This window comes from Erpetoichthys calabaricus, chromosome 3, assembly GCF_900747795.2.
Source record: "Erpetoichthys calabaricus chromosome 3, fErpCal1.3, whole genome shotgun sequence".
Classification (NCBI taxonomy): domain Eukaryota; kingdom Metazoa; phylum Chordata; class Cladistia; order Polypteriformes; family Polypteridae; genus Erpetoichthys; species Erpetoichthys calabaricus.
In genome coordinates, this window is record NC_041396.2 from 108148086 (window position 1) to 108292264 (window position 144179).

Here is a 144179-nt window from a genome sequence, read left to right on the forward strand (position 1 = left end):
ACATAGCAGAGAAGAATAGTTGTAGGCTGTAGGTACCAACACATGATGGAAATTGCTGCCACTGGTGTGAAATTCTGTTCAAATACAAGGCAATTGTTCCTGTTTTTCATTGACAGCCATCACAGCCTGCATCATTATCAACAGGAAAACTAAACTCTTGAGCATATGTTTGTATAATGTGGCAGTGTCCAGTAGACAAAATAGTGCATAGTATTAGTGAACAGAACAGGAGAATGAAAAGGGCAAAGGATTCCTTTGTTTGGTGTTTTAGTGGTGCTCCATATTGCTCAAACAGCAGGATGGGTGTTGAGGGACTGCAGCAGGATAAAAACATTAAACATACTCTTAGGTTAATCTGCGAAATCCACTGAGTATTGTTTTTTATTTTGAATCTTGTCACAATATTCCATTTTTACAAGATATGACAACAACATTTTCTCATCACTAAACATATACACTTCTAATTCTATGAAGCTTCCAGAAGTATTAAGTTTTTCTTATTTTTTTATCTGATAGTTTACTTTTTTTTAGGATGAAAAAGAAGCAGTGCCTGTCAGGTATTTTTTAAAATCATGAAACCATGCCAAATGAAAAAGTGTGTGAAACATCACTTAGTATGAGCAGCTCAGCATTTTAAATAAATATTTGTTCATAAATTAGGTTTGTGCCAATTGTATGATTAGAAATTGAAATTATAGGTTTCAAACGCAAATAGTATGCGTGTCTGCTTTTATGTTTTCTAATTGTCTCAAGTATGTGCAGAGAATAATAATAATCAAAATGAAGTATTAAAACCTTATAATTAAAAAGTGACAGCATGTACTTACTACAGGTCTACAAGTAAAATAGGTAAACTTATTTGCCATTTAGTTACTTCCTATTTTTAGGCACATCTAAATTTTCATAATAAGAATTTTTTTAAATACTGCGGTTTCCGCTTAAAACAGTTGATTTCATTATATATATATATACAGTGGTGTGAAAAACTATTTGCCCCCTTCCTGATTTCTTATTCTTTTGCATGTTTGTCACACAAAATGTTTCTGATCATCAAACACATTTAACCATTAGTCAAATATAACACAAGTAAACACAAAATGCAGTTTGTAAATGGTGGTTTTTATTATTTAGGGAGAAAAAAAAATCCAAACCTACATGGCCCTGTGTGAAAAAGTAATTGCCCCCTGAACCTAATAACTGGTTGGGCCACCCTTAGCAGCAATAACTGCAATCAAGCGTTTGCGATAACTTGCAATGAGTCTTTTACAGCGCTCTGGAGGAATTTTGGCCCACTCATCTTTGCAAAATTGTTGTAATTCAGCTTTATTTGAGGGTTTTCTAGCATGAACCGCCTTTTTAAGGTCATGCCATAGCATCTCAATTGGATTCAGGTCAGGACTTTGACTAGGCCACTCCAAAGTCTTCATTTTGTTTTTCTTCAGCCATTCAGAGGTGGATTTGCTGGTGTGTTTTGGGTCATTGTCCTGTTGCAGCACCCAAGATCGCTTCAGCTTGAGTTGACGAACAGATGGCCGGACATTCTCCTCCAGGATTTTTTGGTAGACAGTAGAATTCATGGTTCCATCTATCACAGCAAGCCTTCCAGGTCCTGAAGCAGCAAAACAACCCCAGACCATCACACTACCACCACCATATTTTACTGTTGGTATGATGTTCTTTTTCTGAAATGCTGTGTTCCTTTTACGCCAGATGTAACGGGACATTTGCCTTCCAAAAAGTTCAACTTTTGCCTCATCAGTCCACAAGGTATTTTTCCAAAAGTCTTGGCAATCATTGAGATGTTTCTTAGCAAAATTGAGACGAGCCCTAATGTTCTTTTTGCTTAACAGTGGTTTGCGTCTTGGAAATCTGCCATGCAGGCCGTTTTTGCCCAGTCTCTTTCTTATGGTGGAGTTGTGAACACTGACCTTAATTGAGGCAAGTGAGGCCTGCAGTTCTTTAGACATTGTCCTGGGGTCTTTTGTGACCTCTCGGATGAGTCGTCTCTGCGCTCTTGGGGTAATTTTGGTCGGCCGGCCACTCCTGGGAAGGTTCACCACTGTTCCATGTTTTTGCCATTTGTGGATAATGGCTCTCACTGTGGTTCGCTGGAGTCCCAAAGCTTTAGAAATGGCTTTATAACCTTTACCAGACTGATAGATGTCAATTACATCTGTTTTCATTTGTTCCTGAATTTCTTTGGATCTTGGCATGATGTCTAGCTTTTGAGGTGCTTTTGGTCTACTTCTCTGTGTCAGGCAGCTCCTATTTAAGTGATTTCTTGATTGAAACAGGTGTGGCAGTAATCAGGCCTGGGGGTGGCTACGGAAATTGAACTCAGGTGTGATACACCACAGTTAGGTTATTTTTTAACAAGGGGGCAATTACTTTTTCACACAGGGCCATGTAGGTTTGGATTTTTTTTCTCCCTAAATAATAAACACCATCATTTAAAAACTGCATTTTGTGTTTACTTGTGTTATATTTGACTAATGGTTAAATGTGTTTGATGATCAGAAACATTTTGTGTGACAAACATGCAAAAGAATAAGAAATCAGGAAGGGGGCAAATAGTTTTTCACACCACTGTATATATATATATATATATATATATATATATATATATATATATATATATATATTCTAGACTAAGCTGTTATGTTACCACACCATTGTAAATATGGTTTGGGTCAAACAAACATAATTTAATGTATCTTAGGACAAGCAAAATATAAATTTAAATGACAGACACATTTCATTAGCAAAATATGTTCTGAAAAAACAAGGGAACTATGGCACATAGCAGCAGCTCTGCAAGGCTAACTCTTGTAGCATCTCTGTAAAGATTCCATAAAATTTGCAGTCATAAGGGGGGGGGGGTTATGTAAAGGGTGGTCCAGATCTAATTATGTAACTTTTAATACAGTGCAGGAAAACAATACAAGGCAAAAGAATTGTTTGAAATATCTTGTAAAAAACGAAAATGGACTTACATTAAATTAAATTCACTGATTTTACATGTAATGTCCCACTTGTCCTCCATTCAGTTGGATACAGTCTCAGAGTCTTCTGGCTACAGCATCACAAGCGTCTCGGCATATTTGCAGAGGAACTGTCCCGAACTCCTCAACAATCGCCAGGCACAAATCCTCCAAACTGTCAATAGGATGCGCGTGGACCTTGTCCTTAAGATATCCCCAAAGAAAAAAACCTGGTGGGGTAAGGTCAGGCGACCGTGGAGGCCATTCAACGTCCTAATCACAGGTTTGGAAACTGTTGGTCAAAGGAGTTCCTCACATTTATCGCAAAATGAGGAGGAGCCCTGTCCTGTTACCACCACATACGGTTGAAGTTCTGTCTGTTCTGCAGTTCTGGGATAACATCATTCACAAGCGGGTTGAGGTACCTGTCCACTGAGGCATTTCCTTCAAGGAAATACGGGCCAACGATACCATCATAAGACACACCAGCCCATACCATCACTCCCGGGGACTTGTGTTTGACTTCAATGGTAATGTGGGGGTTGTCTGCGCGCCAAAAGACACAGTTGTGTCTGTTGACTGAGCCAGATGTGTGGAAAATGGCCTCATCAGTCCACACCATATTTCGAGCCAGTTCCGGATCCCCCTCCAGTCTTACCAGCCACGCTTCCGAAAACTCAATCTTCCTGTTGAAGTCATCCTTGTTGAGAGCATGAAGAAGTCGTGGATGGTAGGGCGTATGTTTCATGTCATGCAACATCCTCAGCACATTGGTTTTACCAATGTTCAGCTTTGCAGACAATCGTCTGGATGACTTTGATTTATGCAGGGACAATTCCAGTTTGGTGCAAAGATGATTCGTCATGTCGTCAGTTCACACACTTCTCGATGGTCCGTGATTTTTTCGGGTGATTGGCGCTACCAGTCTGGTCAAACATTTCGTTGATTTGGGAGATTGTGTTCCTATGCACTGCAGGCAGTCCAGATTCCTCCAACATCCTGCATTGCACATGAAACACTGCCTGTTATTGAGAAAAGGCGAACACATGGCACCCGCTGTTCGACTGACAACTGTCTCCCTGCCATTTTGGAATGCAAGGCAGGTGCTGCCATCTATTGGCAACAAAAATAATTTTTTGTGAATTCTCTATGTAATAACCTTAATAAGTTATAGTGTAACGAAAATTGCATAATTAGATCTGGACCACCCTGTACTGTCAAACACGTGGGATTAGGGGGCAGCCAAAGGGCCCCACAGAGTGTGAAAACACACCGGAGCTGGGTTTAAGACAGCATATTAATGTTTTTCTCTTTTCCTCACTAGAAAGAAGGAAGAAAAACATCCTGCATCTTGAATTCCACACCTGAAAATGCTCCGTCCCATGAAGAAACTTCCGTGTTTTCGTCCATCCAGCCCTAAAGACATCACTTTCCGCCGCCCTCCGATGACATCACCTCTGTCACCTTCTATTCATGTCACCACTTCCTTCTGCCTACTTCGGTTTAGATTATAAATTGCTCCGTTTGTCCGTACTCATTTGTCAACTGTTTTTTTCATGAACTTGACCGTAATCTCAGTGCATACTGACTTGTTTGTTATGACAGTACACAGGGAAGGTTCCCTAATCCTCAATCTGTTTTCCTTTCGCACTTATTCCTTCACAGTACATAAAGCAGTGGTTTTCATAAGCTGCCATAATCACTCAAATACCTGAACAAGAAAAAAAGTGTTGATCGACTAAATCAGAATCTGCATAATCACCCCGTAGCTGTCAAAAAGAATCTCTGATCCAGGAACCCAGCATAGGCTTTCTCAAGTAGGCGGAGGACAGTGATCTCTCTGGATTGGAACACATTCCGTTGTTCTCTGTTTTCACAAAATGGTAACCATCATCCCAGTCTGTCATTCCTGAGGTTATATGCTTTTCTTCCATGCAACACAAAAGTACTGCATCGGTTTGCGGAACTCACTCTTCATGATTTGGTGAGGAGCTGCATTTTGAAATGAATCACTTTGCAGACAAATTTAAACAATTTTCGTTTAATACAAAATGCTTCTGCGGTTTTCGTCACTTTTGATTTTGATAACTTTTTTCTGTCCTATTGATTTTTGTTCTGCAAGAAAGAGAAAGAATAAGAGTTGTCTGATCATTTGTTTTTGTTTTTTTTTAAATCACTTTTATTTTGCACCATTTTAAATACTATACATATTCACCAACACTTTTTTTTGTTTATTGTTGTATAAATATTAATTCTGTGTCATTGCAGAGGACTGTATTTAATTTTAAGTACATAACAGCAGGATTTTTTTTGTCTTCCTGGCACTTTAATAAAGACTTGTTTTCTTTTAAATATTTTGTTTGGTTCTGTGCCTCCATTTTACACCACGAATTCAATCGGTTACATTATAGACATCCAGAGTTTAAACATGTACAGAGGTGCCAGTGAACGAGGCATCACACTCTGGAGATCAGGTCAAATCCCCAGGCAACTTGCTAGCACTTTAATAAAGTCGGCCATCATTGCCCAATCCCGCACACAGCAGCAGCTTCTGTTGGCTTCATACATAGATCCACCGTCTTTGCTTCCCTCTGGACTATTCCTTACTGTCACTAACTTTATCCTGCCTTCACTGATGTTTGAAGTTAATCAGCAGGTCTGGACCTCTTCTTCATGCCAAATCCGGCTCTCTCTTTCTCTCTCAGTTTTCTACAAGACTCTACAGAGTTAAGGATTCTTCATTTGTTGGTGTGCACTCTTCCTCTCTGCTGCCTGAACCTTGTCAGTTCTGTGCTGCTGCTTCCTCAGCTTGCCTTCTGCTGTCTTATGCCAGTTCATAGAGAAAAAACATTATTCGTTCTGGCCTAAGAGTTTAGATGCTGATAGTCCCTTCCTGATGGAAGACTGAACTTTCTTCTGATTAGTTTAAAGTCACTTTCAGTTACAAAATCAGTGTCTTCTAATAGCGAGTTATTCTGTCCATCTTATTTCTCATCCCTTGAATTTAAGGTGTTTGTCCTTGCTTGAGTCCATTTTGCGCCTTCTGGCTCAAGATGTTTGCTGAGGTGCCTCTGGAGAGATGTCAGTGCAACTTTGATATACACCTTTATTATCAGATGACATCTAGGGAGATCCTGGTACAAGCTGGAATTCAGTCACTTAGTACGGAATTTAAGTGGAGGATGGTAAAGCTGGATGTCTGCATTCCTGTTAAATCTGCTTTCTTAGCAGGCCTGGTGCACTTCAAAAGCCTAGCAGAATGGCCATGAATTAAACTAAGATTCAAGTAGTATAATTCATATTTACCAAGTCATTTGGCGTAAATGCCATTTACCCACTGCAGTTTTGGATTGCTTCCACATTGCATTTTCATTGTGGAAGCGAACAGCTAGTTTTGTATGGGCTTCCATGCAGTGGAAAATAATGAAAATAAAGTCTTTAATGAAAATAAAGTCTTTTCTAGGCATTTTTCAGCCAAGTAGCATAAAACACTTCAAGGGTACCTGCAGACAGAGAAGGCAGTGTAAGTAATATAACAATTAAGTAAAATGGTACGTTAGATGGAATGAATCGCATATAGGACTCCAGCTATAGCACTGCTTTAAATTCAGCATTACCAATAAACATAAGTGTTTAAAGGGGAAAGTTTCAGGTCTCTCATTCAACCTTTATAAAGGCAGCAGGGAGACATCTGAAAGCCAGAGTATCTTTTAACAGCCATTTCTTTTTTCTTTGGTGCTCAGAGGGTGAGATTAGCATGTAGCGAATATCTCTTTATCTTCTTCCCAGCTAGGTCCATGTTTTAATTAACTTCTTCGAAAGCATACATATCAAAAACAAAGACAAAGTTATTATTAAGGTAATGTTATGGAATATGCCTACAGCCTATTTCAAATGTTTTAAAACAACTACTGTATATGAATATACCTCAGGATCTCCTCCGTAATTTGCACAGCATTGCTCAAAAGTATAATAGATTAGATATAAGAGGACTTTATCTTTGGTTGGAGGAAAAGATAATTACCTTTGCAGTTGGATTGTTCTGTCAATTTCTTCATGATGCCTGTCAAAATAGCACAACAAAGTTGTTTGTTACTGAGTCTTTCCTGTGCAGATCACAAATAAAGCTATATAACATTACCAAGAGCAACCTGGGCCGTTTCTGGCCATAAGCTGTCTAGGCAAGGGACTAGGATGCTGTCTCGTGGTCAGAGTTCATTATTGCAGAATCTCTATAGAGATTCCTGTCTTTATTTTGTTTAGAAAAATTTGTCAGACCAGACCAGAGCACAAAGAAATGTTTATGTTGTGTGCCTCAGCATGCCTGCATTGTTTGTACTATGCACAGCATAATCTGCTGCTGCATACACTAGTGCAGACAGTGTGCCAGGCATCTCGTACGACATGTGGCCTCGCTATCTGTGCACGTGACCATGAGGCAGAGCTGCTTCAACTCTGCACTTAGCCACTGCCAGCACTAGTGAGGGCTCAACCCCCATTCTTTCCATGTGACGCACAGCATACCAGATGGACACACAGCTGGGTCTTAGTCCCCTCCTCCTCCCTGGTGCTGCAGAGTGAGTGACAGCCAACCCGGGTGCAGTGAGTGACTGAGTGAGCAACTCAGTGAGCGACTGAGTCCAGGCAGCCTCCTCATGTCAATACCCAATTGGCTTCGGTCAGAAGATACTAAGGTAAAAGAGTGTGCCTGAGAAGAGGAGGTCTTGGAGACAGGGGCACTAACACTGCAGCAGGGGCACTGTGGCCACTACACTACTAGGGATTTTTAACCAATACATACACTCCAGGAAGACATTACGCAGAGACACATTTAGCACTACACAAGCACAGTGCCAGTTGTCCCGCCCCGAAAAGGGCCCTGGTGGTGATGCTACAATCACCAGTCAGACCTCGATAGGAAAGCACTGGTACAAGAACTGAAAGTTTTCCAAAATTTTTCAAAAACTAAAATGACCACACTGGAACTGTTATCTTTCTTGCAAGAAACTAATTTAAATGAAATACATCCAAATATGTGGATAGCCCTCAGAATTGCAGCCACTTCTCCCATAACTGCAGAGAGAAGCTTCTCAAAACGGAAGCTCATAAAAAATTACTTGAGGTCTACAATGTCACAAAACCGTCTCAGTGACCTTGCAATAATTAGCATTAATAGACAGATGTCTAGGGATATGTCATAAGATGATTTTATAAATGATTTTGCTGCAAGAAATTCAATTCATGTTCGATAGTAAATAGATTTTTACTTGTAATGTTATATCCCTCCATTTAACAGCAATGTGTTTCTAATATTATTTATTTGTTATGCTTCCTTTTCTTATATAAACTTTGTAGGGTCTGTTCATAAGTTATTTACATGCAAAGTAGTTCTGTTTGTTATTTAATTGTTCTATATAAGTTTTGTGTGTTTTGGTACATGCACAAGTTACATACAAAGCTGTTCTATTGTCATATAATTTTTATTTTATTATTCTATTTATATGTATTTATTTTAACTAAATAACTGTTTAACCTGTGTTAGCAGTGTATTATGTGTGTGTGTGTCTGTGTATGGTTGTGTGAAAGGGATGGTGGGGGAACAGATTTTCTTACCTGGGGAACCAGAATCGGTCCTGTGAGCAACGAATAATGTGGACTGAAGATAAAGATAAAGTTGGTGGAAAAGAACACTTATCTACTTCAGCAATGGCAGAGTGAATACTATTTTACAGCTACCGAAGTAGGCAGTTGAATGGCATTTTTTCCCTCATTATATACTGAACTGTTGATTATTATAAGAAACTGGTAGTCTTTCCTATTACATTGCTGAATACTTTAAAACACTAGTGAGCTTAACTGTTCCACAAGTTATGATTTATTAATTATTAGCAAATAAGATGGAATGTAACAGCTTGGTAAAGTAACCACACAATTTAGAGTTATGCCCATACTTTTTACATATGGCAAACTAATGTTGAATGGTCAGACAAAATCCCACATGATTTTTCTGATTGATTGAGATTTGTCATTTGTAACCATTTCAACATTCACATCTTTTCCCAATAGATTAATTCTTCTTTTGCTGAAATGTCAGTGGCTTTGTGGCAGCAGAACTAGATGTCTGAGACAACTGTGTCAACACACAGCTTTTGGGTGGTCAAATTAATATAAACACCTAATTTGACACATTGCATTAGAGGATCATTAAAAGTTTTATGCACTTCCCTGCACTAACTCAAATTGGATAATCTCATTTGTTGCCAAACTCCCATGCAGTTGTAGTTGTACTTCGCTGAGTACCTTGGACTGTCAGATCAACCACCTCCACCCACTTCCACCTCTTCATTGTCATTTTTGAGTCTGTTCATTACTGCATAATTTTGGTCATTGTATACTTTGTCAGTGACAGGGAGAAGGAAAGATGTCTGTATTTAGTAGAAACTTATTTTCCAGTTATTTGTAAGTTGAGTAGCCTTGCCCAATTTCCTATATATGTGCATGTGGCTCCAGTGTACAATATGGATGAGGAGATAAGCTGGTTGTTTTGAGCCATTCCTTTCATTTCGGGGCATGAACTCCAATGGTCACTGTGTCCATTCAGACAGGTCCAGTATACAAAAATTAGGCAAATGTTTGTGTTAACATTTTCATCGTTCAATGCAACGCCGCACTCATACCAGCTCTTAAAGTGCTGCATTTGGCTTGACTTGTTCACCACCGCATTTTCTTTTATCCCACTCTTATGCCATATCTGTGTTAGACTTCTTGAGAAGCAAGTACAGCTAAGTGGAACAAAACTTTAATCACAAGAATTTTTTGGACATCAAGAGATTCCATGATTGTGCTTTGTTCAGACTGTATTGTCTGTGTAAAGATGAGATAGAGAGAGACAAGTGGAGAAACACACATTGAATAAGCAACATTCTCAAAGAACTACAGTGAATATTGCCCTGTTTACTTTAGAGCTGCATACAATACAGCTTTGTCTTTATGAAATGTTTGTCTTACTGTTTGTTGAGCCTGTGTTGCAGACAAGGTATAATATGCCCCTGACATGTATGATCGTAACCAAAGTACTGTTTGCTGTGAGCTTGAAAATAGAAGTATCATTCTTGCTGGCAACTGAGATGTGCTTGTTTTAGTGTCCCATGATTTCACAGGAGTTGACTGGAGAATACCAGTAAATATTGCCCCTGTCTCTTTATCTGTGTCTTCAGTCCTGATGGGGAGAGCAGGGACTGTATCTTCATCTTGGTAGGAAAAAGTGGGGGCAGGGTCTGTTTTTTGCTACCCATTAGACAGCAACATTTTTTAAATTGACATAATATTGCATTATAGCTGTTAACAACAGAACTAAAGGTTTGTATGTTTGACCTGATAAATGTTATTATGTTAATTTAATATAGTATGAATATACCAGGCATCAACTATTTACTCAATAAATAAGACAAAATATCTTTTTTATTAAACATTCATGGTAAGGAAGCTAGCACAGTGTAGGCTATAATAAAATAACTGCTGGCTGTACAAAGTCTTTGAAAGTCCATGTAACTGATCTGGAAAGTAAAGTTAATGTGACAGATTTTGGAACTGACCAAATTTCGAGACACTGCATACTCAGGTATCTGAGAATATAAATGATTATGTCCTTTAGTATAAGATTCAAGATTCTTTATTTGTCACATGCATAGTTATACAGGACAATACGCAGTGAAATGCATCCTGATCCACTTATCAAAACTGTGCAAAGTTAGAAGAATATCAGTTAGATTAACAAAAAGTCTTAGATTGAAAGATAACAATATAATAGGACATAAATAAATAAGTAAAATTAAGTGAAATAAAGTAGAATTAAGTATTAAATTGCAATAGTGCAGTGATTATTGTGCAAAACCAAAGTTAGACAGGTGCATAGTGTTAAAAGACAGACCAATTTCCAAAACAAGGTAAGGGTAGGTGTCATGGTACAATTACAGTCCAGTCTAAGTATGTGGAGGGTCATGGGTGAGATGGCATGTTCTGATTTAACAGTCTTATGGCTTGAGGATAGAAAATCCTTCTGAGTCTCTCTGTCCTGGCCAGGACACTACAAAACCTTTTGCCTGGTTTTAACAGATGAAACAGGCTATTGCTGGCATGAGATGAGTCTTTGATAATCCTGAGAGCTCTGGTCCTGCATCTTCTGGTGTATATGTCCTACATAGTTGGTAGAGCTGACCTGCAGCAGCGTTCTCTGTAAGGCTTTACGGTCCTGAACACAGCAGTTTCCAAACCAGGATGTAATGTTCTGTGTCAGGATACTTTCCACAGCGCCAGAGTAGAAAGTATTTAGAATCCCTGAAGAGACCTCAAACTTCTTAAGCTGTCTAACATACCATATATGTAGCTATAGGTCGACACAATGCCTGTAACTGCCTAGATACTAAGAAACTAAGTAGCTGCAAAACAACTCTTCCCATTTCACTGGGCCTGGTGTTGCTTTTCAGAAAAGTGACTGGTACAGCTGCAGATTTCGATTGTATTGATTTGTCTCCTCCAGGCCTTATACAATAATCATCTGCAGAAAAATGTTTACCATGCAGATGAAGTTCCCTAAGGTTTAGATTTGTTGTACATTTATATTTGTAGTGGTGAGCCACAACTGGTTTACCTCAGGATTATTTAGCAGCAGTCTGTGAAACTGCACTGGTGAAATACTTTGCTTGTTGAAGCGCCTCGGCTATGACCACTGTAAGATGCTAGAGGTCGCTGTTGCCCCTTTAACCATAACAGACAGATGGACAGGACACAGGTTAAAAGCACAAAGAAGTTTTTTTAGTTCTTTTCTTCTCCTATAGCCCCCCCCCAACCCCCAAGCATTACATCCAAAGTAAACAGGCAAGTAAATAAGCACAATACACAAATCTTTCTCTCTATTTTCTCTTCCGCACCTCCCAGCAAGTTTTGTCCACCTCCACCCGACTCTGGCTCGTTTGCTGGATTCACAGCAGTCCTTTTTATAGTCCGGGTCAGATGGAGGACTTGCATTTTCTTCAGCCCGGAAGTACTTCGAGGCTTCCGTCTCCATGACTTTGGAGTACTTCCAGGCTATGCACAAAGTAGAAACTCCCAGATCCCCTTGCAGCATCTCCTGGCAGCACCCACGGTACCCAGCAGGGCTGTGAAACCAAACTCCATATCCTATGGTGCCCTGCGGTAATCTGGGGCAGGGCTATGCTGCAGGAAGTTGCCATCAAGCATCTTGGGGGAGGCGGTCTCCCTCAGTAGCTGCTTTCCCCAGTCCTTCCATTCTTTGGGCATAATGGCCGGGTTGAGCTGCCGGTCTTCCATCACACCACACCACACCACACCACATATTCTCCTCCTGATAAACTTTTCACTTTCTTTTTTTCAGTTTTTAATCTCTATTTATATACAGTACAGCTCTCAATACACACTCAGCAATGTTGATATCACATACAGCATGATATTAGCCAATGAATAAGCCATTACTTGGCTTGACTCCCTACCAAACAGTGAGGAGGAATGCGGGTCTTCAACTCAAATACTCCATCTCATTTCAGCATACTGCAATTACATTGACAACAGCATTTTTCAGTAGTGGTTTATTTAACAATATTTTAGTAAAACAGATCTGTGTGGGTCACTGTAAGTATACACATGGATGATCTGACATATAGATTATGTGAGACAAGTAACATGAGATTTTTTTATGGACTTTTTTGATAATACTATCTGATTTCCAGCATTGGTCCCAATAGATGCCCATTCTATAAGAAACTTTGTACTCTATGAAATGATGGGACTGAAATTTCTTCTTGGCCATCACTACGTACCACATGGGGTAAATAACACATTGAAAATGACAATTCTGGGGAGAGTATTGATTTACTATCTTTCTGATTTTGTACTCTCCCCGTGTCTGCGTGGGTTTCCTCCGGGCGCTCCGGTTTCCTTCCACAGTCCAAAGACATGCAGGTTAGGCGGATTGGCGATTCTAAATCGTCCCTAGTGTGTGCTTGGTGTGTGTGTGTGTGTGTACCCTGTGGTGGGCTGGCACCCTGCCCGGGATTGATTCCTGCCTTGTGCCCTGTGTTAGCTGGGGTTGGCTCCAGCAGACCCCCGTGAATCTGTGTTCGGATTCAGCGGGTTGGATAATGGATGGATGGATGGATGATTTTGTACTTCACATACATTATCCTGTCTATTGTGTTTAATAATTTTGAACTTTAAAAATTCAAAGCCCAAGATCTGCATCAAACTCAAAATGCATATGCAAAATTTTATGAACTTCTGGCATGGCAATTGTTGGTATCAACCATAAAGAGTAAATTTTATAAACTCAAAAGAGAATAGTTGGATTTCACACAAAAACTAAATAGCAATTAAGACTAATGAGTTATTTTTCAGCTGAAAACCCAAAGTTATTTTTTTAATGTAAAGAAATAAAAAAAAACTTTTCAGTTTTTACAGAAAATAACTGAAGGCAATTACTAGAGAAAATTAAAGTAAAAGTGAGTGATGCAGATGTTAAACTACGTTTAATGGTGCCTCATGGGCCATTATCCTACTTTAATTTTCTCTAAGGACTGAGCTAAATTAAATAGCTATCCCAAACAAGTTATGTAAAAAAATTCAGACACCTGCCCTCAAATATCTCCAGTGAGTACACAAGTATTTTTTAAAATAAAGCAGCACTATGGCTTGGAGACTCATTGTGTATCATTTGGATCTCATCTCATATTTCACTGTTTTCCTTCTATTCACTCATCCCCTGAGCTACTACAGATAACTACAGTAAATACTATATATTGAAAAAATTTAATGTTTTACTCCAAAGAAATGTTTAGCAGGAATTCAGCATCTGAGATAAACTCCTGAACCTATAACACATATACACTTGGACTATGCAGCTGTGGGACTTACTGTCCTTCTTGGTTAATTGTTTGCAAGGAGCTGACAATCAATTATGATAGTCCAGGCACAATAATAAAAAGGTAGCTTTAAACAATGTTACCCTTTTATTCCAATCAGCTATGTTCTAAGTACAACAGCCCTGAGTCCCACTACAAAAAATGGCATAACCCTGAATTTTCCAATTAGGAAAAAATGTTGTTAATAGACTGCAGTTAAATGCATTAGAACAGTAATTTCAAAGTTCAGCACAGAGGGCACTTACTGTGTGGTCTGTATACGGATCCCAGTGCCCCAGTGCAATGTTGGGGACACTGTGCTGTAAAACTAGTGCTGTCCTTCACATGAAATGTAAAATAGAGGTCCTGACTTTCTGTGGACATAAAAAAATCCATGGGCATCCTTCATAAAGAGAAGGGTGTATTCCGATGCCCTGTCTGAATTGCCCACCACAGTCTAGTCATCCCCTTTCTCTAATTGGGTAATAGTGATGAGCGAAAATCACCAAGTTCATTTTGCCATGAGTTCCCTGATATCATGGAAATGTTTGCAATATTTGCCAAACTTGGCAAACTGCATTAAAGTCAAGAGGGAAGGACTAACTAAACTAGATTTGACTGGATTATAATGGTGCAGTCATTTTTAAAGTGTCCATGTGGGCTAGGGAAATGTCTGCCAATTATATCAGACTGATTATTGTGGTCAAAAGGTGACCTGAGCTGTGCAGCAGCAGTGCCAACCATTGTGCCTCTGTGATATCAAAGTACACAGTCAGAGACGTGCAATCATAGATTTTGTCAAAACAAAGCGGAAATGCTGAAATCATAGTCAAAATAAGTATGTAGGTTTATTTAAGGCAGAAAATTCAAAGTGGCGTGTCATGATTGAAGCTGCTGGCTCGTTTTATTTTTTGAAGTCGCAGTGAAGGCTGTCCAAACTGTTTGTGCTGATGCTTTGCACCTCAAAAAGATAGAAACATGTTGTAAATAGTACTAATCCTTTCGTTATTATGATTATTTCATAGAGTGTCCTGTGTTTGAGGTGGGGGTGTCAGGCTTCTTCAAAGTTTGTTTTTTTTATCTACACATGGCTCATTATTATTCATGCATGGGGCACACGCCTCCTTATCTTATACTAAGGTGGCACTCAAGATCGACCTGCACATTGGCGAAAAACTTTGAACATACTTTCTGATTAATGACTCAAAACATATCATTTATCAACATGAGTTATGGCTTTAGCATCTTGGTTCTGGTAACAACTTGTATTTGCTTAATAAGTTTTAACATTTCTCAGTCAGACAGTTTTACTGTCTAGTATTTGATAAGGTCCGACCCATTTACATTGTGGCAAGCGGCTGGGGGTGGTACTCAGCTGAGACACCCAGAAGAACCGTAGGAGGGATAACACCTCCTCCAGACCACGAGGGGGCGACCATCTTGGTGGCTTTGGAGACCACGGGAACAGAGCGTAGAAGCTCAACCCAATAGGGGCCTGTGATCACCGCCAGTGGGCGCCCAGATGCCTGAGGAGCCCTGGCCCTCAGCGCTTCCACCACACCCGGAAGTGCTGGGGGGAAGAAGACCAGGGACACCTGGAGTGCTTCTGGGTGCATAGCCGGCACTTCCGCCACACCAGCAGCCGTTCATTGGGAGGCACCTGGAGCACATCTGGGTGGGTTTAAAAGGGGCTGCCTCCCTCCATTCGATGGCTGGAGTCGGGTGGAAGAAGATGGAGCTCGGAGGAGAAGAGTGGAGGCGGACCTGAAGAGAGAAAAGGCATTGTGAGGCCTGGACTTTGGTGTGATTGGTGCTGCAGCACTGGGGTGTGTGTGTTTTGATACTTGTAAATAATAGTGAAATGTATAATAAACGTGTGTTGGTGGTAAAACCTTCGGTGTCCGCCTGTCTGTGTCCGGGCTGTTCCCCACAACAGCCATCTTCATAGTTGCTCACAAACCCTGTTGATGCCTGGCAATTCAAAGACGTCAGCTGCAGCTAAAAAAGTAGGTGAACTTACTCTATGCAGCAGTCTAGCCAAACACTTTGCATACTTGCAATTGACACATTTAACATTTTAAAATCATAACTGTTTATTATAATACATTACAACTTCACAAGCAGAGAAACTTGTTATTTATGCTGCATATGTTTCATTATTGTGGCCAAAAAGGTGGACTGAACTGTGTGGCAGCAGTGCCAACCTCTGCACCACCATGCCTCTGTGAGATCAAAGAAGAAAGAACACAGTCAGAGATGCGTAATCATATATTTCATCAAAACAAACAAGAAAAGCCGAAATCGTAGTCAAAATTCAGAAAAAAAAGTAGATAATTTAAAGGTAGAAAATTCAAAGTGGCATGTCATATTGAAGTCAGACAGAAGGCTGTGTAAACTGTGCTGATACTTTGAACTTTTTATTCTATCAAAAACGTAGAAACATATCCTAAGTAGTAATAAATATTTCGCTATTATTATTATTTCATAGGCTGCCCTCTGTGTTTGGTTAGTCTCCTTCAAAGTTTGTTTTCACTCTTGCCGTGCCACGTGGCTAGTTATTATGCATAAATATGGCATGCTCCTCCTTCTCTTATGTTGACATGGAACTCCAAGGTCAACCTGCACATTTAGCTACAAACACAAATAACTTGTCCCACAAAGTCTGTAATGCAAATGATCAGCATTATATACCCGGAGTTCCCATCAGTGTTGGCTGTTACTGCTCCAGGGGATGTTGCACTGGCCTTGCAAAGCATTATGGGGCACTGGTATTAAAAAAAAAAAAATTCTTCTAAATCGGCCGAATTATCAGAAAATAATTTCACAAACAAGGGCGAATGTGAGCACAGCAAATTCACTGCGAATGACGCTTTGCCGAAATTTGCTGATCAACACTATTGGCTAAATATCTAACTGTAACATCTAATGTGTGGTGAACGTACTGGTGCAAAATGCCTGTCTTTGCATCATCCAAGTGGATGCTACACATTAGTGATGGTTGAAGTAACTCCCCACTCCCTTTGAGTATTGCAAGTGCTATATAAATGTAAAGTATTAATTAGTTAAATTAATTAATTATTAAATACTGGCAACATTGAATGCTAAAAGGAATCAATTACTTCAGTGCCTGTTTACTGAAGTAACTGATCCCCTTTGGTATTCAGTTTGCACCTCTGTCTGCACTGCTTATTGCTAATCATCAAGATTTGGATAAAATTAATGGAACAACACTAAGAAAAGGATCAATGTAAAAAAATGAAATGGTACAAGAAATGAAAGAATTTAAAGCTATGGCAAAGAATATGCATATTTATTTATATTTGTATATTTTTTAACTAAACAATATGATGCATTAAAAGTAAGAATGAGGTGCTGATTTTGTAAAATTTGAACAAAAACCTACAGCAATGCGGCTCCCCCAGACTGAATTTAAAAACTACTATAGTAGGGTGTGAAGTAATTCAGAGTGATGCAGTAAAAAGGCTATTAAACTTTCAGCCAATGAAGTAAGACAAGTTGTTAGTCATACTACGGCATTTATCTTGTAACTGATGCACAAAGCAATGTGCACTGTAAATGCCTGCAATACATGGTTTTCTGTTATTGACATTGATTTATACAATTTATACTATTTTTATATGTATGTTAAACTACCAAAAAAAATAAATGAATCAAGTATTGGTTGTTCATTATTTGTACAAAAGAATAACAATCAAGAGTTCTGTAATGTGAGTTGATTTGTTTTAGTAATTGTCCTGCCTGGCAGGAATATCTGGGACCAGAAGATGAAACATAGCCAAGAAAACCATTATCTGTAATTTCACATGCCTGGGAAGTGCATTGTACTGACCATTATACTGTTGAATCACAGGTCAGCCTCTAGGACCACACCCCTTACCAATGGGCCATAGCACCATGGAAACAAAGCCATAAAAAGGGAGTGCCCACGCAAAAAAATAATTTTAACAACCTTAAAACTAAATAAAAACATTTTTGAAAATAAAGTTTTGCATGACCACAAGAAAAAAAAACAGGAAAAATTAAATAAACATACTAATTATAGTAGTAATAGCATAAGATAAAACAATTTACAGTGGAACCTCGGTTCACGACCATAATTTGTTCCAAAACTCTGGTCGTAACCCGATTTGGTCGTGAACCGAAGTAATTTCCCCCATAGGATTGTATGTAAATGCAATTAATCCGTTCCAGACCGTACAAACTATATGTAAATATATTTTTTTTAAAGATTTTTAAGCACAAATATAGTTAATTACACCATAGAATGTACATCGTAATAGTAAACTAAATGTAAAAACTTTGAATAACACTGAGAAAACCTTGAACAACAGAGAAAACTAACACTGCAAGAGTTCGCGCTATAGCACTATTGACCGCTCGCTAAAAACACTTTTTTTTAATGAGTTTTAAGCACAGGGAAAAAAATGAACATTTGAAAAATCCGTAATTTAATAAACCACCAAGAAAGTAACATTGCAACAATGCACACTATGAACCGATCGCTGTAAACAGAAGTGAAGTGGAGGTTAAAATCCAATAGAAAAAATCTTCATTAAATACAACGAGGTTAAAACAATGCTGGAATCTGTTTCTTTAAAAACAAGCCCTTATGCGGCCAGCCCTCTCTCTCGCTTGCTCTCTCTCTGGTGTGTGTGTGTGTGTGTGTCTCACGTGTGTGTCTTTCTCTTGCATGCGTGTATGTGTGTGTGTATCTCTCTCGCATGCGTGTGTGTCTCTCTCTCTCGCGTGCGTGCGTGTGTATGTCTCTCTCTCTGGCACATGTGTCTGTGTGTGTCTCTCTCGCTTGCTGCACAGGGAATGCACAGGGAGAGACTGAACACGTGCAGAAATCATTGGCGCGCACAAACCGAAAGGGAAACTGTCTTGTTTGTATACCGAGTGTGTGGTCGTGAACAGATGCAAAAGTTTGGCGAACTTTTTGGTCGTAAACAGATTTGTACGTGTTCCAAGACGTTCATGAACCGAGGTTCCACTGTACTTCAAAACCTTATATAGTAAATCTTTATGGTACATTATTAATCAGTATTTAAGGGCATGCATTACATACTGTGCAAGACTATTAAGAAGTGGTTTCCAGAGGGTTATCTATATATATAAGGGAGAGTTGGGATCCGAGAGACTGTGTTTGTGTGTTTGTGGAGGGATGGAGAGTTAAGGCGGGTGTTGGAGTCACGTGATCATCTCCCCTCCCATTCACCTCATTTCATTCACTTCATTTCGCTCCGAGCTGAGCTTCACAGCTGGCGTGGTCTTGCCGTTCTTTTCCCTTAGTGTTTAAAGTCCTTTCTCCTTTACTGATTTACTGTTTAGTAGACGTGCTACTTACTGAATAGTATTTTTTCCTTTAGTGTTTCTACTTAGTGTTTAGTAGACGCGGTGTGCGAAAGGAGAGTTGGGATCCGAGAGACTGTCTTTGTGTGTTTGTGGAGGGATGGAGAGTTAAGGGGGGTGGGGGAGTCACGTGATCATCTCCCCTCCCATTCACCTCATTTCATTCACTTCATTTCGCTCCGAGCTGAACTCCGCAGCTGGCGCAGTCTTGCCATTCTTTTCCCTTAGTGTTTAGTCCTGTCTCCTTTACTGATTTACTGTTTAGTAGACGCGGTACTTACTGAATAGTATTTTTTCCTTTAGTGTTTCTACTTAGTGTTTCTTAGTGTTTAGTAGACACGGTGTGCCGGTGTTCCCGGCAGTGTTGCAGTTTAGTGTTACTTTCTACTTCGTTTTTGTACTTTAGTGTTTAATAATAAATAATAATAATTCATTACATTTATATAGCGCTTTTCTCAGTACTCAAAGCGCTAAAATAGTGAGTGATACTTAGCTGATAGCAGTGTAGAAGCAGCACAGCACAACGGAGCCGGTAGGACAGGCGGGTGTGGTAGCGTAAGTGAGCGGCGATAACAAGCAGCAGAAAGCACAGCAGGAGGAGGAAGCAGGATTTGGATGTTCTAATACACAGCCATAAACAGTAATGCTTGGTAATTTCAGGCGTGATCGCCCCGGAGCCATAAGCCATAAGCCAGGTTAGTATGAACATCAGATCAGTTCCCGGTCGTAGAGTACTGTAAGATGAAACGGGAGCAGATCAGCATAGCGAATATAATCATGGAGACAGACCATCCCGAGGTGCTAGATTGCCAGGTACAAAGAAATGTTCGTAGGTCTCATCCCGTGATCCACAGACTCAGCTGTTCCCAGTAAAGTGGAGTCCATAAAATCTGTAAATATTAAGCCAAATCCATGCAATTCGAGTCAGCTGTATCCACGAACTATACGTACAATAAACGAAATAAAACAAGAGTAAGAAAGTGCAGAATTAGGCGAATTTTGCCAAAAGTGTTGTTAACAGGGAGGAGCGGCAACAACAAGTGTGTGCCAGCGTCCCCTCACCTGCTATAATAAAGCAGTTATAATGAAGAAGTTTAGTAGACTTTTACTTTATCTCATTTAGTGTTCTTCCCGGCGGTGTTGCCATTTTTTAGTGTTAGTGTCTACTTAGTGTTTGTGTTTAGTGTTATGGAAGGAGTGATCTTACCACTGTCAGATTTTTGCAATGAATGAGTTGGTAAATAATGATTATTTATCAACAGATCACATGAGCAAATTCAACGAAATTTTAGCTGTTCATACAATTTTCCAACCTCAAGAGGTTTTGCTAATGTAGACTCCTGACATACCTATAATGCCCATTCCACAAAATGCAAAACATATTCAAATATTACCTTCTGCAGCTACTGAACAAGTGACTCACTGGGTGTGTACCTATTATGATGGTTCTGTAATTCATGTCTATGACAGTTTAAACGCTGATAAAAAAATCAACCTCACCGAAGAGCAGCTTCGTTTCCTTCATGCTTTGTTTCCTTACAAACCTCCCATAGTTTATTAAGACGCACAGCAACAATTAAATCATACAGATTCTGGTGTATTCTCAATTGCATTTGCTGTGTGTATTTCCTTAGGTATTGTCCCAAGTGATCAAGTTTTTACTATTTCTTCAATGCGAAATCACTTACAAATAATTTTTGTTACTCGACAATTGCTTCCATTCCCTGTCGAAAGTAGCCGACGGGCGACACCAGTTACAAGTATTCAGTGCGTTCAAAGACCTGTATGAAGTACGGCCACTAACACAGTCACTCATAAAAGGGGAGATGACTCGGTGCAGGAAATGGGTATTGAAACTACCTTGGAAGACATGCAATCAACAAGGCGATTAAACGGATCTCAAGAGAGGTCTTCTAGGTTGGAAAAAAAGCGCTTGGCTGCCAAAACCATATATATATATGCATATATATATATATATATATATATATATATATATATATATATATATATATATATATATATATATATATATATATATACACACACACACACATATATACATACACATATACATCTAAACTAATAAAAGGCAAAACCCTCACTGACTCACTCATCACTAACTCTCCAACTTCCCGTGTAGGTAGAAGGCTGAAATTTGGCAGGCTCATTCCTTACAGCTTACTTACAAAAGTTAAGCAGGTTTCATTTCGAAATTCTACATGTAACGGTCATAACAGTCGACAACGTCCACCATGTTAAACTTTCTTATTTATGGCCCCATCTTCATGAAATGTGGTAGGCGGCTTCCCTGCGTTAACCAAAACTGATGTACGTACTTATTTCGGTGGTATGACACCACTGTCGGCCTCCATATTGAACTTTCCAATGGTCTGAAACAACCACAGAAATAATAAACAACATCCAAACCTGTGTGATGAGGGTTACAATTGGTGGTAGAAAGACATTAAAGAATCAAGAAAAGATCAAATAAAGGAGTAAGTACTAAATTTGGAAGAAAATAACAAAGCTTGGCAGTAAAAGGATATGCAAGGTGGCATTACAACTAGCAGTAAAAGAAATGTCTATGAAAATGGTGACATATATTTAAAACTGCAAAGATCCAGAAAGAAGGAACTAGTAAATAGTTTGACACAGAATGAACAAGACAAAGTCCTTACATAAATGAAAAGAAACTGGAAACTGTGAGGGAATTTGCTTAATATAGTTTACCTTGAAATACTCTGGGAGAACCAGATTGCTGAAAATATTAATCAGGAAGGTTTAATTAGCTGATAGTAAGAGGCCAACTGAGGACAAATTAAAAGAGATTGGGAGAATAGTACATGAATCCCTTGATAAAGGACTCAGTAAATGGAGTCAGTTAGGGAGCTGTCAAAATTTATTTTGAAGGTTAGCAGCATGGCATACACACTGCAGCAGACAAAATGACCACCAAAAATCAAAAGAGCTAAATCTAAGCTGGACTGCTGAGATGATTTGAAGTAGGAGGCAGATAAAAATAGCTGGAAAAAGTCACTTCTGAGGGAAATGAATTTAGGGAGGAGTCAGGCAAAAAAAGACCAAACTGGTCTTATAGACTGTGATAAGTCCACAGCTACTGCAGAGTGTGAAGCAGTGTGGTGGATATGAAAGCAGTTTACAGGAATACAAAATAAGCAAAATGTAGAAAAACTGGAAAAAACAAGCAGCAATAGAGGACAAGTACAGTAGAAGAAAAAGATTAATGGAAAGATATAGCTGAGAAATCAAGTCAGTTCTATTGGTTAATCAAGCTGAATTGGTCACTCTGGTTGTTGGTGACATGCAAACTAATTTGTATTAATAAATTACTGGAAAAACGTTTACCTAGGCAATATATTCACTTTTCCTTTCATCCTTAAGGCTAGTTATTGAAAACATAGGCTTGCACTGAATATATGAGGGATGATCAAAATTACAGAACCAGAACCTGAAAAGGATATTCTGCAGTTCTGAGTAGCTCAAACATGCAATAAAATATATGACATCTAAGTATCTATCATTTGTGGTTTATAGTGTATTTTTATGTTTCATAAACAACTTAACATGGATACGGAAAACAGCAAACTCACGTACCATATAATTGAATCTGTAATGGTAAAAAAACACATTTTCGAAGGAAATTAAGCCTTGACTATTCAATGCATACCCACCCCCTTTGTATGCCACAGTTAAGGAGCTGCTCCTCTGTGGGACCACATCTGCATTGTTGCAATGTTATTTTTCTTGGTGGTTTATTAAATTACGGATTTTTTCAAATTTTCTTTTTTTTCCCTGTGCTTAAAACACATTAAAAAAAAGTTTTTAGCCAGCAGTTGGTAGCACTATAGCGCGAACTATTGCAGAGTTAGTTTTCTCTGTTGTTCAAGGTTTTCTCAGTGTTATTCAATGTTTTTACATTTAGTTTACTATTACACTGTGCATTCTATGGTTTAATTAACTATATTTGTACTTAAAAACTTAAAAAATATATATATTTACATACAGTTCGTATGGTCTGGAGTGGATTAATTGTATTTACATACAATCCTATGGGGGAAATTACTTTGGTTCACAACCAAATCGGTTTACGACCAGAGTTTTGGAACGAATTATTGTCGTGAACCGAGGTTCCACTGTATTTAACTCACAAATACCAAGGACTGTATTTTGTATTAATCAAGCTACAGAGAGCTATATGATTTTTACTTCTATATGATTTGTTCTTCATTTACGTAGAAAAAGAATTAAGCTTGTGCACAGAATAAGAGACTGGTTTGCATTCTTTTATGAGAAAATGCTGACCTCTTGATACTAACAGAACACCCTGATATTATAAATCAATGTGATAGTTTCTGAATTCTTGCTTAAAATTATAAGAAACATGTCACTTATGGATTAATAAATAAGTATTTATTAATCTAACCAAACAAAATCTAATGAAGATATTAAAGCTATAAGAATGTAATTTCTTTATAACCAATATACTGAACTATAAGAAACTGCTTTAAACTGGTCCTGTGTGGTGCTGATAAGGGCGTATTTCTTAGGAATGTGAGTTCCCTGATAACTCTTTATTTTGGTAAGAAACTCTGTGCACTCCTGAATGTAATAAATCAGGATGTAACAGTAACTTATAGCAATCTATGTATGACCTCAAAATATAAAAAGAGAGGATTTCTTCTTTTAGGCAGACTGTCTGGCTACAGTCTCTTTGATTCACCAAGAATAAAGAAATTGCTTTTTACTTTAAATTGGTGTTTGTCTTCCGTTGTTTTCAACTTCAGCGTCCACACTGGCATGCTGAATTTCCAGTCAGCAAAGCCAGCTTGACCTTAACAGTCTTGTGACAGTCGTGTAGTTGGATACAGAAGCCTCACATGTATACACACGTACAGGTAAAAAAGTAGTTCTTCCCGTGCATGGGGTTTGCTTCTAGGTACTCTGATTTTCATCCCCAATATTAAAGGACATGCAGCTTATGTTAATTATTCACTGTATTGGCTGCAGAGTAAGTGTGAGCATGGGTGTGTGTGAAGGGCTGTTTCTTGCATTGTATAAAGTGCAGGGCCAATTTAAAGTAACCAAATCACCTGCTTTTCTTTGGGATGTGGCAAGAAAACTGAAGTACTTGATGAAAAACCCCTGCGGATGTAGGTAGTGTACACAAACTCCACATTGACAAAGCCAGGCTAGAATCTCAAACCACCTGCCTTTAAATAGCTGAGCTATTCAAATGTTTGAAATTACAATGTGTGCAGAGCAGGAGGAGTGTACTAGGGAGTAGTGGTGACAAACTTCTTTGTAAAAAAAAAATCAAACTTTTGGTTTGGAACTGTGTATGGAGTAGGAAGGCTGTACTGTAGTAACAAAGTAGAAGGAGTAAAATTGTAATTTTTAATTTATTAACCGATTTGTTTCATATTTTATATTGGGTAAGAAGTTAGGTTCTGTTTATGCTTTTTAGATTATACTTTAAGCAAATACCTGTTCTAACAATGCACTGATGAACAAGCATTTTGCTACTGGGAGTCTTTCACCCTTAAGAGGTTTCACTTGCTGACTCCAAATCTAAAAACCGATTTCGTCCAGCATGTCTCGTTTTTTAGTTATGATGTTCCAGGTCTTGGACAACTAGGGTGACTGACAGCAAAGGTGGATAACCATTTTGATAAATACTGGGTAATTCCACTAGGGATGCCATTGAGATAAAAGAATTTGCCACACGTTACTAACAGCTGTGAGTTGTTTACCTTGTCATTATTAATTTTGTTTAAAAATTATTAATTTTTAATTAGCAGAAAAAAATATTTCTTACTGATTACCAGGTCTTATTTGACTCCAAAGCATAATGACACAACTCAGACATGACGGTGCAGTAGATGGAGGTTTTCTGTTAAACATTTTAGGACATTTTGTTCGTTAGATTCACCATTACTTTGAAAATTTTTGTCAAGGTGATGGACAGAAACGGCGATGCTTTTCAGCATTTAAGAAATGTTTAGTCTTGAGAAAAGTGAAGCCAAAATTAAGGAAGGTGTTGTTGTTGTTGTTCCTGAAATCCGTGAACTGATGCTTGATGATGAGTTCAAAAGGAAACTGAAGCCCACTGAATCATCAGCATGGGAAGCAATTGTGCGGGTTGTCCAGAATTTTCTTGGCAGTCACAGAGCAGAGAATAATGGTGAGCTTGTGGAGAACCTGCTGAAAGCATATAAGCTTATGGGAGCCAGAATGTCACTAAAGATGGATTTTTTACATTCTCATCTTGACTTTTTTCCACCAAATCTGGGCGATGTCAGCAATGAGTATAGGGAAAGATTTCATCAAGTTATAAAGGGTGATGGAAATCTGATATTGGGGAAAATTCACTCCAAGCATGATGGGTGACTACTGTTGGTTCTTGCAAAGAGAGACGGATGTGCAGTACAAGCGTAAAAGCGAGTACCTCCAACATTTTTGGGCATGCTGACCTCACTTTTATATTGAGGTAAATTGACATAAATATACTTTAATGTGTCTCTGGTATCGTCTTCTGGTTTGTTTTCAGAATTAACACATCAAAACAATTTTTGTGGGAGATAGCCCAAACTCCAGATATCGTGTTGATAAATTATATTGATATTCAAAAATGTCAAAATGTCAATGATGTGTATTTCAAAAAACCTGACATGCTAGCTTAATTCTGATTTCATATATGAAATCAGTGTAAAAAACTTAATAAAGAGCTGCTCTGAAGTTCCCAATAGCAAACAAAAAATATTTTTTGTAGACCAGTGTAATCTAATAATGATTATTTAAAAATGAATAAATTCTTCAAAATGACCTTGATTGATTACGAAACCATCTTTTATTAAGAAACAACCAATACAAACCATTCCTCATATTGCTAAACGTATCAGATGTTTTTTGTCAAAGCTAATCTAACAATGGTAAACATTTGCTCAACTCATAATACCTATATTATTTTGTATTCTCCCACTTTCTTTATTATTATTATTATTATTAAGAAAGCCAAACAAAAGCAGTCTCATACAGTTCTGTTAAAGATACAATCTAAACAGTAATACAGACAACATATCCCAAAAGCATGTAATCGAGTGAATGCACAAGTCCTGCTTCCCTGTCCCTAGTTTACAACACGATAAAGACAACTAAACAAAACTGAAAAACTTAATCCGATTTAGTTGTAGCTGCATTTTTAAAAGTGGATATTTAAGTACTGTAATATTGTATCTTTTTTTCAGAAAAATCTGCTAATTTCATTCACCTTATTAAATATGTTATAGTTATTCACACATAAATACATTGTGATAAAGGCGCTATATAGCTCTCGACCCGGCACAGACTCACTCAGAGGCACGTGTAAAAACACACAAGACTTTCATTTTCTTCAGCTGGAGGGCACGTCTTCCCCGTGGAACCCCCAGCCACAAGATAGTGACAAAAGCACTTTATATAAACCACACAACTCTCCACCTTGGCACCACCACTCCTCTCAGGCAAACTCGTCCTCTTCCTCCCGATTCTGGCTCCTGAGTGGTGGATGCTGGCCTTTTTTACAGTATTGTCCACCCGGAAGTGCTCCAGGTGCTTGATCACCTGTTGCTAATTGCACTTCTGGGCGGTGCTGTAGAGGTGTCCAGGTTGGCTCCGGGATCCATGCAGCACCCCCTGGTGGCCACTCCAGATCACCACAGGGTTGTGGAGAACTCAATCTCTCATGGAATCCTGCAGGAAACTGAGGCACCATCGTCAACCAGGAAGGCTGCCACCAAGCATCCCGGGGGAGGTACTGAGGAGCCCATGGCTGCTCCCCCGGAACATAAGTAGAAGGGGCATCCCGGCCGGGCATGGGACCAGGCCGCCCACCACAACATATTCAAAGTTTTATTTTTAAGATTTTTTTTATAATTTGGATAATCAAAGATCATATAGTTATGTAATATAAAATAGTTCTCTTTATAAACATACACAAAGTCAGTGTTTATTATGCGTAATCAGCTTGTTGTGTTTCTTTTTATGCAAGTTTAAATAGGCAGCCTTGCAATTTTTGACAATTTTATAACAACACACCAATTTACTGGAAGATTTTCTTCTGAAAAGAAATACTATGTTGCTCATAGAGAAAATACCTTCAAGGTTGTATTGAGCATAAATGGAAGCAATAAAAAATAGAAAAAAAATAAAATAAGAAGGCTTCTTGGCAGATTATTTATTTTACAGTTTAGACTACATATCTCTCTATATTACACTCATGTGAAAAAGTATTTACGCATTTTGTTTTTTCTCAGTGATATTTTCATATTGGCAGCACTGGGTTACATCTGATGCTAAACTGTGTTTTATATTATTTTTGTAAAGATAGGACAACATTGTTTAACTATGCTGCTGTACTTTGAGCAATATGACATATTTGGAATTATTTAACTTTTCTTTAAATGCACCTCGGGGCTGTCACAAAAAGTAATTTCGTAGTGTTACACAATGACAATAAAGTGCTTGAACTAACTGGCATATTTTTGGGACAAAAGAAACCTATGTCTGCAACACCTTTTGTGCCACCATGTCACAAACTGGATCTAATCAGAGGTTCAGGAGTGCTGTCTACTTGCTGTCCAGGCCTGCTGGCCAAATGACAACATCCCGCAGATGATGCAGGGTTTTAGTCTTCCTGCCTAGAAGAAGCAAAACAAGAAGATTAGAAGCAATGCCAAACTCATATGTTTGGTGTTTGCCCATTCTACAGAGGAATATAGAAACAGAAACAGTATGGATAGCTGTTCCACTCCATTCATACCACCCTGGTGCATCCTTAAAATGATAACATGTTTTATATATTTATATTTACATGTGTTTATATTTAATGTATATATTGTGACAGGTGGGGGGATCCAACTCCAACTGATTAAAACACCATTGTTAGTATTAATAGACTTGGTTTTGTTTAGCACAGTACCTTTATAAAGAGCAAAAGCACTTTAACAATATTTTGACTCCATAAATCTAGTAATATTTTTTATCCAGGCAAGTGTTGTCCTTCTCCAGTCTCCAATGCAACCGCAACTCCAAGGAAGAGAGGCTCCTTTTCAAGCTGGGCCTGGGAGTACTTGTATGTCCATTTTGTAATCAGGAAGTACTTCCAGTTTCAGGCTGAATGTCAGAATTACAGAAAAGTGTACTCCCAATGACTCTGAAGGACCCTCAAAGGGCTGCCTGTCAAAATTACATCTCTGATATGGGGATGCTGACACCCCATATACTAGAGGAAATACGTGGCCCTGGCTGGCAATTGCACTGTTTATTTGTCCATTCCATATTCTTTATATTCATTCAGTTGGAATAAATATATGCAGCTAAAGCTCCCCAAACCCCTGACACAGTCCAAGTCCAGCACACAACACACGTTTATTACATGTGGGGAAGTGTTTTTTTTCTTGTTCCCCACAGCAGCATAGTACAGTGCACAAACATAATAACTATCCAGTCCTCTCTTTTCCTTTTTTTCTTCTTCCTTTCTCTTCTCTCTCTTGTTGCCACCACTCCTCCAGCAAGCTTTGTCCACCTCCTCTCGACTCTGGCTCATCTGAATGGAGTGAGGCAACCCCCTTTATAGAGCACCCAGAAGTGCTTCAGGTGTTCCATAATCTCCTTTCAGCCGCACTTCCAGGTGTGGTGGCAGCCCTGTAGAGGAGGGCTCAGGCATTCACCATGTGCCCCTTGCTGGGGGCCTCAGGCCCCAGCAGGGTTGAGCTTTCATGCTTCAAACCAGTAACACTGTAACAAGCCGCGGGTTCTGCCCACTATTGCCCTGTGCAAGCTCCCTCCCCTGGTCCTTCCATTACAAAGGCATCCCAGCCAGGTAGGAGTCCCGGCCGTCTTCTACAATACACACACACACACACACACATATATATACCGTCCACAAAAGAAATGTGGCAGCAACCTGGTCACCCCCTTTAATATTTACAGGGCCAAAAATAAACAGGTGCTCAATGGTGCATAGAATGACAAAAGAACACAAAAGGAATGCAAAATAAATCATTTTCAGAGTGATTCAGTGCTCTGTAGCATGATCAGTATATGGTCAGGATCTCCAATCTGCAGTCTGCTTTCTCTGGAATGAGACAACCCTTGCCGGGAGCATCTGAACTTTATAGTGAATGGACCAAAAGGGGCAGAGTCAGTTGGCCTTACTGAATGGTTTCTCAGAGCTTTGGGAGAAAGACTGGGAAACGGTGTTCAGGTCACATGGTGATGGTATTGTGGAACTCAGTAACTGGACCACAGACAGTATTAACTTTTGAGTCGACACTGTGGTACCCTTGAAGACAGCGTGTTGATTACAATACAACAATCCCCGTATTACTAACAACCTAAAAAGACTATTTAATGAGTAAAAGAGAGAATTCAAATTCAGAGACAGGCATGCTCAGAATTAAATGCACAGTGAGTGCTGAAGAAAAAGCTGAGTGAAAGAACCAAGGCTTACAAAGCTAAATTAGAAAACAAACTCAGTCAGAATAACATGAAATATGTTTGGAATGAACTGGGCATACTTACTGGAATCAAGCAATCTGGGGTTCAGGTGCCAGAAGGGATGTTGTCAAAGCTAATGCTCTGAACCAATTTTTTTAACAGATTTTTCCTCCCACTGCAACGTTTGTCTAATGATCAGTACCCCCATATGATCCCTACTACATCATCAACTACTGGAAGTGCCAGTGATGAATTCATCTCTGACCATCAGTATGGGCTGCCCATAACTAATGACAAAATAAGGAGACAACTTAGGAAGCTACACACAGGAAGTACCCCGAGTCCAGATGTAGTCAGTCCTCAAGTTCTTTAGACCAGTGCTGACTTTGTGGTATCCTCTGCCGTCTGTACAGTCTATCGTTAAGGCTGTAAAAAGATGCTGCTGCTGTGGAAAGCAGCATCTATTGTTTCTGTTTCAAATCAGGCAGGTTTGTCTTCACCTAATGACTATAATGACTTATATCTCACACCATGAAAACCTTTGAGAGGCTTGTCCTGGACTACATAAGGTCTCTTGTGGTAGACCATTTGGACCTACTGCAGTTTGCCTGTTGGAAAAAGACTGGAGTGAACAATGCAATTATCTGTTTGCTTCACAAGGCTTATTCTCACCTGGATAAAGCTGGTAGCACTCTGATGATTATGTTTTGTGAATTCTTTAGTGACTTTGGTACCATCCAGCCATCCATGTTAAGGGTTTAGCCCAGAGATATACAGTATTGGTGGTTGAGCCTATGATGTACTGCAGTGGTCCCCAATCTTTTCACGACCATGGACCGGTTTCATTCCGTACACAGTTCCGTGGACCGGACCATTGCCAGGGGGGATGGATGATATACGTGTAACAAAACATATTGAAATGTGTGCTGTGCTGCAGTGGTCCCCAACCTTTTTTGCTCCATGAACCAGTTTAATGTAAACAGACCGGTATAGAAACAACTAAAAACAAAGTGCGTAAAAATACAACTTACCATCCCTCAGAATTAGTGGGAGCCTTTAGCTTGTTTCTCTTTTATGAGCCGGTCCCATCTGGGGGTAATGGGAGACAATGTCACCCGAAGTGTGTTACTTATGTCCAGTCTACTCCGTAATTTGGTTTTGGTCGCTGTCACTGCAGAAAATCCTGCTTCACAAAGATAGGTTGTTTGAAACGGAAGCAAGGCATTCAGTGCTTTTTTGGCGATCTCTGGAAATTCTGCCTTAATCTTAATCCAGAACACCGGCAGAGTTGTTGTTTGAAACATACTTTTAAGGTCACCGTCATTTGCAATCTCTAGCAGTTGATCTTCTTCTTGCACGGACAGGCTCGATTCACCTGGTTTGTTCACAAATGGGTCGCGTAGCCATTCTTTCAAAGTTCGGGGGTCTTTTGTGGTTGGAAAGTACCGCTCGAACTCTTTTAAAAGCAGAGACAGGTGGTCATGCACAACCTGTGAGAAATTCTTCCAAAACCCCTGCTAATGTTTGAAACATGTCAAATATCTTTCTGTTCACTCGGCGTCCCCACAATTCAAGTTTGGCTTTGAATGCAGCTACTTTGTCTGCCAACTTGAAGACAGTTGTCATTTTCCCCTGAAGTGACAGATTGAGTTCATTAAGCAGATTGAATATGTTGCACAAGTAAGCAAGTTTTGCGACCCAGTTCATGACACTGAAATGTTATGCCAGTTGTGGCTTGTTTTCTGAAAGAAATCTCCGCAGTGGCTCTCGTAATTCAAAAACTCTGGCCAGTGATCTCCCTTTAGATAGCCATCTTACTTCTGTGTGTAAGAGAAGGCGTTTGTGCTCTGCATTCATATCATCAGAAAGCTGCTCAAACAGACGCAAGTTTAGAGCATTTGCTTTGATGTAGTTAATGACTTTAATTACATCGTTCAATACGCTTTTAAGTTCAGGTAACATTTTTTGGCAAGCCAACATTTCCCTGTGAATGACACAGTGCGTAGACTCACATTCAGGTGCAACCTCTTTAACCCGAGCAATTAAACCAGAAATCCGGTCCAGTCGTGGCAGCAGCTCCATCCGTGCATATGCTGACACAAAAGGACCAATCCAGTTTTCCTGATATGTAATCATTTAAAGATTTGAATAGTTCTGTGCCAGTGGTGTTGCTTGGCAGTGACAGTGCACATAACATGTCCTCATGCACATCCTCCTGATATATATATCGCACACAAACAAGTATTGCCTTGTTGTCAATATCAGTAGATTCATCAACCTGAATTGCATACCATGGTGACTTATTAACCCTCTCCAACAACTGTGTCTCAATGTCCTCTGCTATGTCCTCAATTCGCCTAGTGACGGTGCTAGCCGAAAGAGGAACCTTTGCTATCTTTTTAACAGCAGCCTCTCCTAGCAGTTCATGGCAAATGTCCTTATCGGCGGGCAGGATCAATTCCTCGCCTATGGTAAAAGGTTTCTTCAACTTAGCAATGCAGTTAGCCCAGGGGTAGGCAATGTTGGTCCTGGTGAGCCGCAGTGGCTACAGGTTTTCATTCCAACCCAATTGCTTAATTAGAAACCAATCATTGCCAATCTCAGACCTTATTTAATTTTATGGCTTGTTAGTCTGTGCAATGTAAGGCTCTTACATCGTAGATTTTTTTCCTTTCCAAGGATATCATCCAAATGATTTGAAGCCTAAAACAGATCATTTTCAGTCTGTCACATTTTTCTATTAAGTGTTTTATTAAATCAAACAGTGCATGATGAACACACACAGATGTAATTGGAAAAAAGCTAGCTGGAGAACTGCTGGCTGCTTTGTCTGTTACATCTTATTGCTAATAAGGAGCAATTAAAACACTGAATGCAGCAGTTTAAGATTGAAATAAGCAATTAAGGTTGGAGAACCTTAACAAGCAAGACCACTAAAATGAAGCATCAAAATGTCACTTAAGCAATATGTGCTTCATCAGCAATAATTGAGTTCTCGTTAAGGAACTGGGTTGGAACAAAAACCTGCACATACTGTGGCTCTCCAGGACCAACATTGCCCACCCCTGGGTTAGCCACTAGGTATGAAGCTCTCAGTGCACTCGTATTTGTTGAGGTGGTGGCCGTTAGCAATTGCCTCTGTCCATCTTGTTCACATTTTCTACTTTCAAAAAATTGCAAAGGCTTGTCTTTTAATGCAGGGTGCTTGGTCTCCATGTGCAGAAGCAGTTTTGAAGGCTTCATAGCCTCATTTGCTAGCATGTCCCCACATATTATGCAGAGTGGGCTTGGTGTGTGAGAATCGCCTATAGCGATAAACCCATATTTTAAGTAGGAATCCTGATATTGTCTATTAAATGCAGCTTTCTTTTTCTTGGAAGTCGAAGGCTCTTCTTCTGTCTCCTCATTGGGCCTTTTTCCCTTTCCAAAGAAGCTCTCCAAAGACGTTTGTTTTTTACTAATTTTTGCTAGCTTGTGGATTAAAATTACCCCAACCTTTTTGTGACCTAGGACCTTTTTAATTTGGGTAATTGTTTTCCATGGACCAGCTTGGGGGAGGGTGCAGAGACGTGTAACAAAAGATAATGAAGTGCGCAATATATAAACTATTTACCAAGTGCGTTGCCTTATCGCCACCTATGATGGAAGTGTTTTCCAAAATAAAACAGCCATCCGTTTGGTGCGGCCCGGCACAAAATGCTCCATGGCCCAGTACTGGTCCGCGGCCCGGTGGTTGGGGACCCCTGATGTACTGGATAATGGACTCTCTGTGTGTCTCAAGGCCCGTGTCTCTGATATTGATGTAGGCAACACCAGAGCAGCACAAGTAACAGTCCTGTCCCATTTTTTCTTCACTCTGTACAACCCAGACTATAAATATAGCACCATGTCATGACACTTGCACAAAGTTTCTGATGATTCTGCACTGATGGGATTTATTGATAACAGAGAATGAGACAGAGTATAGGAGTCAGGTGCAGAAAGAATTCTCTACAACTTAACATCAGCAAAACAAAGGAACTGGTTATTGACTTTCACTGCACCAAACAGCCTCTATGCCCAGTCACTATTCAGAAGGTGGATGTAGAGATGGTGTGCTCCTACAAGTATTTGTGATGCATATCAATGACAAGCTGGATTATTATTTCATAACACAGAGGGACTATATAAGAAGGGCAGATCAGAGGGTTTTTTTTTGGAAACTGCATTCCTTTAATGTTGGTAGTGACATCCTTCCTGACAGCCAATGCAATTTTCTATGCTGTGGTGTGCTGGGCCAGATACATCACTTCAAGAATGGCCCATTAATGAAGAAGCAGATTGAAAAGACAGGCTTAGTAAGGGATGCATTCTTCACCCCCTGGATGTAGAAGAAAAGGAGGGAATGAAAAAAAAACTGAGTGTCATGAAGAACATTCTTTCACTGACACATTCACACCGAATAATTTCAACCAAAAACATATTCAGCAGAAGTGTGTCAAGAAAACCTACTCTGGCTACTTTGTACCAGAGGCAGTATGATTCCTTAATGTTACCATGACTTTAAATTCTGAATTCTGAAGCCTTCTTTCATTTCAGTTTTCTTTCTTTTTAGTCATTCTGGTGTGTGTTCAGATTATAGTCTATCTATCTATCTATCTATCTATCTATCTATCTATCTATCTATCTATCTATCTATCTATCTATCTATCTATCTATCTATCTATCTATCTATCTATCTATCTATCTATCTATCTATCAAAAGAGCTCCTGAAAAAAGCCAAATTTCTCCTATGGGGACAAAATTAAGTTCAATGTATCTATTATAACATAATCACTTGTTTTGTTACAGAATATTTATAATGAGGGAACATTAGTCTTCTGTTTTGCTCCTAGGGGAGAAGTTAAATTAATGATCCCTTTTACACTAAATTAATGATCCACTTTAAAAATTGCCATGGGTACTGCACTGTAACTGTAGGTGAAATTGCATAAAAGCAACATGGGAATTACTGTTAATACTCTGATTTTGTGCTGGAGTTGATAAACAGAGCAAGTAAATCTTGATTGATTGTGCATGCCATTGCAATTTTTCTTGTTTTTTCCTAATGTTTTATACTTATCAAAGCAAAACTGTTTATGAACAAAGCAGCACACATTTTACAAACATGTTCAGAGCTTTTCTCTCAAACTTTACCAATTGGCAATAATGAATAATATATATATATATATATATATATATTATATATATATATATTTCTAATAATGTATATCCATGGCACTGTTAATACTGGAAAATTAGACCCTAACCCAGCGTTTCTCAACCTTTAAGTATTTGTGACCTGAGTTTTCATAACAGTTTTAATCGCGCCCCCCCCTAATGTTTTTTTGAAAGGAGCCCACTAATACCAATTTGTTCTTTTTTAATTAATGATATATCATAGATGCATATTTTATTATACCTACTTAACTTTTATTGATAATTATCTAACTCTATATTTATTTTTCTAGTATCAGAATGTAGTTTAAGTTAATTTGTTTTGGTTTCAATAGATGTATTTTTCATATTTTTGATTCTTGTTTTCTTTTTTTCACATCTTCGCACCCCCCTTTTTGTTACTTCGCGCCACCCTAGGGGGGCCTGCCCCACAGATTAAGAACCACTGCCCTAAACGTCACTTTATTATGTTGGCTCACATTTGGAATGTCACAGTAAGTATACATTTTCCTAAAAAAGAAGAGTCTGTATGAACTTCTGTGAGTTTGTTTGAATGCAGGATAGTTTCAATTCAAATTCTAATATAAGAGTCATTAGGATAAGATGAAATATCAGCTAGGTAAAGGCGAGAAAGTAAGGTCAGTTATAAGACAGCTTAGCTACAAGCTTGTGTCAAAAAAACTAGCCAACTTGACCCACTAGAAAAGGCTCAGACTAAGAACAGATTAAAGTTAGAAATAGGCTGATGATGGTTATGACTAAAAAAACAAAGATTAGCATACAGTATGAGCTTTTGACAGTTCAATTAGACAATTTGGAAATCAATCTTGCTGACCTGGAAACTTGTAACAGCTGGTTTGGACAAAGAATTCAAAGCCACAGAAATAAAATCCTCTTCTGTTTGCTGCAGTTAAAAGTACTTTATTTAAACGAGTTATGTCCTTACCAAAGTTTTTTGTTCTGAAATATCTAATTCAATATAAAGTATGCATGCTTTTCAATGCAATTAAATACACTTTAACCTGCCTTATAAAAGCTAAACATTGGACAGCAGACCAGATAGGTTGTTGTATTTTATATTATATTCATCTAGCCTTCTTTTCTTGGTTTGTTTTGAAGGGTGAAACTGGTTTAGGAACATATGCTACCAGACAAAAGAGGCTGAAGTCCTAGAACAAGCAGATATCCTCAAAAGCGGCCTGGAAATGCTAATTGGTCTCTAGATCTCGCACCCCTATGCCTGAAAAAGGGTATTAACCCCCTAGGCCCAGTACTAGACAGCTGGAATAGGTGTGGAATTTATACTCTATGTTATGATTTTATTTCCTTTTAAAAATCTTTTTGGGTCTTTTTCAGTTTATCAGGTTCAGTATAGTATTTTGTCCTTTTTTTGACTGTTATTTTTTCTGTTGGTTACATTGGTTACATTTATGTTCATCTTCAGTTTGTTTTTAGTAGTGTTGAAAATACATTCACATATTCCTGCATCTCCATTTATGTTTACCCATTTGTGCCTTTTGTTTACATTTCCATGGTGTATCTACCCTGGGACGATTGGGAGTTATCCTTTATTCCTAATTGTCTGAGATTACAGATTGAACTCACAAACTTGACTGTGTGTTTTGTTTAGTGAGTTTTGGAAAATGACTTAATGCTTTGTTTATTTTAATTACAAGTTTTTAGTTTCTGATACAGGGTTTGATGACAAATAGGAATGGTTCTTTCGCTTTAAACCTGGCTAGGTTTCAACTTCTGGTCCCTTATTCCATTCATTCTGGTATACATCATAGTGGGGAGAATGTTCTTGATAGCACTCATTTTTGCTCCTGATTTGTTTTTATATGCAGTCTTTTTCCTCAGTTAAGTAAAATGTTATATTTATTTGTATACTGTTTATTCAAATACATGATGCTTTTAATCTTCCCCTGCATTTCTAATGTGTTTTAGGAAATTCTCATTCCACTATTTTGAATAGAGTAGGTAACTGTTAGTATCATAGATCCAGATTAACTAGGGTATCCTCCATATTCGCCATGATTTCTGTAGTCCCACAGGAGGAGTAGCTACCATCACTGGTTGAAATGGAGGCAGAATTCTTGCATAGAGACATCTTGGAAGTGAGGGCTTACCTCCATGGGCAGCTACAGGAAGAGCAGTTTATCACCAGTGGCTGCCTGATTCAAAGATATTTTGTAGTAAAAATCATCTTACATAATGTGTGAGAACTTTTTATTCCAACTTCAGAACTATTGTGGACCAAACTATTTACCAGTATTTTTGTTGGTTTCTGAGTTACGTCCCTTTAAATGTCAGGCCAGTCTTGATCTATCATGGCTTTGTTTGCACTATCAACAACATTCTTTTCAACATGGCTAAACAGATTATCTTGAGGAGAGCAGCCAGCAGCAAAGAGGGATTGTTTCCCTGCTGCATGGCCCATGTTGAAGTTTTTTTTATAAGTCACTACAGAATAACAGTTCTTTTTCTTTGCTTCAGCGTCCCTCCACTATCATTATTTGCTGGTGTTTCAACTGCATTTGAAGCTGTTGTACCTGGTCGACTAAGTGTAAGTTCTGCTATGTTGGGCATGTGTGGTGGCTCTGTCATTTTCCTCCAGTAAATCATGCCGACTACACCACTGTAAAAGGGTAGGATAATAGACATGTTAGGGCTTCAGCCAGGAAACTCTTTAATTGATAAAGTAAGTGCCAATCTTAGACAATTAAAGCTTTGAGTTAAAGTCACATTAGTGTTTGCTTAATTTGAATAGAATATAAATTTCTTTCATAGTCATAGACAATGGTATAGTCTTTCCCCCCATAAGTTAGTAAGAGATAGAACTCTCTTGCTATAACTGAGATACAGTGTGTTAATTGTATCAATTGTTGTTTAGAATAGGTCCCAATACACAGGGACTTAAAAGACCAATTTTCAACTTAGAAATAGGATAAGAATACAGTTTTTTCACCATTTTGAAAAAGTTCAGAAACGTTTTGAAGTGATTTGTAATGATTTGAAATGTAACAAGATTTAAGCATTGAACAAAACTTGTCTTAAGAACTTTTTTTTCTTTTTTGTGTGAACTGTTTTACTTTGAATTTTAACTAAAATGTTTAAAAACTAAGATATTTTGTCTGTGGAATCATTTCAGCGTGTCAGGTTTTTGTTGAATCCCATTTTTTATGCTAGAGCTGCTGAACTTTGGTAATTTTGGGAAAATGCAGCTACAGATAATTTGTCAATATCGAAAAGTTGTCGTATCAAAAATGTGCAGCCAAAAATGAGGTTCTAACAAAATATCCTTTTTAGCATTTATTAGTTGTCACATTTCACAATATATTTATTTACATGTTTATTTATTTAATTTTCTCTGAAATATTCCTCTATGATCCCGATAAGTTATGCCTTGGAAACCTTTGAAGACATCTATGGTCAACACAAGGGAGAAAGAATCTCTAAATAAAAATATCAGGATAGGTAAACCAACGCTTGGACTGCTGCTGGAAGAGGTGTTGGCAAAGCCAGCAGAGGGCGATTATCTTGTGGTGTGAGTGTGAATCCCAATGCCCCAGTGCAGTGACCAGAACTGGAGGCACCCTTCAGATGAGGCAAAAAATCCAGGTCCTAACTCTCTGTGGTCATAAAGATCTCTGGGAATACTTCGTAAAGATTAGGGTGTATCCCGATGTTCTGGCTAAATTACCGACCTCAGTCTAGTCATTCTGGCCCAATAATCATTCACTTTCTCTAATTGGCTGACTATCTCCCACCCCTTCACTACCTAACAGCTTAATGTGTAGTGAACATACTAACGGAAAAAAATGGATGCCATCGCATTATCCAGGTAGAAAGTGTTTCCCCACTTACTATGTAAAGCACTTCTAGTAGTGTGAAAAGTTATATTTTGATGTAAAGAATTATTATTATTATTAAGTGCCATTCTGTAAGTTATGTAAAACAACAATACAAGATGTAATAGTCTAAAGTAGGCAGTAGTAAATAAAGAAGTAAAACGTAACACTAGCAAATTATGCACAATAGAAAAAATAAGAAAAATTTCATGTTGACATTTTAGTGGGCAAGTAGGATAAAACTGAATTCTCTGAGAAGAGTTTAAATAAAAGTCTATGAAGTGAAGGATTTGTTCAGTAAATTGCAATTAAAAATAATAGTCTACAACAATGACAAATATTTTTGCTCACAAATGAAGACTAGTAGTCATGTCTGATTCTGTAAAAATGTTTGATTTGTACATTGACATTTTTACATTTTCTTTAAACAGTGCATAACAAGAAATGTAAATTAAAATGCATTACCATCATTATCGCCTTATAGTATTCATTACTGAACTAGTTAAATAACCAGATTGCCTCTATATGTAAATACAGAGAAAAGATAAAAGAAACATAAAACGCCACAGCAATATCTGTGAACTTTTTAATCCTTTCCAGTCCGTGCATAATGTGAGCGGCAACTGTCCCAATCAACTTAACATGGTGTATTAACTTCAAATAAAATTCACCATCTAAAAAATTAAGAAACTGTAAAATTTTATCAAAGTGATTTTCTAGAAAATGAGATCAACAGTTTCTAACAAAGTGTACATCCAAAGCAGAGCTAACTTTTGTAATCTTTCTCTGCCAATGATATGGGTATTAAATGTTTCTCCAAATAAATCATGCCCTTTAAAAATCAAATCTGCAATTTGTTTAGAGCTTCAGGGCCTTTTTTGCATTTTAAAATTCACTTGCAGTGTAATTCACTAAACTTGAATAAGTTATTCTGAAGCTATTTAATCATTATTTATATACCATCTTCACAAACTATACTTCACACAGTTGTGTGTAGATTTTGTCCTCTTTCCTTTTCTCTAGCACCCACCCTCATTCTGTTAGAATGTCACTACAAATACAGTTGTCACTTTGCTTGTTTAGTAGGTGTTACTCTAAATAATTGTTAAATTTGTAAGAAGGCAAAGGGCCAAGAAAAAGATTCTAGGGCAACCGAAGGCAAACACTGTATATTAAGGCGTAAAAAAGTGTGGAATTATACAAATATTGAGATATGAATTCTCAAGATGTTCTGGCTCTGAGATGGTGTCAGTCCCTTTTTTGAGGAATTCCGGGAGGAAGGGGTGGGCCCAGGGGTGGTCCAACCCTGGAAGTGACATCAGAGTGAGAGAGGTGTCAATCTTCTTTTCTGCAGAGGGAGAAGGAGAAGAGAAAGTGTTATTAGACAGTGCCCTCTCATGTCTTAGTTGTAAATCACACTTACCTAAGCCCCTAGTTTGCTCCCCAAGCACATGCAGGTGACTGTACCTCCCCCTCAGCCCAGATCCAGTGGATCGGGCGACCCGAGCCATGAGGTTGTGGACCCAAGACAGTGCATCAACACTGGTGTGGAGAGAACCCTGCCAATATTGAACTTGAAACTGGAAAGGCTGCAGATCAAGGAACCACCTACTGACACAAGGGTTTGACTCCCTATGCAGGGCCATCCACTGGAAAGGGGAGTGATCCGTCAGAAGAGTGAACTCCCATCCCAGGAGGTAATAACTGAGTTGGATAATAGCCTATTTAATTGCCAGGGCCTCCTGCTCAACTGTTTTCTTGATCCAGCAATTTCTGGCTAAGGTACTTAACGCGGTGTTCAACACCATCAATGCTTTGGCTGAACACGGCACTCAATCCTGTGTCTGAAGCATCGGTCTGTAAGATAAAAGGCAATGAAAAATCAAGGGATATTAACACGTGTTGAAGTGAGGGTTTTTTTTAGTTCACAGAATGCAGCTTCTGACTTCTCATCCCACACCACCAGCTTATGGGCCCCTTTCTTTGCCAAATTCGTTAAAGGGGTGGCCCACTTGGAGAACCAGGGTACAAACCTGCAATAATACCCCACTAAACCTAAGAAAGCCTGGATTTGTCTCTTGGTTTTCAGATGGGGCCAGTTAAGTATGGCATTAACTATGGAACATTGCCACTACCCACCAAATAGCCCAAACATTTTTTTGCAGTAATTTTCAGGCTGGCCTTACTAAGTGTTAGCAACAGTGCACATACCTGCTGTATGTGTTCCTCCCAGGTGCCGAAATAGATGACAATGTCTTCCATGTAGGTGGCACTATAGGCTTGGTGGGGTTGGAGCAATCTGTCCATCAGACGCTGGAACATGATGGGTGCCCCATGCAAGCCAAATGGGAGGACTGTATACTGCCAATGACCACTTGGTGTATTGAACGTGGTTTTTTCGTTTGCAGATGTCATTAAAGGAATTTGCCAATACCCTTTTGTCATGTCAAGAGTAGTCAGATACTGTACCTCCTCCATTTGCTCAAGGAGTTCATTCACTCACAGCATGGGATAGACATCAAATCAGGACAGTTGATTTAGTCAATGGAAATCTTTGCAAAATCGCCAGCTCCCATCTGCTTTTGAGACCAAGATGATGGTGCAAGACCAAGTTCCACTTCTACTCATTTGGTTTCTGGGAAGTGATAAGGGTGTTCTCTGACAACCACTCCCAGTTCCGTGACAATGTCATGCTCAATGAGGGAGATTTTTCCCAGTCGCTTATCACCATGTCAGGGACTGTTGAGATAACTGTTTCAAACTCTTGTCGCTGCTGGGATGTGAAATTCTCACCAAGATTAAGATGATGGACTACAAAATAGGAGCGAGGTTGGAAGGAGTGAGGGTCAGGCTCCCATTCTCTCCATGGTTTTAATAAGTTCACATGATATACTCACTTGGCCAGTCGCCTATTGGGCTGTTTCATCAAACCCTTCCTCCATAATCTCGTAAGTGCCTTGCCAATGGGCCAACAATTTAGAATGGGCAGTGGGAATGAATACCATAACACGGACCCCAGGACAAAACTGTCAAAGAATAACGAGCCTGAGCTGATTGAGCATGCTCAATGTTCTCCTTTAGGATGGGCCTAATTTTTCCAAATCTTTTACTTAATTGCGCGATATGTTCTAAACTATTTGTGGAAGGGCTGGCCTCCTCTTCCCACCTTCTTTTAGGATATCCAAAAGTCCGAGGGGTTGTCGTCAGTATAGTAGCTCAAATGGGGAGAATCCTGTGGAGGCTTGTGGGACCTCCCGGTAGGCAAACAAAATGAGGGTATTAACTGATCCCAGTTTCTCCCTTCCTTGCTGACCACCTACATAGAATTTGTTTGAGTGCTTGATTGAATTGCTCTGTTTCCGAGGTAAACAGCGTTTCCTGGTCTATTACGACTCCTTTTGGGATGCCGTCCACACAACGACCCCGACCAGTTCCTGTGCGATAGATTTTGAATTAACCACTCTTAAAAGGATGGATTCAGGATATCGGGTTGCATAATCCACATATATATTTGTGGCCTCTAGCTGAGGGCTCTAGGAGTCAGATAATGTTGACCCCTAAGTGCTCAAAGGGAATGTTGATGAGCAGAACCGGGACAAAAGGAGCACGGTCCTGCTGGGGAATCTGTCACAATTGACATTCTGGGCATGAAATACAAAAGTGACAGACTTCCTCATTAACTCCCGGCTAGTAGAAACGGAGTGTGGAACGTGGCCCGGACACAGACAGGCAGACATGTTTTAAGCACAACCATACGTTTATTATACAGTCCACTATTTACAAAGTGCACACACAACCCCCCAAAACTCCCCCAAAGTCCAGGCCTTTCTCACTCTGCCTCTCTTCAGGTCCACCTCCACTCCTCTCCTCCGAGCTCTGTCCTGCTACACTCCCGACTCCAGCCATCGAATGGAGGAAGGCAGCGCCTTTTATAGTCACCCAGATGTGCTCCAGGTGCCTCCCGACAATCTTCTGCCGGCACTCCCCAGTGTTGCGGAAGTGCCGGCGGCGCACCCGGAAGCACTCCGGGTGTCCCCGATCCTCTTCCCCCCAAGTGCTGAGGTCCAGGGCTCCAAAGGCATTGGGGCGCCCCCGGCGGTGACCATGGGCCCCTACAAGGCTGAGCTTCAAAGCTCTGTACCCGTGGTCCCCAAAGCCACCAGGGTGGTCACCCCCACGTGGTCTGGGGGAGGCGTAAGCCCTCCTCCGGTCCTCCTGGGTGTCCCGGCCAGGTACCACCCCCAGCCACCTGTGACAGGAGATTAATTCTTTCCAGTGTTTTCTCATTGTCTAAATTGGCATGTGCTAGCTCACAGACTTGTTGCCGGAAAGTCTGTGAAACTAACAGCAATGTCCTTACCTCACCCTCATGCACAGATACCACATATAATAAACAATTTTTTAGGATAAAGTGGGGTCCCTGAGGCATGGGATGATTTGTGCGTTGACCGTCTATCAATGCAAACTTTAGGGAACTCAGTGGGGAAAACCAAGGTCTGTGACAGAGTGCCCTTCACCTGGTCTCCATCATCAGAGGTTGACCACAAAACATCAGCCCCCTCTGACTGAGTGGCTTTGTCAAACAGATTGGTGTATGCACTGTGTGGAAGCAACCTGTGATGGCCCTTCTCTGTTAATGACAAGGCCAAGTGCTTTTTTAGAGGTTGGAAAGGTACTTCTGCTATTAATGTCCAATCAGTTTCGCCCAAGAATTACCAGGACGAGAGGATTTAACATGACAACCACCCAGAGATTTCTTGTCAGTTCCTTAAAAGTAATAATACATTGAGCGGCCTGATACCACCAGGTTTCCTCATGGATACAGGTCATACTGGTCGATCCCAACTTCCATTGTCATGGCAGTATAAATCTGTGAGCTACAATAGAGACGTTGCTGCTGGAGTCAATAAGTGCTGAAACTTTAAACCCGTTCACAATCACCACCTCATCTCTCAGAAATGACAGAGGGTGCACTAAACAACAGTACCTCTCTCCTTTGGCCCAACTGCAGTCCATGGGCTCGTCAAAATGGGGACATTTGGGGAGTGTGTAGCCAGGCTGTCCATACTTGTAACAGTGGGGTGATGTGGACGGCTTCTCCCTCGGATGCACCTTAGGGCCAGTATTGCACCGGGAGGGCTCACCTGTAACAACAATTCCTTGCTGTGATTTTTGTCGATCTGTGCACCTCTCTGATCTTTCAACTTGAGAGGCAGCATGGTGTCATTCGAGGGCCGAGATCAAGGCATCCATTGACTTATATTCTTACCTCTGGACCGCTCGGGATAGATGTTCTGAGAGGGCCAGAATGAGGAAGTCACAGGTGACCAACACTGTGATGTCCTTTGCGGAGTTATCCTCTGGTTTTAACCACCGACCTACACGGCCCCAGATTTTGTAAGCTTGGGCAGATGCAGGTTTTTTCAAGATCAAAAGTCCACTCATGACAAGCCCTAGCCTGCTGGTCCAGAGTGATGCCATATCTCAATAGCACATTGGCCTTAAGTTTGTCATAATCACTGGCTACCTCTAGACCCTGCAGGAAAGGTGCTATTACATGTGCACACTCGGCCCATTCCCAGTGATGATGCACAGCTGTACTCTTGAAAATTCTGAAGTATGTTTCGATGTCATCATCTGAGTGTAGGGGTAGAAGAACCTATGACGGTTGTATCCCGAGGTCCTGATGGAGAGCCGCGCGAGCCAAATCATGTACCTCTGCCTCGGTAAGTTGGGTCTGTTGTTGCCCCACCTGGAATTTCAAGGTTTAGAACTCTGCCATCAACCATTGCATAAACTCCGCAATGTCTCATGCCTCGCTCATAGGTTTGGATTCCCCGTAAAATAATCCTACTGACTACACCACTGTAAGGAGACAAAAAGGCACAAGATAAAGTGTCTGAGGCACCCAAAGGTAAATGCCGTATTTTAAGGCATGCAAAAGGAATAAAAAGAAAACATGTGGTACTACACAAATACTGAGATATAAATTCTCAAGACGTTCTGGCTTCCCTGTTGGTCCCTTTTTTTAGGAATTCTGGGAGGAAGGGGTGCATCTCATTGGTCTGACCCCAGAAGTGACTTCAGAGTGGGAGTGGTGCCAAACTTCCTTTCTGCAGAGGGAGAAGGAGAAGAGAAAGTGTTATTGGACAGTGCCCCCTCATGGCTTGGTGGTAAATCACACTTTCCTAAGCCCTTAGGTTGCTCTTCAAACACATGTGTAACAAATTGCTTGATAATTTCACAGACTAGGTTTGAGGCATTCTGTATTATCAGTTACAATAAATGCTTAACTTTGTGTGTTTTTCTGTCAGTAATCTGCACCTATTGTTTTACTAAAGAATCATATGAAATTTGAAATGGTATGGAATTGAAAATACTGTATGCAACATGAAGCAACCAGAACAAAATTATATTATTTTGGCAACTTTAAATAAAATTGCATCCTGAAAAAATGTGATTTTCTCACTTGATTATACTTGCAGTGTAATTGTTAAGGTTTGCCATTCATCATTGTTAAAATATGCTTGCTGAACTGACCTATACATGGAGTTTAGTAGTAAAGACAGAAATATTTTTAAATAGGGATCAGAAATGTAAGTCTAAACCAAGAAAAAATTTGCAGTCAGTTTTATTTATTACCACAGCTTACTCATAAAACAAAAAACATTGTTGAGTAAACTAACGCATTAGCTCTGTATTATTTCAGAAAGACAAAACAAATGTATAGCAAAGCACGTCACATGTAATCATCATCCAAAATCTTTATACCTGTACAGTCTATTCAGTGAGTGTGTTTATATGTACACACAAAACCAGAATAAGGTGAGTAACTTAGTTAAGGCAGAAACCTGGTTTCTTAAAAGAATTTGTTAAATGTGTGTGTCCACGTATGGAGTTCTCCTTTGGCAAAATGCTTTAATTTCATAAAAACACACTGAAAAAAGATTAAATATCATCAAAGATAGATAGATAGATAGATAGATAGATAGATAGATAGATAGATAGATAGATAGATAGATAGATAGATAGATAGATAGATAGATAGATAGATAGATCTTTATTAATCCCATGGGGAAATTCACATACTCCAGCAGCAGCATACTGATAAAAAACTATTACATTAAAGAGTGATAAAAATGCAGGTTAACAGACAATAACTTTGTATAATGTTAACATTTACCCCACCGGGTTGAATTGAAGAGTTGCATAGTATGGGGAAGGAACGATCTCCTCAGTCTGTCAGTGGAGCAGGACAGTGACAGCAGTCTGTCACTGAAGCTGCTCCTCTGTCTGGAGATGATAATGTTCAGTGGATGCAGTGGATTCTCCATGATTGACAGGAGCCTGCTCAGTGCCCGTCACTCTGCCACGGATGTCAAACTGTCCAGCTCCGTGCCTACAATAGAGCCTGCCATCCTCACCAGTTTGTCCAGGCGTGAGGCGTCCTTCTTCTTTATGCTGCCTCCCCAGCACACCACCGCGTAGAAGAGGGCACTCGCCACAACCATTTGATAGAACATCTGCAGCATCTTATTGCAGATGTTGAAAGACGCCAGCCTTCTAAGGGAGTATAGTCGGCTCTGTCCTCTCTTGCACAGAGCATCAGTATTGGCAGTCCAGTCCAGTTTATCATCCAGCTGCACTCCCATGTATTTATAGGTCTGCACCCTCTGCACACAGTCACCTCTGATGATCACGGGGTCCATGAGGGGCCAGGTCCTCCTAAAATCCACCACCAGCTCCTTGGTTTTGCTGGTGTTCATTTGTAGGTGGTTTGAGTCGCACCATTTAACTAAGTCCTTGATTAGGTTCCTATACTCCTCCTCCTGTCCACTCCTGATGTAGCCCACAATAGCAGTCAGCGAACTTTTGCACGTGGCAGGATCCCGAGTTGTATTGGAAGTCCGATGTATATACAGTGGTGTGAAAAACTATTTGCCCCCTTCCTGATTTCTTATTCTTTTGCATGTTTGTCACACAAAATGTTTCTGATCATCAAACACATTTAACCATTAGTCAAATATAACACAAGTAAACACAAAATGCAGTTTGTAAATGGTGGTTTTTATTATTTAGGGAGAAAAAAAAATCCAAACCTACATGGCCCTGTGTGAAAAAGTAATTGCCCCTGAACCTAATAACTGGTTGGGCCACCCTTAGCAGCAATAACTGCAATCAAGCGTTTGCGATAACTTGCAATGAGTCTTTTACAGCGCTCTGGAGGAATTTTGGCCCACTCATCTTTGCAAAATTGTTGTAATTCAGCTTTATTTGAGGGTTTTCTAGCATGAACCGCCTTTTTAAGGTCATGCCATAGCATCTCAATTGGATTCAGGTCAGGACTTTGACTAGGCCACTCCAAAGTCTTCATTTTTTTTTCTTCAGCCATTCAGAGGTGGATTTGCTGGTGTGTTTTGGGTCATTGTCCTGTTGCAGCACCCAAGATCGCTTCAGCTTGAGTTGACGAACAGATGGCCGGACATTCTCCTTCAGGATTTTTTGGTAGACAGTAGAATTCATGGTTCCATCTATCACAGCAAGCCTTCCAGGTCCTGAAGCAGCAAAACAACCCCAGACCATCACACTACCACCACCATATTTTACTGTTGGTATGATGTTCTTTTTCTGAAATGCTGTGTTCCTTTTACGCCAGATGTAACGGGACATTTGCCTTCCAAAAAGTTCAACTTTTGTCTCATCAGTCCACAAGGTATTTTCCCAAAAGTCTTGGCAATCATTGAGATGTTTCTTAGCAAAATTGAGACGAGCCCTAATGTTCTTTTTGCTTAACAGTGGTTTGCGTCTTGGAAATCTGCCATGCAGGCCGTTTTTGCCCAGTCTCTTTCTTATGGTGGAGTCGTGAACACTGACCTTAATTGAGGCAAGTGAGGCCTGCAGTTCTTTAGACGTTGTCCTGGGGTCTTTTGTGACCTCTCGGATGAGTCGTCTCTGCGCTCTTGGGGTAATTTTGGTCGGCCGGCCACTCCTGGGAAGGTTCACCACTGTTCCATGTTTTTGCCATTTGTGGATAATGGCTCTCACTGTGGTTCGCTGGAGTCCCAAAGCTTTAGAAATGGTTTTATAACCTTTACCAGACTGATAGATCTCAATTACTTCTGTTTTCATTTGTTCCTGAATTTCTTTGGATCTTGGCATGATGTCTAGCTTTTGAGGTGCTTTTGGTCTACTTCTCTGTGTCAGGCAGCTCCTATTTAAGTGATTTCTTGATTGAAACAGGTGTGGCAGTAATCAGGCCTGGGGGTGGCTACGGAAATTGAACTCAGGTGTGATACACCACAGTTAGGTTAATTTTTAACAAGGGGGCAATTACTTTTTCACACAGGGCCATGTAGGTTTGGATTTTTTTTCTCCCTAAATAATAAAAACCATCATTTAAAAACTGCATTTTGTGTTTACTTGTGTTATATTTGACTAATGGTTAAATGTGTTTGATGATCAGAAACATTTTGTGTGACAAACATGCAAAAGAATAAGAAATCAGGAAGGGGGCAAATAGTTTTTCACACCACTGTAGGCTGAACAGGACCGGAGAAAGCACAGTCCCCTGCGGTGCTCCTGTGTTGCTGACCACAATGTCAGACCTGCAGTTCCCAAGACGTACATACTGAGGTCTGTCTGTAAGACAGTCCATAATCCATGCCACCAGGTATGAATCTACCCCCATCTCTGTCAGCTTGTCACTAAGGAGCAGAGGTTGGATGGTGTTGAAGGCACTAGAGAAGTCCAGAAACATAATTCTTACAGCACCACTGCCTCTGTCCAAGTGGGAGAGGGATCGGTGTAGCATATAGTTGATGGCATCCTCAGCTTCCACCTTCACCTGGTATGCGAACTGCAGAGGGTCGAGGGTGTGGCGGACCTGTGGCCTCAGGTGGTGAAGCAGAAGTCTCTCCATGGTCTTCATCCCATGTGACGTCAGAGCGACAGGCCGGAAGTCATTCAGCTCACTAGGACGTGATACCTTTGGGACTGGGGTGATGCAAGATGTTTTCCAAAGCCTCGGGACTCTCCCCTGTTCCAGGCTCAGGTTGAAGATGTGCTGTAGAGGACTCTCCAGCTCCAATACACAAGCCTTCAGCAGTCGTGGCGATACTCCATTTGGACTCACTGCTTTGCTGGCATGAAGTCTCCTCAGCTCTCTCCTTACCTGGGCTGCTGTAATTGTGGGTGTGGGGAAACTCTCTCCTATGCTGGTATCAGCAGAAGGATGGGTGGAGGGTGCAGTACTCCGAGGTTAGAGTGGGTTAGGGTGGTCAAACCTGTTAAAGAAGTTGTTCATTTGGTTTGCTCTCTCCACGTCTCTCTCGATGGTGGCACCCCGCTTCAAGCTGCAGCCAGTGATGATCTTCATCCCATTCCATACCTCCTTCATGCTTTTATTCTGCAACTTCTGCTCCAGCTTTGTCCTGTACTGCTCCTTCACTGCCCTGAGCTGGACTTGGAGTTCCTTCTGCACGCGCTTGAGCTCATGCTGATCACCACCTTTAAAAGCCCTTTTCTTCTGGTTCAAAAGGCCCATGATGTCACTTGTAATCCATGGCTTGTTGTTAGCATAGCAGCGTACTGTTCTTACTGGAACTACAATGTTCATACAGAAGTTGATGTAGTCAGTAGTGCAGTCAACAACCTCCTCAATGCTCTCACTATATGATCCCTGCAGCATATCCCAGGCCGTAGTTCCAAAGCAGTCTTTCAGAGCCTGCTCTGCCTCAGGGGACCACTTCCTGAATGAGCGTGTGGTTGTAGGTAGCTCCCTCACTCTTGGTTTGTAGTGAGGCTGAAACAGAACCAGGTTATGATCTGCCTTCCCAAGCGCAGGCAGCGGGGTGGCTCTGTATGCGTCTTTAACGTTTGCATACAGTAGGTCAATAGTCCTATTTCCCCGGGTGCTACAATCCACATACTGGGAGAAGGCAGGTAATGTTTTGTCCAGCATCACATGGTTAAAGTCTCCAGCGATTAGCACAAGTGCCTCAGGGTGCTGCGTTTGTAGTTTAGCAACAGCGGAATGGATGACATCACCCGCTATCTCCATGTTCGCCCAAGGAGGGATGTAAACAATAACAACAATGACGTGTCCAAACTCTCTGGGCAAGTAATAGGGATGCAGACTTATGGCCAACAGTTCAATGTCCCTGCAGCAAGTGGAGATTTTGACGTTTACATGTCCAGAGTTGCACCACCTTGTATTCACATAGAGGGCGAGTCCTCCTCCTTTCCGCCTCCCGCAGGTATTTGCATCTCTGTCCACTCTAACTGTGCTAAACCCAGGTAGCTCCACGTTAGCATCTGGGATGTTAGTTGTTAGCCATGTTTCACAAAAACACAACAAACTACATTCTCTGTAGGTCCTGACATTTTTCACCAGCGCAGCCAGTTCGTCGATCTTATTGGGTAGTGAGTTCACATTTCCCAGGATCACAGAAGGCACCGAAGGCTTGTATTGCCACTTTCTCGCTAATCGCTTATCTTTTAGCTCCCATGAATCCAAAAACAAGACTTTGCATCTCGAGAATGCTGCTGTTTAGTTTAGCACTGTATATTCAGCTCATAAACATAAATTCAATAATTTCTGAAATATTGAGACAGACTGTTCCAACCAGGAGAAGGAATAATGCAATCTCCCAAAGTATTTGCTTCAGGAAATGTATCTTTTTGAACAGCTGTATCACTTTATTTCCGTAGATGCTAGATGCTAATGTGAAGAGAAAGAAAGATAAGAGAAATCCTTAGCCTACACTATGTATGGAATCCTTAAATGCAAACTCGGTTAAGGGTATACATTGCCACATATCTCATGAAATGTCTTGCTGGTTAACCTTGTTTCTGAGATCTATATCCTGGTTTTTCTAACCGGAATAAGGGTAACCAAGGCATTTTTGAAATTGGGTCTCTGTGAATAACCGAGTTATTAAAGCACATGTAAACGCTCTCAGTGACATCACGGTTGTGACCTGTGTTTATCCTACATAGCAAGATGTCTAGCAACTGTACACAATTTAAGTTCAAGATGGCAATGGCCACAAGAAACAAAATCGGGTCAAGGTAAGATGTTAAAATAAACAAGCATAATATAACACATTTAAAAATATGAATAGGATTTGGCACATGCCAAAACCTTGGCTGCAAAAAAAGACATTTCAAAATAGTCCATAATTAAACAGAAAAATAATTTAAAGAACACCAAATCAGAAAAGTCCTTTATTGTGTCTATGAACATCAACTGTTGCAAACCACACTATCCCATTTGAATAGAAAGGAACCAAATACAGTAATCCCTCCTCCATCATGGGGATTGCGTTCCAGAGCCATCCGCGAAATAAGAAAATCTGCGAAGTAGAAACCATATGTTTATATGGTTATTTTTATATTGTCATGCTTGGGTCACAGATTTGCGCAGAAACACAGGAGGTTGTAGAGAGACAGGAACGTTATTCAAACACTGCAAACAAACATTTGTCTCTTTTTTAAAAGTTTAAACTGTGCTCCATGACAAGACAGAGATGACAGTTCTGTCTCACAATTAAAAGAATGCAAACATATCTTCCTCTTCAAAAGAGTGCGTGTCAGGAGCAGAGACTGTCATAAAGACAGAGAAAGCAAACAAATCAATAGAGCTGTTTGGGTTTTAAATATGCAAAGCACCGCGGCACAAAGCTGTTGAAGGCGGCAGCTCACACCCCCTCCGTCAGGAGCAGAAAGAGAGAGAGACAGAGAGAGAGAGCCAGAGAAAAACAAGCAGTCAAAAATCAATACGTGCCCTTCGAGCTTTTAAGTATGCGAAGCACCGTGCAGCATGTCGCTTCACTAAGCAGCTGCACAGAAGGTAGCAACGTGAAGATAATCTTTCAGCATTTTTAGACGAGCGTCCGTATCGTCTAGGTGTGCAAACAGCCCCCCTGCTCACACCCCCTATGTCAGGATCAGAGAAAGCGCAAGAGAGAGAAAGAGAAAAGTAAGTTGGGTAGCTTCTCAGCCATCTGCCAATAGCGTCCCTTGTATGAAATCAACTGGGCAAACGAACTGAGGAAGCATGTACCAGAAATTAAAAGACCCATTGTCCTCAGAAATCCGCGAACCAGCAGAAATCCGCGATATATATTTAAATATGTTTACATATAAAATCCGCGATAGAGTGAAGCCGCGAAAGACGAAGCGCGATATAGCGAGGGATCACTGTATATCAATTATGTTTAATTTTATATAATCAGAAAGCAAATTCTTCAGTGCTGGAAGGAACATTTTGGACCAACATATGGCAAAAATGATGACAAAGAGACAATCTGAAAATATGTTGTTGCTTCTTTGTCACGTTCCTTTCAAGTGTGCAATTTTGTTTCCTTTTCCATCTTTCCTTTGTTAAACTTTCAACAGTTTTATAATTCAAAAATAAAAAAAAGCTGTAGCTATTAGTGCACCAGTCTTTTTTTGAAACCTCTTAATTTAAACGTATAATGTACAAGCAGTAAGCAGCATCAAATGGAGTCATCTTTTGATAATGTTGGGGACGCAGATGAAGTTTCCTTGACTGCACAACTAAGAGAGTTTCAGCAAGTACTCTTCAATTTGTCAATGGCCTTAGGAAGACACATGAATATTCCCGCAGTTTACTATCTTTCTATTATCACACAGATGGCAAATTATCTATATATATAATTCACTAAGTCCATGGCAAGCAAGACGCATGCAAGACCGAGCCCCAACCACAAACAATTCACTAAGCAGCCAACCATGGCACACGCACTACAGAGCCAACAATTCGCGCAAGAGCGAAAGCATTTACCAAGAATGTTTTCATTAATCAAGAACTAAAGTCGGAGGTTCAAAGAAGATCACATACTGTCGTAGTTCCGACCATAAATGATGCCGACTGGCGATCCGGCGGCGTTATTCCCATGACCCGCCGGGCAGCCATTACTCCCACTGGCATGCCTCTGCATAAAGTCAAACTTAAAATTGGTTCAGTCGTCATGCTTCTCAGAAACCTCATGCCAGCAAGAAGTCTTTGTAAAGGCACTAGACTGACTGTTACCAGCATTCACCGCAATGTACTGGAGTGTAAAACAATCGCAGCTCCTACCTCACAAACTGTCCTTATTCCCCAGATTTCCCTGACCCCATCAGATTCAAATTTGCCTTTTACTTTTACATGAAGACAATTTCCTGTTAGATTGGCCTTTGCAATGACAATTAATAAGGCACAGGGACAAACTTTCAAAAAGATATGCCTGTATCTGCCAAAACCAGTTTTCAGTCACGGACAATTGTATGTTGCTCTCTCCAGAGTTCCATCTTTTCGTTCACTTACAGCACACAGGCGCGCGCGAGAGAGAGAGACACACACACACACACACACACACACACACACACACACAGGCAAGCGCGAGAGAGAGACACACACACACACGCACACGCACACACACACACACACACGCGTGAGAGAGAGAGACACACACACACACACACAGGCGATAGAGAGAGAGAATCCCTGACCCCATCAGATTCAAATTTGCCTTTTACATTTACACGCAGACAATTTCCTGTTAGATTGGCCTTTGCAATGACAATTAATAAGGCATAGGGACAAACTTTCAAAACGATATGCCTGTATCTGCCAGACCCAGTTTTCAGTCACGGACTTGTATGTTGCTCTCTCCAGAGTTCCATCTTTTCATTCACTCACAGTTGTATCCTCAAACCCACCCCATTTGGACAACTGTGTTGTTCAGGAAGTGTTCGCCCATCAATAAATAATTATGCAGCGTATGCTACGCCGCGGGTTGGCTAGTATATTCTATTTCAGCTTTGAATGAGATATTACTTTGTGCAAATTACCTGTGTCATTGCATTGTTTGAAAGGATACATATATTTAAAATGTATTGAAGTCCAAGAGATAATATGTAAGTGCATATTTTTTTTTGTTCTTGACTTTTCTTGACAAACATGTTCTGAGATTTTTCAGGCAAAGAAGACAGAAGTTTCAAGGTAAGGTAGTTATACTCAATAATTCTGGTGCCTGGTTTTAATTAGCACATGCAAATAAGAATGTCACTTTAAGTTTCACTGTAAATGGGATATTTTAGCACCCATGCATTTGCCTTCTCCCCCTGTCTGTCACTGTAAGTCAGTAGATGTTGAGGTCTGCATCAAAATTACCGAGGCGCTCAAATAGTAGAAATTAAATTTTTGAGGGCCCCTGTTCCAATGCATTAGGAAGCCATATAATATCCTCCATATAAGATGCAAATGCCTTCAACAACTCCTTGTCACTTCATTAAGAAATGTATAATGTTACTTGCCTTGCACCCTGTGTTGGCTGGGATTGGCTCCAGCAGACCCCCGTGACCCTGTAGTTAGGATATAGCGCGTTGGATAATGGATGGATGGATGCATGGATAATGTTACTTTGTATCAGAATGCTCAGGCATGAAAAAAATACAACATAAAAATGTCAGTACTTAGTTTTAAAAAGCAGATATAGTATTAACAAAACTCATTATCTTATTCATAACATGAACTATTTTTCTGTTTGTTCTATTTAAATATAATAAGATCGGTATAATAATTAGTAGTATAATACAATTAATAGAAGCAACAGATCTCTAATTTAAATTACTAACAATGTTTTATTAGAACTATACTCTTAGTCTTACTGTCAAGATACATAGGATCTGATTTTAATACTAATAATACTACTACCATTTGAGTGTAGCGCATGGCCGGGTGTTTTTCCAAAAAATGCCTACCTTAACAATTCTTTAAATATGCTACATACACTGCATATTCAGAAAAAGTGTTCCTGCTTCCTGGAGATCCTCATCGTTTTAGAGAATGCTACAATATCAGTATTATCTACGGTCAAGAAACTTGACCACCCCTTGGATGATCTGGTCTAAAAATCAGGGATATTTCCAGAATTTTTGGAGACCTGCGTGGTAAGCCTGAAGTCTTCAAATACTATATTCTCTGTGTGAGTTGGGGTCTATTCATCAGCTGCAGGGCTACTTGGGCTACTTATTTATATCACTTATGCCAAGAAATGTTCCTGTCCTATAGCCTAAAGTAAAAAAAATCTTTATTTACCTACTCCTTCTTCTTTGCTCTCAATACAGTTGGTTATATTCTTACTACTTATGCCATCAAACTTCTTGTTTAGACTCTTCTTCTTTCTAGATTTGTCTTCTGAAACTTTCTACTGGTGGGACTCTGTGCTTCTCCAGAATGCTGATGTATTCTGTATTTTGTTACACCAACACTGAATTTTTGTTTAGCCTTTTCAGCTGACTGCCTATTACTGTAAGGATCCAGTTAAAAGTGTTGGTTCTAACCTACAGTACCTACACAGGTCTGGTCTTCACTAATTCCTGTATGTTTTTTTTTTTTATAGTTGTTACTCAAAAAGGTTAATACTATGCTATGGACTGTCTACTAATTGTGTCTCTTCTTTTCAGATATATTAAAAAAGTAAACTGTTGCTCTGTTCTTGTTCCATTTCTGTGGTTTGACCATCCAAATTTGTTGATGTATACTGACATTGAAATACCTCCTGAAGATCCACTTCTTCACATGTCACTTTACAATCCCTTTTCAACCACTCAGCTCTACTTACCAAAACTACAGCTTTACCTTGCATTAGATTTTTCCTATAAAGCTTTAAAGCTATTAATTTTTATGCTAAAATGTTGTTAACAATCATAATAATGATAATAATGGTGATGATGTTGCACACTATGACTTTGCTAATCAATAATAATTACAATTGAATTAATAATTCAAAAACACTGAAAAGAAGGTCCAGTTTAAATAACACAACTTACAACAAAAATCATACACATTAGAAGTTGCAAAAAGAGTTCAAAAACAATAACTTTGTCCTGCTCCATGGGTCATCATTTATTTAAAGAAGTTAACAGTTTTCTTGCTTATTAAGAAAAATATTTTAGAAAAAGAGATTAAACTGATTATGGTCAGCAGTTGGATTTTAATTTTATCAGTTCTTATTCCAAGCAATTGAAAACAAGAGAGGTGCCTCTGGACATAATCTGAGACATTCATTGTAAGCTCAAATACAAACAGAAATTGTCTGAAACCTATCAAAAGATAAACATTTAGTTTGAAAGTAATAATTTAATTTGATGCAATCAGTGCAATAAAGATTATGTGTAGCCTGGGGTTAAATCTGAACTCATGGTTTAAAATGAGGGACAGCACACACTACTTTAATCTTCCTTCTTGAGCTAAAACATTAGTAAAAAATATGCTCAATTAATTCCTTTGCCGAGTATAGCTCTAATCTAAGTGTGGATATAGCATTTCTTAACATTTTAAACTGCATATTATGTTTTGCCTGTCAAAAAGTAATTTTACATCTATGAAGACTTATAATTGCTAGAAAATGTAGTCTTTGGCTTGTTTTCTTCTGTAAGTTAATTAAAAAATCATCAGCATAAAGTCAATTTCATAGCTTTTCATTTGTTAATATGTTATAGAAAATATGTGATTTTTCAGCATGTATACATAAGACTAGCAGTGTTATCCAGCATTGCCTGGAAAACGTCATAAAAAATGGGTTTCATTTATAATACATTCAGTTAATCAGATGTATCAGAAGTACTATAGAATGTAACTAAGTACTTTTCTGTATACAATATTTGTAGGGTTTTTACCAAATGCTAATATTTCTGGCAGGCAGTGTGGTGTAGTGGTTAAAGCTTTGGACCTAGGAAGTAAAGTTCAGATCCTGCAACTAACACTGTGTGGCTATGAGCAAGTCAATTCACCACCCTGTGCTCCAATTGGAAAAACAAAAGAAATGTAACCAATTGTACCTCAGATTTTGTAAGATGCCTTGGGTAAAGGCATCAGTGAAATAATAAGTAATAATAATAATAATATTAGGTCACGGGAACTGCTTACTCTTGAACATCCTGTACACAATTGCACAGGAGCAAAGCATTCCTACTTTTTCTAGTGTCTTGGCTTTTGTTGACAGTCATTGCAAAAACACAGTCTTACAGGAAAGTGTATTCTTTTCAATTGAAAAGGGTAATCAATAGAAATATGTGAAATTTAACTACAGTTTATTGTCATTATTAGATGTTTACAATTTTCATTTGTTTACATCACTTACGTGTTGCTTTTGGATTTTTCATCAGTGGTATTTTCAACCTTGTATCTTTTTTCCCATAGCAACAGGCAGACAATAAAGTTCTAACCCTAAATCATGTTTTACTTTAACTTATTACAAACAGCAATGACGTTTACAAGCTGCACATTTAGGTGGCTCATGTAATGAACTGGATGTTTTTACTTTTGTTGTTGTTTTCTCTTGTGCTTCAAGTAGAAGAAAATAACTGTTAATACTATGTTTTGGAGGCTTCTTAAACAATTTGAGGTCACCAATTGAAGTTTGCAGATGCAATTGTATATTTAAAGAATTTTGGAGAGCAGTGGATTTGCAAAACCATTTAAAAAACAAACAACATTAATGAGATGCATCATACACATAAAGTTAATCAAGTCAAAGGAGAAATCTGTAGTTTTTTGAGGATATTAATGTCTATAAACTCCTAACCCAGCCACAGGGGATGCACAAACCAGTGTGTTTCATCGTGCCAGTCCCATGCCCGGATAAATGGGAAGGGTTACGTCAGGAAGGGCATCCGGTGTAAAATTTTGCCAAATCGATATGTGGACAGCAATATAAATTTCCATACCAGATCGGTCGAGCCCCGGTTTAACAACGACCGCCACAAGTACTGTTAGCCAAAAATTGGGCTACTGTTGGCCGAAGAAGAAGGGGGAGACGTGTCCAAAGGCAGGAGGAGAGGAGGAAGGTAAAGAGAGTGGAACTGAGGGTAGGAACGTTGAATGTTGGCAGTATGACTGGTAAGGGGAGAGAGTTAGCAGATATGATGGAGAGAAGGAAGGTTGATATATTGTGCGTGCAAGAGACTAAATGGAAGGGGAGTAAGGCAAGAGTGGATCGGAGGTGGATTCAAAATGTTCTATCATGTTGTGGATAGGAGGGGAAATGGAGTAGGGGTTATTCTGAAGGATCAGTATGTCAAGAGTGTTTTGGAGGTGAAACGAGTGTCAGACAGAGTAATGATTATGAAGCTGGAAATTGGAGGTGTGATGATGAATGTTGTTAGTGCATACAGTATGCCCCACAAGTTGGGTGTGCAATGGATGAGAAAGAAGATTTTTGGAGTGAGTAGGATGAAGTGATGAACAGTGTGCCCAAGGGACAGAAAGTGGTTATTGGAGCGGATTTCAATGGATATGTTGGTGAAAGGAACAGATGAGATAAAGAGGTGATGGGTAGGTATGGTGTCAAGGAGAGAAATGAAGAAGGTCAGAGAATAGTGGATTTTGCCAAAATGATGGACATGGCTGTGGTGAATATGTATTTTAAGAAGAGGGAGGAACATAGGGTTAAGTACAAAAGCGGAGGAAGATGCACACAGGTAGATTACATCCTATGCAGAAGAGTCAATCTGAAGGAGATTGAAGACTGCAAAGTGGTGGCAGTGGAAAGTGTAGTTAAGCAGCATAGGATGGTGGTCTGTATGATGATGTTGGAGATCAAGAAGAGGAAGAGAGTGAGGGCAGAGCCAAGGATCAAATGGTGGAAGCTGAAAAAGGAAAACTGCAAGGTTGAGTTTAGGGAGAAGGTGAGACAGGCACTGGGTGGTAGTGAAGAATTACCAGACAGGGGAAACTACAGCAGATGTAGTAAGGGTGACAGCAAGAAGGGTGCTTGGCGTAACATCTGGACAGAGGAAGGAGGAAAAGGAAACCTGGAAGTGGAATGGGGAAGTACAGGAGAGTATACAGAGGAAAAGGATGGCAAAGAAGAAGTGGGATAGTCAGAGAGATGCAGAAAGTAGACGACTACAAGGAGATAAGGCACAAGGTGAAGAGAGAGGTGGCAAAGGCTAAAGAAAAGGCATATGATCAGTAGTATGAGAGGTTGGACACTAAGGAGGGAGAAAAGGACCTGTACAGATTGACTACACAGAGGGACCGAGCTGGAAAAGATGTGCAGCAGGTTAGGGTAATAAAGGATAAAGATGGAAACATACTTCCAAGTGAGGAGAGTGTGTTGAGCAGATGGAAAGAGTACTTTGAGAGGCTGATGAATGAATAGAACAAGAGAGAGAAGAGGTTGGATGATGTGGAGAGAGAAATCAGGAAGTGCAACGGATTAGCAAGGACAGCTATGAAGAGGATTAAGAATGGAAAAGCCGTTGGTCCAGATGACATACCTGTGGAAGCATGGAGGTGTTTAGGAGAGATGGTAGTGGAGTTTTTAACCAGATCGTTTAATGGAATCTTGGAAAGTGAAAGGATGCCTGAGGAGTGGAGAAGAAGTATACTGGTGCCAATATTTAAGAATAAGGGGGATGTGCAGGACTGTAGTAACTACAGGGGGATAAAATTGATAAGCCACAGCATGAAGTTATGGGAAAGACTAGTGGAAGCTAGGTTAAAAAGGGAGGTGATGATTAGTGAGCAGCAGTATGGTTTCATGCCAAGAAAGAGCACCACAGATGCGATGTTTGCTCTGAGGGTGTTTATGGAGAATATAGAGACGGCCAGAAGGAGTTGCATTGCATCTTTGTGGACCTGGAGAAAGCATATGACAAGGTGCCTCGAGAGGAGTTGTGGTATTGTATGAGGAAGTCGGAGTGGCAGAGAAGCATGTGAGAGTTGTACAGGATATGTATGAGGGATGTTTGACTGTGGTGAGGAACTGCAGTAGGAGTGACGGATGCATTCAAGGTGGAAGTGGGATTACATCAGGGATCGGCTCTGAGCCCTTTCTTATTTGCAATGGTGATGGACAGGTTAACAGACGAGATTAGACAGGAGCACCTGTGGACTATGATGTTTGCAGAAGACAGAGCTGAAGGTAGCAGACTTAAAGATGCTAAGATTTGCATTGGGTATGACAACGATGGATAGGATTAGAAATGAGTACATTAGAGGGTCAGCTCAAGTTGGACGGTTGGGAGACAAAGTCGGAGAGGCGAGATTACGCTGGTTTGGACATGTGCAGAGGAGAGATGCTGAGTATATTAGGAGAAGGATGCTAAGAATAGAGCTGCCAGGGAAGAGAAAAAGAGGAAGGCCTAAGAGAAGGTTTTTGGATGTGGTGAGAGAGGACATGCAGGTGATGGGTGTAACAGAACAAAATACAGAGGACAGAAATATATGGAAGAAGATGATCCGCTTTGGCAACCCCTAACGGGAGCAGCTGAAAAAAGAAGAAGAAGAATGTCTATAAACTCATTGAGATGTCAAGTAGGTGCAACTTCCCATGGGCTTTGGTGTAAGTGCTCTGTCCACACTGCCTATATTCACACCATTGCATAGGACCTACACTCTTTAAAAAACAGCATCACACATTGCACATTAATTTTACTACTTTTCATTATTTTAATGTGTGTCTAAAAGTTCATGCATACAGTTAATAAAGATTTAACTATAGCCTACAGTTAACAATACCTAAACCACAGATAAAATGAACACTCTACTGATGCCAAAATGTAAATGATAATCATTATTTTTTTGTGATCAAATATTTATCGTAAATTATATTTTTATAATAGTCTTCTTTGGGTTTTCAGCAGTTATGATTAGCTTGTTAGAACATTAAAATCACCCTTTCTGCTTTTGTGTACAGTATGTACTTTGAAGATGATATATTTTTCTTTCTGAACATGCAATGGTATTCAATGAATGTGGCTCTGAGCGTGCATCTGTTGTGTTAAAATTGTTAAGTCAGTCATTAAGTAATTTTACTTGGAAGTGCCTGCACTTGTATCTGTAATACAAAACACATATTTTCATTCAAAGCTTTTCAGTATTAAAGGTTGCATTAAAAGGGGGATTTATTTGATTTTAGCTATTCAGATAATAACTGCAAACATATTCATTTAACTCTAATAGCAATCTAAATATTCAGGGGAAGCTTAATATTTCTGTTATTTTTACTCAAGAGAGGTGCTCACATTCTGCATTAACATTAAGTGAATTGATGTGTTTTTCCAGGGAGGTCTGGTTATTCCCAAATGTGATTAGTTAGGTAAGTAATGACATTCATATCAAACTTTAAAACTGATGTGTTTATGTCATCCTTGTTAATGTGGGAATTTTAAAAGTTTTTTTCCTTTAGAAACGTTTTTTTTTCTTTTTGATTTTTAGCTGCACATAAGCAAAAGTAGCTAAGTGTTTAGAAAGATTACTTGTATGCAAACCTATAGCACTGCAAGGTGCAACACCAGGCTAAAATGGAGAAAGAAGTGGAAGAAACCTGCATGTCCGTGAGTAAATAACTGGCATCATACCAACAAATAGTTATGAGTAACAGTGATTCCTTATTGGGAAGAAGTTAAGGTATATAAAGAATAATTAGATAAAGCATTACATAGCACTCATACAGAAAAGCGAGGGCATACTCATTTATTTGTGAGAAAGAAAGTGTAGGCAATGAACTTGAAACCAGTAAAGTGAGGGGCTGCAGAATAGGTAATCAGGCATTTAGTGAAGGAGAGCTGAACAGGAGCAAACAGTAGCAGAATCAGGCAAGTGAATAAGTAAATATCAGCGAGGGATAGTGTTGAGTAAGCAAGTTTTCTTAGTAAGAAGTAATGTATAAAAAGTTTTACTTGATATAACAGTTCTTAGCACACAGAAATGTTAGTGCAAGTAATAGAGTGACAGCGTACTGTAAGTGCTCAGTAATAGGAAGGAGCACAAATGGTGCAGTCAGAGGCAGAGACTTAAAAAGTAAGGAAAGAATAAGCGGGTGCAGGAGTTAGGAGAAAAGACGAGGAAAGATTTGGAGGCCAGCAGGTGTTAAATAGCTGCAGTTGTTCTTTAATCTGATATTAATATCTTAATTTTAATAATTTAGATAGTTATATTTAAATTTAATAAAATGACACCATTACAATGCAAATCTTGTTTGAAGTTGGATTTTTTGAAGCATGGCTTGAATCAGTCTTCCTTGAAGGTTACATCAGCCATCTGATCCAACATCTTGAGCTCAAGGTTACTAAACTAGAAGAGGAGGCAATTGGCCTGTGTTGCAGTAGAGAAATTGGTGAATCTGGCCCAAGTATCCTTTATGTAGATGGTGTACACCTCTAAGGTGGCGGAGGAGGACAAGCACTTAAGCACAAGGTAAAAGGTGCTCTCTGTCTGGGGCCATCAACCCCAGAAATTAGACTTGATGTTATTTTGGAGGAATTAAATGGACAGGTCTGGCAAGCTTTGTTAGGCTAAATGGCTTGTTCTCATCAAAAATGTTGTAATGTTATGATGTTTAAAAAAATAATTTTACATTTTATTTAACAGTAGAATTATCAGAGCCTACAAAAAAACTCGTAAATCTGGCCCACCTTAAATCCCTTCGCACCTCTCTGTCAGCGTCTTTTGCCTTCTAAATGTGTTGATAAGCCCAAGCAGCAAGCAGCCTGCTATACCTTCCCCCTACCACCTCAGAAGGGGCAAGAAGTTTTCCCAGTTCCTGCCTAGATTGATTAGGGAGTGAGCTACCCAGAATCGTAAGGGGAAATAATTTTATGTGTGTTTTGTGTCTACAACAATCTATGTAAACACATTGTTAAAACAGAAACGTTTTTCATGTTTTATTAATAAATAACGAAATGTAGACATGACCTGTATAATGTGTGAAGGCTGATGGCGAAATATAAAATAAACAATTTCACAAAAGGGGCAAGTACAATATGCCAGCTTCCGTAGTGTAGCAGTAAGATCAGATGGCTTATAATCCAGAGGTCGTGAGTTCGAAGCCAGCTCCCTGGAAAGTTTACCGTTTTGAGTAGTGAGCTGCTGTTATTGTTAATATTATACAATAAAAACATACATTTGATTTGTGTCTGTAATAGCCGGTGTAAATTTATAGTACTTGTAAAAGTTAGCATTTTTTTTTAACTTTTATTCTCTCAGTCACAATCACGATGCAAAAACCCCACCCCAAACACAACCCCCAGATATGACGTGGTTACTTTTCATCTGAAACTGGGAATTACTGTAGAGTGAGTGGTGTTTTGAGACAATGGAACTGGAAATTCTCTGATCTGGATGCATAAAAGCTGACACACAAATGCTGGTGAATCTGCCTTCTTTGTATCTCACTGTCACTTGAATTTTTTTTTTATTCAGTTTTACTGAGTGTTCTTGCTCACGCTGAATTAGCATGCACCTTATGGTCCATGATGTCAAAGCCGCACTGACAAAAAACACAGACATAGGTGTATACGGTATATGATATTTGGAATAACTCATTTTATGACCTGTATAGTACATTTCAGAAAACATTGTGGCACTGATGCAACATTATTCATATTATTCATATTCATTTGCACGCCTTCTTGCGCTTGTAATCAGTGACCGTGTTTTTTTTTTTTTTTTTCCGATCTTGCCAGTCTTCACACACATGTTACTGCATGGTACTGTTTCTTTTGTACTTCAGGACATGCAGAGGAAAGAATAGTACAGAGAGGTCAGTTCCACTCTATATGCAATCATCAGATTAAAATTTTAACAGTTCCCACACACTCAAGGATTGTCCTATCTATTTTTACGACATGTGTACCTATTGCAATGTACCCAGTTCTCTCTGTGCTGTGGTTACTATTACACTGAAGGGGCTGGGGAAGCGACGGTCTTGGAACAGAAGCTTGTTGATGTTGCATCCTCTTTTGCTTTATCCATTGCCTTTTCTTGTAAGAAGTGATGGCGAAGCTCCTCTGCAAGGTGAGCCATGAACACTCTTCTTTTCTCAGTGGCCCTCATACATGCCTTACACAGTACATGTGCGTTGACTGCCACCAAGTCAAGCGTGTTATAGCACACAGCAACCGGCCACCTGTGTGCTCCTGCCATACTGAATAAGCTCATGCCTTCTGGTGCACGATGTCAACGCAGCAACGGAAAAAAAGAAAGACAAATATATGTGATATTTTGAAGAAATCATGACCAGAATAGTACCAATCAGAAAACATCATCGCATTAATGCAATATTATTTGAAAATGAACAGCATCAGATCAGCTGTAAATGTATGGCATTTCTAAAAGTTAGCTTTTTTTCAGTCTTATTCTCTCAGTCACATTCATGCTCTCCCTCGACCCCCCCCCCCCCCACCTACTGATCTGACTCTAACTAACAGCGGCAGTATAAATTCACACCCGATCTGATGCTGTTCGTTTTCAAATAATATTGCATTAGTGCAACAATGTTTTCTTATTTGTACTATTCAGGTCATAAAATGATTTCTTCAAAATGTCACACATATTTGTCTTTCTTTTTTTCCTCGGTGCTGTGTTGACATCATGCACCAGAAGGCGTGAGTTTATTCAGTATGAGCAGGAGCATGCCAGTGGCCGGTTGCTGTGTGCTACAACATGCTTGACCTGGTGGCTATCAACACACATATACTGTACAAGGCATGCACGGGTCCACTGAGAAAAGAAGAGTGTTCTTTGCTCACCTTGTAGAAGAAATTCATTGTCGCTTCTTACAAGAAAAGGTGATGGAAAAAGAAAAAGAGGATGCAACATCGACAAGCTTCTTTTCCAAGACCATCGCTTCCCCCAGGAAAGAAAACTTAGTCAGTGTCAGGTGCCCCTTCAATGTAATAGGAACCACAGCATAGAGAAGTGTGTACATTGCAACAGGTACACATGTCGTGAATGTAGGAAGGACGGTCCTTGGGTTTGTGGGAACTGTTAACATTTGAATTTGATGATTGTATATAGCGCGGAACTGACCTCTCTGTACTATTCTTTCCTCTGCAGTCTGCAAAGGAAGAAAAAGAGAGAGTGTTATCACAAAGTGCCACCCCCTGGACTGGTGGGGAATTACTATTATCTGAGCCCTTAAATTGTCTCACAAGCACACATGTGACAAGACCCCCTCCTTAGCCCAGTCCCATCGGGTTCGGCATTCCAAATCGTGAACTTATGTACCCAAGAAAGAACATTGGCGTTGGCAAGGAGAGTTCCCTGACAATGTAGGACTTTGAACCGAAAAGGATGAAAGTCCAAAAACCACCTGGTGACCCAAGAGTTTGACTCTATATGAAAAGTCATCCACTGTGAAGGTGCATGATCCATCACAAGAGTGATTTCACGACCCAGGAGGTAGTACATCAGCTAGTTAATAGCCCATTTAATCCCTATGGCCTCCCTCTCCACCACCGCATACTTGATTTCATGATACAGTAGTTTCCGGCTCAGATACATAATGGGGTGTTCAATGGCATTGACGCTTTGGCTCAGCCCAGCTCTAAGACCTGTGTATGAAATGTTGGTCTATAACATAAAAGGTAAGGAAAAATCAAAAGTAATTAATACAGGTGCTGACATAAGGGCATGTTTCAGGTCACAGAATGCAGCTTCTGACTTTCCATTCCATACCACAGTGTTGGGAGCCCACTTCTTTGTCAAATTTGTCAAGGGCATTGCAATCTTTGAGAAACAAACCGATGGTCATACCCCACTATCCCCACAGAAGCTTGCACCTGCCACTTGGTCTTAGAACACAGCCAATTTTTAATGGCATCAACCTTGGCGTATTGGGGTCAAACAAAATCTTACCCACCAAGCCCCCATGCAAACCATATGGAAGGACCTTGTACTGCCAATGACCACTAAGGGTACTGATTGTGGTCTTTTCCTTCACAGATTCCATTAAAGGAATTTTCCAGTACCTTTTTGTCATGTCAAATATGGTCACATAAAGTGCCCTGCCAAATCATTCGAGGAACTCGTCCACTCATGGCATTGGATAGGTACTGAACTGAGAAACTTTATTTAGCCAGCAGAACTCATTGCGAAAGCACAAACTGTCATCCGCTTTAGGGACCAGTATAATGGGGCTGAACCTGAGACTAAAACTCTCCTCTATTACACCAAGATCTCAAGTTCTGTTTTCGCTTGTTAGGCTTCTAGGAGGTGGTACAGGCGTTCTCTCTGACTATGACCCCAGGTTCTGTAACAATGTTGTGAGCAGGAGTTGGTCTCATCTGTTGTGGGAGATGGACGTCTGAAGCTGAGCTCCGTTAGCAGCAGTGTTATTATTTCTTATTTTCCCGAGGTATCCTGTATTTATCCAGCCCGGGGGTTCTATTACAGTATATGCAAGCATATATAAACATGGCCGGCAAGAAAGGGAGTCAGAAAGAAACGGAAAAAAAAAACTTGAAATTACATCCAAGCCTAGACAGGCTAGTCCAACTTCAAGTTCAAGGTACGGCCTATCAGAGACTGACCTGGAACAGACAGGCGAAAGCCCAGACTCCTCTGGACCACGGTCCACTGCATCGTCTCCAGTTGAGAGCGAAAACGGGAGTGAATGTGCAAGTGATGCAGGTCATGAAAGCTCGCCGATTGGAGAAGATCACTTGAAACTGGAAAAGGCCTTGCAGTCTGCGCTTTCACCTACTCCTCACGAGCCAAGAACATTGGCTGTAATAGAGCCCGCAGCTTCACCTACAGTGCACGAAAGCAGAAATGATCTGTCCGAACTGAAGGTGATGATTGCTGAGCTCAAGCAAGAGATAAAGAATGATATAAAGAAAGAAATAAATAGTATGCTCAAGACAAATGAGAGGATAAGTGAGGAGACAAGTGAGGAACTGCAATAGCTGCGGCAGGATAATAAAGACTCGGAGAAAAGCGTACATAATCGCTTTGAGGCGGCCTTTAATTGTATGCTGGAAAAAATTGAGGAGCACATTTGCCAATCAGCTGGAGGATGTTAAGCAGACATTCACGACTTGAATTGAAACAGCCGAAAATCTAGCATCCACCACTGATGGAAAAACAACAGCCGCGAATTCAGAATGCAAAAAACTCGGAGACAGACTTACTGCTCTGGAAGATGGATGCAGAAGGAATAATATTAGAATTGAAGGTCTACCTGAGAATCGTGAAAGTCCAAACCCAGTGAAATTCGTAGCTGAACTATTCTCCAAAATAATTGGAGAGGACTTTAAATCAGACACAGAGATAGCTGCAGCTTATCATATACGGGGATCGAACAACTCAAAGAACAGGACCTTTATTGTGCGCTTCGAGAAGTTACAATCAAAGTTAAATGTAATGTCACTTCTCAGAGAGAAACAAGAGATTATGTTTGAAAATAACCTAATTCGTATTTTCCCTGACTTCTCACCCTCAACTGCTACTAAGCGTGCATCATTTTATAATATTAAACAGCGCTTACGAAGAGCCGATATCAGATACGGCTTCTTGTATCCTGCCAAACGGAAAGTGGAGATTCAAGGCAAATACAGTGGAACCTCGGTTTGCGAGCATAATTCGTTCCGGAAACGTGCTCGTGGTCCAAAGCACTCGTATATCAAAGTGAATTTCCCCATAAGAAATAATGGAAACTCAGATGATTTGTTCCACAACCTAAAACTATTCATCTAAAAATGATTAATACAAAATAAAAAGTAAAAATACATAAAACAAATTAACCTGCACTTTACCTTTGAAAAGAATCATGGCTGGTGTGAGTGAGTTTCTAAACTCTTGTGGGATTGCACCCAACGGGACGACATGCGGAAGAGTGTTCCAAAGCAATCGCAGTCTCCCAGCGCTGTAGCAGTTCGCCGTAAAAGTGAATCCGAAAAGATTGCGGACATGCTATAAGCGCCTGCCGTCAATGGGTGATACAAGGAACAAGGAACATTATAAATGTGCAGGGCCCTGCCTGACTGCTGTGTCTGTGTATAAATAACTGCGCTGTTGCTGTTTCAAGCTGAATAAAGCTGGTGTTGCTAAAGTACTGAGACTCAGCTTCGTGTTTTAGGGTGCAAGACAGGGACTTCACATCACAGCACACACACACACACGAGCGCGCGCATGCACACACACGCGAGCGAGCACACACACATACACACACACACGCGCGTGCACACCCAGTCACAATGCTAATGCTGTAGTAAACAGTATATGCTCGTACGGATGTTTACTATGAGTGAGGCACGCCGACTCAGACGGAGAATAGGAGACGATTGCCCACATTCCCACAGTGAGAGAGAGAGAAGAACCATCAGCCCAGTTGTGATCACATGACGCTCAGCAGACAAAACGTATACATACTACTCGTACTGCAAGACCTCGCTCGTTTATCAAGTTAAAATTTATTAAAAATTTTTGCTTGTCTTGCAAATCACTCGTAAACCAAGTTACTCACAAACCAGGGTTCCACTGTATTACATATTTACCAGTAGAGAGGAAACAGAGTCGCACCCTGTCACGGCATCGTAAAGAAGATATCACCGGCTGTCTGATGCGCTTGTAATGACACTGGTACCGTAAATATACATCCTTTTCCCTTCTCGGTCACTATTTGTTTTTATTTTGATTACAGTTATACACAATTATGTATGTATGTGTGGAAGAAATTAAATTAGTAACCCTTTTCTTTCTTTTTTTTACTATTCTAAAGGAAACTGTTTAACACCATTCCCTGGGTTTATTACATTTCAAGAACGTTGAAGATTTTATATAGTTTATGCTTATAGCAGATATCTCTATTTTATTTCACATACACCGCTGCTGGGGGCTTGTTTTGTTTTGGACGTGCTCTGTTTCTAGGTATGTCAGAGGACTGGGACTTTGTGAAGTGTGGTTCAGCCTCATGTGGGGAGGCAAAGTGCTAGGACTAGGGAGGGAGAGAAAAAGAGCAAGCTATCTGTAATCTATTCTTTTAATCCTTGTAATTATAATTACCAACGTAACAACAGACTACATGGCAATAACCCCTGAGAAAATTTGAAATTAAGGTCAAAGCAGTCTCACTTTTGGTTAAGACTACAAAATGACATCAAAAATTAAGAATCAATGTCTCCAAGACAGGACAGTTAATTTTGTGAGCTGGAATTTTAAAGGCCTGAACCACGAATTAAAAAGAAAGCATTCTCTCACCTGACAGGTCTAAACACTAAAATAGTATTTTTACAGGAGACCCACTTACTAAACAAGGATCAGTTCCAGCTGCAAAAAGACTGGACTGGCCAAATGTTCCATTCCAGCTTTACAAAAAAAAACTAGAGGTGTGGGAATTCTCATACATAGAACAGTCTCATTTGTAGTATCAGATGGTGTATCTGATCCTGAAGGGAGATACATTATTGTTATGGGTAATTTATTTAATTGTAAAGTGATTTTGATAAATGTTTATGCACCCAATGTGGACGATAGGGAATTCATACAAAATGTATTTGCATCCATTCCCAATGTGAACACTCATAAAATTATAATGGCTGGGGATTTTAATTGTGTTTTAAATCCAGACCTAGATAGGTCTCCTACCACAGGGGGGATGACATCTAACACTGCAAAGACAATTACACAGTTTGTAACTGACCACAACTTATCAAACCCCTAGAGATTTCTAAACCCAAATTCAAGAACATATTCCTTCTACTCACCAGTGCATCATTGCTACTCAAGATCTGATTATTTTTTTTTGTAGATAACCATTTCTTGCCTACGATTAAATCCTGCAAGTACGACGCTATTGTTATTTCCGACCATGCCCCCCTTATCCTGGAGATAAAATCATTATGCCCCCACATACTCATCTCGCAGATGGCGTCTTAACCCACTTTTATTAGCAGATGAGAACTGTAGAGAATTTATATCAAAACAAATCTTTTTTTTTCTAGAGACAAATATATCCTCAGAGGTCTCTGCAGGGACACTCTGGGGAAACCCTGAAGGCCTTCCTAAGAGGGCAGATTATCTCATATTTTTCCCACAGAAATAAATTGGAAAGCAAGCAGGTATCAAAGCTAACCAACGAAATTACTAGAATAGATGAAGCACAAGCCAGGTGTCCAAGTGAGGCTCTTCATAAGAAAGACAGGCTCTGCATTCAGAGCTCAACCTCTTAACTAAAGAAACTGAACAACTCATTTTTAAATCAAGACATCATTACTATGAACATGGAGAGAAAGCTAATAAACTCTTAGCTCAACAAATCCACAAGCAAGAAGTTCGCAATGCAATCCCAGCAATTACCAACACAAACGGAGACATAATCATTGACCATAAAAATATAATGCACACAATTAGAGACTACTATAAATCCTTATATTCTACTGAGTTTAAAGAAGACAAGACACAATCTAATGCATTTCTGAATGCATTACAGATACCACAAATAGATATCAGAATTACTAGATGCTATAAAGTCACTTCAGAGTGGGAAAGCAGCAGGCCCCGATGGCTGCCATGCCGAATTTTATAAGAAGTTCTCCACTCAGCTAGCTCCCCTTCTATTAGCAACATTAGCAGAAGCTAGAGACAATAAAATTCTACCTTAAACTTTTCGTCAAGCATCAATCACAGTCTTTCCTAAACAAAATAAAGATGTATTACAATGTGCATCATACAGACCAATTTCACTTCTGTTAAAATACTCTCCAAAGTCCTAGTTAGAAGGATGGAGAAAGTGCTGCCTTCAGTAATATCACAAGATCAAACTGGATTTATTAAAGGCCGACATTTAGCGTCCAATCTTCGACGCCTATTTAATGTAATATACTCACTTGCAAAGTCAAATATCCCAGAGATTTTATTATCCTTGGATGCAGAAAAAGCATTTGATATGATTGAATGGAACTACCTTTTCACTACATTGGAGAAATTTGGGTTTGGCCTGAACATTTGTGCATGGATCAAACTACTGTATACCAATCCAGAAGCTTCAGTTTGTATTAACAACATTAATTCAGAGTACTTTAAACTAGAACGTGGTACCAGACAAGGATGCCCCTTGTCACCACAATTGCCATTGGGCCGCTGGCAGTTCACTTTCAAAATACATCAGAGATACAAGGGATTATCAAAGAAGGACTTGAACAGAAAATTTCTCTATATGCAGATGATATGGTACTATATACTGTATATCAGAACCACAAAATACTGTGCCTACAGTCCTAATAGCACTAATAGAATTCCAAAAGATTTCTGGTCTCAGAATTAATTTGACTAAAAGTGTGCTCTTTCCAGTGAATTCTCAAGCACACAATATTAGATTGGACACCTTTCCTTTTATCATCACAGATCAGTTCAAATATCTTGGGGTAAACATCACAAGTAAATATAAAGCTCTTTATCAACAAAATGTTGCTGTCTGCATGGAAAAAATCAAGCACAACTTGCATATGTGGTCAACCCTTCATCTCACTTTAGCTGGAAGAATTAACATTGTTAAGATGAATATCCTCCCTAAGCTTCTCTTTTTATTTCAAAATATTCCAATATACATCAATAAATCATTCTTTAAGAAATTAGATTCAACCATAACCACATTTATTTGGAATTCAAAACATCCACGTATCCAAAAAGCGACCCTACAAAGGCCAAAGGCAAAAGGTGGCTTGGCTCTGCCTAACTTTCAATTTTACTACTGGGCAGCAAACATACAACATATAAAAGCCTAGACATTGACACAAGTAGATGAACATATGCAGGCTTGATCTGCAATAGAAATAGAATCCTGCAGTTCATCTTTATTCCTTGCTTTGCGCCCCAATAAATGCAAATTATCGCCAATATACTAATAACCCAATAGTGCTGCACTCACTCTGAATATGGAACCAATGTAGAATCTTTTACCGGTGGCACTACTGCACGAGAACCACCTTTTTCAACCATCGCAAACATATGCAGTTTTTAATGTCTGGAAAACATTTAGGATTAAATCACTTAGAGATCTGTACATAGACAATGTCCTTGCATCCTATGAACAATTACATTCTAAATTTAACTTTCCAGCAACACATTTCTTTCACTATCTTCAAATTAGAAACTTTGTTAAACAGAACCTGCCCAATTTCCCTCATCTCCCACCTCCCTCTATGCTGGAAAAAATACTCATCAGTTTCAAGGACTTAGACAGAATCTCTGCAATATATAAAACCATTTTACAGTCCCACCCTTTTAAAGATCCAAGAGGACAATGGGAAAAGGATCTTTCCCTCAACATATCAGAAAAGGAGTGGAAGGTAGCAATGCAGAGAATTCACTCAAGCTCCATATGTGCAAAGCATACAATTATTCAACTAAAAATTATATATCGAGCACATCTGTCTCGCTTAAAATTATCCAAAATGTTTCCAGGGCAAGATCCAACCTGCGAATGCTGCAATCAAGTTCCAGCCTCGCTGGGTCACATGTTCTGGTCCTGCACCAAACTAACATCATTTTGGACCAAGATTTTTAAATGCCTTCCAGACAGCCTTGGTGTCCCAATTCCTCCTAACCCACTAACAGCTGTGTTTGGTGTTCTTCCAGAGGGGCTTAAAGTGGAGAAGGACAAACAAACTGTAATTGCCTTTACTACACTATTGGCACGTAGACTTATCTTGCTCAACTGGAAGAATCCTCACTCTTCCCTTTTAAGTCAATGGGTAACTGATGTTATATATTATTTGAAATTGGAAAAAATAAAATTCTCACTTAGAGGATCTGTGCAGAAATTTTTCAAACCTGGCAGGATCTAATCAAGAACATTTTAGAATAAGCTTTTAAAGCACTGAGGAAGCAGATTCTCTCCCCTTTTCTTTTTTTTTTGTCTTCTCCATTTATCTATATTCACTTATTACTCTGTCTATTTGCTTATTTTTACTAGGTTTAAATTTTATTCTGCTGGCCATGCTCTCTTTCTCAGGGGTGGGGGTTGATTTGTTTTCAATCCTATTCTTGTAAAATTGATGTATTTGTATGGAATGTTTTGTGATTTCAATAAAATCAATATAAATTAAAAAAAAAAACCAATGTTGTGAGCAATCGGGGAAGTTCTTCTGGGCTACTTGTTCACCACTTTTGAGATAGACAAGATGGCTGCTTTGAGCTCCTGTCACTATTTGGGCATTAAACTGGAGCCAAGATTAAGGGTTTTAGACTGAGAGAAGAAGGAGTGAGGTTGTCCAGAGTAGGAATCTGGCTCCGTTTCCTTCTATGGTTTCAACAGGATGACATGGTATACATGCTGTGCTGGTTGATAAATTAGTTGTTTAACCAAATAATGTGTCAGATACAAGAAATCTACAATGATATAATAAATCATTATTAATAATAAAGTGTGGCCCCTGTGGCATGGGATAATTTGTACGTTGTCCGTCAATTCCTTGCAAACTTAAGGGAATCATCATTCCACTACTTTCTTTTAAGCATTCGCTTAAACTGAAAATGTGGAGATCTGTGACAACCTCATGGGGTGGAGCAATGTCCCACAATGACTAACACCCCCGACCCCACCCCCCGTATAGATGCATGAGCGTGATGGCATGACATTCTCATGGAGTAATCGCGTAACTCTGCTTGGACATCAGGGGGGTATTTTTCATACGTGGATTACTCGTTTAGCCGGATGTAATTGTTGACAATTTGGCGTGATCCTGGATCTGTTGGTTTCTTCGAAACTCTTGCTGGAAGTGTTGTCATAGCAACACATCCTAATCCTCAAACCTGCTAATCCTCAAACCTTCTTGGAGCAGGTTTGTTCTATGTAAACAAGGAATAGCTCACACACTTATTCAGTGTCCGTGCGTGGAATTCATTCAGTCATGACTTCACCGTTCATGAATGAGCAACCAATTGATATCGGTACGCAAATTCTAAGAAGAGAATTTCATATGGAGTGGGGTTTGCGCGATCGGCAAGATCCTTTATTGCTCCCAGAGGAAATTCTTTTCGCAAGCTACCGCTTTAGTCGAGAGGGAATATTGTACCTCAAAAATTTATTAGGACCTTATATTCGAAGTCAAACTCGGCGAAGCCGGACTCTCACAACCACACAGACAGTATGCATTGCTTTGAGGTTTTTTGCAAGCGGCACTTTTTTTATATACTGTAGACGATGCAGAAAATCTATCTAAAAGTGCAGTTTGCCAGGCAATTCGTAAAGTCTGTTTGGCTCTGAAATATTTCCTTCGGGTTTTCATAGTGTTTCCTGGACACCTGCATGTGCAGACAATAAAAGAGGCGTTTCATGCCATTGCAGGTAGGCACATGGGACTGATCACAGTGGAGTTTGATCAAACATTATTTGGAAAATGTACTTCTCCTCCTGATGAATAATCAGACACAGTGTCTTCATCAAATATTTGACCTTCGTCAATATCTCATTGGTCAGACACAGGTTCAAGGGATATGACATTACCTGCAACTGACCCAAAAAAAAAGGGCTATATGGAACATACCTATGGCACACATTGAGAACAAATATATGCAATGACCATCCTTTACCTGAAATGAAGTGACTACTGCATCCTGCCACTGGTTCTGAGGAGGAGCTTCCCCCTGGAATGCCCTCAGAAACAGGGCAATGGGCATTTTGCTGGAGAGCCAACTCTTCTGCAGGGGTTAGGTCTGGACCGCGTGGACCTCCACCTGTTTTTTACTTGTCTGCCTTCTTATTAGCTTTAAAATTAATGTTCTTTACATTATATATGATTCTTTATGTCAACAATTCTTTAAATAGTTATATACCAATATTTGCCAGTTTGAAGTATATTCTTGTACTTCACTTTAACCTGTTCCCGTGTTCTCTTTGTGCTCACGTTTGATCTGGAATTATGACATATTAAATAATAATTAATCTGACACATTGGAAATGAAACACTGCTTTCAGTAAGTACAGTGCACACACGTTTAATTTGTCAGCCATTTTTGCTAGCCGTCTTTTCTGGTTTGGGCTGCTTTTGCAGTGTTACCCTTTGTGTATATTAAATCTTGAAATTCTTCATGTCCTTCAATTAAAAGTTTTTGCCCCGCTTGTGTGAAAAAAATGCGCCCGTTCTTTCGTCATTTTGTTACAGCCTATCAAAGACTTGCTGATCATGTTTTATAGACTCAATATATATGGGCTTTTCACTCAGCGCGGGTGCGCGCATTCATCTCGGATGATTAGATCCAGCTCAACTAATCTGCTACACGGCTGCATTTGAAAAACCGACTTATCCAGGATGAGTTTCACTGGCATTAACTCATCCAAGATGAGGCATCTGATCTCGGACGATTTAAGCGACGTACGGAAAATACCCCCCAGCTGTGTGGACAAAGTTTGTGACAGAGTATCACCATCAATATCAAGGCCTAGTGTTACCCTAGAGGTGGTATGTGTCTTATCACATTTGCTTTGTGACCAGTCCTGCCCTGTGAATACATGCATGACAGCGGTCTTGATTTTACGAGTGAGCCCTTGATAAGTTATGATACATGATACGGACCTGTACTACTGAGTTTCCCCGTGGATACAGATTGGACTGATTGATCTGGTTTTCCACTATTGTGGAAGCAAATAACGGTGGGCAACAATGGAGATGTTGCTGCCGGAATCTATATGTACTTTGATTTAAAGCCAATTAATAACTACCACATGAAATTAATGTGTTCTAAATAACGGTTATATTCTTAAATAACAGCGCACTTGTTTTGTTATACATGTACCTTTGTGAAAATATTTATTTGATATTTGGACTTCAGTCTTCACGCATTATACACTTCATGTCAAAATTTTGTTTTTAGTACTATAACATGAAAATAGTTTCTATTTTAGCTATGTGTTCAGCATTTGTTGCATTTCTCAGATTTTCTACATTTACATTAATCATTCATTTAGATAAAATGCATGTGTACCAAATAACAATATATTATTTACTCTATACAACTCCAGGTACCTCACATGCAGATAAGGGAGAACTTTTTGCTGGGAGAACTTTTTGCCAGAGTTAAGCTCCATCGTTATCACTATAACTATATATATATATATATATATATATATATATATATATATATATATATATATAATATAAATAATAATATTTATAATATAATATAAATAATAATATTGTTATCACTCTTTAATATTTTCTTTATCAGTATGCTGCTGCTGGAATATGTGAATTTCCCCTTGGGATTAATAAAGTATCTATCTATCTATCTATCTATCTATCTATCTATCTATCTATCTATCTATCTATCTATCTATCTATCTATCTATCTATCTATCTATCTATCTGTCGATGTTTTAGCAGGCTGCTTGCTGCTTGTGCTCTTCGACACATTTACAAAACAAACAAAAGACTGATGGAGAAGTGTGAAGGAATTTAAGGTGGTTTTTTCGTGGGCTTCAGGGATTCTAGTGTTAAGTGCGAATTGTTGGGTCTTCCAGATTTCCCTTAATATTCTTACACCCTAAGGACATTTTTCAGCAATTTCTGCCTGAGGATAGAACACCAAAAGAAAGCCTTTTTATTCACTAAAACCTGCAAGATAGATTCTCAAATGTGATATAATATGTGCTTGTGTCAAATTTAAACATTCCTATACTTAGAAACTGCTGCCAAAATAGCAAAAAAATATAGACAGATGCAGTGATGGGCAGCATGGTGGCACAGTGGTAGCGCTGCTGCCTCGCAGTAAGGAGACCTGGGTTCGCTTCCCGGGTCCTCCCTGTGTGGAGTTTGCATGTTCTCCCCATGTCTGCGTGAGTTTCCTCCAGGTGCTCCGGTTTCCTCACACAGTCTAAAGACATGCAGGTTAGGTGCATTGGCGATGCTAAATTGACCCTAGTGTGTGCTTGGTGTGTGGGTGTGTGTGTGTGTGTGCCCTGCCTGGTTTTTGTTCCTGCCTTGCGCCCTATGCTGGCTGGGATTGGCTCCAGCAGACCCCCGTGACCCTGTGTTAGGATATAGCAGGTTAGAAAATGACTGACTGACAGATGCAGTGATTTTTTTCAATTTTTTGTTTTCTGATACAGTATATCTCAAGTAATGCCAGGTCAGTTTTTTCAACTCTGAGGTGTTCCCAGACATGTCAACTGTACCAGTCTAAAGTTTTATGTTTTTAACACAAAGAAATAAATAGTTACAGCATGTGGCACCATGGGCACCCCTCCCACCTCCAGAACCTTTGCAGGCAGGAGTTCCAAATTATTAATATAAATTATCAAAAATATATATAAAATATGTATATAAAATATAAATAGTTTCTCACATACACACACACACATCATATATGTACACACACAAAATCAAATATTTTCCTTCATTTTGCTCACCTTTGGCTCTGTCCTTTTTTCGTACGTTACCTATCATTGGAATCATCTCATTTGCAGCTATATAACAGCATGATACCACCTGCCCATGAGTGATATTTCAGTTCTGATATTAATTGTAGTTTTAGTTTTTATTTTATTTTATAAAATGAATTTTTATTTTTATTTAATTCTAGTTTTCAGTGGAGTCAACAATTTTTATTTTTATTTAGTTTTGTGTTTAAAATTTTAGTTTTTATTTTATTTAGTTCTGGCTTGGGCGGCAGGGTGGCGCAGTGGGTAGCGCTGCTGCCTCGCAGTTGGGTGATCTGGGGACCTGGGTTCGCTTCCCGGGTCCTCCCTGCGTGGAGTTTGCATGTTCTCCCCGTGTCTGCGTGGGTTTCCTCCGGGCGCTCCAGTTTCCTCCCACAGTCCAAAGACATGCAGGTTAGGTGGATTGGCGATTCTAAATTGGCCCTAGTGTGTGCTTGGTGTGTGGGTGTGTTTGTGTGTGTCCTGCGGTGGGTTGGCACCCTGCCCGGGATTGGTTCCTGCCTTGTGCCCTGTGTTGGCTGGGATTGGCTCCAGCAGACCCCCGTGACCCTGTGTTCGGATTCAGCGGGTTGGAAAATGGATGGATGGATGGATAGTTCTGGCTTTTTTACCTAATATTAGTACAATTTAGTTTTTCTCTGTTGCAAGACCACAAATGCTGGCCTACACATATTTCAATGAAAGTTTTTTCAGTCAGCTAAATACGCTCACAGTTCATAATGCTGTTAAACACAGTTTGACTATCAATGATCAAACAGATCAAGTGGCCTAATGAGTATAGTCAGCAAGATCAAATGTTTCAACTGAAAAAAAATTCTGTGCATGCACATTGCTGTTACGCTTTAAACAAGCACGCATTTCGAGAGATTTGTTCATGTTGCAACGACGTCCATTGCACAGATAGCCGCACAGTGAAAATATTCGCTTGACGAGCGAGACAAGGTCCTCTGTGTTGTACATTGACAATTTCTGCTGCCAGTACTGAAACAGTGACGTGCAGTGAGGTTCATGGCTGGTGAGGCACTGACTCCTTCAGAGTGAGATTTACAAATATATGAACCCAAAAGGGTTCATGAACCCAAAAGACTACTCAAGTCACTATTCAATTGGCAGCATGCACATTGACTACTGGTTATGTTTAATATCTTATCAGCATTCTTTACACACAGATAGATAAGGTACATATTTGGCTAAGAAATAAAGTTACATTTATAGCGGCAAGAGAGAGCGGAGAGAGCGCATTTGCCCTGCACCTTCCATGTGTTCTAAATTTGCCGTTGCAAATCTTCAATTCATACTCATTCAACAGAAATGAAAGTATAGAGTGGTGTACAAAAACAACGGATTTCAATTTTGACCTTAATTGAAATGTTTAGTTGTTTTTAAAAGCTTTTAATTCTGATGCTTTAATCAATTTTAATACAGACTGTTCAACAAAAGGATATTTTATTTAAGGTCAAAATTTAGTTTTTAAATTTTGGATTTTTTTTCTTAGTCTGATCCCATTTTTTTAAAATTGAAAACCGTTTATAGTCTTACCTTTATTTGTAAATGAAATCCATGTGCCTATCCTTCTCCATGAAAATCTTCGTCACTGTCTTGTAAAAGTCCTCCTTATTTTCCTTTAGTTTAAAAACTGTTAATCTTCCATTTATGGCAGTCAGTCGGAACAAAAAATAAAAATAAACATTCCGCTGTAGTGCACTTGACTTTCTGATATCACTAACTTATTGGCGCCTTGAGCCTCTGCGTAGAAGAACAGCAGCAACAAGCACACGTTGAGCTCACAACCTTGTACCTTTTCACTGCGGTTTTATAAGTCCGATCAGCAAGACTAGATATGTCACACACGTTTATTAAAGGTATTAGCCAGACTGTGGAAAATCAGGGTGTATAATAAATGCATGTGCAAACATTTTATTGGCAACATACAGATAGACAGCAACAGGCACATGCCAATTGAATGCATGAACCCTGTGTGTGAGGACAGCGCAGTCTGAGGTGAGGGCTCATCTCATCGCACCTTGCGTTTCTCCCCTGTATTTGAACAGGAAATGCTCAAATTCGGTGATTTTGACTATAGAAATTATGAAAATTATTGGAATCAGAGAAAAAAAATACATTTATAGCACAGACCAGTGGACAAATTTATTTTATGTTATCATTATTATTTTTTTTTACTTTTCATGATGACAGGAGAGACCGCATGTCCCTGTATTAATTCAGTCATGGTGCCAGAAAAGTGCTGAACTTCCATTAAGCACTGATCCTGCTGGCCCTGCACTGAGCCTCCGAGGCTCTTTTCTTCTTCTCGCATGCTACATTTGCTTTTGTTATCATCTGCACTGTACTTAAAGTATTTGTACACATTACTTTCTCACTTTCTACCTACAAACATCGGTGCAAAACTCGCTATCGTCAACCACAAGCACTTACTACTTCAACCCGACGAGCCAAATGTGCTTAACAAACAAACAACGGTCCTTTACGGAAGTTGCACCACGTGACTATGGTAAGCTCAAGTTACAGGATCACCCGCATAGTAAACAGCACAATGTAAGTGAAAGCTCAGGGCGACCTACAAAAAACACCTCTGCACGATTGAACCGGATTGCTATTGCTGTTTTTTTTTCGTTTTTACTCAATTTTCGTTCTTGTTTTAGTTTGATTCACAAATCACAAATTTTTATTTTTATTTAGTTTTAGTTTCTCTGTTTGCCTTAATTTCAGTTCTCGTTTTTGTAAAATGAAAAACAATATTTTTAGTTCTATTTCTCGTTTTCATTATGAAAATATCACTGCCGTCCAGACATGCCAGATGGTTGGTGCTAGTCTGTTGTGTTCAGCTTTTGTTTTACAGAGGATAACTCAACATCAGCCCACAGCAGAAAAATGTGGTTGGGCTTGTTTTGTTCAGGAGAATCTGATGTAAACTTTGATATACACCTATATATATGTATATTTTTACTGTTGTTTTCTTAAGTTATATGCAAGAACACACAAAAATTCAGACATGCTTGGTGGGACGGAAGCTTCATTATGCAAGCCTGAGCTGTTCCTTTTGTTCAAAAATGGCTGTGTGAGATGTCATTGAAAATTTCACAGTCTCAGCTATCGATGGGTGTGAAGTTTGTGATTGTATGACCCACTGAGCATCAGCCCCTAACCCGAAAAAGCAAATGGTTGGTACTAAGCATGACTACCCTGTTGCTGGTTGCTCCATATATTCCTGCTTGTATGATGCAGCAAAAGATTTTTAAAACATTTTTGAAAACCTGCTGGCCTAGTACTGGGCTGCTTAGGGTTTAACAGGATGGTGGGTCTTCTGGTCATATGGCTGCCAGGCAGGCAAAGGAGGGTCCTGGTGGACATAAGAGTTGTCATTGATGGAGCACCATCAATCTTATGATCTGCAGAGGGAGAAAAAGAGAAAGCATTAACACATAGTGCCACCACCTGGATTGATGGAATTTCTATTATCTTAGCCCTTAAACTGTGTCCCAAACACACGTGTGACAATAGTAATTGAATTTTTCTATAATTTACCTGTTTGTGTCTTAAACATAAGAAGTTTGATAAAAAATACTGTATACTGAAAATGTGTTTGAGGTTGTAAGTCATATGACTCAGGTGCCGCCGCGAGTGGCAGCCTTTCCAGCAGCTCCATGTACGACTTTATTTTTCTACCTTTTTCTCTATTTTTTCTCTGTTTCACTGATAACTCCTACCACTTTCTTTTATGTGGACTCGTTCCCTGGACACATTTTACTACGTTTTACTACTTTTTACTACTTGGACATGGATTTTTACACGCCGAGACTCGTCTGTTCAGGTAGTCAATTTCAAGCGCTGAGAACAAAGGCCCGTGCCGGTGTGGCTCCCTATTTACCCGACGAGGTAAGAAGGTTGTATCGTGGCAGCAGAGCCGCAGCTACCGAGAAAGTGGTGATACAAGCCTTCAGTATCTTCTGTGATCCTGGGAAATGTGAACTCACTACCGAATAAAATCGACGAACTGGCTGCACTGGTGAAAAACGTCAGGACCTACAGAGAATGCAGTTTGTTGTGATTTTGTAAAACGTGGCTAACAACTAACATCCCAGATGCTAACGTTGAGCTACCCGGGTTTAGCACAGTTAGAGCAGACAGAGATGCAAATACCTGCGGGAAGTGGAAAGGAGGAGGACTCACACTCTGTGAATACAAGATGGTGCAACTCTGGACATGTAAACGTCAAAATCTCCACTTGTTGCAGAGACATTGAACTGTTGGCCGTAAGTCTGCATCCCTATTACTTGCCCAGACAGTTTGGACACGTCATTGTTGTTATTCTTTACATCCCTCCTTGGGCGGACGTGGAGATAGCGAGTGACATTATCCATTCTGCTGTTGCTTAACTACAAACGCAGCACCCCGAGGCACTGGTGCTAATTGCTGGAGACTTTAACCATGTGATGCTGGACAAAACATTACCTGCCTTCTCCCAGTATGTGGATTGTAACACCCATGGAAATAGGACTATTGACCTAGTGTATGCAAACATTAAAGACGCATACAGTGCCACCCCGCTGCCTGCGCATGGGAAAGCAGATCATAACCTGGTTCTGCTTCAGCCTCACTACAAACCAAGAGTGAGGGAGCTACCGACAACCACACGCTCATTCAGGAAGTGGTCCCCTGAGGCAGAGCAGGCTCTGAAAGACTGCTTTGGAACTACGGACTGGGATATCCTGCAGGGATCATATAGTGAGAACATTGAGAAGGTTGTTGACTGCACTACTGACTACATCAACTTCTGTATGGACATTGTAGTTCCAGTAAGAACAGTACGCTGCTATGCTAACAACAAGCCTTGGATTACAAGTGACATCAAGGGCCTTTTGAACCAGAAGAAAAGGGCTTTTAAAGGCGGTGATCAGCATGAGCTCAAGCGTGTGCAGAAGGAACTCCGAGTCCAGCTCAGGGCGGCGAAGGAGCAGTACAGGAGAAAGCTGGAGCAGAAGTTGCAGAATAACAGCATGAAGGAAGTATGGGATGGGATGAAGATCATCACTGGCTGCAGCTCAAAGCGGCGTGCCAACATCGAGAGAGACGTGGAGAGAGCAAACCAGATGAACAACTTCTTTAACAGGTTTGACCACCCTAACCTACTCATACCTCGGAGTAATGCACCCTCCACCCATCCTTCTGTTGATACCAGCTTAGGAGAGAGTTTCCCCCCACCCACAATTACAGCAGCCCAGGTAAGCAGAGAGCTGAGGAGACATCGTGTCAGCAAAGCAGTGGGTCCAGATGGAGTATCGCCACGACTGCTGAAGGCCTGTGCATTGGAGCTGGGGAGTCCTCTACAGTGCATCTTCAACCTGAGCCTGGAACTGGGGAGAGTCCCGAGGCTTTGGAAAACATCTTGCATCACCCCAGTCTCAAAGGTATCACGTCCTAGTGAGCTGAATGACTTCCAGCCTGTCGCTCTGACGTCACATGTGATGAAGACCATGGAGTGGCTGCTGCTTCACCACCTGAGGCCACAGGTCTGCCACACCCTCGACCCTCTGCAGTTCACATACCAGGAGAAGGTGGGAGCAGAGGATGCCATCATCTACACGCTACACTGATCCCTCTCCCACTTGGACAGAGGCAGTGGTGCTGTAAGAATTATGATTCTGGACTTCTCTAGCGCCTTCAACACCAACCTCTGCTCCTTCGGGACAAGTTGACAGAGATAGGAGTAGATTCATACCTGGTGGCATGGATCGTGGACTGCCTTACAGACAGACCTCAGTATGTGCATTTCGGGAACTGCAGGTCTGACATTGTGGTCAGCAACACTGGAGCTCCGCATGAGACTGTACTTTCTTCGGTCCTGTTCAGCCTATATACATCGGACTTCAGTCCAGCCACGTGCAAAAGTTCGCTGACGACACTGCTATCGTGGGCTGCATCAGGAGTGGACAGAAGAAGGAGTATAGGAACCTTATCAAGGACTCTGTTAAATGGTGCGACTCAAACCACCTACAACTGAACACCAGCAAAACCAAGGAGCTGGTGGTGGATTTTAGGAGGACCAGGCCCCTCATGGACCCCGTGATCATCAGAGGTGACTGTGTGCAGAGGGTACAGACGTATAAATACCTGGGAGTGCAGCTGGATGATAAATTGGACTGGACTGCCAATAATGATGCTCTGTGCAAGAGAGGACAGAGCCGACTATACTTCCTTAGAAGGCTGGCGTCTTTCAACATCTGCAATAAGATGCTGCAGATGTTCTATCAGACAGTTGTGGCGAGCGCACTCTTCTATGCGGTGGTGTGCTGGGGAGGCAGCATAAGGAAGAGGGACGCCTCACACTTGGACAAACTGGTGAGGAAGGCAGGCTCTATTGTAATAATAATAATAATAATAATACATTTTATTTATATAGCGCCTTTCCCATGCTCAAGGCACTTACAGAATATAATAAAGAACGGCAGAATATACAGTATATAGCATTGTACAAACCAGATAAATAAATAAAGAAGATTAAGACAGTAAATTCTGAAAAAAACAGACAACATAATTAATGGTCTAGCACACACATACAGGTTACATTGGCATCTTGACAGAGAAGTAAACTGAGAGAAAGGTAATAAAGTCAAGTAGAGCTAAAAGCCTTCCTGAACAGATGAGTTTTGAGTTGTTTTTTAAAAGAATTCATGGAGTCAGCTGACCTGATTATATTTGGTAGGTCATTCCAGAGTCTGGGCGCTATACAGCTGAAGGCCCTGTCACACATAGAGTGTAGATTAGTGAGGGGCACAACAAGATTACCAGAATCAGAGGACCTTAGTGGGCGGACAGGCACATAGTGATGGAGGAGGTCACTGATGTAGTTTGGTGCGAGGTTATTTAAAGCTTTGTAGGTTATTAGTAGGATTTTATATTCGATTCTGTAGGACACAGGGAGCCAGTGAAGACGGAGCAGGATGGGTGTGATGTGCTCGCTGCTGTTGGTTCGAGTAAGGACTCTTGCAGCTGAGTTTTGAATAAGCTGGAGCTGTGTTATAAGATTAGAAGGGGCACCTGCCAGTAGGGAATTACAATAATCGATGCGGGATGTGATAAAAGCATGGACAAGTTTCTCAGCATTAGAGAAGGAGAGGAAGGAGCGAACACGGGATATGTTACGGAGGTGAAAGTAAGAAAGTTTCTTAATGTGATTTATGTGGGCGGAATAAGTGAGGGAGGAATCAAAAATGACACCAAGATTTTTTACAGTAGAGGCAGGTCTGATGAGATCACTGCCAAGATGGACTGGGAAGGAGCTCATTTTATTAAGTTGCATTTCAGTCCCAATTTGCAGGAGTTCAGTTTTATTGCAATTTAATTTTAAAGAGTTCTGCTCCATCCAGGTTTTAATTTCACTAACGCAGGTTGTGAGCTGAGAAAGCTCTGATGAAGTTCCACTTTTAACATTGAAGTAGAGCTGAGTATCATCTTCATAAAAATGATAACCCAATCCATAACTACGGATAATATGGCCAAGGGGAAGCATATAAATACAGAAAAGCAGAGGACCAAGGACAGAGCCCTGAGGGACTCCTTGTGTGACTGGCACGGAGTTGGATCTGCTGTTGCCAAGACTAACAAACTCTTGCCTATCAGTCAGATAGGACTTGAACCACTGGAGGGCAGTGCCAGAGATACCCAGCATGTTCTCCATTCTGGACAGTAGGATGTCATGTCTAACTGTGTCAAATGCTGCACTGAGGTCTAACAGAATTAATATGCTAGTTTGTCCAGAGTCTGCTGCCATAAGCAAATCATTGGTTACCCGTAGCAGAGCAGTTTCACAGCTGTGCCGCGCCCTGAAACCAGACTGAAAGGGTTCCATCAAATTATTAGAGGTTAGGTAATTGGTGAGTTGGGAAGCTACAACACGCTCAAGAACTTTTGACAGGAAAGGTAAGTGGGAAATAGGCCGGAAATTGTTAAGATTGTCAGCATCAAGGCCAGACTTTTTTAACATTGGGGTTACGGAAGCAATTTTAAAAGTGAGCGGCACGGAGCCAGTGTCAAGGGATGAGTTTATTATTGTTGTAACAGTCGGGATTATGGCATGAAGGCAGGATTTAAGTAGTGTGGTGGGGATGGGGTCCAGTACACAAGTAGTCGGCCTCATCTTACAAAGCAGGTTATTAACAAACGCAGAAGTGACTGGTGAGAACTTAGAGAAGGAGCTGGATGGAGTGGGAAAACAGGGAGAGATATAAACAGATGATATATTTATGTTAGTTGAATTATTTAGATCTTTCATTTTGTTACGGAAAAAGTGGAGGAATTCCTCACAGACTTCAGTAGAAGAGGTAGTTGGACCAGATGCGGGTTCGAGTAGTTTATTAACTACAGAGAACAAAACCCTTGGGTTATCATGGCCACTTTCTATTATTCTGCCATAATGGGTGTTCTTGGCAGAAGTTAGTGCTTCTCTGTAAGCTCTTTGGTGGTCAGTGAAAGCCTGGATGTGCACGGTGAGGCCAGTCTTACGTGACATTCTCTCAAGGCGTCGGCCAGCTGCTTTCATAGATCACAAATCTGAGTTATACCAAGGAGCTGAGCGTTTAAAGGAAACCTCCTTATGTTTTAAAGGAAACCTCCTTATGTTTTAAAGGAGCTGTTTTATCTAATGCTGAGTGAAGGGCTGTGTTATAGTGGTCAACAAAACTATCTAGTGTTGGTGGAATAGGTGCAGACAGTAAAAGATCAGAAATGGATCCAGAAAGGATAGAGGGACAGATATTTTTAAGGTTTCTGTAAGAAATTTGTCGTTTACAGGTAAGAGGTGGGATAGGTAATGAGACAGTGAAAAATACTGCTTTATGGTCAGAGAGTCCCAGATCAGTGCTGTAAATGTTGGCAACAGATAGTCCAGAAGTGCAGATCAGGTCCAATATATGACCGCCAGAATGGGTTGGAAAATCAACATGTTGTGTCAAGTCAAAACAGTCCAGTAAGGACAGGAATTCATTTCTCAGTTTAGATGTGGGGGTGTCAATATGGATGTTGAAATCACCAAGAAGCTTAATTCTCTGAGAGTAAGAGCTTAGGTGGGTCAAAAGTTCAATCAGATCGGATAAGAAGGATGCATTGTATTTTGGGGGACGATAGAGAACAATGAGTGAGACAGGACCTGATTCCATTATTAGTTTAAGAGCCAGGCACTCAAAAGACAATGGACAGTCAATTGGGATTCTTTTAATGTTTAAGTCTTCTCTGATAATTACTGCCAGCCCGCCGCCTTGTCTTGAGCTGCGAGGCTCTGAGTGGAAAGTGAAACCAATTGGAGTCGCCTCTGTGAGAGACGCAAATTCGTTTGGTTTTTGCCAAGTCTCCGTTAAACACAGAATATCAAGTTTGGTGTCAGTGATGAGTTCTGACAGTACCAATGCTTTGCCATTAAGCGACCTCGAGTTAAACAGTGCAATATTACATAATGAGGCTTCTTTCTGCACAGAGCCGCAATCAGGGTTTATTTCCACATAATGCAAATTTGGCACACCGACAATTCTATTTCCAGGGTCATGAGAAGGACGGCGTATTCCTGAGCAAATGCTGCTGGTGGTCTTTTTATTCGCAGCCCGGCGGTGGTGGCGACCTGACCCGCGATGTATATATTTCGGGCGCTGCAAAATACCGGCGTCCTTTAGGATGTTGCAGTCAGACCATTTGCTCTGGACAAACTGTTTAATAAGAAGGAGTTTGTCATGAGAGTATTTTAGCATGATACTGGGCAATACTTATCTGAATAGCAGTGGAGAAGCAGCACAGCACAGCGGAACCGGTAGGACAGGCGGGTGTGGTAGAGTAGGTGAGCGGCGATAGCAAAGCAGCAGAAAGCATAGCAGGAGGAGGTAGCAGGAGATGGAGGTTCCAATACACAGCCACAAACAGTAACGCTTGGTAATTTCAGGCGTGATCGCCCCGGAGCCAAAAGCCAGATTAGTATGTACATCAGATCAGTTCCCAGTCGTAGAGTACTGTAAGATGAAACGGGAGCAGATCAGCAAAGCGAATTTAATATAATCACGGAGACAGATCATCCCGAGGTCCTAGATTGCCAGGCACAAAGAAATGCTTGTAGGTTCTCGTCCCGTGATCCACAGACTCAGCTGTTCCCAGTCAAAGTAGAGTCCATAAAATCTGTAAATATAAGCCAAATCCATACAATTCGAGTCAGCTGTATCCACGAACTATACGTACAATAAAAGAAATAAAACAAACGTAAGAAAGTGTAGAATTAGGCGAATTTTGCGAAAAGTGTTGTTTACAGGGAGGACCGGCAACAACATGCGTGCGCCAGCGTCCCCTCACCTGTATATTGTAGGCACGGAGCTGGACAGTTTGACATCCGTGGCAGAGTGACGGGCACTGAGCAGGCTCCTGTCAATCATGGAGAATCCACTGCATCCACTAAACAGTATCATCTCCAGACAGAGGAGCAGCTTCAGCGACAGACTGCTTTCACTGTCCTGCTCCACTGACAGACTGAGGAGATTGTTCCTCCCCCATACTATGTGACTCTTCAATTCCACTCGGGGGGGGTAAATGTTAACATTATACAAAGTTATTGTCTGTTATATCTGCATTTTTATCACTCTTTAATTTAATATTGTTTTTTATCAATATGCTGCTGCTGGAGTATGTGAATTTCCCCTTGGGATTAATAAAGTATCTATCTATCTATCTATCTATCTATCTATCTATCTATCTATCTATCTATCTATCTATCTATCTATCTATCTATCTATCTGTCTATTATCAAGTTCATTAAAATGAATTTAAAAAGTCAATAAAAATGTAACCATCTAGATTATGAAAAGAATTACTTGGATTCTAGCTTTTTATTTGTCAGTTTGCCTGCTGTTGAAAGTTAGAAGATATTTGCATTTTAAAATATTAATTAGAAATAGTTGTCACACACATGCTAGTAGGAGACAGCTAAAGAGCCTGAGGAAATGTAATACTACACCAGAACAGGGGGTGGCAGAGTGTGCTGACTGTCTCTCTCAGTTCCTTGCAGACTATTCCCGGGAAATCTCGTCAGGTCCCGACACCTCTGATGACGTCACTTCTGGCTCTGGCACCTCTGATGACGTCACTTCCAGCTCCGGCACCTCTGATGACATCACTTCCGGCTCTGGCATAGATGACATAATTTCCTCCCTCAGCCCTTAAAACTGCCAAAGCTCCTCTGTTCAATAATTTCAAACTTTTGCAGCCTGGAAATAATATATGGGTGGCTGCCCCAAACCTTTATAATGTCTGGAGAGTTTTTCTTCTCACAGTAGCATAGCCGGCAGGATTTTGGTTCCCTGAAGAAACTGGGACAGGACCAAAGAAATAACCAGTTGAGAAAGTACTGGGGCCGAGTTTCCGGGTGGGGAGCTTGGCATGGGGTCAGGAGTAACTTGGTGCAGGCTCCGCTTCCTAAATATGAAACCGGGCTAATATGTTCTCAAAGGAAGAATATGGATGAGACTTACCAATGTGCACTGGTTCCTATGGAGGAAACAAAAAGGTTCACTATGTTCTCTCAGAAGAACTAGCTCATTGGTTAAGGCCTTTTGAGCTGTCCTCCTTCCAAATAGTGCAGCACATAACCTGCCTAATTCTATTAAAAGGGCTCCCCAAAACATTTTCCCAGCCAGTCTGGGGAGACTTCCACAGCATGGAGGAGCTTATAAAGCTCCTAGAAACATCTTAGCCAGCCTCACAATCCGAGGGAGTAGAATGGTCCTCTAGTGGATTCCGTGGGGATTACATGACACAAACCAGGTCTCTTTCATGAAAACCGGAGCCTGTTCCAGAGTTCCTGGGCCTCAGGGCATGGGACCTGCCGGGGGACGAGGAGGGATGGAGGTGGATGGAAAGAGGCGTTTTTTTGCACTTGTCAACCCCCTATTGCTAGCACATATGGGAGTAGTAATAGTTGATGGATATAAAGTCGAAGCACTCCTCGATTCCGGCAGCAACATTTCCATTGTTGCTTGCCGATATGTATTACTGCGACAGTGGATAAAAATCAAGACCGGTATTACCTGTGTACATGGGGAAACCCGTAAATATAAAACTGGCCAATGTTTCATCAGCTATGGAGGATCGCTGAAAAAAATCCCCTTGGCGGTCCCGCCGAGTCCACCTTTTACGGTGATTCTGGGGTGGGATTGGTCAGATATTAAAAGCGGTGTACCCATTACAACTCCCGAACAAAACTTAGGCCTAGCTATAGACGGGGATGACTTGACTCCAGCTGTCTCCACGGCGTGTAACCAGCCGGCGGAGAGAGGTAGGGAAGTCCGAGATGTCAGACCGGACCCTCTCTCTGAATGCACTTTCAGTTCAGAGAAACACCAGCTTCTTTCATAAGGGAGCAGTGGAATGATGACTCCCTGAAACATGCAAAAAATGCAGCAGTACTTGTCAATGGCCAACGCACTCATCACCCTATGCCACAGGGTCCTCACTTTGTGATAAAAAACGACCTATTATATTGAATAACTGAGCATGAGGGGGAGGTGAGAAAGTTGTTGTTAATCCCACAAATTAATGAGGAGGTTGGCTGTTTTTGCGTCTCTTGTCCAGACTGTCAATTACGGCAAATTCCTAGAAGGGGCAGAGCTCCTCTTGTTCCCCTGATTGATGTTCCCTTTGAAAGAATTGGGGTCAACATTGTAGGACCCTTACAGCCCTCAGCCCGAGGACATAAATATATATTAGTCCTCGTTGATTACGCTACTCGATAGCCCGAGGCTGTCCCCCTGCACTCAGCCACGTCCAAAGCAATCGCACAGGAACTTGTAGGGGTCTTTGCGCAATCGGCCTCCCTAAAGAGGTCCTTACGGATCAAGGGAAGCCATTCACCTCGGAGACATTCAGGAAAGTTGCCAAGTTACTTAAGATAAAGCACTTAAAGACAGCGGTGTATCATCCTCAAACCAACAGTCTAGTGGAGAGATTTAATCATACTCTCAAGCAAATGCTTCGCAAGGTGGTCAGCGAGGACAGGAGGAACTGGGATCAGCTCCTTCCCCTCGTACTCTTTGCCTATCGGGAAGTCTCACAAGCCTCTACGGGGTTTTTGCCATTTGAATTATTATATGGATGACAACCTCGGGGATTATAGGATGTTTTGGTAGAAGGATGGGAAGGAGAGGCTCTTCCATCTACCAACATATTAGAGTAAATCACACAGTTACGTGATCGATTTGGAAAAATTCAACCTGTTCTAAAAAGTCACTTGGAAAAAGCGCAAGCAGCACAGGCCCATTATTATAATCGTGGTAGGACCCTCCGAGAATTCCACCCGGGAGATCGTGTCATGGTCTTGGTTCCCACCTACCATTCTAAATTACTTGCCCATTGGTAAGGAACTTATGAAATTAAGGAGAGGAAAGGACTCGATTATTTGGTGAAACAACCCAATCGTTGCTGATGCCATGGAAGGAGAGGGATCCTGATCCCACCTCTGTTCAGCCCAGCTCATTTTTTGCTCACACAGTCATCCTTAATTTCGTTACAGAGTTAAACTCCAAACAGAGACAGGAGCTTGAAATAGCTATTCTGTCCATACTGGAGGTAGTGAGTGAAAAACCTGGAAGGACCTCTCTGATTGTGCATGACATAGTGACAGTGCCTGGGGTTATTGTTAGACAGTGGCCCTATCGACTTCCCGAGACAAAGAAAATAGAAGTGGAGCTTGAAATCAAGCATATGCTGGAACTAGGAGTAATAGAGGAAAGTTATAGTCCCTGGTCCAGTCCAATTGTCTTGGTTAATAAGCCTGATGGGAGCTGGAGGTTTTGCAATGACTTCCGTCGGCTTAATCAGGTCTCCCAATTTGATGCTTATGTGATGCCCCGATTGGACAACCTCCTTGAAAGGCTTGGCCAAGCTAAGTTTTTGACCACACTTGACATGACTAAGGGGTACTGGCAAATTCCTTTAATGGACTCCGCGAAGGTCAAGACCGCGTTTAGTACCCCTAGCAGACACTGGCAGTATTGTGTCCTTCCATTCGGGTTACACAGGGCGTCTGCAACTTTCCAGCATCTGGTGGATAGGTCACTGCAGTGTTATGGACGCTAGGAAAGGCTGGGCTTTGAATTAATCAAAAGAAATGTTTCTTCGAATTGAAAGAAGCTAAATATTTGGGTTACCTGGTGGGTCGGGGTACCGTAAAACCACAGTGTTCGAAGATAGAAGCCATAATACAGTGGCCCAGTCTGCGAACCAAGCAGCAGGTCCAAGCCTTTCTCGTACTAGCCAGGTACTACCACCAGTCTGTACCCTGGTTTTCAGAGAAAGCGGCGCCCTTGACTGATTTAACAAAGAAGAGGGCTCCTAACAATGTGGTATGGAGGCTGCATTTAGTGACTTAAAACAGGGCCTTATGTCTACACCAATTTTGAAAGCTCATAATTTTTCTCTTCCTTTCCTTCTCCAGATTGACGCTTCTGACATAGGTCTCAGTGCCGTGTTGAGCCAAAAATGTCAATGATGTATAACACCCCGTAATGTATCTCAGCCGGAAACTGTTTGATCGGGAGACAAGGTATGTGGCAGTGGAACAGGAGGCACGTGCAATTAAAAGGGCGATTACCCAGTTGAGGTACTACCTCTTGGTTCGGGAAATCATTCTTGTAACAGATTACGCACACTTACAGTGGATGGCCCTACACAAAGAGTCGAATCCTCGGGTCACCAGGTGGTTTCTTGACCTTCAACCGTATAAGTATTTGCTTATTCATCATAAGGGCTCTCTTCATTTCAACGCCGATGTCCTTTCTCGTTCTCATGACCTCTTGGTACAGGTCGCCCAACCCAACGGGTCTGGGCTAAGGGAGGGGGGGGGGGCTTGTCACACACGTGCGAGTAGGAGACAGCTAAAGGGCCTAAGTAAATGTAATACTACACCAGACCAGGGGGTGGCAGAGTGTGCCGACTGTCTCTCTCAGTTCCTTGCAGACCATTCCCGGGAAATCCTGCCAGGTCCCAGCACCTGTGATGACATCACTTCTGGCTACCGGCATAGATGACATCATTTCCTCCCTCAGCCCTTAAAACCACCATCTTACCTCCAAGTATTCAGTTCTGTTTTGGAAGCAGTCTTGTGAACATCTCTGTTCAATAATTTCAAACTTTTGCAGCTGGGATATAATATACGGGTGGCTGCCCCAAATCTTAATAATGTCTGGAGAGTCTTTCTTCTCACTTAGTATTTATTTGTTCTCCTTCTCCACTACAAATTCCTACATTTCAATGTAACACAGCACAACAGCCAGGATTTTGAGAAATTTCTTTCACCAGCTTTTTCAATTTTTATAACTTTTCCCATCATTTTGTTTTTCATTTTGCCTTTTATTTGGTTTCCAATCTTTGTTTTTTTCCTACATTTTGGCTTTCAACCACTTATTTAATTGAGATTTTTATTTATCCCATTTTTTTTTAAATTACACTGTTGGTGTTGACTCTGGTTAATGGAGATAATTTAATCATGGCAGTTTAAATAATGGTTTACAACTATGAGGTAATTCTGGAAAAAAAAATAGAAAAGAGTTGTATATTTATACAACATTCTAGAGATTCAGAGAAAAAGGGTACAAAAGAGGCCCAACCATTAAAGAGGAGCATTTGCTTATGAAGCACTTATTCATCATGATGTAGCTTAAGTGACGTTTTCTGCTTCATTTTTGTTGTCTCACTTGTTAAGATTTTGAAGTGTTAATTGCTTATTTTAGTCTTAAACAGCTGTATTCATTGTTTAACTGCTCCTTATTAGCAATAAGATACAAATGACAAAGGAACCAGCAGTTCTACATCTAGCTTGTATCCATTTCCACCTGTGTGTATTCATCATTCACTGTTTGGTTTAATTAAGTACTCAGAAGGAAACTGAAGAGAAATTGATGAACTGAAAATTATTCATTCAATTTAGACTTCAAATCACTTAGATGATACATGTATCACTATAAATGAAAAATGGTAGAGTTAAAACACGAACAAGCAATGAAATCTACTCTCTATATATAAAATCCTAAGCCTAAATGTGCAACAATTTTGTGCTGTGATTTTATGTGATTTTTTTGTCATGTTTTTTGTCACGCTTTAAATTGGCCTTATTTTAAAACCTACATATATATGTTTGGTATCATTTTTTTTCAGAATTTATCGAACTTTAATGTGATGTTGTTAGATTTTCAGATTCTTATTCTGTTTTTAAGTTCTAAACTAAAAAATATCAAGAGCTCATGTCTCGCGAGACAAGACTTTGTGCCAAAAGATTTAACCACACCCAGGGCTGGAAATAAAAAACAAAGAGTACGACAGCTGCTGTACAGGCTTTTAAATGAAGCACCATCTGAGATGCAGATCATGCAGCATGGCAGCAGCAGCAAGCCAGGAGCTGATCGAGCAAAGAGGAGGTAAAAAAACTGTATTTGTTTCCCAATGTATCACCGTTTAAGAGACGGTTTTCGAGGAACGACCACATCTCCTTGGGGTGTGTTCAGCCCCTCTCTTCACAACACGAGCGGCAGAGATGCAAAGTGGCTGGCGTGTAGCGCAGGCCAGGGTGGTTGGCAAGTGAAGCGAGAAGGGGTGAACCCCCTAGTAAATAAATAAGATCTGTTATTGGTGAGGACTGGCTTATAATAAGTAATTGGGTTGGGAGAAAAACATGCAGTCACTGTTCCTGTCCAGGATCAAAGTTGGCCACCACTGGTATATATCTTCTAGTGAAGGTAAGTGTTGGTCATTTTTTGTGCTGATCTGATGACTCTCTGAAGAGCCTTCTTGTCAGCCACAGAGCAGCCAGCATACCATACCAGGATGCCACAGGTGAGTATACTTTCCACAGAGCAGCGAGAGAAGGACACCAACAGCTGCTTGGTCAAATAAAAAAGCTAGTCTTCCTCAGCATCTTTAAAAAGTACAGCCGCTTCTGTACCTTCTTCACAAGAGAAGTTGTGCATAACACCATTGTATAACTTACATTACTTCGTATTTGTGAGCTTCTGTAAAGTTTTCATTTCCCCTTAGGGACAAACAAAATATCTATCTATTACAACATGCACAATTTATGTTTATAAACTACTTACGTGGGTGGGAAAAGCACTAAAATAATGAAACGCTTAAGAAAACAAATCATATGTCAGGGTGTATATAACTTTATAAAGTCTTTATTAAATGGAAAAGATAAGCTACAGAAAATATTTCTTATCATCCACCACCAAAATCACGATTTCTTGCCTTTTTAAACACTGACAACTGACCAGGTGCAGACACTGTATGAACTCCCTGGGAATCTGGCACAATATTCACGGACCTTCCTTTGTTATGGTAAATCACTTGCACGTTCAATGCACAGAACCTTACAGGAGGTGTAGCCAGACTCCAAGAGGATTAAAGTATTAATGTGTTCAATTACAATACATTTATTTAATTAAAATAATTTTTTAAGTATTGGGTTTGTGAAGTTGTGGTCAGATGAAAATTGTAAAGGAGAAAGTCAAAAATAAAGTCACAGTGCTTGATTCTCGACCAACTGGCCACCTACCCACTCCTGGGTTTTCTCTAGTGGAGTCTGTGCTGGCTGCACCAGTCTGATGAGAGAAACTTTCCATCTGACAATTCTTTATCTGAGATGACTTTTCCATATTCATGATAGCAGCCTGGCAGTAAAGCAGTGACACCAAGTGCAACATCCAGAAACCAAGAACAGAAAACGAATAGGAAAGGGTTAGTAACAGTTTATAAATATTGTATTACTCATATTTCTGTACAAATGACTAACAAACAAAAACAAAGTATGCACAACTAATCAGCAACACTAGTCAGAGTATGCTAGACTAAAGTAGTGAGTTTTCAGCCTGGATTTAAAAGCTGAGACTGAAGGGACATCTGTTATATTAGCATGCAAATAATTCCACAGCTTTGGGGCCCAGTAGCTAAAAGCTCAACCAAACCCCCAACTGTTATTTCATTAATCTTTGGAACCTTAAGTAAACCAGCATCAAGATAAGTTCAGATAATTAAGCAGGGCCTTGACCATTCAAGGCTTTATAAGTTAAAAGGAGGCTTTTGCAATTAGCTCTAAGCTTAACTTGGGGCCAGTGTAAGCACTTGGAAAATAAAGTTATGAGTTCATATTTTCTGGTTTGTGTAATAATTCTTGCAATAGCATTTTGAGTTACATGAAAGCTACATAAAGAAAAATTAGAACATCCAGTGAATAATGCATTGTAGTAGTCAGTTCTACTACATATACATGCATGAAGTAATTTTTCAGTATTTTGCATATTTAGAAAATGTCTTAATCATCCAACATTTTAAGATGGAAAATATATGTTTTGGATAGCTTTGTAATGTGTGTTTTGAATGGCATTCCCCTGTCAAAGGTAACTCCTACATTTTGTACTGATTCAGAAAAACTAATGGTAATTCTGCCAGAATTAGTTACAGGATGTTGTGGTGGTCATCATCCAATTAACTATCATTTCTGTTTTTTCTGTATTCAGAGGTAAGTAGTTCCTATCCCTTTGTAACAAATGCTCATAAATTAACTATCAATCTAAAGATGGAGTTTATGTTGTTTGCAGAGTTATGATTCTTTCAGGAAACACACCCAAGATTTACAACATGGCTGCTTAAATCATTAACAATGCAATAACAGAATGCAACATCTTTCTGATTTTCATCATATTTGTAATTTTATCACACAAGCTTTACATTTTCAAATTATATTTAGTAGAAAGTACAATGATTCCCTCAGAGTTTCATGTTTGAATCCCAGCCCCAGGACAGCCAAGATTCTCGTTTATCTGTATTGTTTTTTCTTCTTCTCCTACATCCCAAAGAGTATGTGTTAGGTTAACTGGCCGAGTATCACTCAGTGTTTCTGAATGTTTCCTGTGATAGACTTGCGTTTCTTTCACAGTAGGTTCCTAGTCTCTGGTTCCCTGAAATGGATGAGTCAGTTAGATAATAAATAATTGGATGGCATGTCACATAATATCTGTTATGGTGATTGCATAAACAATTGTCTGTGTGTATGTATATTGTCATGTATGTGTATATGAGATTTGCCTTAAAGGCTCATCCAAGGTAAGAAATAAAACTTTAGGACACAAGGTGCGGCTGTCAATAACAATATCATCTCCTTTTTTTCTCACAGCCCTGAGAAACTGCCCACAGATGGAAATTCACTCTGCCCCTTCTGCTATAAAACTGAGATGCTCTTGGCATGGTGTGTCTCATTCTGGAGAGAGCCAAGCAAAGGTCGGCTATGTGCATTATTACTCAGAAAAGGCTCACCTTTTCATCTTCTGGATTGTGTTTTGCTTATCATCTTTGAGGAACATTGTTAATGATTGCCATGCCAAAACTCCCTGCGATGTGTGCTAGCACTTTTAATCTGTGCTATGTAGCACCCATGCAGAACATGCATGTTGCCAAGTACCCCAGTGTTACCACAGTGTAATATGTACAGACCCTTTTGCTGTGTAGCACTCTCTTTCTCTAGTACTTACTATTGCTCACAGCCAACATGGTGATACATTTGTCCTACTGAATCACTGTCTGGCTCCTAGGGGAAATCCTGATGTTTTTCTTATGCTATGTTTATCTCTTTCACTCTGTTTTTCTCTCTCTCATGCTGGTGCCCCTTTTGTTTCAACAGTGGTGTATGTAGGATCTCTTCTGCTGTGCATATGTCTCTCTCTTGACTGAAGACTTTTTGTGTGACTGTCTGTTGCCTTCTGCCAGCATGATGATCAATTGCCAGCTTTCACACCTGTAAAGTATAAACATAACTGCATTCTGCTTGCCCCTGCTACATTTGATAAGCATGGCAACTCTGCTCTCCTCACTACTGCCAAAAATATATGAAGCATATTGTATTATAATATACCTAATAATATTGGTAATGCCATTACAATTTAAGGAGAGTCTGTATTAGAAGTTGTGTGTGAATTGAGTTTAACAAATCAGAGAAGGCTGCTTAGGGTCCTGGACATGAGATTTACCAGGCAAACAGAAAATAATACTACCATTAGCCTGGCTGGCTGTGGGTTGGCAGACAGTGCAGACAAGGCAGAAGCTGAACAGTTGTACAGATGGGCAGAAATGACATAGCTGCAACTTAATTGTAGGCTGGACAGTTGCACATACAACAGAAAGATGAGACACTTGATACTTAGGCGAAAGTTATAGTGACAAAACAGATGTGGTTGGTGAGTGAGCTACACAAACATAAGATATGATGCCATCCTACTGGATAAGCCAATGGAAAGAAATCAATTTCTACTTGGGAGTTAGCATGCTTTGGAGTCACTAAACAGCTGTCACCTTGTTGGGCAGTCTGTTTCACAGGAAGGAACTGTACCACAACTGGGCATGAACTAGCTAACTTAATAGGACTAGACAGCTACTGCTCAGAAAAAGACAAATAAGCTTCACAGGTACTGCACAATAGGCAGCAACTTGGAATAAAAAGAAACACAAGCATAAGGTCCTTGAAATCACCAGAAAAATAATAACATGTATTTGGTTTTTGTATAAAGTATGACATTGACTTGTAAGGTTAGCAGAAACAGGGAGACAAAAGGCTGATATCAGCATGTGGACAGATCCTATTTCCAGCCATGACAACTGGAAGGTAAAACAGATAGCAACCCTAAGTAGAGATCACAGGAGCTGCTTCACCCCACTGGCTTGGCACCTACTTTCAGTGATCCTATTTGAGTAATAAATATCACAAGGCAGATAAACAGAAAAGGCAAACATTCTAACATAAACAACCAAAGACTGGCAATAAGCTTAAAAAAAACCAAATGAATGCACTAAATTAACAGTAAATAAATTGCGGAAACAGTGGAAACCTACCCAAAATCCAGATAACTGTAATTTTTGCCATCTTAGCCTGTTTAGTCCTTTTTTACCAGCTTTTACCTGTTTTTATAATTTTTATTTTATTTTCAAAATGCAGAACATTACAATTGCATACTAATCAATCAAACAATAATAATAGACACAACTAAATGGATGGATACATAGAAATGCAAAGGGAAACTTTGACATAAGAGTAAGAGAAACTGAAGAGATGTCAGAAAAAAAAAAATATATATATATATATAATAGAACCATTAACAGAATGACAGAGTTAATCACAGGCCCAGCATAATTATTCTAAAATAATATTAAGTAATCCTGCCAAGTTTTAAAAAGGTTTTGGACATATACTCTAACAAAAATTTTGATTGTTTCTAATTTGGGATCATATAGAACATTAGTCACCCACTGAGGTATAGAAGGGTTGCTTGGGATTCTTCCATTTGAAAAAGACAAGTCTGTGTTCTGGTAGTATTGTATAGGTTATTACAGTCAGTCCATCTCAACGTGGTTTAATGACATCCAGGTGTACACCAAATAGTACCATTAATGGATTTTAGTGATTATAAATAATTTGATTATAAATCAAAGGCTGTCCAGTATATAAAGACTTTTGTTACTTTAGTGCCCTCCCAAAACATATGGCTTAGCAATGCTGGAGCTAAATGGCAACACTTACAAGTTGGATTTGGCCTTGGGTTCATTTTAGACCATTTTAAATGAGATAAATGTGATTGAAAAGAATTTTAGTTTGATTATGGAATGTTTGACATATATACTCTACATCTATAGTATATTCCATGTATGGATGAGTTCCACTCCTTTTCTGGGGAAAGTTGGGTATGTTTCTTATAACTACATTTCTAATGTGTATGTAGCTGTGTTTTCCCAAACTACCAAAGTTCAGCAGCTCTAGCATAAAAAATGGGATTCAACAAAAGCCTGACGTGCTGAAATAATTCCACAGACAAAATATCTTCATTTTATAAAGTATTAGTTAAATTCAAAGCAAAACAGCAAAATTAAAAAAAATTAAAACAGCAAAGAAAAAGAAAAGTTCTTGTTAAGAAAAGTTCTGTTCAAAGCTTAAATCTTGTTACATTTCTTTAAGTTTGCTTATTCAGTTAAATCATTTCCAAACATTGTCTCCACTCCTGCATAGCCAATTAGGGGCGGGAAATGTAAGAGCCAATCTTAGAAAGTTAAAGCTTTCAGTTAAACTCATAATAGTGTTTGCTTAATTTCAATAGAATATAATTTTCTTTCATAGTCATAGACAATGGTATAGTCTTTTCCCCCTATAAGTCAGTAAGAGATAGAACTTTCTTGCTATAACTAAGATACAGTGTGTTAATTGTGTCAGTTGTTGTTTAGAACATGTTCCAGTAAACAGGGACTTAAAAGACCCATTTTAAAATGGGATAGGCATACAATTTTCTGACCGCTTTGAAATGGTTCAGAAACGATTAGAAATGATTTAACTGAATAAACAAACTTAAAGAAATGTAACAAGATTTAAGCTTTGAACAGAACTTTTCTTAACAATAACTTTTCCTTTTTTTTGCTATTTCAATTTTCTCTTTTTTTGTGTGAACTGTTTTACTTTGAATTTTAACTAAAACTTTTAAAAACGTTGTGGAATCATTTCAGCGTGTCAGGCTTTTGTTGAATCCCATTTTTATGCTAGAGCTGCCGAACTTTGGTAATTTTGGAAAAAACGCGGCTTGGACACAAGTGCTTCAGTAACCCAAAGGTTTTTGTTGTGGGAAACTCTTTCCAGGCAAGCATGTCTCATGCCACAACCACAATACACAGTAATAAGTACAGCAATACTTTGACTATTTCTCTGTTGTCCTCTGTCATTCTCTCTGTCTCTTTCTCCTCCACTCCTCCAACAAGCTTTGTCCACCTACTCCTGACTCTGGATGTCAGAGTTAGGGTAGGCAGCCCCTTTTATATAAAGCCTGCAATACTTCCAACTGTTCCAAAGGTTTAGCCCAGGAGGGCTCGGTGGTCTTTTCTGCACTCCCTGGTGGCACCCAGAGTCCAACAGAGCCGAGACAGGGAACTACAATTTTCCATGTGCCTTGTGGGAATACGTGAAGGCACCATAACCCAGGGGGCCTGCCACCTATGGTTTGGGGGGAGACAATGCCCTGCGCACCCTTTCTACCCTGGTCCTTCCACACCATGGGCATCCCTGCCAGGCAAGCTTCCCATATAGTGTTCCTCGCAATATATTACATATTTCAGAATTGGGCAAACCAAACTCAAGCACCCCTCCTCCCCCAAAACCCCTCCATCACCGTGGCACTTGAGATAAAATCACCTACTCATGCTAGTGCATAAGTACTTTATATATAAATCTAAACTGGTCCATCTGAATGGATTTATATATATCTAAAACAATGTCTATCAACCAAAGTATATTATCTGAATAGATATATTCAAACCAATGTATATATATCAGAATGGACTTATACAAACCTATATATATATATATATATATATATATATATATATATATATATATATATATATATATATCTTAAACCATTAATCTCTCTTTCTTTCTCTATATGTAGTCCCAAGCATGCACATAGTAGTTTAACACTAGAATTACCAGAGCCTATGAAAAAACTCGTAGATCCGTCCCACCTTAAATTGCTTCACACTTCTCCGTCAGCGTCTTTTGTCCTGTAAATGTGTCGATAAGCAGCAAACAGCAAGTAGTCTGCTAGCACATCCCCCACTGCTGCACAGTTTTCTCAGCTCAAATCTGTTTACCTGCGTGTCAGTAGCTTAGAGTTGTATAGAGTGAGAAGTCAAGCAAAATGACACCTTTTATAAATACTATATCGTTATTTGGAACACATGCATTTCATGTGTGTTCTGTGTCTACAACGATCTATGTAAACACATCGTTAAAACAGAAACGTTTTTCATGTTTTAGTAGTACTAGGGTTGTACCGTGTTAGCCATTATGAATGTAGAGAAAAGCCAAGCAAAATGACACCTTTTATTGGCTAACTAAAAAGATTACAATATGCAAGCTTTCTTGCCTGAAGAAGGGGCCTGAGTTGCCTCGAAAGCTTGCATATTGTAATCTTTTTAGTTAGCCAATAAAAGGTGTCATTTTGCTTGGCTTTTCTCTACATGTTTTAGTAATAATTGACAAAATGTAGACATGAAGTGTATAATGTGTGAAGCCTGAATTCCAAATAACAAAGAAACACTTTCACAAAAGGTACAAATATAACAGAACAAATGCACTTTTATTCAAAAATGTAACTGCAGAAAAACAACCCGCGTTTACCTGCGACATTGACACGCAATTGGAATGAGAGATTTGGTGGCACAACGGTATCAGCTGCTGACTTGTAATCAAAGCTTCGCGGGTTTGATCCCAGGTGAGTCCGTTTTCAGAACTGAGCTGCTCGTATTCTTACTATTTCAGAATAAAAACATACGTTTGATTCCAGTCTGTAACAGCCGGTGTAATTTATGATACTTGTAAAGGTTAGCTTTGTTTTTTTCTATGCGCCCCCCTCACGCATTTGACGCTGCTGTTTTCACATAGACATACCTACAGTGGTGTGAAAAACTATTTGCCCCCTTCCTGATTTCTTATTCTTTTGCATGTTTGTCACACAAAATGTTTCTGATCATCAAACACATTTAACCATTAGTCAAATATAACACAAGTAAACACAAAATGCAGTTTGTAAATGGTGGTGTTTATTATTTAGGGAGAAAAAAAAATCCAAACCTACATGGCCCTGTGTGAAAAAGTAATTGCCCCCTGAACCTAATAACTGGTTGGGCCACCCTTAGCAGCAATAACTGCAATCAAGCGTTTGCGATAACTTGCAATGAGTCTTTTACAGCGCTCTGGAGGAATTTTGGCCCACTCATCTTTGCAAAATTGTTGTAATTCAGCTTTATTTCAGGGTTTTCTAGCATGAACCGCCTTTTTAAGGTCATGCCATAGCATCTCAATTGGATTCAGGTCAGGACTTTGACTAGGCCACTCCAAAGTCTTCATTTTGTTTTTCTTCAGCCATTCAGAGGTGGATTTGCTGGTGTGTTTTGGGTCATTGTCCTGTTGCAGCACCCAAGATCGCTTCAGCTTGAGTTGACGAACAGAGGCCGGACATTCTCCTTCAGGATTTTTTGGTAGACAGTAGAATTCATGGTTCCATCTATCACAGCAAACCTTCCAGGTCCTGAAGCAGCAAAACAACCCCAGACCATCACACTACCACCACCATATTTTACTGTTGGTATGATGTTCTTTTTCTGAAATGCTGTGTTCCTTTTACACCAGATGTAACGGGACATTTGCCTTCCAAAAAGTTCAACTTTTGACTCATCAGTCCACAAGGTATTTTCCCAAAAGTCTTGGCAATCATTGAGATGTTTCTTAGCAAAATTGAGACGAGCCCTAATGTTCTTTTTGCTTAACAGTGGTTTGCGTCTTGGAAATCTGCCATGCAGGCCGTTTTTGCCCAGTCTCTTTCTTATGGTGGAGTCGTGAACACTGACCTTAATTGAGGCAAGTGAGGCCTGCAGTTCTTTAGACGTTGTCCTGGGGTCTTTTGTGACCTCTCGGATGAGTCGTCTCTGCGCTCTTGGGGTAATTTTGGTCGGCCGGCCACTCCTGGGAAGGTTCACCACTGTTCCATGTTTTTGCCATTTGTGGATAATGGCTCTCACTGTGGTTCGCTGGAGTCCCAAAGCTTTAGAAATGGCTTTATAACCTTTACCAGACTGATAGATCTCAATTACTTCTGTTCTCATTTGTTCCTGAATTTCTTTGGATCTTGGCATGATGTCTAGCTTTTGAGGTGCTTTTGGTCTACTTCTCTGTGTCAGGCAGCTCCTATTTAAGTGATTTCTTGATTGAAACAGGTGTGGCAGTAATCAGGCCTGGGGGTGGCTATGGAAATTGAACTCAGGTGTAATCACCACAGTTAGGTTATTTTTTAACAAGGGGGCAATTACTTTTTCACACAGGGCCATGTAGGTTTGGATTTTTTTTCTCCCTAAATAATAAACACCATCATTTAAAAACTGCATTTTGTGTTTACTTGTGTTATATTTGACTAATGGTTAAATGTGTTTGATGATCAGAAACATTTTGTGTGACAAACATGCAAAAGAATAAGAAATCAGGAAGGGGGCAAATAGTTTTTCACACCACTGTATATGACCACACTATAACAGAGGTACACTCAACTCATGCCGACGATTCTATATCAGATTAAGAATACACTTTTGCCATCGCTGCACTTTGTATATGTACATGGGAAGCTCTGCACTCGTGACTTTATGCTGTAGATCTGGCTCTTACATACAAAGGACGTCAGATCTACAGCATAAAATCACAAGTGAACTGCAGAGTTTCCTCTGTTTGATCGTCAAAGGCATGCTCACAAATTACACGTGTAATGTCACGAAAAATACCTGCTGACACTTTAGTACGCGAGCAATGGTACGAGAATGCAGTTAGACTTTTTTTGGGCACATACACCACGCTAGTGTTTAGATCTGGAAGGTGTAGCTTTGGTGAAATACATAACATGCGAGCTATAGCGCGTCTTTATGTGATCCAAATAAATAGCATGCGAGCTATAGCGCGTCTTTATGTGATCCAAATAAATAACATTTGAGCTATAGCGAGCTATAGCGCATCTTTATGTGATCCAATTAAATAACATTTGAGCTATAGTGCGTCTTTATGTGATCCAAATAAATAACATTTGAGCTATTGCGAGCTATAGCGTGTCTTTATGTGAAAACAGCAGTGTCAGATGGGGAGGGGGTAAAATAGAATCGTGAACGCGACAGAGAATGAAACTGAATTAAAAAAAAAACAAAACAAAGCTAACCTTTACAAGTATCACACATTTACACCGGCTGTTACAGACTGACTGAGCGCATTTGTTCTGTTATATTTGTACTTGTTGTGAAAGTGTTTCTTTGATATTTGGACTTTAATATTCACACATTATAAACTTCATGCCTACGTTTTGTCAATTATTACTAAAACATGAAAAATGTTTCTGTTTTAACGATGTGTTTACATAGATCGTTGTAGACACGAAACACACACGAAATGCATGTGTTCCAAATAACGTATAGTATTTATAAAAGGTGTCATTTTGCTTGACTTCTCACTCTATACATCTCCAAGCAACTGACACGCAGGTAAACAGATTTGAGCTGAGAAAATTGCGGCAGTGGGGGATGTGATAGTAGGCTGCTTGCTGCTTATCACACATTTCCAGGACAAAAGACACTAATGGAGAAATGTGAAGCGATTTAAAGTAGGACGGATCTACGAGTTTTTTCATAGGCTCTGGTAATTCTAGTGTTAAAGGCTTGAATGACGGTAATTCTGTGCCGATCCAGGAGTTGGTGCTCTGTGCTTTTGCTCCCTTTGCAGGAAGGAAGACTAACAGCTGTCTACCTCTGATGTCACTTCTGGGGCCCACCTGACCTGCCTATTCCTGCCAGGACTCCTCATAACCAGAAGAGCCCCCATCTTGGGCAGACACCCTGAGAGGACGTAAATCTGAAGAAGACTTGTTTTGCATTTACAGCATGTCGTTTTTTTTTATTTCAATCATTCAATTATACTGGGTTTAGTGTAAAGTGCCCCAAAACACTGATATTTTGTTTTTGTTTTTCTTTTGTGTTACAGTGGCATGGTCAGCAGGGTTTGGAGCGGATTAAAGAAGGCAGACCATCAGGACGTCCAAGTTCCAGGCTCTCAAAGTCCAGGTGGGAGAATAACTCGCTGAAGCAGAGGTACGTAACAGAGCTCGTGTTGTCCTACAACAGGGGAGTCAGATGGGACTATCCCAGATTTTGCTACCGGTTTACCCTGATGACGATATTGAGACATACCTGTTGGTATTCGAACGTATGTCTACCCATCATCACTGGGAATGTATGGAATGGGCACACATATGTGTGCTATTCTTGAGGAGTGCACCACAGTGGGCCTATTACAGCCTTGAAGAGTAGGCTGCTGGTAACTATGAACAACTGAAAACCAAGGTGCTGCTCTGCTACGGCACCAACCCAGACCAGCAGGCCACACTATTATATAATAACACAATGAGTGGGTGTTTGATCCTGAGAGGCCATCTTGCTCACCAGCATACAAAGTCTGGGCCAGAGTTGGGCACTGGCTGAAACTAAAGGTAAATGGTGCAAAAGCAATTACAGAAATGGTCATTTGTGACCTATTGATAAATGCTCCCTTGATTATCTCACCTAGTCAGTCTGGAAACAGGAGCATAAAAATCTAGACTAACTAACACTAGAATCCCTGAAGCCTGCGAAAAAAGACATAATTCCAGGCCATCTTGAATTCCTTCGCACCTCCTCATCAGTGTCTTTGTCGTGTAAATGTGTTGATCAGCACTGGCAGCAGGCAGCCTGCTCACTCATTCACCCACTAAGGCAGCTGAAGTCAACACAGATGCTGAAGTCTCTTTATCTGGCAGTGAGGTGTTTGAATTGTATAGGTGAATAACATATTGCTATTTGGAATACATACATTTCATGTGTGTTCTGTGTCTACAACAATCTGGGTAAATGTAGGATGACAAGAAATGCGAGGCAAGAAATTTTAAACACATAACTAAAACAGAAAATTTTTTATCTCACTGTAACAATGACAAATTGCTGACATGAAGTGTATAATGTGTGAAGACTGAAGTCCAAATATCAAATAAACACTTTTACAAAAGGTATAACAAAACAAGTGCACTTTTGTTCCAAGAATATAACTAAAGAAAAAGAAATCATTCAATTTGCATGGTGCTGTCAATGAGTAAAAACCCAAGTCCAAATATCAGCCTTCACCAGACTGACATGTCTGCTCAGCTGGTGCAGAGGTAAGAACTGCTGTTTTCAAATTAAGAGGTTGCAGGTTTGAGCCCAAATTCTCCCCATTTGGAGTAATGAGCTGCTGTTATTATTACTATAATATAATGAAAACATACATTTTTATTATTTGCAATCTGACACAGTTTTCAAATAAAGACATGCTGCAGCGAACTTGCCTCTCCCTCTCTGAACTGATGGCGTTTTTCTCCATTCTTTTCACAAGCAGCAATGACCACAGTTGGTGCTGTGGTTGATGCCTGGTCAGAACTATTTATTGTACCAGCAATCAAAGATCTCAGACATTTGGCAATGTTTTGTTGAGAACTGTGTTTCGAGTTACAATCCATGGCAACATATTACTGCTGATGAGCAACTGTTTTCAAATAAGGTCCATTGTTCTTTCTTGAAATACATCTCAACCAAACCTGACAAATTTCACATAAACATTTGACAAAGTGCATGTGCAAGGCCACTCCTAATTTAGGAAAAGATTCAAGTCATCCCACAGGAGAAAGACTTTCTTAGACTGTGGTCATAAAGCTAATGGAGCTGTTTCTATACAAAGGCAGAACTGTAACAACGGACAACTTCTTCACATCACTTTCGCTGCATTGCAAAATAGCTCGGCTTGGGACAATAAATAAACTGGGACTTCCACCTGCAGCTAAAGTCACTTCAGTATGCGAGCAACTCTCCACGCTAGTGTTTAGATCTGGTAGGGCCATGCTGACAGTGTATGTGCCCTAAAAGAAGATGTCTGTCTGCATTCTCAGTACCATGCACCATAATGTGGAGTTTGAGCAAGATCAGAAAAAAAACACCATGTTCAAATGACAGCACTTTTAAATAATGATATTTTGATGCATGGATGTGTATGTGCATACGTGAGAGAAGCTGAGACAAATTTGATGTCATTCAAGTGGTTACTGGAATTTAAATTAAACACTTTTGCCATGGTATAATGAAACAAGTGTGCTTTTTCTTCAAGAATAAAACTGAATAAAAAATTCGAAGGATAAAAAGATACCAAGAAGAAATGATTCACCAGCTTTTGTGTGTCTTTTACAGGTAGCAAAAATTTACACCGGGTGCTACAGTCTGAAATCAAATGCTTTTATTATATTGTAGTAATAATAACAGCGGCTCACTACTCAAAATGGGAACCCAGACTCAAACTCACAACCTCTTGATTACAAAACAGCAGCTCTTACCTCTGCTCCAGCCAAACAGACACGCTGGCTGATATTTGGGCTTGGGTTTTTATTCATTGACAGTAACATGTAAAATGAATGATTTTTTTTGGGGGTATATTCTTAAATAAATTAGCACGTGTTTTGTTATACATTTTGTGAAAGTGTTTATTTGATATTTGGACTTCAGTCTTCACACATTATACACTTCACATCTGCATTTTGTCATTATTAGAGTAAAATGAAAAAATTTCTGTTTTAGTTATTGGTTCAACATTTCTTGCCTCAAATTTCCTGTCATCCTGCATTTACTCAGATTGTTGTACATACTGAACACAAATGAATCGATCTATTATTTACCTATACAATTCCAAACATCTCACTGCCAGATAATCTTCAGCGTCCTAGTTGACTTCAGCTGCATCGGTGGGGGAATGAGTAACCAGTCTGCCTGCTGCCAGTGCCAATCGACACATTTACAAGACAAAGACACTGATGAGGAGGTGCAAAGAAATTTAAGGTGGCCTGGGATTACAACCTTTTTCTAGGCTTCAGGGATTCTAGTGTTAACAGTAGCTTTGAAGAATTGCTGTGTTTTCTGCCTCACTCCGCGCAGCCTGTGCAATGCAGCCACAGAGAGCTTAAACAACTCAGCACATCCACATAAAAACGATAAGGGTCAGCTTTCTTGAAGGCTTTTACTGGACATATCTCATTGTAAAATGAAATGTACACAAAAGAAACATACAGGTATTTACAAGTGTAGATACAAGGATAATAAATAATGATTTACAAAGCAATACATGGCAGAGAAAATACATTAAACAATGAAGCTTTAAAAGACACTTACAAGGCAAGTGATTTCCACAGTTGGAACCAATGGTAACACCCAAGGTAAGACCCAAGGAGAAGCATGTGACTCCTCCCCACTGAGCCAAACCATCCACAACTGCTCCCACTTTGCCATTATATGCTTCTGCAACAGTGGGAAACCTGATCGATCTACACCATATCCAGAAGGAAACTCTATGGTAGAGGTTTGCCAGAGGTACCATTATGTATCATGAGCTAAAAAAAAAGTCTGTCTAGGGTGATTATCATGCACAGCCCACCCTACCCAGTGATCCTTGAGTGGGACTAGACATAAAAAAAAAGTGGAGAAGCACCTACCACCTCTTCTGAAACACTGGGCCTAGTGATTGATGGTGAAAACTCATCACAAACTCTCTCCACGTCATGCTTACAGCCAGCTTCTGAGCAAAGTCACATGGCTACTCAATGGGACATCAGTGACACACAGCCATCGCACTCTTGATGTCACTACGGAGACAGAAAGTGAGACATAACAGTGATGTTTCTCCACCCCTTAAGGATGCCACATATTCACTCTCAGAATTACACTTTTAATTTAGGGAAACACCAGCATCTTTAAAAAGGGAACAGTGAAATGATGAATCCCTTAAGTTTTCCATGAATACAGTAGTTTTGATTGACAGAAACTGTACAAATTATCCCATGTCACCAGAGCCGCACTTTATACTAAATATTGACTTATTATATCGTGTACCAGAACACAAGGGTGAGGTTGTTGTTGTTAGTTTCGTGGACTTTCTGGTGGCAGGTATGCACATGCCCATCTCTTAGCAGCCCAACTGGGAGCTGAAAAACCCTTGGAGAAGATCAAACTCTGATTTTATTCACCCTGGATTAATCAGGAGGTCTGTCACTTTTGTGCTTCTTGTTGGGAGTGTCAATTAAAACAGATTCTTCGAAAGGACCGCTTGCACTTGTTAATATTCTTTTCAAGCACAATTCCTTTCGAGCGCTGGAATTTTCAAAAAACATTGCACGGCCTTTCATAGGGGTCTTTGCATGGCATGGCTTCCCTAAAGAAGTCCTAACTGACCAAGGTATGCCCTTTACCTTGAAAATGTTCAAGGAAGTTGCCAAATTACTCAAGATTAAGCATTAAAAACCTCAGTATATCATCCCTAAACTAATCTTAGTGGAGCAATGTAATCAAATGCTTAAGCAAATATTGTGCAAGGTGGTCAGTGATGATGTGATCAATTATTTCCCCTTGTATTGTTTGCCTATTGGTAGGTCCACAAGCATCCTTCCTTTTTTTGAGCTATTGTATAGACAACAACCCCAGGAACTATTGGATATACTGAGAGGGTTGGGAAGTGAAAGAACATTAATATATTAGAGTATATTGTGCAATTGGGCAATAAATTTGCTAAATTATACCCATTCTGAAAGAAAACATTGAGTAAATGCTGTTTGTTCAGGCTCATTATTATGATAGTGGTATGACACTCCAGGAATTTCAGCCCAGAGATCGTGTCATAGTCCTCATTCCCACTTCCCACTCTAAATTTTTGGCCCATTGGCACTGCCCATATGAAATAAAGGAGAGAAATGAACTGGTTGACTATCTGGTTATACAACTGAATCGTCGATCTGTTGAGTATACACGTGAATCTTTTTGAAACATGAAAGGAAAGTGAGTCTGTTCCCTATTCCTCACAACCTTCCTCCTTCTTTGCCCAAACAAACCTTAATTTCAGCGCAAATCTGTCTCCCAACCAGTGACAAGAGCTTGAAGCAGCTATCTTGTCATTGGGTCCTCCCATTTGGTTTGCATGGAGTACCTGTGACCTTCCAGCATCCTGTGGATAGAGTGCTTTGACGCCACCAATCCTATAATGCCACTTACCTCGATGATGTTGTCTGTTCGGGTACCTGGGAGGCACCTGGCATTAAGAGAAGCTGGGCTAAAAATAAACCCCAAAAATTGTTATATCAGGTTGACAGAAGCCAAATTTTTGGGTCACTTAGTGGGCAGAGGTACTGTATGCCCACAGTGTGCTAAAGTTGATGCCATTATGAAATGGATTCGTCCAATGAAATAGATGCAGTTTCAAGACTTCCTGGGATTGGCGGGGTACTACTGCTGGTTCGTTCTTTGTTTCTCAGATAGGGCAGTGCCTCTAACTCATCTACAAAGAAGCTGGTTCCAGTGGTATGAGATGAGAAAGCAGAGACCACATTCCGTGATCTAAAAGAGGCCCAAAATTAAACACCTATATTAATTACCTGCTTTTTCATAGCCTTTTGTCTTACAGACCGAAACTTCAGACACAGGTCATGGAATCATCCTAAGTCAAAGTGGTGATGGTGTTGAAAACTCCACGATGTACCTGAACTGGAAACTTCTGGATCAGGAAACCAGGTATGTGGTAGCGAAGAAAGAGAGACCCTTGTGATTAAATGGGTTATTAATCGGCAGATATACTGCCTCCTGGGACATGAATTCACTCTGGTGATGGACCATGCACCTTTACAGTGGATGGCACTTCATAAGAAGTCAAATCTCCACATCACCAGGTGGGTTTTGGACCTGCAGCCTTTTTTAGTTCAAAGTCCTACAATGTCGAGGTTCGCTCCATGCCAACGCTGATGCTCTTTTTTGCATCCATGACCTTGTGGCTCAAGTCACGATCCAACAAAGCTGGGCTGAGGGGGTGGGGGTGGTACTGTCAAATGAGTGCACATGGGAGATAGTTTAAAGACTTGGGTGATAGTAATCATCAGCGAATTCAGGGGTTGACACTGTGATAATCGTCTCTTTTCCTCCCTCTGCAGAAAGGAAGATTGACAGCTCTCCACTTCCAATATCAATTCTAAGGTCCACCCACCTGGATCAGCTCTTCCTACAAGGCTTCCTCATAACCGGGAGAGCTGCAATATTGGGCAGTCACCCTGATAGGACACAAGTCTGAGGAAGACTTGTGTTGCACTTATAAAGCTTTTTTTCTGTTTCAGTCATTCAATTATATGGGGTTTGCTGCTCGGTGCTCCAACACATTGACGTTGTCTTTGTCTTGTGTTATATATATGGAACAAGTGTTTTAAATGAGGCATAATGTTGCTTTTGTCACTTATTTAAAACAGTTAATGTGGAAAAATGAAGTTTTTTACTTCTTCAAAACAATAAAAGAATATTATTTGTGTTTACTGAATAACTATTTGTTAGTTATTCTCTGTCACATTAATGCTAAATGAGAATCTACTCCAACACCTGTAACAATCAAAATTCAATAATTTATTTTTTGGTAAAGACATTGTTTTTACGTTTTGTTACATTTTCTACTGTAATGTCCCCTTGTAATACAGTTTCCGGAAACAAATCAAATAAAGATTCTATGTCTGCTTAATTCTTTATTGGACAGAAAACATTTTTAAGAAAACATTTCCTTTATTTACATTGCTATTTTTAACTTAGTTTCCTGTAGCTACATTTGGTATACATAATCAAGTGTTTTATTTTCTTTATTAAGTACAATGCCATAAAAATCTTAAAATAGATTGATTTCTGCCCAGTCTTTCTTCTATGCTTTTTTCACTATGGCTAAAATAATAATGGAACACTGGTATTCTAAGGTGAAATGACTTACAGACAGCCTTCGGTAAATTTTAATATTATGTGAACTGTGCATTCAAATGAACATTTTTCACTAAAAATAATTACTACAACTTTGCATATGTTCTTTGGAATGGCTGCTTATGTACAGAAGGTACTGATAACACAATGTGCCAAGAAGATGCAGATTATAAAATTATAAAAAATATGGAACAGGCAAATCTGTTGGAAATAAGTAATTTAAATTGTGGAAAATTAACAATGTACAAAACTGTAAAAAAATCAGTTATATTTTACTTTAAGAATATTATTTCCTGGTTAGGATTTGCCAATTAACTCTATTAATTACCTTCAATTGGATACATAGAAGATTGACTGGAGCATGAAGAAGCTGATGTAGCTTGACTTGGCCTTTCAGCAAGTGACACTTTATTTTAGTAGCAATTCACATTACCCAATTGCAAAACAAGTCCTATATTTTTCAGGCACCAAGGGCAAAAAAAATTAAAACTCAATATGTGAAATAATTAAAGAAATAAATGAGCTTGACCCTTCTGCTCATTTTGTATTAGAATTGTCAATCTTGATGAGAATGTTAATTTCTTGCTATTCAAAAAATTATTTCTCATTAACAATAAAAACATTACAAAAATTGAAATAGTACATGAATCTTTTTTAATTTGATTGTTACTTAACAATACTTAATTGACTACAGAAATAATACAATTTCATAGGATACATGATTTGTAACAGAACTATGAACCAATATACATCTGTTTATTATGTGCCAATTTTAAAACAGAGCACTGCTTGTTGTAGGGTCATTTTTTCTACACTTAGAGGGTGCTGAATATAAAAGTAGTCGCTCCAAATGATTTTTATTTTAGTTTTTGAGGTTCACAATGGCATATACTAACCTTATGTGGCAAATGCGAACATTTCAATGAAAAACTGTAGGTAGATTGAGTAAATATACATCTTATATGACAAATGTCAAGCTTATATAGCAGATACCCAGATAATATTCACCTTAAATGAAAAATGTCAAGCATACATTTAGGTCGATAAGTTTTTGGGCAGTGACAAAATTTTCATAATTTTGGCTCTGTTGACCACCAGAATGGATTTAACCTAAAACGATCATTATGTGATTGAAGTGTGGATTTTTAGCTTTAATGTAAGGGGTTTACCAAAAATGTGGTATGTCAGACGTAATTAGTTGCCCCTATCTTCTGTATTAGGATTTTACTTATATTGCAGTTGGCAGTTTTCTTATTTACAAAGAGAATTAGTTAAATCCATTGTCCAAGCCACACTGACAGTAATGCTGAAGTTGGCACTGATAAGTCCTTGCTTCTGTTTTTCCCAAATGGTGCTCTCTATCTATAAGATTGATGTAGGAAAGTGTAAGACAGACTTACATTAACCATTCTCCTATGCTTTGCCCCCAAGAACTTAAATAAAAAGCAAACTGCCATAAACTCTTTATTCCAACAAGAGTGTCGTTTTTTTCTCCACAAGGCAATTTTGGAATGAAGTATCTGAGCCTTATCTGATAAAATGATCAATCACCAGGTGACATATAGTACCAGAGATATTATCTTATGGTACCAGTTAAACATTCAGCTCAAAGAGCCATAACTCAATTATTGACAACCTTGATTGCCAAAACCTTGCATCAAAAGTCAGCCAAAAGGAATGGGCTGATGTATACCTAAGAAACCAATTGCAAGACATCTACTCCTTGCTTTATAAACCATTGCACACCCCAAATCTGGGCTCTCTCCTATAAGCTCACTGCTTAGGCTGACTGTAACTTCTACTCTCTATAGCAGACTCCATTGCCTATACGGTGTAACGGTAACAAAGGCTGGAGTGATCCCATTTACACTGAAGTGCAATCAGGTGCTGGAATGGAAAGGTGAAAGTCTTGTCTGTATTAGAGTTGGATGAAGGGCCACAAGTCCAAACCTTGCTAAGAAACAGCAGATGCACAAGCTGACTGATTAACAGCTGGCCAGCAGATGTCAACTATATGCTAGCCAAAAGAGGACATTCTGTATAAAAAAACCCAAAGAGAAAACCGTAGTACTACACACAATCAGAGGGTGCAAACAAGGTGAGGAAGGAGAAAAGTTCATAAACAAAGAAATTAAAGCATGGAGAAAGCCAACCAAGAAAGGAACAAAGAGTCTCCTACACCAAGCCTTAAGTACATCTACTTTGATTATGAGAACTAATTATTGAAATGTATCTATAATAATAAAAGGCAAAGCCCTCACTGACTGACTGACTCACTCATCACTAATTCTCCAACTTCCCGTGTAGGTGGAAGGCTGAAATTTGGCAGGCTCATTCCTTACAGCTTACTTACAAAAGTTAGGCAGGTTTCATTTCGAAATTCAAAGCGTAATGGTCATAACTGGAACATATTTTTTGTCCATACACTGTAATGGAGGAGGCGGAGTCACGTATCGCGTCATCACGCCTCCTACGTAATCACGTGAACTAAAAACAAGGAAGAGATTTACAGCACGAGTCACACGCGGGAACGAAGGTAAATGACGTTAATTTTTGACTGTCTTTTAATACTGTGTAAGCATACATATTAACACATGTGCAATTAAACGTGTGCATTTACGGGGTGATTTCTCAGGCTTAAAAGCTCACCTTTTATCAAACGCGGGAACAAAGGTAACTGACGTTGTTCACTGTCTTTTAATACTGTGTAACCATACATATTAACACATGTGCAATTAAACGTGTGCATTTACGGGGTCATTTCTCAGGCTTAAAAGCTCGCCTTTTACTAAAAAGGTAAATGCAAAACTATTTTCAATCAGTTTATTGAAACGCTCCCGTTAAGGATTGCAATAACATATTCGCGAGATAAAAGAACAAAGTAGGGGGAAATGGAGGAACAGCCGCAAACAGCGAAGAACAAAAAATTAATTAAACAATTGAGAACGGAGCGAGTTAAGCATGCAAGCATGTTCATAAGGGAAACAAAGCACGGTGTAAAACGTAAGTTTCAATTAACTTTATAGAAACGCTCCCGCTGCGGATTGCAATAACATATTCGCGAGATAAAAGTTTAATGAGAAGACACGAGGTATAAACTAACCACACGCCGTGGCGCAACGTTAGGGGCAACAGTTTCAACCATTCTATGATCTGCTTCTCGCAACTGAAAGACGGCACATGGCGGATGTTAGCCGACTTGCTGACCGCAACGTTAGGGGCTTCAACTATGGCGCTGACGCCACATCTCAGTGCCAACACTTTGCAGACTGTACTTAAAAGACACGCCCTCCTCACTGGACAGTTAAAAACACCAATCAAACTAAGGATGACATCAAGTATTACCCAATCCAAAGTAGGAAAGGAGGCATCTTCATAAAATGCGTGTGGGATGATTTGCATGAGACGCTGCTTTAAAAAAAAAATGATAAAAAAACAACGGGATAAATCCCGTCCAGTATTGATTCAAAACGGGACGCGCAATTTCATTCTCAAACGCGGCACGATTCCGTATTTTAAAGGACAGGTGGCAACCCTACAGTGCCAGGTAACCACCCATACAATCACATTGTGATTCAGACTAGGAATGCAATGAATGTAATTACCCCGATCTACATACAAGGCGAAAGTCTTGCAACATTCAAAGATGATGGTTTGGGATAAGTACACCATACAACATAAAAGAGCTTATGAAGCCTTGAACCGAAAAAAGCAAGATCTCAGAGATCGTAAAAAAAAAAAATAGGAGGTAATGTCGTTTTACTCGCTGTAGATTTTAGTCAAACATTACCAGTTATTCCACGAGGGAGACCAGCAGATGAACTCAACACGTGTTTAAAATCCATGCTTCTCCCACGCTCGGTTATATGTCGCGTGTTCTCGGGTAGGTGCACCAAAAAATTTATACATTTAAGCATGTAATGGGCAAACAAAAAATGAGGTATACCCGAAGGCACTGCAGTAGTACTTCATGTAACTTTATTTCTTAAATGTTAATGTTTTACTGTTTAATAATTTATACGCTTCTTATATGTTGTTCAAATTCTTTTATCAAAATAACACTGACAGCGCAATGCACGATAACATGGAGTGAATACACCATACACATCCGCCCACGGCTGCCCTGCTGTGCGCAGATAGGAGTTGATTCTACAATAAAATAAAATAAAGATAAAAAGAGTAAAACAATCATCACCCATAAAGCGTGTGTGTGTGTATATATGTGTACATATATATGTTGATATGTGGATGTGTATATGTATATATATATATATATATATATATATATATATATGTAGATATGTATATATATGTGTATATGTATATGTATATATATGTTTATATGTGTGTGTGTGTATTTTATATATATAAAACACAGCAACACTCATAACAATGACAACACAATTACATTGACAATCATGTTACGTTATTTTTAAAATGTTTCCTTTTTTTTTCATTCCCTCTTTAACACACTACTTCTCCGCTGCGAAGCGCGGGTATTTTGCTAGTAGTTAGTATAAAACCAGACAATGTATTATAGTATTGGTATCACTATACTTGTAAAGACATAGAAGAATAAGTGTTTAACTGTTGGAAGTTTCTTCTTAAATCCATTAGGAAAGTTCAGAGCATAACTCATATGCACACACAGAAAATTTGTGTGGGTCGGGATGTTAACCTGGTGCAGACTAGCTGTGAGCAAATGAATGCCACGGTGTAGACAGCAGAAATTAAATAACTAGCTAAAGAACTTATCCATCTTTACTACATACATTGAAAGATCATAATTCATAAGTACTGTGTCTTTTTATCTGTAGAAGAGAAAAAGTTAAACTAAGCTATTCTAATTTTATGTTCTGTGTTGTTATTGACCTTAATCTTGGTATATTTATAGACAGAAATCCACAAAGGGAGAAAATGAATGATGCATTTTAAAATACTCTTTTATTACTGAGTTTTTGACACCTGTCAGGTATAATCATCAGAGGAAAACAAAATGATTCCTGTATGTCAAATCATTTTCCTCAGATTCAGATACCTTTCAGGTGTCGAAAGATCTGGAATAAAAGACTATTTTAAGATACGTGATTCATTTTTTCCCTTTATATATGTATACAGGGTATATACCTTCAAATATCAATCTTGTTATTTTTGTGTTATGAATAACTTGTATTAAGTTGGCCCTCCTTATCCATGGGTTAAGCATCTTCAGATTAAACCAAATGCAGCTTGAAAATATTCCAAAAAAATTTCCAGAAATTTCCAAAAAGCAAAACTTGACTTTGCCACACACTGAGCATTATGCTGAATTCACTTAAATGAAGTAATCTGCTGTTCCTTCCCATTATTTCACAGATCCTCAGTCCATCTCTCCAGCACTCATCCCTTAAGCACTGTTCACCTTGAGTCTCATTCTTTTTCTACTTGCATTGAGTGCACCTTTTGTTTCTGAGAAAAAATGACTTATAAAAAGTAATTAAGTGGTCAAAGCAATCCCTTTGAGTTAGTGTAAAGTGCTATCACTCAACGAGAAAATAAAAATCTTAGATCTTTTGAAAAGGGGCATATCACTTGCTGAATTGGGCCATAAGGTCATTAAGAATGAATCAAGCATTCGCACAATATAGCAGAAAGAAGGCTAAATTCATGGAAGTGTTAGTGCCTCCCCTACAATGCCACAAATGGCATCTCTAGTTCATGATAAAGTGCTTGCAAAGTTTGAAAGCATTACGTATGTGGCTACAGAATATGTCACAGAAGCATATCTCTGTTGTTGGCAAAATTATACGTGAAAAAGCACTTAGCCTCTGTGATGGGGGTTGAGGAGAGCAAGAGGAAGGATTTTAAGACTAGTAAGGTATGGCTGGTTAGCTATGTAAAGAGCTTAGCCTCAAGATCTTACATACTGGCATTGGCTGTTTTATTCAATGCATTTCTCTTTCAGGTCACTATACAAAAGCAGGTGTTGAAAGAAAGAAAATGTTACATTTTGCTGACATGTTATATGTAGTTAGGTTAGGATGGTTGCTTCTGTACTGGAAATGTACAAACTTTTGTTTCTTATCGGATTTCTGCGGACAATGGGTCTTTTAATTTCTGGTACATGCTTCCTCAGTTGGTTCGCCCAGTTGATTTCATACAAGGGACGCTATTGGCAGATGGCTGAGAAGCTACCCAACCAGAGCGAGTATTATGTATTAAATAAAACTCAAATATATTGTGAGCACGGGGGCTGTTCGCACCCCTAGAGGATACGGCCGCTCCTCAAAAAATGCTGAAAGATTACGTTCACATTGCTCTCTTCCTTGCTGGGCTTACATATGGCTGCTTTGTCAAGCGATATGCTTCCTGCATGGTGCTTCACATACTTAAAAGCTCGAAGGGCACGTATTGATTTTTGATTGTTTGTTTTTCTCTGTCTCTCTTACTCTCTCTGACATTCTCTGCTCCTGATGGACGGGGTGTGAGCAGAGGGGCTATTTGCACACTGGCCTAGAGGATACGGACTCTCCTCTAAAAAATGCTGAAAGACTACCTTTACATTGTACATACTTGCAGCTGCTTTGTCCGGCGGTGCTTCGCATACTTAAAAGCCAAACAGCCCTATTGATATTTGTTTGCTTTTTTCTCTCTCTCTCTCTCTGACATTCTCTGCTCCTGACGCACACTCCTTTGAAGAGGGAGATATGTTTGCATTCTTTTAATTGTGAGACGGAACTGTCATCTCTGTCTTGTCATGGAGCACAGTTTAAACTTTTGAAAAAGAGACAAATGTTTGTTTTCAGTGTTTGAATAAAGTTCCTGTCTCTCTACAACCTCCTGTGTTTCTGTGCAAATCTGTGACCCAAGCATGACAATATAAAAATAACCATTATTATTATTATTTCACAATAACTTATGGTTTCTACTTCGCGGATTTTCACCTTTCGCGGGGGGTTCTGGAACGCAACCCCCGCGATTGAGGAGGGATTACTGTACACGGGAGCATGTGTGTAGATGCAAATACTAGGCCATTTTATATAAGGTACTTGATCTGAAACATGTACACCAAGGGATGACTGTATTTGGTTTATTGCAGCAAGCATGATTGGGTTATTTGTTTAAAATTTTTTTGCAAAAGTTATTTAATGTAGACGTTCATAAATTGCATAGATCTTTTCATATTTCTGATATCCTTGGACAGGCAGAACTTAAAGTCCTCAAATACACTACATTAATATATCGCCCACTGGTTGGTGTCTTACTCATTTTTTTTATATTAACTCCTGTAATTGTCAAAGGAAACACTGATAATTAATTAACTGGTTGGCTAACATCAATCAATCAGTTCTTCATCTCACGACAAACACATCTAACTTAAAAGGAACAAACTGTCTGCAGACTTTACTTGTTCAGAAGAACCCACAGATTGTCTTCTATGCTTTTAAGCTAAATTTTACATTTCTTTTACTGCACCTAAAATAGAGTCTGTTTTGCAGGGAGCTCTGTGGCCATTATTAAGGTTAGATCTGACTTGGCCTGAGACCATTGGGGGGCTACTGTATGACTGAATTATGAAATCAATCATTGTGATTTGTAAGTCACTTTGGATAGAAGTTTCTGCCACATTATGATAAATGTTATCATGAATTCCAACAGGGACTCTTCACTTACCTCAAGGACTCATCTAAGGTGTGCGAGTGAAGTGCACAGCTGTAGTTAAAATCTAAATGTGTTTACAATAATTTGATTATTTATAAATGAACACAGTCTCTAAGATTAAGAACTAAAATAAAGAAAATGCTTTGAAAAACAAATAGCGTCACATAAATCAGTGACATTGAAATGACATTTAAATGAATAAATCTGTGCAAATGAACCCTTGTGTGGACGAGAACAGAATTAACTGAAGTTTTATAAATCAGGCATTCTGTGTGTGGATTTCTTCAGGTGGCTTTTTAACATGAAGGTCACAAAAATCTAACTTGTTAATATTTTTGAAATAAAAAGGATTATTATTTGTATTTCCACACAAACACACATCTTTGTAATTATTTTTAATTAAAAATCAAGTAGTTTAGGTGGAGACATAAGTTTCAATGTTTTGGTGATCCATAGGAACAAGTGCACAAAGATACACCTAACCGGCATATCACAGTGGGCTTCCTCAAACTCACATCTCAGCCTTGTCACCTATCACACTTTGTTCTGCTGCTCATTTTCTTTGTCATGTATTTCACTTTCTGGGTGTAATAATTAACTATACAGTAACTGTTTAGTTCATTCATGTAGAACCTAACAGCTTCTTCTTCCATAATATTCCTCCAATGTTCTCCAGTCTCCTCATCGTATTTCAAACAAGAAAGGAGAAGATGGTCAAATATTCAAGTTCAAGTTTACTGACAAGTGTGCAGATTACAGGAGACTCTGACTTTTCTGTTTGACAAACATGAAACATCACGTTTACAGTTTCAATAACATGAAAGAAAGTCAAACATACAAACAGTAAGACCCCCAACATGTGTGTGGTGTTGTGTGCAAACGAGAGCAGTGACTGTGATTAGTGAGAGGCAGAACATGAAGTTCACGCTGAAGAGACGAGTTGATCTACAACTCCAAAGTCACTCAGCAAATCTTCATCAGTGACTTCAACTTTCATGCTGCAGGCCGATGTGTACTTGTAGAGGTTTTGGTTCAACAAATGTAACTTTATTTATTTTTAATAAATGCCCCCAAGTGGCCCAGTGCTTCACAGCTCCTGACTTCAAATCCCAGCATACTCTGCATCTCTATAGAGTTACCGTGTTCTCCTGATGTCCATATGACTTTTCTCCCAGTTCTCCCAGTCGCACATCCCCTGGTAACTGGTAACACCAGACAAACACATTTGCGGCTCTGTCCCGGACTCTTCCCTCAGAGAACCCAGCCACAGGGGATGCACAAACCAGTCTGTTTCTTTGTGCTGGTCCCAAGCCCGGATAAATGGGTAGGGTTACGTCAGGAAGGGCATCCGGTGTAAAATATTACCAAATCAATGTGCAGACAACAATACAAATTTCCATACTGGCTCGGTTAACAACGACCACTACCAGTACTGTTAGCCAACAGGGTGCTGGCGGAAATTGGACTACTGTTGGCCGAAGAAGAAGAAGGAGAAGAAGAGGGGGGAGATGTGTCCAGAGGAAAGAGGAGAGGAGGAATGTAAAGAGAGTGGAACTGAGGGTATGAACTTTGAATGTTGGCAGTATGACTGGTAAGGGAAGTGAGTTAGTCGATATGATGGAGAGAAGAAAGGTTGACGTATTGTGCATGCAAGAGACTAAATGGAAGGGGAGTAAGGCCAGGAGGATTGGAGGTGGATTCAAATTGATCTATCATGGTGTGGATGGGAGGAGAAATGAAGTAGGAGTTATTCTGAAGGAACAGTATGTCAAGAGTGTTTTGGAGGTGAAAAGAGTGTCAGACAGAGTAATGATTATGAAGCTGGAAATTGGAGGTGTGATGATGAATGTTGTTAGTGCATATGCACCACAAGTTGGGTGTGCAATGGGGGAGAAAGAAGATTTTTGGAGTGAGTTGGATGAAGTGATGAGCAGTGTACCCAAGGGACAGAAAGTGGTGATTGGAGCGGATTTCAATGGGCATGTTGGTGAAGGGAACAGTGGAGACGAGGAGGTGATGGGTATGTATGCTGTCAAGGAGAGGAATGAAGAAGGTCACAGGATAGTGGATTTTGCCAAAAGGATGAACATGGCTGTGGTGAATACATATTTTAAGAAGAGGGAGCAACATTGGGTTACGTACAAGAGTGGAGGAAGATGCACACAGGTAGATGACATCCTATGCAGAAGAGTTGATCTGAAGAAGATTGAAGACTGCAAAGTGGTGGCAGGGGAAAGTGTAGTTAAGCAGCATAGGATGGTGGACTGTAGGACGATGTTGGAGATCAAGAACAGGAAGAGAGTGAGGGCAGAGCCAAGGATCAAATGGTGGAAGTTGAAAAAGGAAGACAGCAAGGTTGAGTTTAGGGAGGAGGTGAGACAGGCACTGGGTGGCAGTTAAGAGTTACCAGACAGCTGGGAAACTACAGCAGATGTGGTAAGGGTGACAGCAAGAAGGGTGCTTGGCGTGACATCTGGACAGAGGAAGGAGGAAAAGGAAACCTGGTGGTGGAATGGGGAAGTACAGGAGAGCATACAGAGGAAGAGGATGGCAAAGAAGAAGTGGAATAGTGCAGAAAGTAGACAAGAGTGCAAGGAGATAAGGCGCAAGGTGAAGAGAGAGGTGGCGAAGGCTAAAGAAAAGGCATATGATGAGTTGTATGAGAGGTTGGACACCAAGGAGGGAGAAAAGGACCGGTGGACTAGACAGAGGGACCGAGCTGGGAAAGATGTGCAGCAGGTTAGGGTGATAAAGGATAAAGATGGAAATGTACTCACAAGTGAGGAGAGTGTGTGGAGCAGATGGAAAGAGTACTTTGAGAGGCTGATTAATGAAGAGAATGAGAGAGAGAAGAGGTTGGATGATGTGGAAATAGTGAATCAAGAAGTGCAACAGATTAGCAAGGAGGAAGTAAGGACAGCTATAAAGAGGATGAAAAATGGAAAGGCCGTTGGTCCAGATGACATACCTGTGCAAGCATGGAGGTGTTTAGGAGAGATGGAAGTGAAGTTTTTAACCAAATTGTTTAATGGAATCTTGGAAAGTGAGAGGATGCCTGAGGAGTGGAGAAAAAGTGTACTGGTGCCGATATTTAAGAATAAGGGGGATGTGCAGGACTGCAGTAACTACAGTGGGATACAATTGATGAGCCACAGCATGAAGTTATGGGAAAGAATAGTGGAAGCTCGGTTAAGAAGTGAAGTGATGATTAGTGAGCAGCAGTATGGTTTCATGCCAAGGATGAGCACCACAGATGCAATGTTTGCTCTGAGGATGTTGATGGAGAAGTTTAGGGAAGGCCAGAAGGAGTTGCATTGCGTTTTTGTGGACCTGGAGAAAGCATATGACAGGGCGCCTCGAGAGGAGCTGTGGTATTGTATGAGGAAGTCGGGAGTGACAGAGAAGTATATAAGAGTTGTACAGAATATGTATGAAATAAGTGTGACAGTGGTGAGGTCTGTGGTAGGAGTGACAGAGGTGGGATTACATCAGGGATCGGCTCTGAGCCCTTTCTTATTTGCAATGGTGATGGACAGGTTGACAGATGAGATTAGACAGGAGACCCCCTGGACGATAATGTTTGCTGATGACAATGTGATCTGTAGCGAGAGTAGGGAGCAGGTTGAGGAGACCCTGGAGAGGTGGAGATATGCTCCAGAGGGGGGAGGAATGAAGGTCAGTAGGAACAAGACAGAATACATGTGTGTAAATGAGAGGGAGGTCAGTGGAATGGTGAGGATGCAGGGAGTACAATTGGTGAATGTGGATGAGTTAAATACTTGGGATCAACAGTACAAAGTAATGGGGATTGTGGAAGAGAAGTGAAAAAGAGAATGCAGGCAGGGTGGAATGGGTGGAGAAGAGTGACAGGAGTGATTGGTGACAGACGGGTATCAGCAAGAGTGAAAGGGAAGGTATGCTGCTGCTGAAGAATGTGAATTTCCCATCGGGATTGATAAAGTATCTATCTATCTATCTATCTCTACAGGACGGCAGTGAGACCAGCTGTGTTATATGGGTTGTAGACAATGGCACTGACTAGAAAGCAGGAGACGGAGCTGGAGGTAGCAGAGTTAAGATGCTAAGATTTGCACTGGGTGTGACGAGGATGGACAGGATTACAAATGGGGACATTAGAGGGTCAGCTCAAGTTGAACGGTTGGGAGACAAAGTCAGAGAGGCGAGATTGTGTTGGTTTGGACATGTGTAGAGGACAGATGCTGGGTATATTGAGAGAAGGATGCTAAGGATAGAGCTGCCATGCAACAGAAAAAGAGGAAAACCTAAGAAAAGGTTTATGGATGTGGTGAGAGAGGACATGAAGGTAATGGGTGTAAAAGAACAAGATGCAGAGGACAGAAAGACATGGAAGAAGATGATCTGTTGTGGCAACCCCTAATGGGAGCAGCTGAAAGAAGAAGAAGATACAGCTCTAGGTACCTCACTCCCTGATAAACAAGGCTTCAGTTGGGAGAACTTCTTGCCAGTTCTGCGGCGGTGGGGGGTATGGTATAGCAGGCTGCTTGCTGCTTGGGCTTATCGACACATTTACAAGACAAAAGACGCTGACAGAGAGGTGCGAGCGGATTTAAGATGGGCCGGATTTACGAGTTTTTTCGTAAGCTTTGGTAATTCCAGTGTTAATATTGCCATGAAGACTCTGCTTAAATGATGACAAGCAATTCAAATGAATTTTACTAAAAAAACATGATGTATTGGCTCAGTGGATCATGAAGGGATCATCAGACCGCGGGTCTTACGGGGGGCACATAATCTCGATTATGTATTGTCAAAGACTTCTTACAAGTGCCTCTTTCTGATTACGCAGTCGTCCATCGGCGTGTTGCTAAGCCTAGTGGTGCTCTTGTCACCGCATCACTTGTATGTTAGGACAGTGAAGGCCACCTGTATGTGCTCGTCCATGGAGTGCCTTACAGCTTCTTAAATTTAGCAATGAAGAAGCCTATCGTGTCCTTGTTGGCCAAGTTTACCAAATCTGATGTAAAAATGGCATCACATGTAATGGAGTTTGTTTCCTTGGCACAGCACATTGGACTGAATCTCTGGAACAGGTTGAGGTGCTCCTCGGACAATCCTGCTCCAGGCATACCTCCAGCTCCAAGATGGGGGTCTTGTTGAAGTCAAACACAAAACAACTTTCTGCACATTGTAACTCTTTGCTTTGGTGTACATTTGTGTGTTTTCAAAGATAACACCAAATTTGGCCAGGTTGTGATCATTGCTACTTAATGTTTCAATAATTTGTTCATTTTTTAAGGCTGCTGTTCAACTAATAAAATTAATCAAAACAATTACAATTTTTAATCGAAATTAACCGTACAGGTAATCCCCAAGTTATGGACATCTGACATCCAACTTACGAACAAGGCCGCAGCTGCTCCTTCATCTGTCTGGGGGAAGCATCGCAGGCTCCTCAGTAACTGCCTCTCCGTCATCTCCGGCCTCGGGACGCTGCAAGTGGTGGCTGGACAGAAACTGGAGGGGGGCGGTTTTGCTGCTCATACAGTGTAGTGTCCCTCGGGCGGCTCCGTTTGATGAATGGGCTGCACCCCATTCATTCTCAGTGGGCGGCTGGGTTGCGCGGCAAGCGCTCGTGTGCTGGATGGAGGATTGATGGGGCGGAGGGGGGCGTTTCACTGCCTGCCCAGTACACAACCTTGCAGTGTCCCTGGAACGGCTGCCCCATTCGTTCTCGGTGGGTGACTGGTGATGCTGCAAATGGTGACCTGGTTATGGCTGAACGGAGGCCATTGAGGGTGAATGGGGCGGTGGGGGGCAGCATTGTATTGTGCCTTGGGTTGCTGCCTGTTGACTAGGGGTGGTGGTGGGGGATTCACTACCCACCTTTGGCGTCACCCTGCTCACTCTCAGTGGACTGACGCTGCAGGCAGCATACTGTATGCAAGTGGAGGTGACTGTGTGGTGGGCTGGTGGTGAACCACCTCTTGCTGCCCGCATTCATTCTCAATGGCAAGCCTGCTTTTACTTCTGTTCAGTACGCCAGACGTGCTGTGATAGCGTGTACGGTGCTGTGCAGAAGAGCTCATCTTAACCTTTTGTCTTCACCCTTCAACAATGTCTCTGAAACACAAATCTGATGCAAGTGCTGGTGATAGAGTAAAGAAGAGAAAAACCATCACCATGGAAAATAAAGTAGCTGTGGGATGAATTATATAGGGGAAACTAAAAATGCTTTACGGGAAAGATTCATCCAACATCTCAGACTGTTTAAGAACCAAAAGAAAAAAACAACTCTATACCTTCACTTTGCACAAAAAGGACATAAACCAGTAATGTTTGGGTTGGAGCAGCAGACTAATTGGAATAAAATGAGAAGATTAAAGGCAGAAAATAAATGGATTAGGGATTTGTATACCAGTTTCCCAATGGGATTGAATGAAAAATAATACGGGAGGAATTGGGAAGGGAACTTTAGGGATTCTTTTCTTTCTTTCTTCCTTTCTTTATTGATATAAATGATTGGGGAGAGGGTTTGGGTAGTTAAAAACATGTTTAAGGAGTGATTAAGTTTTTAGGATTATTTATGATTAACTTCATTAATATGGGTTTAATCGTTATTAATATTTTTAATTTTATTAAACAAAATATATAAGCTTTTTTTAAAAAAGAAATTTTATTCACTATTTAAGAATTAATTTATATATTAGTGGGTGGTAGAATAGCGCTAAAAAATAATGATAGTTTAATTAGAGAACCAAGTGTGCCAATGTGTGCCTTTATGGCATTATCACCTACCCTAAGCCTAACCTTTCCCGTTGCCCGGTTCCCGAATTGCATTCTACCCCTTAAAAACAAAGGAATCTAATTGATGAAAAAAATTAAGATTTTAAACAGTAGGATGAAATCAAATAGGGGAGTCAGTATAAATACATATGAAGATAATTCATCATTAGCATAGGTTTTTTATAGAAATTTTCTTTTGGAAACACTCCCTTCTTTAAGTAGAATTGACCCCCCAATTTTTTTAAAAAATTATGTTTTTTCTTTAGTTTTCTGTTTTTCTTGTTTCTTTTTGACCTTGATTTTAGAAAAAAAGACAGCAGTTTTTGGTAGTTATATTTTAATAATAAAGGACTGTTATTTTAAAGATCAAACTTCAATATTTATTTTTAACAAAAACTTTTTTGGAATAAAGTATTTCAAGAATGGGGATCAGAATAAACTTTCTTTTAAAATGTTTGTTGAACTTTTTTGACCTCTGACCTTTTGACCTAGTTAGACCACCTGCGACCTCATTACCTGGAGGCAGATATATAAATGGCTTCTAGGGAAAGGTTAGACATTCTGTTTCTCTGATGAATATTTAATAAAATTGAAATGTTAGGAGTAGCATTTTTTGGGGGGGGGGCAGTGAAGGAAAGTACTTCCCCCATAACAAAAACCAACAACCTTTATAAAGGCTTTCAAGTTTTTAAGACTAGGACTTTTTTTAGCCACCAGAGCTCTTGGTATATGGTACTGTTTATCTTTATTCAGGCCTTAGTTTTTTCTAGATAACATTTAATCTATCTATCCATTATTCTAACTAAAGGGTCACTGGGGGTCTGCTGGAGCCAATCCCAGCCAACACAGGGTGTAAGGCAGGAAACGAACCCTGTGCAGGGCACCAGCCCACTGCAGATAACATTTAATGTGTACGCAATATATTTATGTAAAAAAATTTTTTGTTTATTTTTGATATACATTTTCTGTTTGTGAGTTTGTTTGTTCATTTATGTATAGGAAATAAGGATTTTGTGCATGAAAATATCTTTGCACAACTTAAGCACTTAGGATACTTTTTATAATAAAGCACTTTTTCAACAAAAGCACTTTTTGTGTACCTGAACTATTCAGGCTGGATAGAATAAGATCAAAAACCTGCTTGATCCAGGGGCAGATAAGGGAGTGATATTCCTCAGTCTTAAAATTTTGGACAACAGTGACTAGGGTAATCGTGCAGATTTCTAATGCTTTTCTGAATCCAGATATGCAACTGGTTAGGTTTACAAGTAATCACAAACATTTGGTCCTGGATTCGGCTAAACAAACATTTACACTGGTGGTTTTCTAAATTTTAATCTTTCACTATTTCCTACTTCTTAACTTAACCTTAATTTTTAGGATATCTTTCAACTTCTCAAACCCTAAACTTAACCCCTTCAACCTTAAGGCCAGTTAAAGAGAAGTCTGTTTTTAAGTACTATAAGCCATCCATTATCTGGAAGTTGGAGGCAGAACAGATTCACCAAAAGATATGCTAAGTCAAGTCAATAAATTACCTTTATTTCTTACACCCTCTTCACCAAACTCTCAAACCTTAGAAAAAATTTTAACATACATTAATATATCTCGACAATTTTATAGTGATATGGAAGACACTGTATTTTATAAAGGTGTGACTGACAACTTACGTAAGCATTGCATAAATCCATCTGTTATGCTTGAACAAAATGTTAAAATAAATTCGTTTCTTCTTTGACTTTGTTTAGGGGACTAATTTACTTCCATTTTGGCATAGAAGTGAATTTCTCCTGGTCAGGTTCGGGAGTTACGCAGGCTTATTACATCAGTACATCAAACCGTGATATCTACAGCTATACAATCTTTGCGTCCTGCTCCCAAACAGGTATCTTTTAATACCCCTTCTTCACGGTCTTTACTCTCTTGTCAGTTAACAGATGGTCCACTCTCTCCCAGGAAAATGCTGGTGAGAATAATATATTTTCTTCTACCTCTACGGATTCAGATGTTTTGGCTTCCTCTCCAATACAAAAAAACGCAAAGAAAACTTCTACATTCAGAAAGGTGAATAAACCTAAATAAGGGGTTTAACTGATGAACACCATACCCTCTAAGTTCTGTATTAACATTATGTTCAGTTAATTTAAAAATATGTTAAATATATTTGTAGTTCAAGATTAGTTTATATATTAAGAATAGAGCTAGATAATTATTTGGTTCTAATTGGATATTGTTACTTTAAAAAAGGGGTGCTGGGTAGCAGGAGTTATGGGAACTAGGAAGTTATTGCAAGTGTATGTGGATTAATAGGGCTTTGGAAACAAACGGTTTCATTTTGACTGTGGAAATATATAACGTGGAAAATTAAACATTGGTTTTATAAAACGGAGTGGATTAAATATGAAACGTCAAGGACTGGACATGTGCAAGTTCCTGCAGTAGCTACATGTTTCGCACCTTCAAATATTGTAGATACGGTGAATTCTGATTCTCCACTTACTAAACCTTTTAACTAAAAACAATGTTAATTTTTCTCTGGATATTGTGGACTGCCGAGATTCTCACAATCATGTTGTCCTGGCATATGTAATCTTTATGTAGTTATGACATTTTAATTATGTGGGCGTACAAACAGAAGTAGTGCAAAATTTGAAATTTAGAAATCTTACCTCTTGGCTGAAAAAATCACATCCTTGTCCTCGACCTATGAAGATAAATCTGATTGCAGGATACAAGGATATGACTGAGGATCAGACAGCAGACCTTGCTCATTTTATTATAGCCTTTAAAAGGAGTTTCCCAAATGCTACTTTATATATTTATCACGTGCCCCTTGAACAGTCTTGATTAGAATGAGTCTTTAGAAGAATTGAATGAACACCTTTGTAGATATCCTTCTAAAGTTACAAATGTTTTTTTAGTTTATCCTTCATTCTCTCTGTAGAAGTATTATCTGCATTGTCTGACTGCGGAGGTGGCTTCAGCCTTTTGACATTCTTGGCTGGTCAAGATTGGGTGGATTGCTTAGTTTTATATGTCCTCTTATGCGATAGTCCTTAATTTAACCTTCCTCTGCCCTTGTCCTTCTGCTAACCCTAAAACCTTATCTTAACCCCATTATTTATGGTCTAACCCCAACTACAATCCTAATCTTAGTCTCTAAACCTAAAACCTAAACTTAAAAATTTGCAGGGCACTGATGTTAAACCCTTATCTTTTACTCCTCTGAAAAGATAAGTATATCTTAAAAATAACTTTAGCTTTATACCTTTAATTTAATTTTGGATTCATTACTTTTTAGGCCTTATGTAGTGTATTTTTAAATGTACGATAACATTTTATTGCCATTTTTATGTTGGACAGCAGGAGCATTCTATTTGAACCCCCTGCTGTATACCTGATTTTTTTTTTTTTTTTTTTAATTGCAGAATTAACACATTTTTAGATACATTAGTCACTAAAAATAGTCTCAAAAATGTAAGAGTCCACTTTGAGTATTTTGGCTGATAATTTGTCTGGGTGCTTACTATTTTTAATTTTTTTTTTTATTGGGATCAGTGTTCCAGAGCCTACCACTGGGCTTTTCATCCCCTAAATCTTAAATCTAAATTTAAAAAATTGAAATAGATCCCTAATCTTAAGAATTTTGAATGGAGCCCTGAGGTTAAGAAATATATCTAGAGGTCCCATTAGTTAATCTGCAGGTCTAAATTGTTTAAGAAGTACCTTATTTAAATAGTTTACAAGACATGAAAACGTTATTTTAACCCCTTTCTATAGGAACCTGGATGTTATTTTAGCATTTTATTACTGTATTTATCTAATTTAGTACATTTCAAATATTTTAGAAGCAGATTTTGAATGTACTATTTTTAAAGATATGGTGAAAGATGACTCAGATTTCCTTCTTTTTTTCAGGGGTTTTAGGAAGGTTTTATAAATATTGAAATAGTGGAAAAAACAACATACATAGATAATATGACTCAAAATAATATTTCATGTGGAAACTAGTGTACCAGTGCCCGGCATAATGCCAAATCTCTTCTATCCCTACCTAACCACCTCCACCCTAACCTTAAGGTCAGTGAGCTCTTGTGTGAGAACCTCGCGTTTGTTTCTTCTATTGTTCTTGTTCCGCAGTCTACACATCCCACAGATCCTTCAATGTTCACAAAGATTCCCATGGTGTTTACATTTTTTTCCCCCAAGCGAAACAAATAGTAAGAATTCTGCACTCTCGTGTTAAAGAACTACACTAACAATTTCAACCTTTACACAATTTTAGACTAATTACTGCTGATAGAAAATATACAAATTTAAAAAGACACATTTGGTCATGTTTCATGTAGTAGGAAGAGAAAAAATTTTGTTCAATTTTATCAAGAAAAGTCATATATAATAAGTGCAAATTTGTATTTATGCAGTGTGTGGACTATAAACCAATATACGTGGGAGAGACAAATTCCTCTTCAAAAAGGAAGATTCATTCAACATCAGCATTAGCATTTCTCGTGTGATACTCGTCATCCGATTGCTATTTAAAATATTCCAAACTGAACACAATAAGGACAAATTGTCCCAATTCAAGAAGAACAATGGAAGAATTTAGTAACAAAACCAAAACAACAAAAAAAGGATTACAAAATTATTTTAAAACAAATATACACCAAGCAATAATGACAACAGACGTAGAATGGGAAGACACAGAATACAATTAGAGGAAGGGAAATACAAAAGAATTAAACATCAATTAGGGGAAAGACTGAGTAATGGCCTACTAGGAATATCACAAGATACAGAAGATGTAAATGAGAAAATAGAAGGATGAGTAATAGGGACACAGGAGCAAATACAAGAACAAAATGAAACACAAGAAAAATAGAAACACAAATACAAGAACAACCAAAATCAGAACGACAAGAAAAACACAGGGAGAAATAGAAACATAAAAATATATACAAGAACAACAAAGTAATAAAAACAATAAGGTCAAAAAAAATTAATAGAATCTTAGACACAACATTTATACCAGTAATTAATCTAAAGTGTATTAAGTACAACCCATTCCAAATAAAACTCTAAACTTAAAATTAATGGAAAAACCTAAACTTTAAACCTAATGTAAAAAAAAAAAAAGTTAAAAAAAAAAATAATGTTAAAGTAGCCCTGATGTTAGTTATTCTTAACTGAAAAAAAAATTAAAAACCTTAATGTTAGTCAAACCAAACCCTTATGCTAAAAACAGTGAAACCCTGATGTTAAATATTAAAACCAAAAGCTAATAATTATATAAAACTACATATACTAAAACTCCAATTAAACCAAATTTTGTAACCTTAATGTAAAAAAAAACACAAAAAAAATGTGAAACTCCAATAGGAAAATATAATGCAACTCTAAATGGTTTATAATAAAATAAAAAAAAATTTGTTTGGGTTTGAAATAATAAAATTCTAAATTTTAACACCCAAGTCAAAGAACAGAATCCTAAATATAATACAAAGTACATATGAGACAGGAGTCTGTATCAGAACAACATACAGACCTACTGAGAGGAGAGATGAGCCAGATCTGTCTGCATTAGGATACCACAGTGAGAGGAAGCAAACTGAGCTCTCACACGATGTACAATATTGAAAGAAGTACAATGTCAGAAGAAAAAAAATATCAAAAATGAGAAGCTGAAAAAGTTTAGGACCGAGAGTGCATTTGCTCAGCGAAGTTTAAGTGTGGAGGAAATGGCCTTAAAAAAAAAAAAAAAAAACAAATTCCAAATTTGAAAAAACCCTAACAAGCGAGGGCCTCCTATGCTTCTAAGTAACCTGCATACTGTCGTATGAAAAAGTTTGGGAACCCCTCTCAGCCTGCATAATTGACTCTCCTTTCAACAAAAAAGATCCGTGGTATGTCTTTCATTTCCTAGGAACAACTGGGGTGTTCTCCAAACAAAGATTTTTAGTGAAGCAATATTTAGTTGTATGAAATAAAATCAAATGTCAAAAACTGGCTATGCAAAAATGTTGGTCCCCTTGTAATTTTGCTGATTTGAATGCTTGTAACCGCTGAATACTGATTACTTTCAACACCAAATTGGTTGGATTAGCTCATTAAGCCTTGAACTTCATAGACAGGTGTGTCCAATCATGAGAAAAGGTATTCGAGGTGGTCAATTGCAAGTTGTGCTTCCAATTGACTCTCCTTTTAAGAGTGACAGCACGGGATCCTCAAAGCAACTCTCAAAAGATCTGAAAACCGATTGTTCAGTATCATGGTTTAAGGGGAAGGCTACAAAAAGCTATCTCAGAGGTTTAAACTCTCAGTTTCAACTGTAAGGAATGGAATCAGGAAATGGAAGGCCATGGGTTTAACAGCAACTGTGCCTAACAGGTCTGGCGGGCCAAGAAAAATACAGGAGTGGTATATGCAAAGGCAGGATTGTGAGAATGGTTGGACAACCCACAGATCACCTCCAAAGACCTGCAAGAACATCTTGCTGCAGTATGGTGTATCTGTACATCGTTCTACAATTCAGCACAATTTGCACAAAACATCTGTATGGCAGGGTGATGAGAAAGAAGCCCTTTCTGCACTCGCACTACAAACAGTCGCTTGTTGTATGCAAATGCTCATTTAGACACACCAGATTCATTTTGGAACAAAGTGCTTTGGACTGATGAGACAAATTGAGTTATTTGGTCAGAACAAAAAGTGCTTTGCATGGCGGAAGAACACCGCATTCTAAGAAAAACACCTGCTACCTACTGTCAAATTTGGTGGAGGTTCCATCATGCTGTGGTGCTGTGTGGCTAATTCAGGGACTGGGGCCCTTGTTAAAGTAGAGGGTCGGATGAATTCAACCCAATATCAACATTTTTCAGGATAACGTTCAAGCGTCAGTCACAAAGTTGAAGTTACGCAGGGGTTGGATATTCTAACAAGACAATGACCCAAAACACAGTTGGAAATCTATAAACGCATTCATGTAGAGGGAGAAGTACAATGTTCTGGAATGGCCGTCACAGTCCCCTGACTTGAATATCATCAAAAGTCTATGGCAGGGGTCGGCAACCCGCGGCTCTGGAGCCGCATGCGGCTCTTCGGCCTCCTTGTAATGGCTCCTTTTGGCCTTGACAAAAAAAAAAAAAAAACATGAAAATGAATAACGGCAATTTCTTAATTTAATTTGTATATAATATATGTAATATATATAATGTTTGTTTACTACTACTACTGTTATACACTTTAACATCTAATTTTTATTTTTATTTTTTATTTATAATTTGTCAACTAAAATATGCGTCACATCTACGTCTATAGCCCTCGCCTTTACCTGCAGGTGGCTTCTGGAGTGTGCGACCCCTGCACTAACCATGAATAAATCCCAAAAATGAAAAATCCCAGAAGAGAACAGAGAGTTTAATTCTGCGTGGACAGAAGCATTTGCCTTCACCGCCAACGACGCTGGCTTACCGGTGTGCTTAATATGTGGCGATAAATTATCGAACAACAAAAAATGTAACGTTGAAAGACATTTTCGAAACAAGCACTCAGCATTCACTGAAAAATACCCAAGTGAAGATGAGCGAAAGAGAGCAATTCCGGAACTGCAACGGAAAGCTGAACAGAGCAAACATACTTTCAAAAAGTGGATCACTTCTCCACAATCAACTACAGCTGCTAGTTTTGTGGCAGCTCAAGAGATCGTAAGGAGGGGTAAGCCGTTCACAGACGGAGAATACATGAAAGAATCGTTCATAAAAAGATCAGAGCATCTATTCTCTGACTTTAAATGTTTTGGCGTAGGATGTTTTGGTGTTTGAGCGCATGATGACAGTGTTTGCCAGAGATGTACAGAAAGGTACACTCTCTCACTTCCCCTCCCTGAGAGAGTTCAAAGCAGTGAACATTCACATAAATTGTGATTATTTCCACTGTACAATTATTGCAATGCAAGCTGCATTTAGAGAAAGATTCAGTGAGTTCAGAAAGAAAAAAAACACTCTCTCCTTCCCTGGACATCGACCCATCCCTGCTGAACACATCCGCATTCACAGGAGTAAGTAAGCCCGATCTAGAAATTGAACTGGCCGCATAGCGGATAAAGATTTATGGGTGTCCAAGTTCAAATGCCTGACAGCGGATCTTGAAGTCGCCCGTCAGAAAGCTACTCTCGCTAAAGAGCACAAATGGACTGATATTGAAAACCTCCCCAAACCCGACAAACTTGTTTTCAATACATGGAGTGCCATTCCCGAAACATATATGAACATGAAAAAATATGCATTTGGAGTCCTGTCCATCTTTGGCTCAACATACTTATGTGAGCAAGTTTTCTCAAGCATGAACTTCATAAAGTCCAACTATCTCTCCCACCTCACACATGAGCCTGCAGTCCTGTGTGAAGGTCAAAGTCACATCGTATAGCCCCGACATAGAACAACAACAACATTTATTTATATAGCACATTTTCATACAAAAAGTAGCTCAAAGTGCTAGAGATGAACTGCAGCGAACTTTAGAAACAGAAGTCACATTAAACAGGTGAGAACAATAGCATTTAATAGGCTAATATTTAAAAAAAAAAAAAAAAAAAACACATTTATTTCAGACCCGGAGCTGATGTAGGTTTTTTTGTATGTTCAGGTGCTTCAGTTGATTGCTGGCTGAGAGGGAAACCTGAAGAGGATGAGCGCACACTGAAATGGAATTTTATGTTTACTTTTTTAAAGCTGCTAAGCTACAGCTAAATGTTTTATTTATATTAAAGTGGGCTAGTTTTTATTTTAATTTTATACAGGTATAGGAAGGACTCAAATAGGCCTGCTGAGTTCAGTTAAATTTATTTCAAAGTAGGCCTACACATGCACACTGCACTTGTTTGTTGTATTCCGTGGTTGTAACATGTAAAATCTAAAAAAAGATTAAAACTTTTAAAAGTTTATAAGCTGTGTTATGTTTTGCGGCTCCAGACTATTTTTCTTTGGAGGAAGAGGGGGCAAAATGGCTCTTTTGATAGTGAAGGTTGCAGACCCCTGGTCTATGGGATGATTTGAAGCAGGCTGTCCATGCTTGGCAGCTATCAAGTTGAAGTGAACTGGAGAGATTTTGTATGGCAGAATGGTTAAAAATACCTCCATCCAGAATCCAGACACTCGTCAAAAGGCTATAGGAGGACAGCGTCTAGAGGCTGTTATATTTGCAAAAGGAGGCTCAACTAAGTATTGATGTAATATCTCTGTTGGGGTGCCCAAATTTATGCACCTGTCTAATTTTGTTATGATGCATATTGCATATTTTCTGTTACTCCAATAAACTTAATGTCATTGCTGAAATACTACGGTTTCCAAAAGGCATGTCATATATTAAAAGGAGGTTGCTACTTTGGATTATTGTTTATCATTGGCTAAGCTTTCAAAGAATTAAGAGGGGTTCCCAAACTTTTTTATACGACTGTATATTCCCTAAGATTTACAAAAAACTTATGACTACTAATAACACTATAAAGACACTTTTTAAAATTGAAATGGAGAATATTTTTCTTTTCTAATTTCCTGTTAAAAAAGGCTACTGAGGAATTGCAACGAAGCAAGATGTCTGGCAAACACTATTCTATCCTGTTTCTACCTCTTCTACACCCTTATCTTTAAAATACCCTAACTAAATAAATACAAATACAAAAAATAGAGTAGGAAAGGACAACTAAAATTAGCAGATTACAGCAAAATGTACAGAAGGAACAATAATTATTTTAAATATTGCAACAAATTTACAAAGTATCACAAATAAGGGATATGGACCAAAAAAAGTCAAATTTTGAAAGAAGGACAAATAATCTTAGCTGTTTTGGGGAAATGGAAATTATAGTAACACAAGAGTGCAAGACAATTTTCTGAAAAAGTAAAAATATTAAACATTTTAAGGAGAATGAAAAATTGTTATAAAGGAATTGCGTCAATAACATTTAAAAGGCAAACAAATAGTCTGAAGTCCCTAATAAAACCGGCGTATGCAGAAAAGCAAATTAAGGAACTGAGAGGGGAAAATGCTAAAATTGGGATATGAATACAACAGATACTCACAAAACACTACAGTAAGACAAAGAAAAAAATTTAAAAAGGAGATCAAATAGATAATGAAAACAGAACCAGAATTGAACCAATATTGGTTGATAGCCATAAAATGGCTAGAAAGGAATTATACAAGAAAACAAGGAGATTTAATCAAAGGATTAGCAAATTGACAAAATTGGAACAAAAGTTGAAAGACAAAAATAAAGACAAATTAGATCCCAGAGAGTAGACAAAAAACAATTTACAAGAACACTAACAACAAAAATATTAATTCAGAAAGAAAAAAGCCGTATGGAATAGAAACCGAGAGAGACTCTGTTCATTAAACACAAGTCTTACAAACTCTAATGGAAACCCATGAACAACAATTAACACTAGAATTACCAGAGCCTATGAAAAAACTCGTAGATCCGTCCCACCTTAAATCACTTCACACTTCTCCATCAGCGTCTTTTGTCCTGTAAATGTGTTGATAAGCAGCAAGCAGCCTACTATCACATCCCCCACAGCCGCACAGTTTTCTCGGCTCAAATCTGTTTACCTGCGTGTCAGTTGCTTGGAGATGTATAGAGTGAGAAGTCAAGCAAAATGACACCTTTTATAAATACTATATTGTTATTTGGAACACATGCATTTCATGTGGGTTCTCTGTCTACAACGATCTATGTAAACACATCGTTAAAATAGAAACGTTTTTCATGTTTTAGAAGTAATTGACAAAATGTAGACATGAAGTTTATAATGTGTGAAGCCTAAAGTCCAAATATCAAAAACACTTTAACAACAGGTACAAATATAACAGAACAAATGCGCTCAGTCTGTAACAGCCGGTGTAAATGTGTGATACTTGTAAAGGTTAGCTTTTTTTTTTTTTTTAATTCAGTTTCATTCTCTGTCGCTTTCACGATTCCACCCTACCACCCCTCCCCATCTGACACTGCTGTTTTCACATAAAGATGCGCTATAGCTCAAATGTTATTTATTTCGCCAACGCTACACCTCCATCCACCCATCCTTTTCCACTTATCCGAGGTCGGGTCGCGGAGGCTTGAGCAGATATACCCAGACTTCCCTCTCCCCGGCCACTTCTTCTAGCTCTTCCGGGAGAATCCTGAGGCGTTCCCAGGCCAGCCGGGAAACGTAGTCCCTCTAGCGTGTCCTGGGTCTTCCCCGGGGCCTCCTCCCTGTTTGGATGTGCCCGGAACACCTCACCAGGGAGGCGTCCAGGAGGCATCCTGATCAGATGCCCGAGCCACCTCATCTGACTCCTCTCGATGCGGAGGAGCAGCGGCTCTACTCTGAGCCCCTCCCGGATGACTGAGCTTCTCACCCTATCTTTAAGGGAGAGCCCAGACACCCTGCGGAGGAAACTCATTTCAGCCGCTTGTATTCACAATCTCGTTCTTTCGGTCACTACCCATAGCTCATGACCATAGATCGACTGTTAAATTGAGAGCTTGCCTTACAGCTAAGCTCCTTTTTCACCACGGCAGACCGATGCAGAGCCCGCATCACTGCGGATGCCGCATCTCACGTTCCATTCTTCCCTCAATTGTGAACAAGACCCCAAGATACTTGAACTCCTCCACTTGAGGCAGGATCTCGCTCTCAACCCTGAGAGGGCACTCCACCCTTTTCCGGCTGAGGTCCATGGTCTCAGATTTGGAAGTGCTGATTCCCACCCCAGCCGCTTCACACTCGGCTGAGAACCGATCCAGAGAGAGCTGAAGATCACGGCCTGATGAAGCAAACAGGACAACATCTGCAAAAAACAGTGACACAATCCTGAATCCACCAAACCGGAACCCCTCAACACCCTGGCTGCACCTAGAAATTCTGTCCATAAAAGTAATGAACAGAATCGGTGACAAAGGGCAGCCCTGGCGGAGTCCAACTCTCACTGGAAACAGGTTCGACTTACTGCCGGCAATACGGACCAAGCTCTGACACCGGTTGTACAGGGACCGAACAGCCCTTATCAGGGGGTCCGGTACCCCATACTCCCAGAGCACCCCCCACAGGATTCCCTGAGGGACACGGTCGAACGCCTTTTCCAAGTCCACAAAACACATGTAGACTGGTTGGGCGAACTCCCATGCACCCTCCAGGACTCTGCTAAGGGTATAGAGCTGGTCCACTGTTCCGCGACCAGGACGAAAACCACACTGTTCTTCCTGAATCCGAGGTTCGACTATCCGACACTCTCCTCTCCAGAACCCCCGAATAGACTTTTCCAGGGAGACTGAGGAGTGTGATCCCTCTGTAGTTGGAACACACCCTCCGGTCCCCTTTCTTAAAGAGGGGGACCACCACCCCGGTCTGCCAATCCAGAGGCACTGTCCCTGATGTCCATGTGATGTTGCAGAGACGAGTCAACCAAGACAGCCCTACAACATCCAGAGCCTTGAACTCCGGGCGTATCTCATCCACCCCCGGGGCCCTGCCACCAAGGAGTTTTTTGACCACCTTGGTCCCAGAGATGGGGGAGCCCACCTCCGAGTCCCCAGGCACTGCTTCCTCCTCCTGAGATGCCAGACAGTGGACCAGAATCTCCTCGAAGCCTTCCGAAAGTCGTTCTCCATGGCCTCCCCAAACTCCTCCCATGCCCGAGTTTTGCCTCTGCAACCACCAAAGCCGCATTCCGCTTGGCCTGCCAGTACCTATTAGCTGCCTCCAGAGTCCCACAGGACAAAAGGGACTGGTAGGACTCCTTCAGCTTGACAGCATCCCTCACCGTCGGTGTCCACCAACGGGTTCAGGGATTGCCGCCACGACAGGCACCGACCACCTTACGGCCACCGCTCTGGTCAGCCACTTCTACAATAGCGGCACGGAACATGGCCCATTCGGACTCGGTGTCCCCCACCTCCCTCGGGACGTGGTCGAAGTTCTGCCGGAGGTGGGAGTTGAAACTACTTCGGACAGGGGGCTCTGCCAGATGTTCCCAGCAGACCCTCACAACACGTTTGGGCCTACCGGGCCTGACTGGCATCCTCCCCCACCATCAAAGCCAACTCACCACCACGTGGTGATCAGTTGACCGCTCCGCCCCTCTCTTCACCCGAGTGTCCAAGACATGTGGCCGCAAGTCCGACGACACGACCACAAAGTCGATCATCGAACTGAGGCCTAGGGTGTCCTGGTGCCAAGTGCACATATGAACACCCCTATGCTTGAACATGGTGTTTGTTATGGACAATCCGTGATGAGCACAGAAGTCCAATAACAAAACACCACTCGGGTTCAGATCGGGGGGGGGGGGGCATTCTTCCCAATCACGCCCATCCAGGTCTCGCTGTCATTGCCCACGTGAGCATTGAAATCTCCCAGCAGTACGAAAGAGTCCCCAGAAGGTATGCCCTCTAGCACCCCCTCCAGGGACTCCAAAAAGGGTGGGTACTCCAAACTGCTTTTCGGTGCAGTTAGAACCCGTTCCCCCCCCCCACCCGAAGGCGGAGGGAGGCTACCCTCTCGTCCACCGGGGTAAACCCCAATGTACAGGCTCCAAGTTGGGGGCAATAAGTATGCCCACACCCGCTCTCACCAGGGGCAACTCCAGAGTGGTAGAGAGTCCAGCCCCTCTCAAGGAGATTGGTTCCAGAGTCCAAGCTGTGCATCGAGGTGAGCCCGACTATATCTAGCCGGAACCTCTCAATCTCGCACACTAGCTCAGGCTCCTTCCCCTTCAGAGAGGTGACATTTCCCATCCCAAGAGCCAGCTTCTGTAGCCAAGGATGGGACTGTCAAGGTCCCCGCCTTCGGCCACCACCCAACTCACACTGCACCCGACCTCCTTGGCCCCTCCCATTGGTGGTGAGCCCATGGGAAGTGGGACCCACATTGCCTCTTCAGGCTGTGCCCGGCCGTGCCCCATGGGTGCAAGCCCGGCCACCAGGCGCTCGCCATCGAGCCCCATCTCCAGGCCTGGCTCCAGAGGGGCGCCCCAGTGACCCGCGTCCAGGTGAGGGAATACGCCGTCCAAATTTTTTTTTTATTCATCATAGAAGGTCTGTTGAACCGCACTTTGTCTCATCCCTCACCTAGGACCAGTTTGCCTTGGGTGGCCCTAACGGGCATAAAGCCCCGGACAACAGAGCTCCTAGGATCATTGGGACACGCAAACCCCTCCACCACGATAAGGTGGCAGTTTGAGGAAGGGTAGATTATCAAAATCCAGATCTAAAAGGCAAATCTCTTTGTTAGTCTCTGTTCCCTCTTTGTGTGGTGTTGAGTTTTCTTTATTTTTGGGGAAGATATGTTAATTTCCAGTGACAGATCAGGGTCTTGAACTTCTGCTACTAAAAAGTCTTTAATTGCTAATAGTACTTCACTCTCATTATCAGAATCCAGTTCCACATCTGGATTTAATTGTGCAGTTTTGTATTTGGGGTCTTTTACCCTAACAGTTTTTCTTTATCTAAGTCCTCATTTTCAGTTTTTTTTTTTTTTTTTTGGCAATTATTTAGTTTTCCTGTCTTTGGTCGTTTTATGCTCAATGATGGCTTTTAAATTATCTGATTTGTTGACTCAGACAATTTTTTATACAGTTTGGGTTTTTTTTAAAGTCTTGTCCCTGTTCTCCGAATCTCTTCTTCCGAAGATGTCAGAGAGATGATTTCTTCAGTTTTATCATCTTTCTGTTCTTGTTCCTTTAGTGTCGTCTCCTCTAAAACTTCACTATTCTGTTTGTGTATGAATCTCTGCACTTTTTCCCAATTCCTCCATATCCTCCGATGTGAGGTTGTCAGGAGTGTTGGTATCTTTTGGAGCATTCGATTCTACCTCACTCTCCGAATAAAAACTGAATTCATCCGCTAATTCAAAAACTGACTTATGAATCTTTGATTGTGAAGTTATCACATGTAGATCTTTCTTTTGGGAATCCTCCCTCTCTTGTCATTACCTGTAGAAATTTAGTAGGTTTGACTGTTATTTCTAGTCTAGTTTCTTTTGGAGTTTCTAACATTTCTTTGGGCCGTGGGCTTCATTTTGGGATCCACCAGTCACTGTCTACAGAATGAAAGTCAGATTTATAGACTAGATCCTCCTTATCTAGTTTCCAAGGGAGTTTACTCTGAGTTTCTTCTCCCTATTTTTCTTCTCTTGGGTTGTTATAACCACTTTTATAGGTTTACCCAGGGGAATACCTTGTTTTGTCTTTTCTTGTGGTCCTTTCTCTAAGTTCATCATTTGAACTTTTTTCAGATTCCCTAAGAGGATTTCACGATCTTTTTTGTTTAATTTTTAGTTTGTAGACCCTCAGAGTATCATTTTCAATCCTAAACAAACACCACTCGCTGATTATTGTGGGTATCATATCCATCCACCACTGACCACTGTTTATCTGAGGTCCAATACTCTCCCAACACAGCGTTTCCTCAGATTCTGCCCAAGATAACCAAGAGCTGTCCCCTATTTCTACCAGTTGATCCTTTGGAAGTTGTGGGATCCCTGTATTTTCATCAAATGGTATCTGCATTGCTGAACGATATGTTGCTACCTTGCCCATCACTTCAATTTTAATCTCCCTTAAAAACCGCCTAGTATAACCTCTCTTATTCAAAGCCGAAAATAAAATGTGTAGCTTGCAAGGCATCCTCCATGTTTGTATTAATCCTAAAAAACCGAATCAACTGTGATTTTATGATGCCAGCAAAAGCATGTTTAGGATGAAAACTGGACTTGTAGAGAAGTGCATGTGTATTAGTAGACTTAAAATGAATTCTAGATTGTAATATTTTCTTTTCCACTGATACTTTTTTGGATACATAGATTTAATTTAAATATATAACTGTGTCAAAACTCATGTCTGCTGTTAACTTAATCGCCGGATGTACCTCATTAAGAATTTGAGTAAACACCTTAAACTCCTGTTTTGAATGGGTCCAAACTCCAAATATATCATCCAAAAACCTGAGATATAACCACGGGAGCTTCAGACATTTTAGAAAAGCTTCCTGTTCCCACTCTGACATATAAATATTTGCATACGCTGGTGCAAACTTTTTGCCCATTGCCGTACCATAGACTTGTAGATAATATCTCCCATTAAACTCGAAATCATTATTCCGCAAATTTAACTCCAACAATTCCAACAGATATTTATCCAGTCTATTTTTGTCTGGCCATTTCCAAAATACATTCCTCACTGCTCTCAATCCCAGTCCCGTTTCAATATTCGTGTAGAGGGCCTCAACATCCATAGTAAATAGAAAGGCCCCAGTTGGAAATACCTTTTCCCGAATCACACTCAAAAAATGATACGTGTCCTTAACGAAACTATTATGCTGTTAAGCCAGGGGATTTAAATAAAAGTCAATATATTCCGCCATCCGGCAAGACTGATGAACAATCTGATACTATGGGCCTGCCAGGTGGGATTTGAAATGGTCTGGGCCAACCGCCTGGTGTTTTATGAACTTTAGGCAGTGAATAAAATGTCCTTATCATAGGATCTGAAGGACCAACCAAATACTTCTTTTGTTTCCCTGTAATATATCCCTCTGCATATAATGCTGTTGCTATTTTCTCAATCTTGCTTTTATTTTGTTCCTGTCTTAGTTTCCTAATAGGTCTGTAATAAGTTTTATTGTTTAATTGACGTGCAGCCTCCCATAAATATTGCACTCTGTCCATAATAATTGCTACTGACCCCTTATCTGCTGGTTTTATTATAATTTTTTTATTTCTAATTAAAAATTGCAAGGAGTTCCTTTCTAAATCCGTAAGATTATCCTGCTCCTTATTTGAAAGTGGATTATAATTTACCGTATTTCTATCTTTTTCTATCAATTCTAAATCATTCCCTGATATCTTCTCATCGCTTGGTACCCAACATGAAGGCTGAATAAACCTTTTTGGACTACTGTCCTTTTCATATCCAAAATAATCTAACAGTCTAAGCCTCCTATGGTATCTTGCTACATCCCTCTTAATCTCCTCTATATCTGTTTATCTATATCTGGGTTGGTACAAATGTCAAGCCTTTCTGCAACAAGCTAATATCAGATTCCGTCACCCTAAATTTCTCACTCAAATTAATCACATTAATGTCCGCAGTTAAAATCCATCGGGTAGTTTCCTCCCACAATTCCAATGCCTCCAGTCAAAAATCAAATGTTAAATGGGCCTCCCTACCTGTCCAATGTACACCATCTTCCTCCAACTCCGCATACCCCTGTGATATACTATCCAATACTTTTATTCCAGATAATCCCTCTAGCCATTGATTCACCTCCAAAATTTTACTCACTACTTCATCCGTTTGTTGTTTATGTGAAAATGGGATCTTACAAATAAACAATTCTGCTTTCCTAAAAGTCTGTTTGAGTGCCAAAGTCATTTTTACAGCTTTTTCTTGGGTCCTTTCTCTAACATTATACGTGTTTAGACAATCATTCAAACCTATAGACACAACCACCTTTGCTATATCTTCAGTCCTAGTCCTCAACTTTTTCAAAATTAGTTCTAAATCCTTAAATGTTGCCCCCAGAAAACTATGTATCTCTGTTTCTGACTGTGTAAAATGTGGTATTCTCCCCAAATTCAAATCCCCCAAAAACAAAAATCTTTTCCCTTCTTCCACTCCTTCAAATTTTTCTTCCAATCTTTATGTACATGTGTCCGATATACCACCTCCACCCTATCCACTCTATTCTGTCTTTCGCTAACCCATGTATTATCAGAGGGATCAGTATGGCTATTCAGATCATTATTCTGATCCATTAAAGCATTGCCATCAATCATCTCTTCCCCCACTCCTTCCTTTAGGGTTAGGTTTAGGGTAGGGGATTCCCGCATTACTGCATGCACTGGCTCACTACTCACTTTCTTAAAAATAATTTATTTTAGTTTCTACAACAAATTATCCAGAAAAATCAAGGTAATACAAACAAACCCTAACACAATGCAATCTTAAAAATATATAATAAAAGTAAGAGTATCCTGCTCCAAAAATCTATAAATAAATAATCCCTAATAACATATCAGACACTTAAATTGAACTATCTTTCATTGAGTCCATTCGGATGAAATGTTCCCAGAGTGTTGATCCAATCACTCTCCCTCTTAAGACGCCTAGTCAGGTTCCAGTCTGCATTCTGTTCTAATCCGAACATAATTGGTAAATGTATATTATTTGAATAATGTTGATAAAGTACTATGCGTTTATTTTGATTTTGAATGAACCTTAAATGCTGCACAAATCTTTCCCTAATAGTATTTTTTGTCTGTCCTATATAAATTTTCCCA